Genomic DNA, 144179 nt, shown 5'->3' on the forward strand with positions numbered 1-144179 from the left:
CATTTGGGCGCTAGACGGAGGCAACTTAAAATAAATCTTTGCGAGAAGTTCCCAACACCTGCCTCTAAAATTAGTCAATACGCCGTGCCGATTTCCGACTAACGTTACTTGTCCTTTATGCACTATATTTCTATGGGAGAGATTACCTCCACCAACCAGTCCTCTCTTTGACATGTCAAAACACAAGAGGAGGTGGAGCGCGGGGAGTTGTCACTGGCGTGCAAAAACACATTTACTTACTTCCTACGTTGCAGATTAAAGCTCTAGCGTCGTGATCACAACAGCCGACTTGCAATGGCCTGAACTGCCACTCGCTAATACATGACTGAAAAATCGACTTTATGACACAGGCATTGTTAATTCAACTACCCTGTTTGTTTTTCATCATATTAATGCGAGTCACCTCTATTTTACTTAACCATCAAGGTAACATAATAAAGTTAACTTAAACGAGCAATAATGTTAAACCATACTGCAAGTTTGTAAACAAATTAAAATTGCGAGATTTAAACTTTGCGAAATCTTTTAATTGTTAAGATCATAAATACTACGTGCTTCTGTTCAGGTTTTTCAATATGTCCGTCAGCTCAGAGCTCACACGTGCGGGTAGCGACCACCTCCAATTTCCAAGGCGTGTAGCGTCACAAACATGGTCATAGCAATAGAAGAAAGACTGTAGCGGGATGGTTTAAGGACTGAAAACCGGCTAGTTGTAAGATCAAGCATGGCGGCGGAGGCAAGAGGTGCCCCGTTCTTTTCTCGTTCATTGAACTGCAGTGAGCCTAACTACCGCGCGCCATGGTAAAGAAAGTTGAAAACTTCGTTAGCCGCCCTTTTCAGGTGTCTGAGCCGCAGCCATGCGCAAAAAACGCCGTGGGAGACGGGTGAACGAGCGGGGAGAATCACTGAGCGCGGCCAGTGGTAAGGCATCACACCTGAGGCAGGGGCCAGACTCAGGCGCACCAGCATCGTAGGTGCACATAGTGAGGATTAAAGAGGATGTGAAGTGCTCAGGCGCGGAAGACGGCAGCTGCCGTGGGGCGTGGTTTAGTATGCTTTGTAAGTAAAGTCTAAATTAGAGGGCGGGACCTCTTAGGAGGTGGGCGTGCTATCCGACTATGCAGACCAACATGGTACGTCAGAACTTCGCTTTTCGTTATTGGGAGGGCGAACATAGTAGTTGGCAACTGTTTTTAACCGTAAAACTAGAGCCGAACACTGGTCGCGTTATTTTTCATTGTATCATTTAAAAATCCGTGGTGGGGAGGAGACGAGGAAGTGGGTTGGGAAGCAATTTTGAAAGCATGGATTTTATTATGTAAGTAGTACTTGGGAGCAAAATTAAGTGACATAAATTACGCGAATGATGGGTGTTCATAGGATAAAAGTAAACCATAATCAAGGTCACTGGAATTATGCGGCCCAAATTATGCGGCACGAAAAGCCAAATTATCTGGCATAATGGGGCACATTGTATGATATTACTTGACTATTTTGTCATTTTGTGGCACTTGTTACATTGAATGGGCCTAGGTTGCATCTCCGAGTAGCAGTTTAACACTCAAATGTAGCAGTAAGCAACGGAAAGGTGACCATTCAGTCTTTACAAAGGGTCTTTCAGTGCATACCAGTACGTATCGCTGCTTTTGCTTTTCAGAAACTTTTTAACCCTTTGAGCTAGAAACAGTTTTTATCCTTAGACTCTGCAGATTATGCAGTAGATGATGGTTTAAGTGGCAAATGCTGCAATTTCATATTAATGCTGGGAAAACACTGCAGCAGCACGATCACAAAATTTCAGTGGCCCTGACCAAGGATCCATGTGGGCACCCATGCAGGGACAATTACTGGGTTAAATTGAGTTATGTCTTTTAGCAGGGATGCCCGTGGTTATTTAATACAACATGAATTCTTTTCACCGAAACTCACTTTACATATTTATGTTTCACACACAGTATCCTCCCCCCCCCACCTATATGCCCTGAGGAAGACCTTCATCAACTGTATAGGGCAATCTAGAAGGTCGGAACGAGTTGGCGGAATCTAAGGATTTGAGGGAATTTAGCATCCTTAAAAATGGATTAAATCACTATATGTTTAAATTAGCTAATTGATGTATTTTCCTTCTATGTTTGTTCGAATTATTATTGCTATACCCAAATCCCATAGGGCCCCCCTAATATACTTGCGCATGGGATATCTTTAATTAGATGTTGCCTAAGTTTTCCATTTTGTTTAATAGTATACTTTGGGTGTTGATATTGCATTACATGACGAATTTGCAATGCATATTTGTATGCTTGTACAGAAAAAGTAACGTATGAGTTGATAGTGGTCCCGGGGATTCTAAGTCTTTATTTATGTGAAATGTTGTCTTGTACTTATGTGATATAATTCTTGTGAAATTATGTTCTAAATATATACTTTGGGCGAGAAAATAGCCCATAGACAAAAAAAATATCTTATGTGTTTTTGAATGTACAAATTCATGTTCTCTTTCCTTTTAAGTGTTTATGTGCAAATTTGTTGTTGATTGTGAATTGAACATCTATATATAAGTATTTGTGGGCTACTAGTGAGAGGATTTTTTTGCTTTAAAATAAATAGTAAAGTATAAGTGCCAATGAACGGTGGCGAAACTAGGTACATAAACATTACATAGCCTTTTGAAATTAGAGATTGCATCTATTGTGTGAGGGATCTTTTTTGACTTTAGGGTTTTTTTTTGTGGTTTTTTTGTTGTTGCATATTTATATAGCGCGAACTCGACCCAAAGGTATTGGAGCGCTTTACATAGCACCGTATTTACATTACACATTCAGGCACGGGGAGATTAAGTGATTTGCCCAGAATCACAGGATGTGGACGCGACCTCGAGGCTCGAACCCTGGTTTCCTGCACCAGAGGCGGCAGCGCAGCCGACGGACCACATCCTCTCCCCAGGGATAAGAACCGGGCAGCCCCTGTCCTATTGTATGCTGATGATTCCGTTTTAATGTAAAGAAAACCCAACGGTCTAGATTTTGTAGGATACTTTCGTTGACTTTGTCTCAAAACGTATTAATCTAAGACCTTCAATATGGACTGCGGTTCTACGAATCTCAAGAGCTGCAGCATGGCCCTGCTGGGAAAACCTATTTCTAGAGTGCATGAATGTCCTTACTTAGGAGTTACTTTTGATGCTAAAGGCATTTTGGGACCATGCCTATCCAAGCGGACATTGAGGTTCTCCACCTCTGTTGGGTTTCTATTTAATTTGGCTTCTTCCATCAATAGTAAACCAATCGGCCCTCTGCTAGCAAACTATAGCAGAAAGGGCCTCCCTGTTCTAACACATGGCTCTGGGGTGTAGGGTTACAAGGATGTGAAGTCAGCGAAATTGGAGGAGAACAGGGTCTATACACGACTCTTGGGCCTGCCTGCAAGTTCTCCAACTTTTGCCATTTGTAAGGATCTGGGGTCTGCTTATGTGGAGCATTCTATCAACCTTGCTTCTTTATTATTATAGTGTTTGACCTGGGGAATCCGCATACAGCCCTAAACAGGGATATCATTGATGATTGCCTGTCCTGTGATCTTGGACTCCAAATTTTCTGGCTCTCATATATTCATTCAATAGCCTATAAACTGGGCAGGCCGTCTTTATCTGAAATCCCCAAAACGTAACTTTTAAGAACAATTTTTGGCTAAAATTATAATTTCCTTGCTTCCAGGAGGGAGGAGAGGGAGGCTCTAGAACTAACCAAGGGTAGAAATCGAGTGCACCTTAGTATTTGTATGACCACAGGAGCATAACCATATATTTTATTTTATCTTTTTTATGAGTTTTATAGAGCGCGAACTTGACCCGTTAGGGTATCAGAGCGCTTTACAGGAAAATACAGCAATAAACAGAACAGGTTTAACATCAAGCAGTTACGGATCGAGTAGTAGGGGACAAGGTGCAGGATACATGAGGGGTATAAGGGCATGTATTTACAGGTTGCATCCAAATACTCTTGACATGATAACATATTACAGATTACATTTACAATGTTCAAGACAAGGCTCCAAGTTTCTGATGGGGTAACTAGATAATCCGAAGGGTGGCAATAGACGGCCATAGACCTGGGCCATGGTGATGGTGGAGGCCAGGTTTAAGCTAGAAATGTACCCATAAGAAAGGTTTTGGCCTCCCTTTTGATGCGAGTCAGAGAGGGGATTCTTCTGATGTCAGGTGGGGGAGAGTTCCATATTCTTGAAGCAGCCCCAGAGAAAGCCTGATTGGAAGTTGTTTTTTTCTTCCGAAAGTGCGCAGGTTGGAACAGGAGGTCTCTGGCAGATCGGGAGTTTCTGATTCCTCCAGAGATCACAAGTTTCTGCTCCAGATATGCAGGGGATTTAGAGTATAAAGCTTTGTGCGTGATGCAAGATTCTTTGAGCTGTATTCTTGCCTCCAGGGGGAGCCAGTTGAGAGCTTTCAGGTGTGGGGAAATATGGTCCTATTTCCTTGTGCCAGTGAGAAGTCTGGCGGCCGCATTGAGGCAGGCTCTTAGAGGTGCCAGGGAGATCTTGGGTAACCGGGAGAGGGTAGAACAGCCATATTCCAGTCTGGAGATGACAAGTGCTTGGACTGCCATATTTAGATCGGGAGCATCGAGGAAGGGTTTCAATTCCCTAAGGTAGCTCAGGTGGAATCTGGCTGATTTGGCCATCGAATTGATGTGGTCGCGCATGTTCAAGTTGCTGTCAAGGGTGATTCCCAAGGATTTGGCTGAATCCACGATGGTTGGTGGGCAGTTTAAGGCTGTGATAGTCTTGATCCATGATTGAATCTCAAGGTTGGTATTGGGAGGGGAGATCAGGAGAAATTCTGTTTTCTTTGCGTTGAGTTTGAATTCATTGGATGCGAGCCATTGGACAGTGAGTTTCAAGGCTTCGTTCAGGGAGAGAATCTCTTCGAGAGATGAGGTTTTGATGTAGATCGAGTGTCATCAGCGTACATATGATAGGAGATATTAGCAGTGGGTAATACCTCGGTAAGCGGTTCCAGGTAGCGGTTGAAGAGGGTGGGGGACAGGGTTGATCCTTGAGGGACTCCAACCGTGACAGGGGATGGTGCCGATAGGTTGCCTTTGATAAGGAATCTCTGGGACCGGTTTTGGAGGAAGGACCTAAACCATTCTAGAACAGTGCCATCCAATCCCATCTTGAGTTTGAGGCGTTCAAGTAGTTTTTCATGGTTGACCGTGTCGAAGGCCGAAGATAGGTCCAGGAGGATTAGGAGACAGGTTTTGCCTTGGTCAAGGGCTTGGATGTGGAGCATAGTAGTTTCGGGGCTGTGCCCTGGTCTAAATCCAGATTGGAAGTCATCGAGCAGGTGGAAGTTGTTGATGTGTTGACTTAGCTGCTGCTGCACACATTTCTCCATCACTTTGGCTAAGAGCAGGATGTTGGAGATTGGTCTGAAGTTGTCAGGGGAGGCTGGATCCAGCGATGTTTTTTTCAGAATGGGGAGGACTTGGCCAGCTTTTAGAGCGTCGGGCTTCGTTCCCTGCCGGAGAGAGGCATTAAATATTGTAGTCCAGCTAGGAATAATGGATTGGGTGACGGCTGCTAGGCAGTTGGAAGGGAGTGGGTCATTAAAATGGTTATTAGGGCTTAAGGTAGATAGGATTTTAGAAATTGAGTTTTCGTCATAGACTTTGAAGTCGGTCCAGTGAGCATGGTTTTTGGGTGGAGCCTGTGGGGGCGACGTTGCTGGAGGAGGCGGGTCAGGAAGTGTTTGAGGGTATGTGATGGAACTGAGTTAATTTCCAAGGGCTGAGATTTTGTCTGCGAAGAAAGTGGAGAATTCCTCTGAGGAAATAAGAGACTTGGGGTATTCTTTTGAGGTTTGGGCCAGTTTATTGGATTGGTGTTTGACCAGTTCGAAGAGCTTGTGGGGTCTGTTCTTGGCCTTCTCAAGTTCAGTTCTGAAGAATTCTTTTTTAGACTTGAGCATGTTCCTGTTGTAGACATTCTGGCCTGGCCTGGCGCAGGAGTTTTAAATGTGCGGCAGAGGGGTGCTGCTTCCAGGATCTTTCAGCATGCCGGAGGGCTCTCCTCTCATTATTGAGGGATCCCGTGAACCAAGGATTTCTGTCTTTGATTTGAATTCTTTTCAGTTTTAGTGGGGCTAGTTCATCCAGGATGTTCGATATAGTCGCAGAGTAGTGATCGTTGAGGCCACTGACTATTGTGATATGCCGGTGGGGGGGGGGGGGGGGGGGAGATTTGCAGCAAGTCTCAAGTTCACTACGGGCCAGGTTCTTGGTGTCTCTGATCCAGCGTTTAGGGATCACCGGTTGCGGTGCCCTTGTCTTGTAGGTGCTAGGTAGAAGGAAGGTGATGGCGTGGTGGTCAGTCGCATGGGTCTACAGAGATAAGTTTGACTGTTGATTCTTGGAGATGATCCAGTCAAGACATGGACATGTTTACCAACAGCTAGGATAGGTCCCTCCTTACCAAAATTAGTTTTGGTATTATTCAATACCACTTGTGTTTTTCCTTGGGGCAGTATGGTCGGTCGTCCATTTTGATTTGTCCTTGCAATGAATCCTCCACCCATAGTGTATTGTACTTTGCTTTTTTTGTAAATTCTATGTTACATTCACTAAGCGTTTTTTAATTCCCATTTTGAAAAGTTTGGGCTTTGTTACTTGCAGGCCTGCTTTGCTATTCCTTCAGCAACCTAGTTCACCTATTTGTTCCTGTGTAAGTTCTTTTTTTAAATTTGCTGTGCCACAGGAATAAATTATTTGAACAATTTATTAAGATTGTTTTTAAAATGTATGTAAAAAGATTTAAAGTGAAGACTAATTTAAAGCCAAGACTATCAAGCTAAACACTATAGAAATTGACAAGGATTTAAATTCCATGGCCCAGTTGTATGATGGTTCCAGAAAATGTCTTATGGAGTTTTTTTTATTGATGTTTGCCAGGTGTGACTCAAAATTTTCTTTAAAATGCTTTAAATCTTCCACTTACCTGGCATCCTTGGCGTAGTTTTCCCTGACTTTTTGCCTCTACCCCCTGTGTTTTTGATGCTATGCTGGATTTTGTTTTTGCTGGTTTAGATGCTTTGGGCACTTTGCCACTGCTGATCAGTGTCTAAGTGCAAGTGCTCCCTGTATAAATTGTTATTGTGATTGGTTATCTATGATTGGCATATTTGTTTTACCAGTAAATCCCTAGTAAAGTAAACTGAGTGTGCCAGGGCTGGTAATTCAAATGCTACTAGTGGGCCTGCAGCACTGATTGTGCCACCCACATGAGTAGCCCCAAAGAGATGTCTCAGGCCTGCCACCGCAGTGCCTGTGCACAGTTTGTCAACTGCCATTTTGACCTGGCCAGTGTATCCACTTACCCGTCCGTCCCTTTTCTTACGCATAGGACACCCCTATGGTAGGCCCAAGGTACCCCCCTGGGCAGGGTGCAGTGTATGTGAAAGTTAGGACATGTACTGGTGTGTGTGTAACATGTCCTGATAGTGAAATACTGCCAATTTAGTTTTTCACTATTGAAAGGCTATCTTGCCCATAGGACAGAATGGTGAATGCTGTGTAACATGTTACCGGCATATCTTCCCATAGAAGTGAGATGGAAACTTAGTCTGGTATCCCTGAACTCAGAATTTAATACATCTTTTAGGAAGGGTGGTTTTTAAATTCTGTGTTTGAAAATAGCACTTTTAGAAAGTGGCTCTTTTCTTGTTCAACATTTCTGTGTGCCTCTGCCTATTTGTGAATTGACTGTGTGGCTTTGGAGTGACAGGGGCTGGGGAGTTGCAGTGGCTCCAAGAGTCGGGTGAGTCAGTACTAGGCTGAATAGGCCGATCTGCTTTTGGAGTGGTGGGAGGAGTAGCACCTGGGCCTGAATAGGGCTGTGCCTGCCTGCCTTCCACAATGCTGGCTCCACCCCTGCGTTGTCAGATGGCCCTGGCACACACTAACAAAGGAAGAAGTTGTGCACTGGCAGAGTGCACCCAGAACTGGCTTGGACTGGATCCAGGGCCCCTTACACCTAGAGGACAAAGATTTTTGGGGTATAAATATGAGAGCTGAAACCCCTGAACTTTAGATCATCCTGGAATTCAAGAGGAACCTTTGCAGAGGAGAAGAGCTGGAGAAACTGAAGAGAAGGACTGCCCTTGCTGTGTGTTCTGGGGCTAACCTGCAGTTGCTATTCTGCCAAGGAAAGGAGAAGGACTTTGCTGTGTGCCCTGCTTGAAGAAGATCTCCAAGGGCCTGAGGAGAGCTGGCCTCCTGTTTTGAGGTCCCAGGAACAAAAGGACTTCACCCCCAGCTCCCCTGAACTCCGCTGTGTGAGTTCTGACCTGCCTAGAGTGCCTGATCCAGTTGTGGGGCCTCTGGAGGTTATTTTCTGCTGCTTTGGGAGCTAGAAGAAGTGTGAAAAGAACTGCAAAACCCGACGCATCGCTCTTGCGGCATGTTTCACCGGCGCATCTCGAATGCGCAAGAAGATTTCCGTCGCATCGCCGTGCCGCTGCGAAGATCATTGCAGCGCCTGTCGCCGCTGCAAGAACCAATGCATCGAGGGGTTGCGGCAGAAGAAGACCAACGCCGCCGCATTGATTGCTGTCACATCCCGAAGATCTGCGCATCATACCTGTGCGAGACGCTTTCCCGACACATCACTTGCAAACCGGCATGAAGACTCGACGCATCGCTCCCCCGACAGACCGGACTCGATGCTACTCGTCCGCTATGTGTTGTGTTATGTTAGGGGCATTTCTAGAGTGCGCGACTCACCCGGGGGAATCTCGGCGCTATACTTAGTTATTCACTGAGAGGGAAAAGTAGGAAGAAGAAGCCACGACTAATACTAAGGAGTCAGAAAAAGAAAGGTTTTCATTTTTTTCCTAAAGATTGTAAGAGAGGGGCAGTTACGCATGGCAATGGGAAGCGAGTTCCAGTAACGCGGCACAAGACCTGAGAAAGCCCTCGCCCCGGAACGGGAGCGGTAGATTCTAGGAATCTTCAGAAATTCCATGGCGTTGGACCTAAATTAAGGATGGAGGTCTTGTGCAGCGGGGATGTCGCATAACCTCCTCAGGGTCTCAGGAGTGTCGCATCTCTTTGTTTTCCGAAGCTGCAGCTGTTTGGCTTGGGAACTTTTGTCGCATCTATAGGTACTTTGGTGAAGAGTCACGCATCCATAGATTTCTATGGTACAAGTTCTTCAACCCTTTTTAAAGTCATATTTTTAAACTGTGTCTGTTGAATTTTTCCCGTTTTGGTCTTGTGTAGTTTAAGTAAAGATACTTTATTTTTGTAAACTGGTGTGATGTCCATTTGGGATGTTTTCACTGTGTTACTGTGAGTGTTGGTACAAATACTTTACACGTTGCCTTTGGGATAAGCCTGTCTGCTCATGCCAAGCTACAAAGAGGGTGAGCAGGGGTTATCTAAAGTGTGTATCCCCGTTACCCTCACTAGAAGCAAGGGTCCCTACTTGGACAAAGGTACCTACCTCTGCCAACTAGAGACCCCAAGTTCTAACACCCGTTTCTTGTCAGAATCGTTGTTAAAGAAAATATTCATCTGTTTTCATAGACACCAAAGATTCCTGTAGCCTTTATGTTGCCGGTAGCATTGTTCTATGACCAATTACTTCACCTGCAGTTACATAAAACAATTCAAGAATAGGTTTTGGATGCCCGAAAATCGCAGGCCAAGTCAGGCGACCGACGCTGTGGAAACAGAATAGAGACTAAATACAAAAACCCTCATGATGTCAGGCGGACGCACCATTTTGGTGAGGAAACCGCCCGACCATAGGTTGCGGTTCCGCATACCAAATTAGGGTGTAACCACACATGGTGCGGTCACAAACTTCCATTTTACAATGTGAGCTTGTGCAGCAGTCTGACACCGCCCGCAGCACAAGCTCCCATTGTAAAATGTAGGTTGTTGCACATTCCTGCACCATGTGGCAGGCACAGTGCATACGGTGCAGGGTTGTGAAATGAAAACATTGAGTCTTCAGGTTCTAGTAGGGATCCAAGTACTAGATTTGTTAACTAGTGAAACATGTGCACATTCCTTCAAAGTTCACCATCCAGGACTGAACTAAATTCTCGAAGTTCTCAAAGGCACATCCTTCTATAGTTCAGAGTCCAATATAGGATTCAACAATGCCCTAAAAGTTCACAAAATATTGGAAAGGGGCAAAATCTGTAGGGCTCGCCATACACTATGCCATCTTCTTGGGACACCAAACTTTAAGGGCCTCTATCTCGGTACTTTGGGTCTACTGTGCCATAGTGTATCTCTATTTGATTGAAATTAGCGTAACAGGATGCCACTCCACTCTGTCTTGCTTTGCCCCTGCCTTTTATAGTTATACCAGTTCTCTGCTATTCTTAAGTTTTGTAGCAGACTTCACCTCTTCATTGTATACTGTTGCTTTGGGTTATTCATGCTCTCGGAATTCGCACTGTTGTCTACTTCCCAGCCTCTTGTCATCCTAGTTGCCACCATGTCACTTGGCTCTGACTCGACATAATGCTAACTAATAACAATTTTTCCTTCTGTCACTAGTCACAAAAATGGTGTTGAACCACACCTACTTCCACTTCACCTAACAATCTACTTTGAGGATGGGAGATTAATTTCCTCCTTGTACTCTTGTCAACCCTCTTTAAAACAGCATTCACATGCTCTTTGCATGCACACCTTTCCACGTTTTTACTTAAAATACATATATGATGTTAAAAAGTATCTTCCCATACTGTTGTAGACATTTATAGCATCCTCGTCAGTTTCTACACATTCACCTGAGAGGAGTGTTATTAACTGACAAAAGGACTTCTTGGCCCTTCAAGTTGCTTTGGATTACCAAATGGATGTAGGCCGAGCCAACCTCTTAGACAAGAAGTCCATGTAACTTGTTCTGTTTGGTCCCATTACCCTTTAAATTGTGAGGACGTTCTATGCACCGGGTCTCATCTCGGGCATCCTATGGCCATAATGCCATTTGAACATTGTAATAATTTCAACTTTTTTCCCTCTCCATTTCCCGAGCCTGGATTAGACTCGGCTGTGGTCTACAATTCTCTGAGCATGGGAGGTGGTGACTTTCCTGGAACGGCACAAATGTCTCTCACTGTGTCCCAAATATCTCTCCTGCTCACCGAACCAGCCGGACATTTATATCTTCAAAACACTTTATTTGTTCACCTGGTGTGGTCCATTCATCTATTCTCCCTGCCACCATGGTGTATGTACTGTTTTTGTAGCTCAGGATGCGTCCCTTTTTTCAGGGTTTGCTTGCCATGAGACTCATTTAATCTTTTAGTGATGAATGCTAAACTTGGTATGAGGGACCCAGGCTAGTCCTAAATTCACTCCGCTTCATTCCTACTTATTTAATTAATCCTATCTGTAGTCATTTGCCAGTTGGCTACTGGGAGGCCTTTGAAATTGTAGAACCTAGAAGGATCGTTGCTCAAAAACCTTGACCCTCACCAACTGTGAATTACAGTTCCAAACAGGTGGCTCAGTCATGTCGCAAACAACTGTATGATCCCAGGTCCCCTTTCATCTACATTTGAGAGAGGCCAAGGATAGCGTTTTAAATATACAGCAACATAATGCGTTTTGACTTCTTCAGAAAACTTCTCGACTAGGGAGGAAGCCAGGACAAGGATATTTTTATGCTTGGCCCTTAATCTGTCAGGGTACTTCTGAATGTCAGGTGAATCTAATGGTCAGTGACAAGCACTTTTCCTTGGCTAACAAAGGAGCCCCTCACTCTTCCTCCCAAAGTTACCCTTAAAGTTTCAAATCCTCCTAACTGAGAATGCCTCAGATCTCTCTTAAGAGGGTGTAAGACAGCATTGTATGTCTAATTCTAACTTTCCTTTTCTTTTGTCAAAACATGGAGTCCGACTGATAATCGGACAACTTCACATTCTGGTCAAGATAGAAAAAGACATTTGCCATTGCTTGGACTGAATGTGTTTTTAAAATACGAGATAAAGGAGATGCCTCACATGCCAATCTCCTTTAACTCCTGCTTTGAAGTCCATTCGATTAATCATCAATTTAAGCATCTAAAACAACAATTTGAAAACAGGAGTAGGAGATCTAATTAGGAAGCATTCCAGTTTCTATTTATGTTGGAAACTGACTATGTAACTTTCACTGTTAGACAAAAAATTTTCTTGTGGAGACAAAACAAAAAAAGTGCAGTTTTGCTAATACATTTTTGCAAGAGCAAATCTATATTGATTGCTGATGCAAAAATGGAATTAAAAAATTATTCCATGAATACATACACCCGTGAAAACTGTAACATTCCCAACTTTCCATTCGTGTTCTCAGAAGAACAAGAAAGTTGAAAATTGATTACACATATAGGGAGAAACCAGTCATCCCCACCCGCTGTCCTCAATAACGTTCCTGATCACAGGATGGCGGTCATCTGACTTTGGTTCCAACTTCTCCAAGTAAGTGTCCCAGAGTTTCATGGATCCACCGCTCCTCTCCCTGGCCCATATATCGGAGTAAACAACTATCCCCGCCCTAGTCCACTTTACCACACCATTGCCTCAGTATGGATACCATATTCGATTTCCATGTCAAAGTTATGCAGCATTTATTTCGCGAGCACCAAGACTATACACTGAAAGCAAGCAAGTTGCTTTGTATTTTTGGTAACTGTCGTGCATTTAATAAACAATGAAGGAGATCGAGGGGGAAGTCAAGTGGTCTCTTCAAATATGCCCCTCAACACCGTTGACCAAAATTGAGATCACTGAGCATGTCCATACCATATGCAAAAAGTCTGTAATACCATCCATGCACCTGCGACATGTCTTCTGTGCCCCAAGTACATTTCTCTATTCTCTGTGGGGTCAAATAAGTGTAGTGCACATGATTGAATTGAGTAAATCGGCATCATTGATTACTCAACACCGATATGACCGAACCCACGCAGCAAACCTATACATTTCCTGGGATATCTGTCCCCAAACAGTGTTCCCACCATTCCTTCAGTGACTTTGTGCTTTTGGAAGTGTCCTGCAAACAGCGCTCTATATAAGCATGTGACATGCTTAGTCTAACCATTGGTCAGCATTACCTCTAGTGGTGTCAAATCTTCGGACAGAGCTTGCTCTGCTCCCTACTCCCCTAGATTAAGGTTTAAGTTCTCAATTAGCGCAGTCGTGCTGCTTTGTTCTTTAACTTCCAGATATGGTTTTAAATATGTTTGTACTCAGTTATTTTAATAGAAGTTGAATGTGTGACATGTCTCCTACAAGTGCTTGTAAATTCTTCACAGGTGTTTTTCCCTCTCCCTTAAACTCTTGTCCATTGTGGCCCATAGGTGCAAAAGATCTTTGGCAAAGCTTTGGTTGCAAAGTGAGACCAACAGACACCGAAGGATTCACTAGGCAGACAATATGTCTGAAAAACCCAGCCGCATATGCAATAAAGTTGAGCAAATGGACAGGATTGTTTTTGGAAGGATTTTTGTACGAGGCACATTTTTAAACGAGGTGTGCTTTATGCTCCTTTGTATACTAGACATTATGCCCTATTAGTCACTTTCTACAAAACATCCCAAGCATTTGCTGGGTTGGAATCAATCAAAAGCAACTGCGTTCAGAAAGTCGACTGTTAAACGCCAGAGGGTGGCAGGGGTTAATCTGCTCTTGTTGACTATTTAGCTGTACTGATTTTAAACGTCATATTCACCGTAATTACATTTTTTTTTTAATTTCCTATTGGTCAGACAACTTTCAGTCTTTGTTGTGATTGCTTTTATTCAAGAAGGGGGCAAACACCATGTTGCCATTTCCTGCAAACGGTTTATTGTGCAATTTCTTTAGTACTTGGAAAATCCCACAATTTATGAAAATATGGCTTTTCAAAGTTCTTCAGCCATCATTATTCTAGGGAAAGCTGGTGCTTTTGATGCTCAAGAGTTCCTTATCAATTGTCTATAGTCTGAGTAAAATAGTTTAATTTTGTACATTTTGCAAAAAGCCTTATTTATAGATTCTGCATTTAATTTCAAACAGTAATGAACGAAACACAGCCATGCTTTGACACAGTGAACTTTTGTTGACCTGTAAATGAAACGGGTATCGGCTCCTAGTTTTTAGGTGCATGGACACCCAATGCATCTGTGATACATTTTTCAAGTATGCTTAATTTATCTAAAGAACGTATTCAAATAGTTTTCTGTTTGGCCCTAGCAGATAGTTTACCTCTGAAAAATATTTGATGCAATTTTGAGAGCAACAGTAAGAATTTTTTGTTCTGTCTCAGTTACAGTGGCGGATTATGCCAATTCTGATCCTGCTGTGGGGAAGTCTGGTCGTGTTAGGAAAGCTGTGGCCAACGCAATTCAAAAAGAAGGTGAGTTGCTCCATGAGTTTGCCTGCCAGATAAATATAAAAGTATATAGTGTTATAAAGTTGTGTCCTTTAAGTAGTTTACACTTTGTCTTGATCAACATCCTGTGGGACTGCATGAGGATCTGGTCTGTAGGTGCACAGTGACCTGGAATGAAAATTGAAAAAAGCCAATCAAGTATCTAAACTGCAAGCTAAATCTAAAATCTTCCACTGCTCTTGTTCCACACTTGTGAAAAGAGCTCATTCCTATATTTGAAAAATATGGAGCCCGCAGACCATCTTCAGTGATGAAGGAAAATGTTTCCTTGTTGTATTTATTCTTTCTGCTCTGATTGAGGCAGTAGTGGTATATTTTACAAAAATTTGTATTTTTCCTTTCAGAAGGTCCACCTGTGAAGTGATGTCTTGGCCCTCCTTGTCCTAAGGCAGTCAAAGGTGAGGAGTGGCACACGTTGTGAAAGTTGACCACTCCTACCTATAGGTGACATCAGAATTGAAGTGGTAGAACATTATTTCCTTTTCTTTTTAAACAGAGGACACACACAGTGGAGCCGAATGGTGATGGGGTGTGTATGTGTATGCATGTGTGTAGGAGGTTGGCTTAGTATGTTGTGCACACTTATTTAAGTGAAGCACCTTGCACTAATCCAGATGAAATTTACGGTGATTTTAGTGGTTTTAGATAACCATAGAAAGCCCTCTAAGTGGTAGCTGGGAGAGCAGCCTTAGTCCAGAAGGAGTGTTAAGCAGCTTGCTTTACCAGATCTAATCATGTAGTGTGGGTTTAACGAAAAAGAACCACACAGTATATTTATAACAAGCATTTCCAATGCAATAGGTCTCGCATTTACGTGAGTTTAAGCTGTTGGCATTGTTAATGACACTGCCTTTTATTTATGTTTTAAAAACGAAAACAAAATTAAAAGGCATTGTTATTTGCAATGTCAATAGCGGAAACTTGCGTAAGTGCGAGACCTATTGCATTGCAAATGCTTGTAGCTCAGTGGGCTATGACGCCTGCTGCAGAAATCCAGACTTAACCTCAAGGCCACACCTCTTGAAGTCATTTAAATGAGTTCCATTGTTAACTTCAGAAAACTCAGACCTCTCTCCTGCACCTGAAACGTACCACACTGCCAGGGTTGCCATCTTCCCAAGGGAACATACCGGTCAGGTGTTGTCTTGTTAAGAGTCTTTTAAAAGCCCGGGCATGATACTAAATGTGACTTTAAACAAAATCGTATATATTTATTAATTGCATCACTTTACTATCTCTGTTTTCTTTCATTATTAGCCTGGGACCGTTAGCGGCTCCCTCGAACACATCAAAAAAGTGCTTTTTACTTGTGTTTGCTGTTTGAAGTATGTACAGGAAATGGGGAAAATACCGACTTTTGGTTATTTTGCTTATTTTTTTGTATCTTCCAAGGCGTTAAACTACCGTCGGTGCCGATAGAAAACCGGACGTGGGCAGCCCTACACGCTGCCCGCTTTGATCAGGTGAGGGCGGCTCCATAGCCCGTGTCAGAACTGCTCCGTATGTCTTAGGCTGTCCTCGAAGCTATCACCGCTGGAATAATTAATATCAAACCCTGGCTTTAATATGTGGGAAAAGGGCAGCATTGAGGTTTGGGTGGACAATTTCTTACTGCGAGTGAAACGGCAGGCCCCCAAATATAGAATCACAATTAACGGCGCAAACTTCGAAGATGAAAACAAGTAAACAGGGCGTATGGTTTTTTATTTTTACTTTTGAGTTTGTTCGCGTTTCATTTTCTAGTTATTTTTTATTTTTACAGATTATTACAGAATTATTTTAATGTTCCTCTGGTCTATCTCGCACACGCGACATCGAGGGGTAAGGAGGGGGTGGGGGCAGGAAAGCGAGGGAGTGAGTGATAGGGGACTGTTTAGGGTGGGAGAGCAATAGAGATGAGAGTGAGTAGGTCAATGAGAGGTGAAGAGACCGTGTGGGTGACAACGGAAGGGAGAAAGAGTAATAGACCGAGAGGCACAGAAAGGACCCAGGAGAGGAAGCGAGGGTCACAGGAAAAAGAAAGATAATTATGGTGTGTGTGCGATAGAGAAAGAGAGCAATAACTCTTCATTCTCAAGAGCTCACCGGGGCAAGGGGCGTGCGCGTCGCATCAGCATTCATGTATTCTGCCAAAGAATAATTGTCATTCTATTTAAAGATAACTCAGGTGGACTCTGCACACCAAGCCCTTCGGAAATGGTGGCCCTGTGCGTGCGGGGCCTAGCTGACAAGTGATGGCACGGAAGACAAGCCCGGGAGTTGTGTGCGCACACGTCGCATCAAAAGTGAAAGCAGCTGCATCGTCCCACGAGTGTAAGGGTGCCCTCGAGCGATGCGTTTAATGAGCCATGACGAGAGAGGAAAGCCAGATGGTGCCTGTGCGCGTAACCGTACGCTTTAGGCCACACGCTTGTGGTCGGATTTTTGAAGCCCACTTACTAAAAGTCTCGCCAGAGCAGCGCATGCGCTGGCTCATGCGAGACCTAAAAATGGCTATTTATTACACAAAACTCACTAACCCATTGGTATATCTCCTACCCGGAGATATCAACACAAACACACACAGCACTTCAAATGTAAACAGGTAAGTAAGCACCACACAGTGGTCTCGAGGGAGACCAAACCATATACTAAGAAAGTGGAATGCGAACTGCAGCCAAAGTTGGGACTTGGACCAGGAGATTCAGAAGACTTGGGGACTTAAGGAACCACCCAAGGAAAGTACTCAGAAACCCCACGGAGGCTGTGTGCAGAGTGGAGACACAGCCTAGTACTCAATAGGAAACAGGAGAGTCGTGGTTGCAGTTTGAAAGAAGGACCCTTCTCAGTGGACCCTGAAGAAACCAAGTGGAAGACAGAAGGTTGGAGAGTCACCCCACTTGTGGATACGCCATGAACAAGGATACCTAGACCAGGGAAGCCAGGTGCATAGGTGTGAAGTGACGTTGGGAACCGCCGTAGACCACAATGGAGGACTTTAGTGAAGCTATTGCTGGCGAAGGCTGTGCAAGAGTTCGGTGGAATCCAAGGGTGGATTCTTGAAGACAAGAACCTGCAAGCGAGGGGACAGAGTCTATGCCACTCGGAGGTGACCAGGAGGCATTGAAGAGTAATGACTACCGATGACTGAAGATGCAGGAGTGATGACGGTGACCATGTCCCAGCAGCTGTGAGGACCAGGCGACGCTAAGGAAGACCAGGACCTATTCATGAGCTGTCCAACGTAGGAAGTAGAGAACCAGGGAGTCCGTGTCCTGCGGGAGTACCAACAAGCCTTGGCAGCAGCAACAGATGTGGACAACGATCAAGTGACAGCATTGGGATCAGCAAGGCCTAAGGGATTCGCCAAGTGCAGGAGAGTCGGCAGGCCCTGAGCTAGCAGGAAAGCCCAGTGAAGCAAGAGTAGACAATCGAGAGGACCCACAGGCCAAGGAAACAAGAGTCGCAAGAGTACCTTGAGCAGCTCACCAAGAAGAAGGCTGCGGTAAGGGCGAAGATATTTGAAGGAAGAAATGCTGGAGGCTGGGGCTTCTTGTAGCCCGAAGATCACTGGAATGCAAAGCCAACAAGCCTTGGCAACGGCAAGTCGATGCGGTGCACAGGGGTTCGGTCATAGCGGTTCCGAGGAGGAATACTGGCCTCAAAATTGCAGAGAGGATAGGTCAGGCCTCGAGGGAGTTGCAGATCCACCACCTGTGTTGCTGAGCCTTTTCGAAATTTGTGGGTCGTCAGGAGCAGCAGACCGGTCAACTTCGAGGCGGGGCCTGCAGACTCTGAAAGGCTGTTACAGAGAGTAATGTAAATGTAGTGCATTTATATAGCGCTCCACACACCCCTGAAATGGTCTTTCAGGCGCTGTGCACATACCGCTGTGGAACCCTTCCTGGCATTTCCTTGTGAAGTGTCCACTCCTGGGCACCCCCAAGGTGAAGCCAGGCATCCTAGCGCTGTTGGGGCCGTTGTGGAGATTAAGCAAGCTATAGCCCAGAGTTGCAGAGTGTGACTTATCGGGTCCGGGGAAATTGAGCCCAAGACCCGCCGAGGCGGGAATTGACCTCTGCATCACGGTCTGCCGCTCTAACCATTGAGGGCTATGGGAGCGTGGCATGGCGCCGATGGAGTGAGCAGCAAGCTCGCGAGCTCCGGTCGGCCAGCAGCCATCCAGTATCATCCTGATGCCCTACGCGGTATTGAACCCCGCACAGTGCACCCCCACAGCTGATTAAGGGGAGCAGTGTGCACCAGGGACGGAAGATCCCCCTTAAAAACGGTGGATACCCCCCTCCGCTGCTGCGCCGGTGGAGAGGAAGGAGCCAGGCATGCCACGGGGCAAGCCAAGATGGCGGCGCCCATCATAGGGTGACGGACACAGAAGGGACACGAGGCTGGCGGCCCTGTTTGGGCTAAAGAGGATGGTGAGGACAGGTTTCCCCCCTCTTGCCCCACTACAGGACCAGGCCTGAACCGTGCTGTCCTCTCAGAGGCTGCACTGGCGGAGGGGAGAGAATTGCCTACGACAGCGGGGCGAGCCAAGATGGCGGTGCACACTGAGGGCTGATGCGGAGGGATGGAAAACTGAGTCGGCGGTACTGACCGGGCCGCGGCGAATTGTGGCTATGGGTCCTCCCCCCTCCACCCATCAATGATGAAGCTGCGAGGGAGACTGAATTGGCGGCACTGACCAGGCCGTGGCAGATCGTGGCGGTGGGTCTTCCCTCCCTCCACCCATTCCAGGACTGAGTGCGCAGAGAATCCCCCCATGAGGCTGTGCCAAAGGAGCAGGGCGCAGATTGAAGCGGGCATATCTGAGCCACGGCATGACGGGCCAAAGAGTGGAAACGGGTGATGGCCGGCGGTGCTGAGCCCAACGGAGGAGGCTACTGGCCAAGGGAAGGCACATACCACAGTGACCCCCGCAAGGTGAGCAAGCTGTGAGGGCACTAGTAGGAAGTAGCGAGAGCAGCGGAAGGGCGGCCGAGCAGAAAGAGAAACCAGGGGGGGCCCTCCTCTGCTTGGCGAGATAAGGGAGGAATGGGCCTTGAACCCTGAACAGACACTGAGGGAGGAGAGCAGCCAAGCGAAGCCGGGTGTGAGTGACAGCAGGGAGAGTCTAGGGCTGCACGGTGAGGCGCTACGCGTGGCCTGCATTGCCTGATGCCCACAGAGCCCCGATGACCCCACGTCAGATGCCCTTAACAAGGGACCCAAGTAGGGTGAAGAGCTAGCAGATGGGGACCTGGGGGCCCAAGACCGTCCAAGTAGCAGGCCTGCTCGGCTTGAACATGATGTGGCCTTGTACCCCCTGCTTGGCCAGACAGAGGTACTAAAGAACATATTGAGGACACAGGACACACCTGAGGGTAGGTAGCAGACCAGAGAGCGAGGGAGAGAGGGCGCTGGATTGCAGAGTGCCTACCAGAAGAGCGGGCCCAATGAGCGGTGGAGATCAGCAGAAACACTACAGATAGAGCAGACATCTGGGGAAGATCCCCAAGAAGGATAGGGAGGAGGCCCCAACAGACAAACTGATGGAGGAGATGGAGAAGGCCCATTCGCAGGCCGACAGCCCCAGAGACCCTACATTGCAGGAGATTCTGCAGGCCTTCACCTCATCCAGTGAGTGCCTGGAAACCAAAATCGACCATAAAAAGTTAGCGGATAGTGTCAAGACAACAGAGGGCCAAATTTCTGAAATGCTGCCGGACATGGCAAACATAAATCAGTGCATAACAGCACTGGAGACAAAAGTACGGACATTGGAGTCCCGAGCCGACAATGCTGAAAACAGATCGCGTAGGAGCAACAGCAGAATGATAGGCCTACTGGAGAAAATAGAAGGCCGCAACATGCTAACCTTTCTGGAAAAATGGATACGGTAGGAAGTAGCCCCAGATGGTCTGCCAAATTTCTTAGCCCTAGAAAGGGCACACCGAGTCCCGGCGAAGCCACCTGTTCCTGGAGCACCACCACAGGTGGTGATAGCAAAGCTCCTCCATTTTAGAGATAGCGACCACATCCTTACCCAGGCATGCCTCAAGGGGGAAATGGAGGTGGACAATTCCGTGGTGAGAATCTTCCCAGATTACTCTAGAGAAGTCCAACGGCAAAGAGGATCCTATAGAGAAGGAAAGCAGAGACTGCGGCAACTAAACTACAAATATGCGACGCAGTACCCAGCCACGCTGCGAGTCACTACGGAGAAGGGCACGGAGTTCTTCAGGACCTCACAGGAGGCAGGCGACTAGCTGGAGAAACATGAAGCAACTGGAGAAGAGGAGGCAGAGAGAGAATCAATCCAGAGGATACGGACCATGAGGGAAAACCTAGCTCCGACACAGGAAGAGGTGCAGATTGAATGCCAGAACGCAATGCAGGTGGCGGCGCTGATCAGCGGCAAAGAGAGGAATCCTGTACTCCCTGAGGGCAGTGAGATAGCAGTGGACACCAGCTCAGAGCATGGATCTAGTGAATCTGAGACTTTGAGCGTGTTGCTCCCAGACGTAACCTCGCAGACGGCGAACGATATTGCTTAGATGAAGAGAGCAGAGATCTCCCCTGAACAGGTCTGGAGCAGGACTAGAAGCACATGACCCAGCAATGAGGTACAGGGATTGTTTTGCTGTGGAGGTTCTGATGGGACAGTGGAACTGAGGGGCGGCTACAGAGACTGGGAGAACGGCGGACGAGCAGCCTCCCCCCCCAATGCAATTGATTGATCGACCTGCAAGCAGTTACTTGCGGACATTTGACCTTAGTTTGGATGGGGGTGTTATCCTACTTATCCTGGGGAGTGGGAGCTGGGGACAATGTTTAATGTTCACAAGGGGGAGGGGGGGGGGGGCTCCTCGGGTTGCTGCATATCGGAAATCATGAGAGTTCGAGTAGGGAGAGCATTCGGGGGATGGTACATAAGGAGGGAGATGGGTCGGGAACAGTGACACCTCCTAATGGCTGGAAAGCAAAAGTATAAAGGCAGGACTTGGAACATCAGGGGTATGCACACAATGACAAAACGCCATAAAGTTCTCTCATACATATGAAGGAGGGGAGACCACATAGCCTTACTCTTGGAGACCCACCTTACACAGAAAGGGGGACCAGCTTTGCACAGACGACTGAGGGGCCAACTTTTTTGTAATACCTATTCAGCATATGCACGGGGGCCCTAATATGGATCCAAGAGGGGGTCCCATTTCAACTGAAGGACTCACTTGTGGACCCAGAGGGTCGGTGTGTAGCTATAAAGGGGCGACTAGAAGGCCGATACGTCAGTATGATCAGCGTCTATGTCCCCAGCGCAGAACAACTAGCCTTCTTGGCGAGTTTGTCACTGCCTGACGCAGTACTTGATGGGCACCACCCTAGTGGGGAGCAACTTTAATAGTGTAGATGATACGATTCTACATATATCACACCCGCCATTGTGCAACTCACAAGCAGTGTGCGCCTCGCAAGCATTTACGGCCTGGAGACAGGGATGGGGGCTGGTAGATGCCTGGCGGACCTGGCATCCCCAAGATAGAGACTACTCATCAGCTGTCCATGAGGTACACACGCGAATAGATGCCTTCACGTTTTCAGCAGACACGCAGCGCCATATCATTGCTGGTGAATATTTAGCACGCACAATATCGGACCATAATCCACTGGTCCTCTCCCTGGGATGGATGCACCCCATATCAGTGATACATATGTGGAGGCTCCGTCCGGATACACTGGAAGACCAGGTCTTCCATGAGGAGATCAGGGGGGAAATGGTGCGCTATTTCGAGGCCAATGTGGGGACAGCCTCCTCGCCGAATGGTACGCCTTCAAGGTGGTCCTGCGGGGCCGATGCATAACACGCGCTACAGGGGTCCGACGTGTCATCTTGGGAGAAGTGGAAGGAGCGGAGAAAACCCTTAGGGAGCTGGAACACAGGAGTCCAGGACTCCCAGAGCTCTAGCAGACACTAGTGGAGGCCAAGAAGGAAATGGCAAAGCAGACAGAGAGGCTTAGATGCTTCGATTACAAGAAATATCTAGAACGCACTCCTGCTAAACGAGGCAAGTCAGGGACACTCCTTGCGTGGCTAGAAAACCCGGTGAGCAAGGGCCCACCATTGGTGAAACTAGAGGACGAGACGGGGATCAGGCAGTTCACGCAGGTGAAGATCAACAAAGTCTCTGCCAGCTACTATGCGCAACTGTATAGAAGGTCGAGGGAGGGTGATTATGCAGACGCAAGGTAATACCTCGCGGGCCTGCAGATGGCACGATTAGACTCTAAGGAGGCGGAAGAGCTTGGAGCAGACATAACGCAGCAGGATGTACAAGCTGTCATCAAGGGCATGGCAAAACCCCGGACACTGACGGCCTACCGGCCGAGTTCAATGCAACATACGTCGAGGAGCTGACTCCCAGACTGGTCACCTTGTATCAGTAGGCCCTGGGAGCGGGAATAATGCCTGAGAGAACTAGAGAGAGGCCCTTATTGTCCCGGTGCCTAAGCCTGGGCAGGAACTGCACGACTTCACTGCCTACAGGCTAAATATGGATTACACAATACTGAGCAAAATTTTAGCCATGCGCCTTCTCCCACATATGCCTGACTTGGTTCATGCAGACCAAGCAGGGTTTATTCCTGGGCAGAACACGGCCATAAATATTAGGCGACTCCTAGGGGTTATGGGCTCCACTGGGTATGATAAGCACGAGGCAGAGGTGTTCGTGGTGGACATTATGAAGGCCTTCGTCAGCCTTGAATGGCCTTACTTCTACGAGGTCTTGTCCAAGATGGGACTGGGAGGAGGATTCCTAGCGTGGGTACGGTTACTATATACGTCCCCCATGACCCAAGTGCACACTAGAGGAACCATTTCTCCCAGGCAGAGGGTGGAGAAGGGTACAAGACAGGGGTGCCCCCTCTCCCCGCTCCTGTTTCCATTGGCCATGGAGCCGCTGGCGTGCAGAGCACAAACCGGACAGGATTATAATGGTTTAAGAGCAGGGCAGGTGCAGCACTTTATAGCGTTATACGCCGATGACCTCCTACTGTTCCTCGGTGACAAGGAGGGCGAGCTGAGAGCGGCGCAGAGTAAGCCAGCCCGGTTCGGTGCCATCTCTGGCCTCAAGGTCAATTGGAGGAAGTCTAGCCTATACCCCATGATATCTACTGCCATCCCGCCGCCTGATGTTGCCCATCTAAAATGGGAGCCCAGCTGCCTGCAGTATTTGGGAGTCAAAATATATCATGAACCGGCTGAGCTACTAGAGGGAAACGTGGGTAGAGCAATCATTTCAGTGAAGTCTGCAGTGGAATTCTGGAGTACACTGCTGCTGTCAGTGGTGGGGCGGGTGACAGTCCTGAAGATGGTGGCGCCCCCACGTCTTCTGTACTACTTCGGTGTGGATCCCGAGAGCGATGTTCAAAGATCTTGACTCACTGATCACGTTGTTTATTTGGGGAACGGGGCGCAGAAGACTAGCGCTGACCTCATTGCATCGCCCGACGGCAGAAGGATGGCTAGCGGTCCCAGATTTTATGGGGTATTATATTGCCGCCCGGTTGTACTGGATGATTTTAATGGCTGGCAGCAAGTCGTGCCCCAGAACGGGAACAATATCCAGCTGCGCCGGATACTACAACCCTGGCAGAGATTTCCCTACGGGCCCGATGGAATGCGTCCAATGACACCATGGAAACCAGAGTGGTGGTGCGATGCTGGGCGAGATACCGGAGACGGGTGGGGTCAGGATTCCCTACTCCCCAGACATACCAATCACACTGCTACAATGGTTGCCACAGGGTGCACACTAGGCGGGGCTGGAAGACTGGGAAACGACAGGGCTGACAAAGATGGGGACCTATACCAGGACTCCAGGCTACTCCCATTTGAAGAACTCTAGGCGGAATATGATTTGCCGGGAGGCATGGGGCCCTCACCAGAAGGATTGGGCAACATTGGGGTGGAGGAGATACGGAACCGGTGGCACTGGCAGGATGTAGGTATGTAGCACACTCGGCGAGGAATATTCAAGACAGTTTCTTGCCTTTATTAGGCAATGGGACAAGATATGCAGAAGCCACTAGAGCGCTTGCGATTTACAGTGGGAGGAGCATTTGGGTAAACAGATCCCAGAGGTGGAATCGGACAAGATTTTAGAGCGGACCCCTAAAGTATCTAGGAACGCGCGATTCAAACTGATTAATTTCTACATATTGCGCAGAGCGTACCTGACCCCATCCTGCATTAGACAATACTTTGGCATGGATGCAGCAGCATGCCCGAGGTGTGGAGAGAGAGAGAGAGAGAGAGAGAGAGAGAGAGAGAGAGAGAGAGAGAGAAAGGCACATATTATTGTAGCTGCCCCAAGCTACAAACCTTCTGGGAGGAGATCAGACAAGTGATAGGAGATCTCATAGACGAGGAACTCCCGCACACCCCAGAGCATTTCCTGCTAGACTGGTTCACAGGCAAAAGCAAAACGACTGGGAGGTTTCAGGATCTGGCCTGTGTCCTGGCCAAAAGAGATAGCCAGAAACTGGAAGGCACCAGGAGGGCCAAGGATTGCTTCCTGAAAGAGGGAGCTAGAGAACTGGGCGGTGGCGGAAGGCAGACTGCTGCTCAGGGAGGCTGGCCGAGGAATAGGTAAAATAGATACGGCAAGAGCGTGGGAAAATCTAGTAAGTGAATTGGCAGCGGATAGACAGGACAGTAGTGGGGTGGGCTCCCCACCACCAGGAACTCCGGAAGAAGAGCAGGACGGACAAAGACATCAGGCACAAGGTCGACAGAGTTCAACGCCTTACTCAAGAAACCCAAGGCGGACCTCAAGAACTTCCAGCCCATATCCCTGCTCCCGTGCATCGGTCATCGCGAAAACCGTCAACAACTGACCCGCTACCTCGAGGAGAACAGCATCCTGGACCATTCCCAGTCCGGGGTCCGCAGCAACCACAGCCCCGAAACTACTCTCCAATCGCCGCCACCGATGACATCAGGACCCTGCTAGACAACGGAGAAACAGCGGCTCTCATCCTCCTGGACCTGTCAGCCGCCTTCGACACGGTCTGCCGCCGCACACTACGAACAAGCCTCCATGACGCCGGGATCCAAGAGAAGGCCGTTGACTGGACCACCTCCTTCCTCTCCGGCAGAACTCAGAGCGTCTGCCTCACCCCTCACCCCCACCCTTCCGCTCCGAAGCCACCGAGAACTGCAGCGTACCCCAGGGCTCATCCCAACGCTGTTTAACATCTACATGGCACCTCTCGCCCACGTCGCCCGACTGCATGACCTCAACATTATCTCCTATGCCAATGACACCCAGCTGATCCTCTCCCTCACCAAAGACCCCCTGACCGCCAAAAGCAACCTCCACGAAGGAATGAAGGCTGTCTGAAGCTGAACTCAGACAAGACTTTGGTCCTCATCCTCGGATCCACCCCTTCGGCCTGGGACGACTCTTGGTGGCCGACCGCACTGGGAACAGCTCCAACACCCACCGACCACGCACGCAACCTAGGGGTCATCCTCGACTCCACCCTCTCCATGACTAAGCAGGTCAACGCCGTCTCTTCCTCCTGCTTCAATACCCTCCGCATGCTCCGCAGGATCTACAAGTGGATCCCCACCGAAACAAGAAGAACGGTCACCCAGGCCCTCGTCAGCAGCAGGTTGGACTACGGAAACGTACTCTACGCAGGAGCCCCGGACAAACTCCTGAGATGACTGTAACGCATCCAGAACGCCTCTGAACGCCTGATCCTCGACATCCCTCACCGCAGCCACATCACACCCCACCTGAGAGACCTGCACTGGCTCCCTGTCAACAAGAGGATAACCTTCAAGCTCCTCACCCACGCACACAAGGCACTCCACAACACCGGACCAGCATACCTCAACAGACGACTCCGCTTCTACACCCCCACCCGCCAGCTTCGCTCCGCCGGCCATTCTCCCACCTCGCTGCCAAGACCTGGAACACCCTCCCCACCCACCTACGGCAGACCCAAGACCTGCTGACCTTCAGAAGACTCCTCAAGTCCTGGATTTTTGAGCAGTAGCAGCATTCCCCAACCCCACCCCCATCGCCTTGAGACCCTCACGGGTAAGTAGTGCACTTTACAAATTATATGATTGATTGACAGACGTAGTAGTAAGTTAGGAAAGACACTCGACTCATAGGTACCCACCAGTATTTGGAGATCAGACTGTATCCACATAAGCGCAACTCAAGGGGGGAGGGGAGATAGTTCTGTTGGGGTTAAGTTTTAAACAAATGCACCAGAGAGTACTAGGGGCTTCCTGGAGGAGCCTCCCAGTGCACGGAATCATACTTCCAACACCTGAAAAGGTGCTGGGGTATGATTCCAACATTTTTGATACAAACATGCCCAGGTTCGGCAAAACTATTATATAGTTGGCCATCGCGTAACCACTATATGTATCAGAATGGCTGGCCACAGTTAAAAAGCCTGTAGAATTGACTCCAGGGTTTGTAGGGGGAAGTCCTGATCATGCAGAGACACCCTCACACTTATAACCCTGCCTTCAGATTTGAAAGGCCTACCTTAGGGGTGACTTATAGGTTTTAAGTGTAGTGACCTCCGGTATAAGAAACTTATATCTGTTGTAAGTGGTGCTAGCGCCAGCTTACACGGGCTGCAATGGCAGGCCTGTATTCAGTTTGAGTGGTCTCTCATGGGTGGCATACTGCAGCCCATGGGAGACCCCTGGTTTACATATGTCCTGTGTAACTTAGGACTTATATTATGGACTTATAAGGATACACCAGTAGCCAATTGTAGAGGTACCAAGGTATTTACTATGTCAAATTTAGGGACGAAGCAAAGTGACTGGGGTCCTGATTAGCAGGATCCAAGCCAGACTAGTTAAAGAACAAACTGACTCCAGAAAAAATTGGGGTAACCATGAAAGCAGATCCTACATTCCGACAGTGTGTATATGTTCTTTTTAAATGATATATATACCCAGTCTGTCTGTCAAAGAAAAGCATTGCATTTCTGTGGATCATAGAAGTCTAAATGTATATGCCTCACTCTATATAGCATTTAGCCGCATGGTATTCAATCTTTTTTGGCAGATAATGAAGTGGTGCCACATGGAAATAGGAAGGCTTTCTCTGGATGATGAATTTGGTAAGGAGTGAAAGTCCACACACACCACTGGCAAGTGCATAAGTGATAACATGTTTGCAGGGATACACTTGAAATCACACATAAAGTAAGGCAATAGGTCAATTTCTTCCCAACTCCTTAACCAGCTGGGTCCCTTTTGTAGCATTCATGCAAATGAGAAGGGGGTACCATATTGCTCAGGAATAAGATATTGGTAGCAAATATTTATTACAAACTGAAGTTTACAACTCCCTACATTTCGTTGTTAATAATACACGAATATCACAAGGTGTGATCTATGTGTGGCGAACCAAACTCGCCTTCCGGAAGTTGTATTGAAACCCCTCTATAATCTCACAAATGAGATGCATGCCTATTACCAGAATACTTAGTACTGTCTTGCCCCTCTTCTCATCATCTTGCAACAATTCTATATGTTAAGGATGTGCTTATTTCCTTTTGTACCAGGCCTGCTTGAAATCTATTTGATTCAAAATATTATGCATTGGATATGCCAGTGAACTGTAATGATTGTGTAGAGGCCTCTGTGGTGCGTCTGGTAGTCCCAGCAGTTCCACCAGTCTCTTCAGCAGCCGTGACAAAAAATAATATGCTGAACAGAACTATGTTGAGGCCATGAGCTTCGATACTCCGATGTACATACATGCAGTGCCTGTGGGGCAAAACAGGATGGAGCTGCAGGAAAGGCAGGGGCAGCACTATTTCTAGCACTGAGGGTGCTAAATGTCAGTGCCCTCTGCACTGAAAAAGTTATGCCTAGGTACCTGCCATCGCCTTAGTTTAATGCAATGACTGGAGGAGAGGGAGTCCAAACAGAGTCAATGACTCAGTAGCTATACCACCCTTATGCTGTGCTTTGCCACTTGGCCTTTCACAGCTTTTGATGTAGGCCACAGCATGGGGCCTGCTTGGACATCCAGACATGAAGAAGCAAGAGGGGTCGCTCACTTGCAGATTCATGTCATGTTGCTTTGTATCTTCAGTCGCAGTGGTACTGGGATGGTAATCAAGGGGAGCAGCAGATAGAGCTAGCCATCCAGTAAGGTTGGTAGGTAGCAAGGGATCATAGGGGGGTGTTTACTTGGTATGCATCTATATAGTTATATATGTTTGTGCATGAGTGAGGCGGCATTGGTTTTTCCATCATGAGATTTGCAATTAATAAAATTGCCTGTCAGTGGGACCCCTGTATTCTTGATTTTAAAAAAAAATATATGTTTAATGCATTATTGGAAGCACCTTGTTTTTCAGATAGCTAGATAATCTCTACATTTCAAAAAGAAGAGGCATCAGCCTCTAAAGTTTACTTAAGTTTTCATGTCCAAAAACTGGAAAAGTTAAAGAAATTGGGCAGTTAGGTACCGCTTCTTTTGAATTGGCCCAAACCAGATCCTCTTTCGCCTTGGGAAACCACCTTTACGACACAGATGCCTTTACCACTGCATAGTAAACGCTGTAGTGGAAATATATTTTTGTTCTTTGAATCCATATTTTTTGAGTCACTTCTTTCTTGGATCTTCTATAATAACGATAAGGCTAATTTGAGGGTTTTGGGGTGGATGGTGGTAAAGGGAGGTTAGGGTAATTTGAGGGTTTAAGGGTGGGGAGTGGTAAAGAGTGGGAATGGTAATTTGAGGGTTATCAAGTAGATAGTAATGGGTGATGAGAAATTTTAGGGTTTGAGGTGGGTTAGCCATAAAGGGTGGTTCATTTTTGGGTTGAGGAGTGGGTAGAAGTTAGGGTGATTTTAGGATTTAGGGGTGCGTAGTGGTAAAAGGTGGTAAGGGTAATTTTAGGAGTTAGGGCTCTAAAGGTAATTTTGGGATTTAGGCATGGGCACTGCAAAAAGGTGGTAAAGGTAATCTTAGGATTTAGGGGTGGATTGTGGTTAAGGAAGATTAAATTAAAAAAGGATTTGTGTTGGGTAACTCCACAAATAAAATGTAATCTAAAAATAGAAACAAAATATATATATAGAGTTTACTTATCTTAATTATATTTACAGTGTATGGTAAAGGCATGCGCTGGAAAGTCATACAGACCTTGAAAATGCTGCAGTACAGCGCTTCACCAACACACGTGGTGCCCCTATTACTACTCCTCATTCTGCCCACTAGAGAATTTTTTTCATTCAAGATCATCAAAGGCTGCAACACCATGGCTAGAAAAAAAAAAAGTACACACCACCCTTGCAGGCTTGGATGTTACATTTAGTCCGCTTCTTCCGGCTCTGTTGTACTATCTGTGGGGAAGAAGAAATACCCAATATTCTCATCATCTTTTTATGAAGAGCCATAAAATGCATTTGAAAAGGGAAAGTATACCATCATCCAGGGTGCAAATTCTCATAATAAGTCCTGCTGTGCACATAACTCCGTCACACGTGGTATCCATGCACATGGGATGCCACAAAGGGCTTGGTTGCCAAAGAGAGCACAGACCGTTTTCTCAGATGAGGTTAACAGGCAATTTGCTGATAACAAGAAAAAGGCTTGTTTTGGTGTTCAAATAATTGAATGTCATTATTGTTGAGCACTGAAGTGTTGATAGAGACACCATTCTCAAAAACTCTGTACTACCTGAAAACATTGAGGCATGAGATTGTGCCCACTTTTGAAGGAGTCGTAACCTATTTTGGTTGGGTTAGCCATCATGGATTTTAACATCATGGCAGTGCGCCTTCAGATAGTACAGAACAAACAAATAGAGATTGTTCTCCCAAATCTTTTAAAGCTAAGAATGGTGCATATGTAACAGCCTTCATTAACATGATTTCTTCTCGTGTGGAAATCTAAGGATAGACCATTTTGCGAAAGCTGGGAATTGAACTTGCTACAACATTGCACCCTGTTGCCATGAGCTCCAGTCCAGGCGGAATGAGTTTTTAGTAGCTGGTTGGAACTGTTTCTGTACACCTTTCCACCAGTCTCTTTTCTGTCACAGGTGAGTGAAGCCCAGACTAGCCAGGAAAGGAGTGATCTTCATTGCCATGGAATGACCTCATCAGAGGTGGATCTCATACTTACTTCATTTGTTAGACCAGCCACATAAGCGCTTGCCATGCACACTGGTCTTCCTGTGCAGTGTGTAAGGCAGGATCGCGCACCACAACTTAAAACTGTCATCAAAATAATTTATTTTGGCAAGTTTCCATTAAACTATTGCACATATAATGTAGTGCAAAAAAGAATTCAGTACAAGTTGCATGATTATAAAAACAAACACGCAGCCTACTGTAATCACTAAAAGGAGCTCATTTGTTTTAAGCTTCTGATTTATGCAATAAAAGCTTAGAATATTTGGTGCAATGTGTTGCTCTAAAAAGTACCTTCCTTTGACAAAAGCGTATTTTCTGTGAAATCTCCAGGAATATCTTAAATTTAGTAATGGCAAGTGACAGTTGGGGAGCAAGCTAATTTGCAATTCAAGGTAGCCTAGTGCAAGTTGGATGCAGTCTCTAACCATTAGATGTTAAAAAATAATAATTTCAGAAACCCTTTCTCTGTTTGAACCTTCTTCAGCATAAATGCTGACTCTCTATCTCTAGCCACGTATGAGGTTAGAGGGTTGGGGCCATACTAGTTATAAATCCTTACAAGTTGCTGAAAAGAATTTGGTATTGAGGCTTTTTTCCTGAAATCAACACCTGCATGGTCGAATAAATTACATGGAATTAGTTCTCATGCTGGTAGCGTTTTTTTCAACAGTCGTAACATGTTCTATGTTGGTTATGTTTATGTATAAGTCACCATGTAGGACCTTTGCAGAAATATCTAGAGATTTGTTCGTTGGCACACTATTTCACCAGGAAGGGGAGTTCCTTCTAAAACTGGTTTCTGTGACGTTTGTGAATATGATATACAGTAGTAGTTGTCGATAAATAAGTGTCAGTAGTTAAACAACTTCAAGCGTGATCTTCTGTCTTTATTGTCATAGTTTTCATTAAAGTCCCTGATTTATAAATTTCTTTGGTCTAGTGAAATCACTTTGCGGTTTGGAAGCATCTCTTGTACCAGTGGAGGAAGATCTTTCATCCATTATTGTGAATGGAGAGTGCGAAAGTGACAATGACATGGCAGAAATGCCAAAGAAGGTATTAGCAGCAGGGAAAAAGAAAAGGAGCAAGAGAAACGAAGGTATGTTTGCTCTGAAGCACAAAGTAAATGTGTGTCAGTAGATCTCTATACTGCTGAACATCTTATCTTGGTGTCAGAAGAGCTGGTGGGGCGTTGGGCCATCTATTCATTTAAATGGGTAGAACATTCTTTGTTGCAGGTTCTGTTTTTTACTGTGGGTTAAATCTGGATTTGTAACTTTATGGTTCAGTGGTGCTGCTGATGAAGTACATAGAGATTAAGGTTTGCAGTTTCAGAACAAGTAAAATCCCTGCCTACCCCTGTGTCCACAATATCTCCTAAATGTAGATCTCCCGATCACATGATTAAAACTTAAAGGAATAGTGTTAAACCAATGCCAACCTATCTGGTGGTTTTGGAGATTTCCTCATTGTAAACTTTTACTTGCTTTAACAAACAATGAGTCTAATGGAAATGTTAGATTGGCTCCTAGAGCATTAGCTCAATATATTTTGCTTATGATCATTTTTCGTAGCTCTTGGACAGCTGCAAGCTCGCAAATAATTATTTTAAAAAAATAGTAATAATTAGAAAATGATTATAAAGCGCATGCTTCTCTGTGCTGCTGCTTCTGCCAGCCTGCCGCTTTTGCCAGCCTGCCTGTACAGTACTGCAGTGGGATATACCATTTTTAAATAGCCTCTTCCTTCAGTTGCATCCTCAAGCTACCAACTAAGACTTCAAGTAAGAGAGTGTCTAACAACTAATATAGCAAACAACAAAAGTATTATAAAGCCAGTAGAATAGTTCACCCATTGATGGTTGAATATTGTGAATGAAAGGGGAGAAGATATTAGATGAGGTCCTCTGTTCTAATATTCCAATCATTATATGGCTGCAGCTTTGCCATTGTTCTCTGATGAACCTCCTGCATCTAGTGTTAAAACTGAGCATTTTTGTGTGGAGCTACTGGCAATGGTGCCTGTTAATTCCTGCAATTGAGCCCAGGTTGCAGACTAGCGCCCATAAAGCGAGTTATCAACGGATATGAGTTCGATTGCTAACAGCTTTATTGAAGATAGTGGAGTGGCAAGGAACTGTAAGCACTGGTAAAGGCCCTCTGCCATCAACTTGTCAATACCTAGTTTCTTAGCCTTCGACTATATCTTGTTGCGTGGGGGAGTAAGTTACCGGATGGGGTCAGGTACAAAGCGGATGTTCCCCCCCCCTCCTGTGGCTCACACTGTCACTGGTATGCAGATGCACTGATAGCGGAAGCTAAAGAAAAAGGAAACGGGAAGCATCCACTGCCCTTCATACTTCTTCTGCCTTGCCAGATCTACCATAGTCCCTTCCTTTCCCCCGGCCTTGTGAAGAAAGGGAGGGAGCAAGTAGGGCTAATGATCATGATTTCTCTTCCTGTGGCTCCTCAGATTGGCATGTGTGGCAATGGCAGTAACTGTCATGCTCGAACAACAGAGAGTGAATAGAGGGAGAAGTCGATGAGACCCTTTGTGGGGAATAGCAGAGTAAGGCTTTTTCATAGGGCAGACTGGCAACTGGGCTACATTTTTTGGTGGTTGAGACAATTTTTCACTGGAGTCCATCCTGCTATAGCCCTTCATAATGGGTGGAATACAACCCTTGCACATTTAACTCTTCGGATAGCACGAGCGAGCAGTTTGAGGCTTCTCAGGGAGGGAGGTGGTGTGGGTACGAGCTCATAACTGAAGAGTCAGTCAGCAGATACAATACCATATTGTCCAGCCCAGTGCCTATCTTTAGTTAAAAAGAATGTACTATTATCTAACAACAAAACAAAATATCATACACTAAAAAGTTGGTTCAGTTACAGGTTTGCAACCTTCTCTATGAGTTTGTGAAGTGCTATTGCCTCTATGGTGCCCTCTCCTTACTTTCTCGGTGGCTCCCAATTTAGGTGGGAAATTGAGCACGGATTCAGGCAAATGCAGTGTTAGGCACAGTTGCAAATCACTATTGGATAGCCCAATTGGTAGTACACCATTAGTCTTTATGCCCACAGAGTTCATAATGGCAAAGGTTAGCGTTCTAACAGTAGGTTTCTACCTCAAGTGAATTGGGCACAATGTCTCTGCTCATGTGAGCTCAGCTGCACATTACCTGTTCAGTGGAGTTGTGGATTGGTGTCATTGACTGGAGCGGTCAGTTACTTTGCATTGGGGAACAGGGGCCTCACTCTTCCCTGGGCCATCGGTGTTGAACAGCTTGATGGGTCTCCTCGGTAGGCTTTCGCCTTTGTCTAGTTGTTTCCAGGACGATGCTGATGTGTCCTTGACTTGGGCAGTTTTGATCTCCAGGCCAATACAGAAAAGTGCTGAAAGAAGCACAACACTGGCAGGCAGCAGACATCAGTCCCTTGAGGCCTCCCCCAGGACTTCCGGTAAACACAATGACGTTCCGATGCTTAACGTCTTCATGCTGCTCATAACAGGATCTGCAGGGGACCCCTTCGACTTGAAAAGTTATCGACTTTGCTCCCTGGAGGCCGCTGTCTACCTCTAGATGTTACAAATGCCAGGAACATGCTAGACTTCTCCTCCTGGACAGTCTCTCCTCCTTGTGAGCCAGGCACTCTTTAGGGAAGAGGCGTGGCGCAGCAGCCAGGGCGACTGACACTGGAATCTGGGGCTCACAGTTCGATCCCCAGCCCTGGCGGCAGGTCAGCCCAGCACCATGTGACTCTGGGCAATAGCTTGCTTAATCTTCCCGATGGCCCCCAGTGCCGGGATGCCTTCGGGTAGCTGTTCGCGCTTTACAAATACTGGATTTACATTTTTTTTTTTCCTCTCTGCAGGCAGCCGTCTAGATGCTAGGCAGGCCCTCCGTTTCTCCAGTAAGTTAGACTTCAGGTGATGTCCCCTAAATTCTGGGGCACTTTTTTAGAGCTACAAGGCCTAATCACACAGCAGTTATTAGAGTCCTCTGCCAATAACCCCCTTCTTTGGTCTGCAAGAACGTGAAACTAGAACAAAATGGGGTAGTTTGGGTCCAGCTTTTATACTCAATTTTCGGATTGGGATATGGATCCACTGCTTGAGGTTTCAAAACTGGTTTCTGGTAGTTTTCTTTAAAATGTCATTTTTTTACTCTCACTCAGACACAGCCTTTGCGCTAGGTGATCGCTTGCACTACAGGTAGCAATAATTCTGGCTTCAAGCAGAAATGTTCAAAGCCGGGGCACATTTAAATGTCAGGCCTTTGCACCTTGCTGTCATGGTTCTTCATAAAACATTATGCATTGACGGACAAAACAGTGAGCCTTAACACTTTTTCACCTTGAACAACAAACTGCAATCCTGCAGCACCCCTCTAGACCATCTCCTAAGTGGCACTGTTAATTAAGATCTATTCGGCAGCCGTTTGCTAACAAGGACCTAATTGATTTTCTAGGGGTAGCTCTGTCTCCATCCTGCCTCAGGTCAGTGTCTGGGTTTCCACCGTTCAGTCACAGGATTGCAGCCAGTACACTTCCACAGTTTGGGGAAGCTGTATCCACCCTCTGTTGTGGGCTAGGTTTAACCAGAAGCTATCGAAGATGGATCCCACTTGTCTCAGTACATATATACACACACGTAACATGCACACAGAATGTCGGTGCAAGGGTCAGAGGGTCACACTTAAGCAGAAGTTTCCTTGAGCGTGGTCAGCAGAACTGACTTGTACAGTGATGCACAAAAATGTCTTGTAACTAATAATTCACAGAAGTCTGGGTGCTGCCACCACCGCTTTGTGACTAACCCAAAATGTGGATAGTAGTCCCATGTCAGCTGTGAGAGTGTGCTATGTGCAGCCCTACAGGTCACCAAACATTTTCTGGAATTCACATTACCATGGACAGGCCTAGACTTCTGCACACATGCTAAATTAGTGTGATTGTAGGACAAACAAAGTTAGGATACCAGTTTCACATGCAGTCGGGTGCTCGGGCTGGGGGACATGCTTGTTTAATGAGAATACACACAAAAAGTACATCCGGTCATGTGGACTGGAGGAAAGGAGAACATTAGGGGTAAAAGGGAGAATGCTCCTTTTAAGGACAAGAACCTCACTCCCCCAAGGGTGGCATACTTCATCATAGAGTTCCCTACTCACACTAGGACCGCAAGGTACCTGGTGTGGGCTACAACTCTCCCATAGAGGAGCAGAAGTTTTTTCTATTCGATGAGCAGAGTAAAGGTCCCCGGGAAGGGGCAGAGTGCAAGGAGAAAAGTTCAGTAAATAAAGCTACCTACTGGTGGGCTAAGTCTATACTTCATTCTGGTGCCCCCAGTGGAAAGATGGAGACATGTTCAAACATGAGGACTGGGATTTGGAGGGAAAAAAACCTCTATCTGTTCAAAGGCATTCATCAGGACCAACATTGTAAAGTTACTGCAGAAAAGAATTAGAAAGAACTGGCCTCACAGACGTAAGCCAGATTGTTTTGGACATGGACCGCCATGAGTCCCAGGGTCCACAAGATGTTCATTAGAAGCTCTCACCCAGTATGACACCTAACTTGCCAAGTATGCTACCATGTGTAATACGTGAGCTAGTGTGAATCAGTGCTTATCGTGCCTGTCACCAATGTCCCTAATCCTACTTTTTAGAGAAATCCAAGGTACTCTTACCCAGAGCATATCAGTTCATTAGGCTCTCAAGCATCAGATAGCCACCTACGCCGCCGCAGAGCTCTATATGCAATAGAAAGAATTCAAACTCAGTGAAACACTGAACCAATAATTGTAAAAGAGTAACAAAAACAAGGGGACAAATTATTTCATCATACATGGTCTTGTGTTAAATCATGGAGGGAAAAGACATAGAGAACCACTCCTAAATGCAGTGAACGCACACCCTAAATCGCTATTGGAACTAACAGATGTGTGGTCCACAAACCGTCAGGAGGAGGTGGCGGACCCCAATGTGTGGCAGGGTCCCATGCTACCTATGGTAACCCAAGCAACAGTAGGCAGCCAGACGGTTCGCGCAGGCTAAAGAAACATTGTAAAAGAGGGGGGTGGGGGGCGGGTTGCGAGGTCTTGCTGGGTGAGCATGAGTACCGGGGTTGGACGTGCCGGTCACAAAAATAACATGATCTGCTCCTGTAACCAAGTCTGCCATGTACCCTTATTAAAGCATTAGATCCGATCAATTATTAGAGTGGCATAACAGAACATATGTAAAAGCATCCTGTGCCCCAAATGGACCCCATGTCTTCAGAGTCACTGTCAGCGTTTCCAGTGGTGCGCCCGGCGAGAGAAAGAAAGTGACGCCAGTCATATTTTTTTAAAGGGGCAATGGGTCAGGAACATTCGAAGTAAAGAAGTGGGGTTACCGGGGAATATGGGAAACGTAGTTCAAAAGCTGGCGAGCTAAAAACACTTCTGGGATGACTGCCATATCGGATAATAAGCTAATCTGCAAACGATGCCCAATGTCAAAGGAGGAGGTCAGAATAAAATACATAGAGAACGAAAGAGCTGAGTCACAGGAACAAATGTTATCATAACCGAGTGCCCAGCCCAGTGTCTCCCACCAAGTGTCTGGAGATATGGAGAACCCGTGCGGCACAGGGCGGTCAAAAGGCCTAACTAGGCATCTCCCTGGCCTAGGTAAAACATCACTGTTGGTGGTCCCCCTAGTGGAACAGAAGGGGGTAAAGAGGAGGTTAGACGATCCTCATGTGTGCCACCTTAGTGGTGGAGGGCTGTGTTTAGTAGATTGCCAGGCAGAACCAGCCTGTTTTTTTTTTATGTCTTGCGGTGTGAGTAGCCTATCAGGTGTTAAGTGCTTATCTGGGTGTGGCCTTCCTACATAGAAAAGTTAACAGCCTACCAGCAGAGACATACCATGCTCACAGAACGAGTCGGAGCAGAACCAAAGCATTTAAGTACCTTCTAAACAGTATAAAAGCATGCATGTAAATACTGCAGTCTGGCAGAAGTAGGAAGTGTTATAGGTATGTAAAAACTGGTCATGTGAGCCACTGCTTGTTTGCTTTTTAAAGAAGCAGGATGCTTTGTAGACCGTTCTTTAGACAGTTCTCTTGAAGGATAAACAATTACTGCAGGTGTTGAGTATGGAAAGCTTGTGTATGTGACAGTTGTTTTCTCATGTGCGATAACCCAATATTTGTCTGTGTACCAAACACTATCTTTACGTGAATGCTCTGTTGAATGGGAAGCAAGAGAAAGGATGTCTGACAGTGTCACAGTAAATTTGGCAGCTAGACTTCGTTTTTCACAATCAGAACTTTATAACCTTGATTATTATCCGGATGCACAGAACGATACATCAATGTTTGTAAAGCCACGCGCTGATCGTTCAAATCGTGTCTGGCTGAGAAAAAAAACACCATCCTATGCTAGACCAGGGTATAATTTCACTAGATTTTTGCAAAGTTGGAAAGCCCGTTCCATATTGGGCTGTCCCCACATTTCTGGTCAGTAAACTATCGGAGTGGGTGGAATAGAAATGGTGACTGCCACAAGAAACATCTTCAGTAGCATCTGCTAAATTGTACATTCTCCAAGATAGAGTTGCACTCTATTCTATTTGCAATGGCATAATGCTTAAAGGACTGACTTGAAACCCACATCCACTCCATAGTCCAAATTAGATTGGCATGAATGGCACCTCTCCATTGTTGCTACCAATATTAAACTCTCTGAGGGAACCATATGGCAATTGTTCAGAGGAGAAAGAAAATTGGCACAAGGTTCACAATTGTAAGCAATGTGGAGTTTACCACACCCAATACATACCAGGTGTGAAACTCTGTACCCCTCACTTTTCCCCTGTTCCCATGGGCAAACATGTCCAGTTACTACTGGAACTTGCAATAGGCACCAAATGGTGCAAGGTATTCCTCATTTCTGGGTTTGAACTTAGAATAGGAGGCATTCACCTGACCCAGTGAATACATTGTTCTATGGTGTCCTTGTCTACCAAGTCTGATAAATGCTTTGTGCTAAAGTCCTGCAACCTTACTTGTGATAAATTAATGACAACTCTGTATTTCTGTTAAGGTGGTCATTTTGGGTATTTTTACAATTACCGTTATTCTTGACAAAATATGTGAGATTGTAGAAAAAGGGAAGGCGCAGAGGAGGACTTCAGTGGACATGGTAAATGCACATTGCATCTTAAGATATGCTTGGTAGGTAGTAAGATTTGCCTGCAGAGTTAATTAATGTAATGTCATTTACAGCATGCTGTGTCATACTATGTTTGGTTAAAATTCAATAAACGTGTTGAATAATAATTAAGTGAGATTGGCTTCTAGATCGAATTAATAACCTATCTTGAATATTACTGAGTTATATATATATTTTCGTTGATGTCTTTCCCTCTATTTAGAAACCTTACACAGCAACATTGGAGATGACTATCCCATAGACATTTGGCTGATGCTTGCCTCCTATATACGCCCAGAAGATATCGTGAAATTTGCTCTTATTTGTAAGAATGCATGGACTGTTACTTGCACTGCAGCATTTTGGATGAGATTGTACAAAAGGTGTGATGGGAAACTGTTACTTCTGCTTTAATTTATTTTCCTTTTATTGCATACTTTTTCTTTAATTCATTATTAGCACATTGAAATGTTGACTGCTCTATTGAAGACAGTGGAGGAACAGCAGGTTATAAACACTGGTATGGATCCGCTGCTGTCAAATTTCCAGTGTCCTAATCCACTGCCTCTTAATCTCCCTCTCCCCTGTCTCTCTTTAGGCTAACAGGGTTGTGGATTTTGCAGGGGGAAAAGAGAGAGACAGAGACAAAGAGACAGACAGGCTGTGGACGATGGCACACAGAGAGGTTCTCCCTAACACTCCAATCATATTGCTTAACCTCTTCAGTGCCCATGACGAGATAGTCTCGTCATGGAGCACGGTCGCGCTGTGCCCATGACGAGACTATCTCGTCATGAACCCCACCCACTAATAAAACGCCCGGCACAGGAGGGGGAAAGGGAGTGGCACAGAAGGGGTTAAAATGTCACTGGAGCCTTGGAAGGAGGAATTTTTATCAGCTCACGTCTCCCTCAGCTCTTCCAAATGACAAAAAGCAGTTTTGCAGAGCCGAGGGAGAATCTGGCTGTTAGCCTCCTTTTACAGATCTTGCTGTGTTTGTGTGCATGTCAGGCACTCGCAGCAGGTGCTATGAAAGGAACTGAAGCATCAGAGGTGTAAGGGGTTTTAAGCCCCTTGGTATCCCAGGAGTCTGGTTTTTCAGGTCTGGTATAAGCCAAGACTGTATGATTTTACTAAAATAATATAATTAACTTGCTTATATGGGTTTCAGTCAGCTCTCTTCTTTCACCCACTAAAGCATACAGCATGGGGCAATAGGTTAGCCCACTTCAGACATTGGCTGTGAGTGACTGTATTCATCCCTTTCACAAGGTGTACATCTGCAAACAAGATAGCTCTTTTCAGTGCCAGAAACTACTATGGCAATGTGTGCATTTTGAAACCAAAACAATAGCTTTAGGACAGTTTTTTTTTTTTCACCTTTACTGGTGACTGCCCAGCAGCTTACACAACAAAATTTTACAAAACAAGCACTGCTGGAGCCTGAAGGCAAGCTGCAATCACCAGACTACTGGCTTTGCACAAATATATTTTCTTTTGGTTCTGATAGGTCAATACCTTTATTCTCTTGTTAAAAGATGTGTATATACTGCATATAATATATATTCACTGAAAAAACATAAGATTGAAGGGATGGTATAGTTAGGGGAAATTGTAAAAAATACACAAATTCACCAGTTAGAGGTCATGGAAGGAATTATAACTTGACCTCCTGCCATGTACAGTATTGTCATCAATGATGTAATTTCAGACGTCATTAAAGATGTAATCAACATTTCATGAGTGATGTGATATGTGTTGTCATAAGCAAACCCCTTGGCTTTTCTCTAAGGATTTTTTTTTTACGTTGGGTAATATTTCATTCCCATACCTTACTATACTAACCCTGTGCTTAGTTTGGCCAAAAGCAAAGCGGGTTGTACGGTTGGCAGTTGCCACTCTGTAGTTGTACACAAGTCTGAGTTTCCATAGAAAGAGCATTTTTTGTTTTGCTAATAACTTTGGCGCTGTTTGACAAATCTTCATGAAACATTGCGCACAAAAAAGTAATCCACCTCTGCTCTTTCCTGCTTTCAAATGAGTGAAAAATGTACATACCCACTTCCCCAGAGAATACTATTTTCTTGTAATCTGCAATCTATTTTTCTTTCATTAAAACGATCAGAATGTTGTTTTTTAATTATAAGCTGAAATTTAACATAATTTGTGACTGCAGTAATTGTTTGCCTCGCCAGTTATTTTCCATAAGAGGAAAGATTGCATGCTTAGATTTAGTGGTCAAGCTGAAAATTCACCTTGTTTTGTCTACTTGTTATGGACACAATATTTTATGGACACAAAAAATGTCAATCAGCTCCATTGTGCTGATTGACATTTTTTGCAGATAGCAAATTATGAAATGCTGTGGAAATAAAATCTATTCTGTCTTGTTATGGACAGCTTAGTTTTACAGTAGGATAGTTGCTTTTGAGAAAATACGATTGTACATGTAAATCAGAATGAATGTAATACGGTTTGAACTAAAATGCGTTACTTTTTTTCTTTTAAAAGCTATTGATTATTAAGGTGACTGTGAGTGAAATACGTTTGTACACATCATTTCACTTGTTCAATCAATTATCCCTTTAAATACCCCCACGAGTTAAAATACATCTCCGGTTTGTTCTAGCTTATGCTCCGTACTGGTCTCGTGGCTTGAAATTTACTACCTTCAGATTGGAGGTTTGTTTGTACCATCTGTGTACAGCCAACATCTTCATAACAGCCTTTTACCTGAGAAAAAGTTTACACTTATCACCTGAGGGTTGATATTTTGAAATATGGCTAAGAACGGGGAGGACACAACTGCAGATGGCAAATATTTAGTTTCCAATGGACAATAAAGTGGATATGATGTATTAAATTGTTTACCCTCTTTCAAATTTTTTTGATTTTTCTCTAATTACAGCTATTGTGGCTTTTGGTATACCTTTTGAGCCTTTGTTATTTGTCCTCCTTTAGGCACTATCAAACTACTGCTCTGCTTCCAGTCCGCTTGAGGCCAGAGTGCATTGAAAAACTGCGATGTCTGCGAGCCTGTGTGATCCGTTCATTGTACCATATGTATGAGCCATTTACTTCTCGACTGGCAAAAAGTCCTACAATCCCGGAATCGACTCCTAGCAATTTAGCTTATTCTAAAGTAAGTGGAATATGTAGTTCACATCTCGTATAGAGATCTCTCAGTTGGCAAATAGTAAATGAGATCTGAGACTTCTAAGTCGCTTTGAAATGGACAGACCTATTTTTCAGGTTTTTTTGTAAACTTTGTTTATTTTCTTTGCATATCTAAATGATGTAGGCCTACACATACTGTCGTAATTTGTTATTTCTAAAATGGCAAAATAACCTGCTTCTTTCGCAGACATAACAATTTACCTGAATTCTGCATAACAATATTTTCAGTGACTAAACCCTCAGTGTTGTGTATGTACCATGTTCAGCAGCTAGTTCCATGGGGTATATTGCTATCTGACACATTTCAGGTAAATTCGACATAGGCTGCAGAGTGGAACGCCTTATTGACTGTGCCCTTAGCAATGTTAGTTGCTACTGACATGAAGCTATGAATGGCAACATTTAAAAACAGCCTAAACATCACTGGAAATACGTACATGCTGAATACTTCAGCAGGTTAACTCTTTATTAACTCATAGCTTGATAAACATTGTAACAATAAATCTAAAAATGTGAAGAGATTGGCCGATTAAAGCAATGATTGGTTAGAGTATAACGCATGAGGATAATGAACTAGACAACCACCCAAATACCAAACGCTAAGATGTGACCATACTTTTTCACAGTGATCTTGTCACAAGGTGATGGCATAGCCAATAGGTCTCGCATTTGGGATCTTATAAGTGTTTAGCCATGCAACAGTTGCATAACTAAATACTTATAAGGTCCCAAAAGCGAGACCTATTGGCTATGCCAATGCTTGTTTCTGTTTATTACTGCTCTGTAGTAATGGCGGCACCCGTGCTTTAGCTTAAACATCTTAAGCTAAAGTCGGTGCCGAGATTGCTTCAAAAGTAAAGAATTGTCTATTTCTTTACTTTTGAAGCAATCTCAGCACCCGACTTTAGCCTAAGATGCTAAACCACGGGTGCCGCCATTACTACATAGAAGTAATAAACAGGAGAAAAAAAACTGGGTCATGGAGGACATCAAAGCGGCGAAAATGAAAGTGATCACGATCACAATCAAACATCAAAGCGGCCGCGAAAGTGAGGCGCCCGCGCACATGCACTGTAGCTCTAGGCTACAGTGGTAGCACTTTTTTGAGCCCTCACAAAAAGTCTCACCAGACCAGCGCATTCGCTGGGTCAGGCGAGACCTAAAAACCTGGAATGAGGCAGATTACAGGAATGTTTGCTAAAGTAGAGATTCAGAACTCTATGCTTATTCTGTGCTTAATGAATGCCCCCAACTTTGACGAATTAGACTTTCATACCCAAACTCTCCAGACTACTCACGGAGAGCAGAATCTGTAGTCCTTATCGGCAAATACTGAAACATGATGATCAAACCCATCTTGGATAGGTTCAGGAATCCTCACAGTATCTGCAGCAGGATCATTCTGTAAGACTTATTCACACCAGAACCCTTAACTTTTGATATACCCTGATCCAGGGAATGCACATTTGTATGTGTACATGTTAGGCATGTGAGGATAAATGTGCTTTGTGATTTCCGTGGCACTACAGCAAAGCAAAAAAAAAATACCTATAGGGGAATCTCTGACCTCCACCAGCCAGTGCTTAAAATTGGAACATATCCTAGGTCTCGATAGCACATGAAGAAATTGAATAATGGAAAACCTCCATTACAACGTTGTCAGAACTACGTATTACACTTACAACAATCCTTTACCACGCCAATTTCTTTATCACTATTATATTTACCACGCTAATGTCTTTATCACGTATTATATTACACTTACAACAATCCTTTATCACGCTAATGTCTTTATCACGAATTATATTACCACCTACCATGCATGGCTTTACCACAGAGGACATTACCGCGCATGGCTTTACTATGGATGACATCACCACGCATAAAAAATGTATATTAAAAAATATTTTAAACAAATTAAACAGATTCCCTTCCTTAGCCGACTTCTACCTCCCTAACTGGCAACCAGTCAAATTAATGGCATGATCAGATCATGAGCACATGGGAACCGAGGCCGACTATACGATGGGAGAGAGGCCAGAGCGGGGATCTACTTTCTTAACAGTTCTCCAATTAGGCGCCTCTTTTAATGCAGTTTATGTTGACCCCGTTTTTGGCATGTATTTAGAAGCTTCGTTTTGTTGCTGGACATCCACATCTGTTTGATACAACGGTTTAAGCGAATGGTGCTTTTTTATTTACATTAATTAGGCGGGTGTGTGATTTTTGTGTTTCGGTCCTCGAAACTCTGAATTTTGTTTGGCTTGCATATGAGTTTCTGTGATAAAAAGATATTTCCACATCATACTATATAGAGATTCCTACACCTCCCGTTGTACACTTGCGCCATCTTGTGGCCTTTGAAAAACAAGCTCCGCTTTTATGCATCCATCCCAGCAAAGCAAGAAAATGCAACTACACTGCTTTATCACACCTCGGTACACGGTTCTTTTGCGTGAGAAACTAGGGCACTTAGGTAATGCAAGAAAATTACCGGAAATGTATTATTCTAACGCGAGAAACTTGGCAGGGGTCCAGACCTCCACACCTGGGGCACCCCTCTCAAATACCTATAACACGCACGCCAAAAACCCAATCAATACCCCGTTAAAACGGAAGCAGAATGAACCTCATGATGGGTACAGAGATGAAGTGACAGCGCTGACTTATCCCAGCTCAGCAACTCCCATCAAGTCGACGGCAGAGGTGTAAAAATAAAACACGCATGACTCGCCTGAAAGGCCGTGCGTGCGTACTTGTGTCGCTAGCAGTGTTTCAGTTTCTTTGGCTATCTTCTTTCCGAAATTTGCCTTATTTACTGTAGCACTGCTCAGTTTATTTTAATGTCGTAATCGACATACATTTATACGTTGTTTACCTGTTTCTTAAAACGCCATCAAATTGTCCATATTTTAAGCTTCATCAGTAACGTAGTACGGTATGTTAAAAAAAATGTGTTCTAAATGTTTGCATTCTACTGGCATGCGTGATAAGTGTATGTGTTTTAAAGGCATTTATAATGTACCCTTTTGAATGTGTGTTGTAATGACATTCCTGGCAATAGGTCATGTGTGGTAGTCAGGGCACAAGTCCTAAAAAAAGAAGTGGGGGGACGCTGTCACCGGAAGTGACGTCACAACAGGAATCGCATGAAAAGAAGTGGGGGGACGCTGTCACCGGAAGTGACGTCACAACAGGAATCTCATGAGTATTCATATGCCTTTAGATGACGGGGCATTTCACAGCACTGCTACCCCTGGTCTGTTCCTCGATGTCCTTTGCAACCCCCCCCTCCCCCCCACTCCCCCGAGGGGGTGCCCCAGTTGCACAACGAAGTGCTCAAAAGTGCACAAGATACAGAAGGACACACATTCCAAGCGTTAACCGCCAACGCCTGCTCGCTCCGCCTCCCAATCACTCCAGCCTGCACACACCACCGGTGCCTCTTAAAGTCTCCAATTACAAATATTAGGATATCTTTGGTAATTTACGGGAAACTTCCCTCCGACCCGGGCTCTCTGCTCACACAATGCTGTCCAGCTTTTGGGCAGGGGGGACGGCGTCCACCCGGAAAAACCTGGTAAAATAAGTGGGGGGACGCCGTCCACCCGCGTGGTACCCCGACTCGAGCCCTGGTGGTAGTTGTATGCGTTGTTTTATCATACAACCGAAGAAATAATATTTCTCACTTGTAGTATTCGAAACACAAAATGTGTGATTGATAATATATGTGCACCTGATGTCTAACTTAAAACCCTACATTGTGGGAAGCTGGTAAGAACTTTAGGGATGTGAACTGATAAAGATAATAAATTTGCCTGAAAAGCAAAAACTGACCGCACGGGAGAAAAGCATCAGTGAGAAATTAAGTGCATATTTAATCAAACCCAGGAAGCCTTACTACACGAACTAGAATCGGTCAGTTGTGACTGCACATCTCTCGCTCAACCCAGTCCTAATTTGTATTGTCGGGCCTATAGTTGTCGCTGTGAGCAAAGTTGGGGTGACGTTTTGGGGTCCAACGTTAGAAAAGAGAAGCAAAGCATGGTATAATTGGTTTTCATAATGCCCATGGATAGACACCGATTTACCCGTTGGACCTCTAACATTTCCCTTGTTTTAAAAAGAACTTCACGGCACAGAACAACGTGGCTTAAGTGAAGTAAACGGAAACTTAAAGTCCTTCATGTAACTGCCATGACTGTCCGTTCAACCGAATCCATCACTGGAAGGAAGCATTACCCAAGTAGACTTTGTGTGTAACAGTATGAATCCTGGCAAATCACCTGGAAGAGACCGATTTAGAAAGGTTCTAAAAACATGGCTGTTTGTGCATAACGCTTAATCTACTTGAGCCAAATCCGTCTGCTTCACGGCTAGCGCCTAGACGCCTTAGGGTATTGCCCGCTTTATAAATGCATCATCATCATTGTTTCCTCTACTGTGCAAGATGAGGTGAACATACATATCCCTTCTTCAAATGCTTTATAAAAAAGAAGCAAAATCATCTTCAATACTGAGACAAGAATTCAGCAGCACTTCCATATCTCTGATATCCAAATTAAGGACACCTTGACAACAACAGATAAGACCCATTATCGCTAATAAACACTGAAATGAAGATATTGACCAAGAGTCTGGTCAGCATACAGCTAGTCATTCCATACCCGATTCATAAATCACAAGCTTGTTTTGTCCATGGTGGTCTTTACCAGAAGTATGGATAATTTATTTCACACTTGAATGCATATTTTCCCCCATTAGATCCTATAGTTTGTCTTGTCACGGATGTGGATGATGTACTTCCGCTCATCCACATTGATTAAAACACCACCCACTGCCTTTAGCATTAATTGTTTCATGCTCTTGATAATTTACTAGATGGCTACAAATACTTTGGAACTGCACTCCAGTAAAACTAAGGTTCTTGACTTGTGTGCTTCTATCTGGACATTTGCATTGTGGCCACCTACTTATGGTCATGAGGAAACCTTAACCTAAGTTTGAAATCTGGCCATCCTGTTTGATGTTTTTTGTCCTTTATTATAAACAGTGTTATTGATCCAGCTTTCATTATAAACTCTTTTCCTTCCCTATCTTTACTGTGATTAGAAACTCATGGTAATGAAAGCAGTGATATTGTTTTGTCTGAGCTGTGGAAATGGGATATTTAGAAGTCTCCCAAATTAGTTAATGTTTACAGCATATGCCATCTAGAGTTGGGCGCACAATGTTACACGTTCTTCTTTGAAGGAGTTTTAGTTTCAAGGTGGCTTGTGATACTGCACCAGGATTTAGCTGCACCTATTTTTTTTTATTTCTCTGCCACCAGATTTGGATGTGTTTCAACTGCTCTGTTAGCACTGTGCACTGACGGCTAGATTTTGACACTTTTTTTTTTTACTGAGCACTGGTCTTCAAGGCACAGAGTACATCTCACCACCACCTGCAATTTCGAACTGACCTGTTCAATGAGCCTCGGACCAAGTCCTGTGAGAAGAGTCTGGCGAATACACCATTTAAATTCTGATCCTCTTACAATGATAAATTTCTTTAGTTGGATATTAGGTCTATGACCTCTGTGTATCGAGGAACAACAGAGAAAACACATGTTCAGTGTGTAAAGTGTTGTCCTTGACAAATCCTGTTCAGCACTGAGTGAATCGAAGATGAGTGCACTAATTGATGGTGACATGGCAGAAACCCGCAATGCATCATCTCCTGAGGTCACCAAATATGTCAAAGGAGTCCATTCTGACAACAAATGGAGGAAAGGCGTGGTGCATCTGGTGGCACAGACACCAGAGAGAGTCAGAGTCTTACATATGTGTTCTCTAATGACTGTAACTCCGGACACCATGAGTCTCAGGATTCTCAAATGAAAATTGAGCCGAGGGCAAAGACCACGCCTCAGGTTTCTGACATCGACCTAGAGATCTGGGTGCAAACCCATGACCTCCTGCAAATACTATTTGCCCTCACTTTGAGAACCCTCCCTCATAGGTTAGATTTCGGGAAAAAGTGCAGCTTCATCCCTTGCCAGATGAACCTCCACTTAAAAAGGCTTGACGGGCGGCACCTCCCTCTACCGCCCAGACCGGTTGGCACCAAAAAGCACCTTCGATGCAAGGCACCAGGCCTGAAAGGGGAGATGAACTGACCAGCCTTTGCCATTGAAGTAGGCCAAAACGTTGAATCTGAGCACACCACACTGTTCACAAGAACAACCTGAACACCTAGATGCTAGGCAGAGAACTATATTAATGTAGACATGGTGACATTGTTGCACAGTCATCTTCCATCTCACAGCCCTCTCAGAAAAAACGGAATCCTTCTTTTGGGGAGGCATATTAAAGGAGCTCTGGGCCAACCCCATTTCTTAAAAGAAAAGGTGGACACTACCTAACCACCACATATGTATCCATAACTTTGTATATTCAGACTTTGAGCAGGACTTTTCAACTGACCCTTTGCCCTTGCAGCATGACCCAGGGCCAACATATCAGCCGGAGGATGCATTACAAGATTACAAGGCAGATCCTCAGGACGAACCATCTTTGGAGGTATACCTTGTTGGGGTCACCCCCTGACTGATGACAGTTTGAAATATGCTGCCATTGCTAGGGTGGAATAGCACCACAGTGTTCTTGTGTGAGGTAGTAGATGAGTTCTCACTGAGACCATTTACTCAGTCCCTTTTCATGCTAACCACTAAGGTAAAGTGCTCTACAGATATTTTCAAAGACCTCATGAAGGCTAGAATGACGCTCAAAGGTTCGATAAAGACCATTTATTCATTTATGGTCATGTCTCACCTGTCCTCCTTGGGAACACAGCACATATAGGAGCATTTGTGCAGGGCACAGTTAATACTCCGCCACTTGACAAGGAGTGTAAGACAATTCGCGCTGGCATTGAGGGCTTCTACGCAATGTTGCCTACCAATTCCACTTGCCTATTTGCAGGACTCAACAGGGTATCAGTTGGAGGAGATGGAGGAGACACTCCAGCATCTTCCAATTGCACATCAGAAAAGAACAAAGGAGTTTATACACTAGGGAAAGGCCATCTCAAATGCTACCATCAGGTGTGCACTGGACGCAGCTGACACAGCTTCCACGCAGGTGAACTCCAGCATCATTCTGCGTCACCATGCTTGGTTTTGGGTATGTGGCTTCTGCCCTCATGTACACCGCCACCTCATGGAATGTCTCTTTGATGGCAATCAACTGTTTGGGCCTCAGGTTGACCCAATGCTTGAGAAAATTCAATAGCACTACTAAAATCATGGCTTCTTGCAATAACAACAACAAAGAACAGGTTTTTGCTGACCCTCAATCCTAAGCAGCATCTTCTGCTCCTTCAACCAAATACCTGTCAGAGCAGTACTTTAAGGAAGGTTGGAAGTAAACTAGAAAAGAGCAGACTCTAACAGTAGCTTCCTTGGCAATACCCACGCCAAGACCACATGTGCCAAAGGTAGAGGGACCTCTGCCAACAAGCAGCTACCTCCCATTACTTCCTTGTTGGCAGGGTATAACCACAGCTCAATGGGTGCTCGCCATCATCCACCCTGGATATTGTCTAGTGCCATCCTTTCCTCACATCCGTACCTGTAACCACAAGCTGTTGCTATAGGAGGTGCAGTTATTCCTTCTCAAAGTGTCATAAATTGGTGTCCCAACACACCACACTGTACAAGGAGCAGACTCTGTATTCCCTCATTCCCAGAAGGAAAGGGCAAAGCTCAATCACTGCGTTACATCCAATTACTTCAAAATAACAATTGCAAAATGTAATTCTGCTTCAAGTGGGAGACTCCAAGATGATACTCAACAACTACTCATTCGACTTCCATGCCACTCTCCACAAATTACTCTGGTTTGTGGTAAGCAGAATTCAGTCCTACACTTTGAGGTCACTACAGCTCAGAGGGTGTTTTACCAAATGCCTAGCAGTAGTGGCAACATATTTGTGTATGCCGGCTAGTATAGGCAAGCAACCCTACGCAATGCCTTGCTCAAACTTTACAAAAAGTTCTGCTCCTTCTGGGCGCTATAAACAATGTGAAAAAATGGCACCTTCAGGCACAGTTAATGAGTTAATTCAGTTGCGGTAAAAGCGTGCCCAAGCAACGTGACAGAAGGCTGCTGTCGATACAGACCCCTCCCTTATGTTTTGGGTAGCTTACATAGACTACCTCGCAACGAGGGCCAGTGGTTACCCCAGAAACGCTTACTGCACATCTGTGCTGGACCTATCCAGCACATTTCGCTTTTTGAGCCTTTCAAAAGAGTTCTCAACTAGGTGGTTGTCTTTAATCATGCAAACATGGCTACCATTTATTACATAAAAAAATACCTGCGCACCACAATTGTCCAAGCAGGCACAGACAATTTATATCCGGGGAAAAGTTATGAAATATCCGTGTTTTAACATATCCCAGGGGTGGACAATTGCTTTGAAGGTCTACTCAGCAGGAGTACTCCACAAACTCATGAACGGAGTTCAACACTCAGGTGCTCACTCTTTCCTTACTTTGAGCATTTGGACACGTCTGAAATACACCTGTTCACCACACACAAGAACATATAATGCCCAAACTTTGTATCCAACTTCAATCAATTGCTGTCCATGGACATTGCTATATAAATCACCTTGTCCGGGATATTTGCTTACACTTTTCTCCTGCTACCAATGATTTCCTAAGTCATCCGGAAAATCCAGCAATCTCCAGCAATGTTGATCCTCATTATCTCAATTTGGGCTTGCCAGCTGTGGTTAGCTCTAGTCCTAGAAATGCCTATACACCCTCGCCAGAAGTTGCAGAGGCACCCAAATCTGGCTCACCCATCCTGATGCCAGGGCCCTCAACCCTTCTAGATGGTGTCTGACGTCTTAGGGCGACCGCTTGCTGGCACATGCATGCTTATCTTAAGAGGCCCGAAAACCTAATAACTGAGAATGCTTTGCAGCTTAATGGAAGCAATTGCTATATTAATGTAACACTCTTAATATTCAGCCCTTTTTAGGCGCATACAAAACATATTTTGCTACTTATTACAACTTGAAATATCAGTCCTCACTTACTCTTCGATACATGTACACTTAGCAGCAGTAGCCCCTCCATTCTTTAAAATAGGGAGCACTAGTCTATCATTAAAATTCCTGTTGTTCAAACCATTAAAGGTCATTACCACCAAGCCCTTCATCGGATCTTAATGTCCTCACTAGAGTGTTGAGGATTTATTTCAGGCCCTTTCATTTGTGTCTGGTGCAGGTTCTATCCTGAAAAAAATGGTCTTTCTGGTAGCTATAAGATCGCTCCATAGAGTGAGCGAGCTGCAGGCTTTGTGGGATTGGATGAAGAACCTTTTCATAAAGATGTGCTTAAGAAAAGCACTTGTTTCTTTCCCAAGTTTGTCTCTCATTTCAAGTCAGTTAGTTTGGTAACTCATTTTCCTGTAACCACAGTTGGCAGAAAGAGCCTTCTATGTTAGACGGTCCATTATGTACTATGTTTATTGTACAAAGTCCATCAGAAAAACACCTCTTTGTTTGGTACTTTCGCACAGCCACACTTTGGTAACCTAATTTCAAAAGCTGATCTTGCCAGGTGGCTTGTAAAATTCACTCAGATTTGTTATGCTAAGGGTACATTTTACTATGTGCATAGGGCTACAAAAACTTTATCTGCGCAATATTGTGGTAGCAGATATTTCTAATGCTGCCACTTGGTCTTCTGTCCACTGGTTCACTAAGCATTACTGTGTGGACTCTCATGCCCGAGAAAAAGCACTAGTCAGAAAAACTACCTAAAACATTGGTCCACACATCTTTAGTTCGCAGTCACAAGCCACTGCTTTTCAGTCTATACAGAGCCTATGGTGTACAGCAGCAGATTTCTGATGGATTCATATGCCAGTGGATTCCTCACCTTGTGAATATCCCCTGCGCCAGCATTCCACGGAATTTTTCTTCCCCAGCACTCCACGTCGACGTGGGCGATGTCATAATACATCGGCTCCGCTCGCGACTCCGTATGACGTCACCGGAGCCATAAGAGGCCCACGTCGGCGTGATGACGTCCGTTCCCTTTTCTCCACGCCGTCGACGCGCAACGGTTTTTTCCAGTACTCCTGCTACTTTGTAGTTGTAAGGTGTTTCTGTAGCGAGAATCTGTGATGTCTTCGACGAGGAAATCGGGCTTTAAGCCCTGTAGGGAATGTGGCGGACATATGTTCATGACGGACCCACATGACGACTGTTTGTGGTGTCTTTCGTCGGACCATGACATCGAAGACTGTGCATGCTGTAGGAGGATGAATCCTAAAGCGTTAAAGGAAAGAAAGGCCAAGCTGTTTATGGCGAAGATCGGTAAGGAGAAGAGAGGGAGAAAGAAAGAGAAATCGAGGGCGGAGTCGTCGACTTCGAGGTCGTCGAAGTCAAGGAGACATCATAAGAAAAGAAAGCACTCTTCACGACGCCGATCCTCGAAGAGCAGGAAGTCTAGGTCGACGTCACCTCGGCGTCGTCAGAGTAAGGACTTTTCACCTTCTCCTTCTCCCTCTAAGACTCCGGGAGGTTCTCCGTCTCCGAAGCAGGCTCCAGAGCATTTTAGCAGGCGCAGTCCCCGGCGCCGTCTCCGGTGTCGTCTCCGGATCAGGTGGAGTCGCATGTTTCGGATCAGGAACAGGAAGAGCCGACTCCGGCGCTTGAAGATTCTATGGCTCCGGTGGAGGACACTACGGCGCCGCAGCCAAGTACTCCACAGAGGGATGCAGGGTCAGTACCTTATCCTCAGTTTCCTGCTCCAGGTACTGATTCTACTCAGTTCTTAAATGCCATGTATGGTATTTTTAATAGGGCGGCCTTCCCATCCGGAGCACCAACTGGTCCCGTGGATCCCATGGCTTATTCGTTGGGGGTGCCGCAGCATTATGCTCAGGCCCCTTTCATGCCCTTTCTGCCAATGGCGCCTTTGTGGCAGTTTCCGGCGCCGTCTGGGGATCCGACACGACTTCGGATGGATCGACCCGCTTCAGAGCCTTCCTCGACGCCGCTGCCGACTCCATCGGCACCGCGTCCGGCGCCGCCGACTCCGTCTATGGTGCCGCCGACTCCAACACCTCTGGCTCCACCGCGTACGACGTCGTCGACACCGGCTCCCCGGATTCGATCGAGGAGGGAGGCCCAAAGGGTGTTGGAAGAAGGAAGGTACAGAGAAGAGGTAGAGGAAGGTGAGGTGTACACTTCCTCTGATGATTTTGAGGGCATACAAGAGGCTAGTGGCCTGGACACCACCCCAGAATGGGAGCACACATCGGCAAGATCCTCTCCTCCACAGGAACTGGCTCCCTACCATACTGTTATCAAGAAGGCTGCAGAGCTGTTAGATTTACAGTTGCCCTCGGCAGAGTATAAATCGAACTTGTTGACAGAGGTTCTGCACTCTCCTACTTCCACTTCAGAGCCTTTACTGCCCTTTAATGAGGCCATCTTGGAGCCTGTCTTGGAGGTATGGCGGAAACCACTTTCTTCTCCGGCGGTTTCCAGACAGGTGGCAAGAAGGTATAGGGTGGCGCCTGGGGATCCGGATTTTCTATCTGTACACCCGTCTCCAGAGAGTCTAGTTGTGCAGGCATCCTGCTCGAAGCATGCTTCGGGGGCTTTCCCTCAGTCTCCCGCAGATAGGGAGTCTAAGAAGGTGGGCCAGGCTGCTAAAAAGACTTTCTCTTCGGGGAGTATGGTGTTAAAGTCTTCTAATGCCACGTGCTTGTTGGGGCGTTACGTGCACGCATTGATGGACTGATTGTAGACTTTCGCCCCTAAGCTGCCGGAGGGCGATAAGGCGTCCTTCTTGGAGGTGGTTTCGGACACTCAGGCCGCAGCCAGACAGGTGATCCAGTCGGGATTGGATACGACGGATTCGGTAGCGAGGATTATGGGCTCGTCCATAGCTGCAAGAAGGCAGGCATGGCTCCGTTCGTCGGGATTCTCCGCGGATGTTCAAGCCACATTAGTGGATTTGCCATTTGATGGGCAGAAGTTGTTTGGTGAAAAGGCGGATTCTGCTCTACAAAGATTTAAAGACAGCAGATTGACGGCAAAGTCATTGGGTCTGCAAGCTCCTGCAAAGGGTTCTGTTTTTAGAAAATTTAGGGGCTTTGGAAGGTCATCTTTTCGCTCCTATCGACAGCCTCAGCAGCAACAGCAGCAGCAACAACAGCAGAATCCCCTCTATAAATCCTATAGAGGGAGACAAAGGGGTCGGAGAGGTTCTGGTCGCAACCCCTCTGCTTCTTCCTCCTCCTCTGCTCCCAATGAGGCTTCAGGGAAGCAGCCCTCGATCCCCCATCCCGGATCATGTAAGACCTGTGGGGGGTCGGGTGTCCTACTTTCTACGGGGTTGGAAATCTGTTACGACAGACCTTTGGGTTTTGAACCTCGTAGAGACTGGGTACGCCCCTCCCTTTTGGGAGTTTCCTCCCCCTTACCCTCCTTGCCAAGGTTACTGCTCAGAGGACCATCTGCTTCTCCTTCAGAAAGAGGTTCTAGCCTTGCTTCAAAAGGGTGCAATAGAGGTGGTTCCGGAGCAGGAAAGGGGTCAGGGATGCTACTCCTGGTTTTTCCCGATTCCCAAAAAGGACGGCAGATTGCGTCCAATACTGGACCTCAGAATCTTGAACTTTTACCTGAAACAGGAGAAATTCAAGATGCTGACCCTTGCACAGGTTCTTCAAGCGTTGCAGCAAGGAGACTGGATGGTGTTGCTCGACTTGCAGGACGCGTACTTCCATGTCCCAATCCTGAAGTCGCACAGGAAGTATCTCCGTTATACGGTTGGGTCGCAACATTACCAGTTTGTGGTCCTCCCGTTTGGTCTTACTACCGCACCTCGAGTCTTGACAAAGGTGATGGCAGTGGTGGCTGCTCATCTCAGGAGGTCGGGGATTCCGGTTTTCCCTTACCTGGACGACTGGCTTCTGAAGGCAGAGTCCCCAGAGATGGTGCAGCGTCATCTGTAGGTAACATCTCAGCTGTTATTCGACTTGGGTTTTTCGATCAATGTGCCCAAATCTCACCTGGTGCCCTCTCAACGCAACCTGTTTATAGGGGCAGTACTGGACACTACTGTGTGTCGAGCATTTCCTCCTCCTCAAAGAATTCTCAACATTCAGGAGATGGTCCCTTTATTTCACAATGGAGCGGTTGTTCCAGTTCTGAAGGTCCTTCGCCTGCTCGGTCTGTTCGCTTCCTGCATTCTGTTGGTCAACCATGCACGCTGGCACATGAGGGCGCTCTAGTGGTGCCTTCGCAAGCAGTGGTATCAGCACAACGGGGATCTCAGGGAGTCGATCAAGATCTCCGGAGAAGCTGCAGCGGATCTATCTTGGTGGAGCGTGGGGGGCAATCTGTCGCAAGGAAAGCCCTTCCATCTGCCTCCATCGGTGGCCACAGTGATAACGGATGCCTCCACTTTAGGGTGGGGTGCACATCTGGGGGATCTGGAGATCAAAGGTTTTTGGTCTCCAGAGGAAAGGTTGCTTCACATCAACCTTCTGGAATTGCGGGCAATTCGTTTGGCGCTCAAGGCCTTCCTCCCTTCCCTTCGCGGTCAGTCGATTCAAGTCCTGATGGACAACACTACCGCGATGTGGTATGTCAACAAGCAGGGAGGAGTGGGGTCTCTTTGTCTCTGCGGAGAGGCCCTGCGTCTCTGGTCCTGGGCTCAGGACCATCAGATTTGTCTGATGGCAAATCATCTGGCCGGGGTGTTGAACGTACGTGCGGACAGTCTCAGTTGGCAGTTCTCCGCCGACCACGAGTGGAGGGTCCATCCGGAGGTGGTTCGTCACGTCTTTCGGACGTGGGGGACACCTCGGGTGGACCTGTTTGCCACCCGCAAGAACGCGCACTGCCCGTCATTCTGCAGTCTCCAGTTTCCGATGCAGGGGGCGTTGGGGGACGCGTTTCAGTTGAGTTGGGGCTCACGACTCCTTTACGCGTTCCCTCCCATACCCTTGATTCCTTGGGTTCTGAGGAAGATTCGCCAAGACCGGGCCCAAGTCATATTGATCGCCCCGGATTGGCCAAGAAGGGTGTGGTACACAGATCTTCTCCACCTCTCCTCGTGCCCTCCGCTCCGTCTCCCTCTGAGGGCAGACCTCCTCTCACAGTCGGAGGGGCAGGTTCTACACCCCCCACCTCCAGAGCTTACACCTTCATGCCTGGAGATTGAACGGGGCAACCTGAGTTCTTTCTCTCTCCCGCCTCATGTGGTGGATGTTATTTTATCGGCCAGGCGACACTCCACCAAATCCATTTACTCCTACATGTGGTCTAAATTTGATAAGTGGTGTGGAGAGAGATCCATTGACCCTTTAAAGGCCCACTTGTCTAATGTGCTCCAGTTTGCTCTTTCCTTGGCTCAGCAGGGCTGTGCTGTGGCCACGTTCAAGGGCTATCTTTCGGCCTTATCGGCTTTTCTATGCCTTCCTGATCAACCGTCGTTGTTTAAATCTCCGGTTGTACTGAGGTTTATCAAGGGCCTTACAAACATGTTTCCTCCCACTCCCTTTGTGATGCCACAGTGGGACCTTAATCTTGTTTTAACCTTTCGGATGAGGTCCCCATTTGAGCCTCTACATAGCTGTCCTTTGAGGCTGTTGTCCTTTAAGGTGGTTTTTCTTGTAGCCATAACCTCGACAAGGAGGGTGAGTGAGCTCCAAGCTCTTAGTTCTAGACCCCCTTTTCTTACTTTACATGCTGAAAGGATGGTGCTCAGGACCAGGGCTGCCTTCCTGCCAAAAGTTGTCACTCCGTTCCATTTGGGGCAGTCTATTACTCTCCCTGTTTTTTATCCACCTCCTCATCCTTCCAAAGAGGAGGAAAGACTCCATCACCTGGACCCGAAGAGGGCTGTGTGTTTTTATCTGGACAGGACTAAGGACTTTCGTCTAGATGATCAACTCTTCATTGGCTACGTTGGTCATTCAAAGGGTAGAGCGGTGCACAAGCACACACTGTCGAGATGGATCATCCTTGCCAATAAGATCTGCTACGCCCTGGCTGGTAAGACTCCTCCTGAGGGCATTAGAGCTCATTCGACTAGAGCAAAATCATCTACATCTGCTTTGGCCCGTGGTATTCCTGTGGCAGATATTTGTGTAAAGCTGCGACTTGGGCCTCCCTCCATACTTTCGCAAAGCATTATTGCTTTGACTCTGAGATGAGGAGGGAGGGCCACTTCGCGCGCTCTGTGTTGCAAGACTTTCTGGTATAGAAGGGTGGACACCCTCCTCCGGGGACTGCTGTGGGAATCTATTCACAAGGTGAGGAATCCACTGGCAGATGTATCCATCAGAAGAACAAGTTACTTACCTTCGGTAACGCTTTTTCTGGTGGATACAGTATCTGCCTGTGGATTCCTCACTGGCCCACCCGCCTCCCCGTTGTCCACCTTTGTATACCATGAAATAGGTCTTGTTTGAAATGCTTGTACATTTGTTGGAAATGCTTGTTTATTTGGCATCCTTTTCCTTTGTATAGTGTGTATATGTGTTGGTATACTGTGTATACTTTGAGTTTGTCGTTGGTTCACCTGTTCGCCTCGAAGGCACGGAAAAAATGGGTGGAACTGACGTCATCACGCCGACGTGGGCCTCTTATGGCTCCGGTGACGTCATACGGAGGCGCGAGCGGAGCCGATGTATTATGACGTCGACGTGGAGTGCTGGGGAAGAAAAATTCTGTGGAATGCTGGCGCAGGGGATATTCACAAGGTGAGGAATCCACAGGCAGATACTGTATCCACCAGAAAAAGCATTACCGAAGGTAAGTAACATGTTCGTTACAAACGGAGCGTTACTAGCCTGTAACGATCTGATTGTAGTGCAGTAGACTTACAGGTTCCCTCCCGGTGCCTTGGATGCAAGCTCACAGAAATCCATGCAGAACCTTCATTGCAGCCTACTTACCAGTTCACAATATGAAAATATCTAGCATCTCTATGCTTAAATTTACCTATGGCACACATGCAACATCTTACAAAGTGGAAAGTAGGAGATTTTGGGGAAAAATATCGGAAGAATGATTTTTCCCCATTGACTTGAAGCAGAGAACATTTCAGGTGGGAGACAGCCACAATAAAGCCATTTTCTGCTTTGAAGTATCAGGAGTCTGGCTCCTGAATCGGGTCTATTGACATGTATGCCGTAGTGGGAAAACATAACCTGAGGTGGAGTCTTTATCCTGGTGCAGCATGGTTTTCAGGGGAGGTATCCAGATCCATCTCCTTTGAAGAGGAACAAATTGTACATTTTCAAGGCCATCACTAGGAGTGGGAACTGCGTGTGAAACTGCAGCACTACACTCTTTTCCTTCCAGCATTTTGGTAATAAACAATGCCACACTCTTATGTTTCTTTGTATAAACAAAATCACCTCCTTGTCTTCTAATGTTCCCTGTTTTCACTCCTTCCAAAGGAAAAGAAAACTACTTTTAAGTCTCTGTGTTGTAGCACAAACGGTCTCACTCACCCTAAGATCTTTAGCTCTGGCTCTGCTAAAGTTACCATGCTTTCCTCACTGGTGAACACCTTTCTTAACTCACTCTGTACTGCTACAAAGCATCTAATGTTTCATAAGCTACTTAAGACTGATCTTTTTAGGACGAATTCTCAGTTGATCTTTAGAGGAATTGCAGCTGTTCAAATTGCCTGGACACCTTGGGGTAGTAGAGTGCTATAAAAGTCCAACAATCAGTCATTCAGTTTTTATGGCAAACAGTATTTGACACAGACGTGAAAGTAGCATTTTTACTAGACACCGAAAAGGCATTTGACCATGTCTGGTGGGGACCTGTGTGAGAAATTTCCTTCTAAAACTCTGAGGGACTGGGAGGGGGTTTCAACACTATCTGATTGAAAGTAGTAAGACATGCCCTTCTTCTGTTTAAATGCCCCTCAACTCGGGGTGAGTCCATTAAAAGTGCCCTTCCAAACACTTTTACGAAGACAGCGATAAAAAGAAGACCTGCAATTTCCTGAATTGGACATATTTCATAAAGCGTCTGAAGCTGCCAGCCATCTCACAACTGGCGTTCCCTAAAAAATACACTCCAGGAAAGAAGAATGCTTGTCTGTGCAAAAAACTGCATCATTCTATGAGGATCAAATAAGAAGAAAATGCCTTTGCTATCAACAGAGTTGTTGTTGAAAACTGTCATGTAGAATATCTCACCAGCATCGATTCGGTCGATGACAATAGCATTGCCAGCACTGTCGACTACTTCACCATTGGTGACCTTTCCAAGAATGTCACTCCTTATGCTGCTGACTCCGATACCTTTGACGTTGACCACAACAGTTTTTCTTGCAACTATGTTTTCACCAATAAATGGGACAGCAAGTTTACCAACCAAAATGTTAGACTTAGAGGAAAATGTAAGCGATCTTCCATTAGGCAACTGCTTACAGCTCTCCGCATTTGGATGTGTATGTGCTGGATAATGAGGAGATCATAAATGAGGAGGATCCTTACCAAGAATATGAGTATCAACCATATCATCCACCCTCCTATGCACCTTCTCGTTGCAGTAGAGTGCCAGAGGTCTTACAGTTGACTGTAGCATTCTTATTTACACTACAGCAAAGGATGGGCAGCTTTCACGGATTACTGCCTCAGCACCATATGGGACAATCTACACCTATTCTAAGTGTGGTGTCTCCTTTATCTACTCCACAGCCTCCTCCACCTCATCAATCTACAGCTCCTCAGCTAGCTACGCATCCTCCACCTCCAAAGGATCCATCTGCCGGAATACCAGTTCTACCAACACCTAATAACAGGGAGAGAGACTCATCTGAATGTATTTATTCAGATGGATGATGAGGAAAGTAAACATTAGCCAGAAAATGATGGAGATATAGATGTTTGGGAGGACCACATCATACCCAAGTAGGTTGGTACCCCCACCCAATCGGCTAGATTCGCCCCTGGATGATATACCCCGCTTTCATGCTATGATAGAGAGAGCAGCTAAAAAGTTCAATTTACAGATGACTTCAGTGGAACAATAATGCTTTATGACTTCAAAAAGCAGCAAGACCATACCTATACTGGATTATGTCTGATCGTAAGTAATAAAACTACTGAAGACGGCAGCAACAGTCACAGCAGTAATAACTCATCTGGTGAAAAAGTATTGGGCCACAGATTTTTGCCCCGGACTGTCTTACCGGTTGAAGGACTTGGCCCTTTTTGACTAAAGTTCCCTAAACTGGATGCTTTCTCCCTAGACCTTTTTTCTGACCTAGTGTTGCTAACTTAGATGCTTTGGAATGCTAAACAGTGTCAAAGTGCAAGTGCTCCCTGTGTAAAGTGTAATGATAATTGGTTGTCCATGATTGGTATGTTTGCCTTACTAGTAAAATCCCTATTAAAGTGCACTATGTGTGCCAGGACTGGTAATGCAAATGCTACTAGTAGGCCTGCAGCACTAATTGTGCCACCCACACAAGTAGCCTTAAAAAGGGAACTCGGACCTGCCCTTGCAGTATTGTATTGTATTGTATATTGTATTGTAGACTTGTTTAGCGTTCTGTCACCCTATGGGTATCCTGGCGCTGATTATCCTACAGGAAATTCAGCCAGTAGGTATGCGGGCGAAGATAAAAGTGCAATAACTAGACTAACCAATCCCTAGGAAAGAGCCACGTTTTCAGCTTCTTTCTGAATTCTAGCAGGTACTCGATTTGTCTGAGAGCCAGCGGAAGTTTATTCCACAGATGTGACGCTGCCGTGCTGAAAGCTCTGCCTCCTAATCTGGCTCTCTTGAATCTGGCTGTGCACACCAATCTGGTCGAAGTTGAGCGGAGGTTTCTAGCTGGTGCATACCAGAAGAATTTGCTCTGCAGTGGTATCGGTCCTAGTCTGTGGACTGCTTTATGAACAATACAAAGCGATTTAAACTGGACTCTTTGGCAGCCAGTGAAGGTCCTTCAAAGATGACGATGCTGAGGATCTGCATTGTCTTTTCAAGGCTAGCTTGGCTGCTATTATTTGGATCCTCTGCAATTTTTTCATCCGAAACATTGGTGCTTCTAGTAGCAAGGAGTTGCAGTAATCTAAATCTACTCAAGATGACGCTCCTCACTACCTGTGCCCTAGCAGACAGTGGTAGCAACGGAGCTATCTTCTGTAGTGCTCTAACCAAGGACCAGCAAGTACTGATTGTTCTGTTTACTTGCGAGTCTAACTGTAAGTTACTGTCAAAAAGTACTCCAAGATTGCGTACTGTCTTTGATGGAGTCAGTGGAGTATCTGTTGGGAGAGGCCAGAAGTTTGCAGGGAGCGGGCAAGGTGCCTTGTTCGTTGTGTAATGTAAATCTCAGTTTTACCCCCATTAAATTGCAGAGAGTTGTCCCTAAGCCATTTTGAGGTTATTTGCATGCATTCGTGGAATTTTGTTAGAGATACTGCCTGAGAGCCTTCTAGTGAGAAAATAAGCTGTGTGTCGTCAGCGTAGTTCACCACTTTGATCCCGAATGATTTTATAATGGAGATAAGGGGGCGCATATAAATATTAAATAGGATCGGACTTATTGCTGATCATTGCGGGACTCCGTGTTTCATAGCTTTATATTTGGAGACAGACGGAGGGATTGCCACTGCTTGCTGTCTATCTGACAGGTACGATTGAAACCAGTTAAGTGCAGTCCCTCGAAATCCAGATTTCATGAGCCTTTCGAGTAGGATCTCATGGTTTACCGTATCGAAAGCGGCTGACATGTCCGGTAATACTAGTATAACCGCTTGACCGGTGTCTGCACGCATTCTCATTTCATCCAGAACTGTTACCAAGGCTGTTTCCGTACTGTGTGCGGGCCGAAACCCGAAATGGACTTCATCTAATAAGTTGTTTTCTCCTAAGAATTGTGAGAGAGATTTACTGACCAATCTTTCCACTATTTTTACCGGATAAGGCAGCAGAGAGATTGGTCTGTAGTTGGCTGGGCATAGAGGGTCTAATGTGGCCTTTTTCAATAAAGGGTTGACCATCGTCTTCTTCCAGCATTCAGGGACCATACCGCTACTTAGCGACTGGCAACAAATTTGATGCAGCCGTTGGAATAGCTCTGGATTAAACTCTTTCCATCGTTTATGCAGGAGTGGGTCTAGTGGTGATCTGGAACAGATACTTAGGGCTACGTTGTTTAAAATCTTCCTGTGTGGGGATCTGAAACTGCGCCATAGTTGCCATAGTGTTATCCTCTGCTCCCTCATTCTGTTTTTCTGATGTTGTTATTTCTGAATAGACACTTGTATTATTCATCCCATTTCCCTTGTTATGTTCTAGACCAGTATTAATTTTATCCTCAAAGAAGACTGCCAGGTCATCGCATAGCTCTTGGGTGGCTACAGTCTTATTTTTCGTGCTATCGGGTTTGGATAAATCCTTTACAATGTTAAACATTGTTTTAATCCGATCAGGTGCCTGGAGAATGAGTTTCTCGTAATATGCTGCCTTAGCTTTAGCAATTGTACCCTTGTAGGTATTCAATTCTTTTTGTAGGATAAGTTTATCCTTTTCCTCTTAAAGTTTACACCATTTTCTCTCTGCTTGCTTACAGATTTTCTTTTGTTCTTTTAATTCCTCGTTGTACCATGAGGCTGAGGGTTTATCCCTATTTTGTAACTTTTTCGTGGGTACCATCTGGTCGAGTGTGTAGATGATCTGACCAGAGGTTAAGATAGTTTACATACACTGTTTTGTTAGTGTCGAATAAGCTCTCTCCAGAGCAAACTGGGGGGTATTTCATTTTCCTCAACTTGGCCCAGTCCCTTCCCCAACGGTAATTGCTGGATTGAGTAGTTCTATTGTTCAGTTTAGGAGGTGTTAGGGTAAATTGAATTAAAAAATGATCAGTCCAACTCATTGGCACAATCTCTCCTACCGTTAATTCCATGTGGTTTGCGAATACTAAATCTAAAATATGGCCGCCCTGATGTGTTGGGTGTTTCACCAGTTGTTGCAAGCTAATGTTCTCACATGCTTGCAGTAATTCTTTCAGAGCTGAGTCAAGATTCCCGGTCTCCCAGAGGTTAAAATCACCTAATATAACCATTCTGGAGTGGGAAAGTGACATATTGTAGATAGTGTCAATCAAAGCTTGGTTTTGGAGGTTAAGTCCTCCTGGGGGCCTGTAGCATACTATGCCAGAGTACAATTGCTCTCTGGTATCCTTGAGGGAGAATCCTAGCGTTTCAATGCCTTCTATTTCATCGACATTCAAAGTGGCAAAATTCCACTTATCTTTATGTATCACTCCTCCTCTCCCATTTAATCTAGGTTTGTGGAATATTTTATAGCTTAGGGGGCAGGCTAGTCCCAATTCGACTTCAGAGTTGGCACGTGTCCAGGTTTCTGTTAAAAATAATGCGTCAAAGTCCTGGTCCTCTAGTAACGTATAGATCTCCTGGTAGTGTTTGACTAGGCATCTTACATTAATCAGACTGCATTCGAGACTATCTGGTGTGGACTTTGACGAGGAGTCCCATGACGTACCTGGTGGTTGCATTACGCATTGCATTATTTTTACATTGCAAAGTACCCGATTGTTGTGCTACGCATTGCATTATTTTTACTTTGCAAAGTGCCTGATTGTTGAGTACGCATTGCATCATTTGTACATTGCAAAAGTACCTGATTCTTGCATTACGATCTGCATAACATGGTGTTAGGATTACAGTAGACTGTTTAGAAGTGCTCATTAATATCGCCAGAACTTAAAAGTGCTGGCTGGCCTAACAACCGACCAAAAGGAATACTACAAATACGCATATGTTGGATTTATATCGTGGTCTTATTGTATATCTTTTTACATAAAGTTTATACTCTTTTTTTTATAAAATTCGGGTGGAGTCTATTTGTGGTGTCATCATTGGGTTGCTGTGAGCGTGGTTGCAAATACTTTACACATTTGCCTTGAAGATAAGCCGGGCTGCTCGTGCCAAGCTACCAAGGGGGTGAGCAGGGCCTATCTCAGAAGGTGACCTTCCTTACCTTGACGTTGGAACGCAGGTCCCTATTTGGCCTAAGGTACCTACCTCAGCCAACCAGGGATCCCGGGTCTAACATTTGGTGATCAGCGGTGTGGTATTTGCAAATTCACTCACAGTGATTGGTGTACATCACAAGTTTAGCGCAGACCACGACGCAACCACATATTGTGTTCTTGATTTGATGGTTTTATTTTTGAGCAACCTTTTTAGCCACACATCATGTCTCAGAGGAGTCAAGGAGCCAGTGAGGCTGCAGAATTAGAGTTCGACATTGAGGCATTGCTTACCTACAAAATTGATCAATTGATGCAATTCTGCAGGGCTATGGGATGTCCCATGAAAAGTAGCGCCAAGAAGGAGGAGATGCAAATGACCTTGAGGGCCTAGTGGGAAGCCAAAGGGACTCAGGAGGCGGGTGATGTTGAGGTAGATGAGGATGACCCAGGGAATGGATTTGGTCCACAGGATTTGCCAGTGCAGGGACCAGCTTCAGGGGCTGGTAGTAGCCATTCAGGGAGGAGCTTTTCACTAGAGGAGTTGGAGGAAAACCAAAGGGCCAGAGAGCATGAGTTGGAGGTTTTAAAACTTAAAACTCAGACAGAAGAGTAGAAGGTGCTCACTGAAAGTGAAAAGCGAGCAGAGGAGAGCAGGAACGCTCTCACCTTGGAAGAGAAAAAGATTCTCTTAGCTCATGAGTTAAGAATGAGGGAACTGGACATTAAGATTAAAAAGGCAGAGTCCAGTTTGAATGGTGGCAGCGTACAGCTAGTGCCAAGTGTGGATGAGTACAAGCGAACACTGGATGATTGGGTGTTGGTGAGCATGGCAAATGATTTGAAGGGGCTGCTCAACCTTACCACTAAGGACCCTAGGATCAGTAATTGTTTCCTGGGAGCTGGCACAAGAGCCGTACCCCTGGTCATAGGTCCAAGGGCCCTAGAGAGGGAAGAGATGCGAAGTAGAACAGTTATGTCCCAGAGTAGAGGGGGGGGGCATGCGGGCAAGCGCCCTGTCTCAAAGGAGAGGGAGGGAGTGTGAGAAGCGCCCCAGGGGTTCACCACCCCACACCAGAGAGTGGAGGGTTCCTTAGAGGAGCACCAGGGGCCTAGCACCTACTTGCCAGCTGTGCGAGGAAGAACACCTAGTGTCAGGAGGGCATGGGGCGTCTGTCACCAGAGCTCCCACGGTCCTGAAATTTGTGTGCGCCATTCCTAAATGGCAGGCACAGAAATCTAAATGGAAGGTTAAAGGAGGAAGGTGTCCCCCCGTGGGACCATGTCCAGCCAGTAGGGCTGGGTCCCCTAGGAGTGACCAGGGTACACCCACATCTAACCTGGAGGACAGGATAACTGGGAACAGTGTCCTGACTGATGGGTCTTCCAGGGAAATCGCTCTAGGTGGGGGTTGGCAAGGGACCAGCACCCCTAGAGAGGCCCCAAATGTCTGGAAGCACCCATGGAGCGGCATAGTTGGTCCAGGGAGTAGTGACCAAGAGAATCTCTTGGGGTCAGGAAGGCATAGAACCGAAGGGTGTTCCTGGGAAGTCCATCAAGGTAGTTGATTGGTCTACCCAGGCTTTTGGCTGGGAGGGGGTTGTGTAGGACTTGGCCCTTTTTGGCTGAAGTTCCCTTAACTTGTTGCTTTCCCCCTAGACCTTTTTTCTGACATAGTGTTGCTAACTTAGATGCTTTGGACACTTTGCCACTGCTAAACAGTGTCAACGTGCTAGTGCTTCCTGTTTAAAGTGTAATGGTGATTGGTTGTCCATGGTTGGTATGTTTGCCTTACTAGTAAAGTCCCTATTAAAGTGCACTATGTGTGTCAGGACTGGTAATGCAAATGCTACTAGTTGGCATGCAGCACTAATTGTGTCACCCACACAAGTAGCCTTAAAAAGGGAACTCAGGCTTGCCATTGCATGTTGTTCTGACAAGTGCACCCACTTGCCAGACCTTACCCTTCCCTTTATATGCGCATCAGACACCCCTATGGTAGGTCCAAGGTACTCCCTGGGCAGGGTGCCGTGCATGAGAAAGGTAGGACATGTACTTACGTGTGTACTATGTCCTGACAGTGAAATAATCTCCATTTCGTTTTTCACTGTTAAAAGGCCATCTTGCCCATAGGCTAGAATGGGAAAGCTTTGTAATATGTTTTGCAGCCTATCTTCCTAACGGCTTAAGATGGAAAGGTGAAGTTTAGTATGCCTGAACTCACAATGTAATAACATATCTTGTTATAAAGGTGTTTTTTGCATTGTGTGTTTAGAAGCCACTCTTTTGGAAATGACTGAGTTGTTGTTCTCTAACATTTCTGTGTGTCTCTGCCTGGTTGTGGATTGACTGTCTGGATTTGAAAGAGATAGGATCTGGGGAATGTCCTGGCCCAGGGGAGGACGTGAGACCGCAACAGGCTGACCTGCATCTGGAGTGTAGGGGGAGGAGAAGCCCCTACTGGTGAAGAGGCCTGGGTTGCTGCTATAAAACAATTGTCCCATCTTCTGCTTTGTGATTGAGAATCCAGACCCCCACTAATCAAAGGAAGAAGGTGTCACTGGCAGGGAGGCACCCAGAACTGGCTTGAACAGGGGTCAGTGCCCCATGAAACACAAGAACTTCAAAACCATTGAGGGGTATAACTATGAGAGCTGAAGCCCCTGAACTTTGGAGAATGGCTTGATCCAGATTGAACAAGACTGGAGCTATTTCGTGGTTAAGAGGAACCTTTGCCAAGGAAGAAACAACTGAATAGACTGAAGGATAGGACTGACCCTTGCTGTGTGTTCTGGGGCTGGCCTGCAGTTTGCTGTTTTAACCAAGGAAAGTCTGAAGGGACTTTGTTCTGTGCTGTGTCCCCCTGCTTGAAAGAACTTTGCTGTGCTGTGTCCCGAAGTAACTTATCCCCAAGGGCCCGAGGTGAGCTGGCTCCCTGTTGCGGAAACTGAGGAACACAAATGTTTCCAGGAGAGTCTCGGCAGCGCTGTGTGCGCATGCCTATTGCAGCCTGAGACCCTCGTAAGGTGTGCCCTGTGATCGTGGGCACCTGGAGCTGTGTGTGTGTGTTTTGTGCAGCCTGAACCTTTTGTGAGGATTCTCCAGTTATTGTAAGCACCGGAATCCAAGTGTGTCTCCACGACGCTGTCTGCGTGTGCTTTGTGCAGCGGGAGACCTTCATGAGGATTGCCTCGTTCTCGTGCAACCGGAATCCAAGTGAGTCTCCATGATGCTGTGTGCCCTGTGGCAGCCTGAGATCTTCGTAGCAGTAGAGGCCCAGACCAGCAGTCCCGAAGGAGCTGAGCCGCCGGCCCGAGCCCGCCGTTGCCAAGTCCCAAAGATTGCATCGGAATCCCAAGTCGCTGGACTAGGAGAAGAGTGGGTTCACGCCTCCCAGGTAACGTGTGTCAACTCCTGGGGTGGGGCGCTGGTTTGGAGGGAGATGCTCTCGGCCTTTTTCTCAGATCAGCAGCGTGAGCCTCTGCTTTGGCTTGTATCGCGGCTCGTATTGCCAAGGGAGTGGCAGTACCGGGGCCGGAGTGCGAAGCTGCACTATTTGTGTTATACCATACCCTTGGGCGGGGGGGAGGGGGGGGGGTGTCAACTGTTGTCAGAAGCTACATGCGAGTCAGCACGAGTGGCTGAGGGACCGCCTGAGGCACCGTGATCGGTGCCGGAGTGTATTACGGATTACTCTATTTCTGCATAACAAAGTACCGGATTAGAGTATTTCGCATTGCATTACTCCTGCATAACGAACTACCTGATTATTGTATAATGCATGGCATAATTTCTGCATAACGAACTACCTGATTGTCGTGTGACGCATTGCATTGTTTCTGCATAACGAACTACCTGATTAGCGTGTTACGCATTGCATTATTTCTGCATAATGAAGTACCTGATTAGTGTATTACGCATTGCCTTATTTCTGCATACCGACGTACCTGGTGGTTGTATTACGCATTGCATTATTTTTATATTGCAAAATACCCGATTGCGATGTAAAAATAATACAATGCGTAACACAACAAAGTGCCCGATTGTTGCGTACGCATTGCATTATTTGTACATTGCAAAAGTGCCTGATTCTAGTATTACGATCTGCATAACATGGTGTTAGGATTACAGTAGACTGTTTAGAAGTGCTCATTAATATCGCTAGAACTTAAGTGTTGGCTGGCCTAACAACCGGCCAAAAGGAATACTATAAATACACATATGTTGGATTAACATCGTGTGGTCTAATCGTATATCTTTTTACATAAAGTTTATACTCTTTTTTTTTTTTTTTTTTTTTTTTTATAAAACTCATGTGGAGTCTATTTGTGGTGTCATCATTGTGAGCGTGGTTGCAAATACTTTACACATTTGCCTTGAAGATCAGCCTGGCTACTCGGGCCAAGCTACCAATGGGGTGAGCGGGGCCTATCTCAGAAGGTGACCTTCCTTACCCTGACATTGGAATGCAAGTCCCTATTTGGCCTAAGGTAAAGCCAACCAGGGATCTCGGGTCTAACACCGGCCATCCGAAGAAAGACGCTATTATAATATCAGCAGCCCAACGTAGAACAGCAGACCTTATCACACCATCTCCTCCTGACAGGCACAGAAGGCGAATACATAATTTTGGCTGCAGAATTGGTTTGATGACCGCAATAACCATTAAAGCTGCTGATGCTTTAGTGATTTTAGGAAGTCATGATTGCCAAATGTTACATAACATTTCGCCACTGGTTGATCTCATCCCAAGAGGACAATAAAAGAGGCTTCTAAGGCTATTCTCGAAGATGGAGAAATTATATTGGAAGCCATCATTGATGCAGCAATGAAAGCAGGCATCTGTCAGATAGCAGGAGCAGCTGTTTTGAGATTGCGACGTTCGGTCAGATCCACAGCCTTCCATCCAGAGGTACAATCAAAGATCCTTGAGATGCTAATTGATGGCCTCCCTCTGTTTGGGAAGCATGTGGATGAGGCCCTCTAAAGTATCAAGACGTACATGAATACAGCAAAATTAATATGACTACTGAAATACCGACGGCCTAGTTCAGCTACATTTGTAGCTCATGCAGGTCCCACGCCTATATGAGAGGATTCAATCAATATGGAGGTTGCCCCTAGAACCAAATGTGTTATGATCATGGATATATTCCCGAACTTCAGGCCAGAGCATAAAGCCTATCAACCAAACAATCCATCATGATTAGAAAGTACAAGTCTGTACTGGACCTAACGTTCTACTGCATAGGCTACATTCTCTTTTGCAGGCTTTGAATAAGACCTGGATAACGAGAACTGGACATCCAGTGGAAACCAATCAACTCCTCATGGAACAACACAGTCTGAGTCACAAGATGACTGAAATAAGCACTATTATGGTGGCGATTCTCTGCAAACCTGAAAGGTCTCCCTTTCCAGCCTTTATCAGACAGAGGAATGATAACGAATGTGTCCATGGAAGGCTGTGGTGCTCACCTGCAAGAGCTGTTGACTAGAGACCTCTGGTTAGAAGAATAATTGATGTTCCACATCAATGTTCTAAAGCGCTTGCCTTAACACTTAGCCTACAGGTGTCCTACAAAGACTAGCAGGTCAGGCAGTTGTCATCAGGACAGACAATACATCCATGTTTTACATAGCCAAGCAAGGGTGACCATGGTCTCGCCCTCTCATGGAAGAGGCTCCATTTCTATGCGACTGGGCCATTTCTCACAAAGTCGACATTGCCGTCAAATACCTGCCAGGACTCCAAGACAATTAGACGGACGCTCTGGCGACAACTCTGACTGCTACGATTGGTAACTCCACCAAGACCGATTTATTCAGAGCAATAAAAAAACGCTAGTGCTTCACACGCAGGATTTGGCAACCGGGGTGCATGGGCAACGCCCTTTTAATTAGAAGGTCCAGCATCTTTGCCTACACTTTTTCTCTGTTTCCCCTGTTCCCTATGGTTTTAAGGAAAGCAAAGACAGATCACTGTACTCTGATCCTCATCGCTGCTGCGTAGCCACCCCTGTATTGGTACCGCAAACTCATGCAACTAACAGCTCTTCTCGAGATACCTTTGAAACCACTCCAGGCTTCTCTCCAAACACAGCATACAGATACACCATCACAACCTAAGTCATTGAACCTGACATCGTGTTCCTGATCACCTAGAGTTTGGCCAATTAGATATACCAACAGAACATAGCAACAGCATAGTTCTAGTACAATCATCGACAACTGTAAAGGCATATAATGCCAAATGTTTATTTATTTATGGCGCATAGTTCACACTTGCAGACACCATGGTACTAGAACATAGGTGCTAGAAGTAGTGAAAAGAAACAACCAGAAGCTGGCTGAAAAGTAAAGTTTTAAGCTGTTTGAGAACAAAGAGTGCAGAATAATCTGATGAACTTCAAGAGTCACATTATTTCAGTGTGTTGGGCCAGGGTTCTAGAAGATCTTTCACACTGCCAAATAGTCGCTTGGAAGGTAGAGTAACAAGGAGGACCATGATCTAAGTGCTGTATAGGGAAGTGAAACTAATAACCAAAGATAAGGAGGCAGCTTGAGACCTGAATTATAGAAAAATAGGTCTTAAGGGGAAGCTCCTTAACAAGAAGTCAGTGAAGGGACCACCTTTCACCTGAAAGATGGTCAGCTTCTGTAAGTGTGCTGCCAAACGTATTGTTATACTCTTGATTATTTACAGTTTCCTTACCTGATAGTCCAGGGGCTGTTCTCATTGTCCAGATGTGAGAGATTAGTGGAATTAATCACCATGGTGCCGTTCTTTACAAGAGAAAAAAGGAAGGATTTTCCTGAGTTTTCAACAAGCAGCCTAGGTATGTTAAATTGATGAGAGCTTGCTCAATCCAGATTCTAAGAGTGCACTCCTCTGAGGCCCTAGAGTGAAAATCTCCCAGGCATGAAGATCCGAGGGACCTAATCTATAACGAATGAAGATTTTGACCCTAATTACGATGTTGGGCCAGCCGGCCGATATCCAGGGCATCGGTCCGACCGCTGCATTTTGATGGTTAGACTTCAAAGCAGGACAACACTTGAAATCCAAAGCTCTTGATCGATTTCCCAACATGTTGAATGTAGATGTCTAAAAGTAGAGGTGAGTTCACAGAATCTTGAGGGACTCAACAGCCAAGCATTTGGAAGGGGGCGTGGAGATGGTTAGCGTGTATGTCCCCGTAAGGAAGGAAATCAATAAAACAATCCAGAATTGCCTTGTTGTGGCTGACCCCTCCAGGTGATCAACCGGTATAGCATAGCAAACTGTATTGAAAGCCACAGGCAGAAAAAGTAGCGAGAGGCCAGCAAAGGAGCTCAGGTCACACGTGTCATGAATCTTTAAAAGACACAAGCACTGGTATTCTACAGTTACAACTAATATGTTCAAGCATGTATTTCCTTGTCTTACAGCTGCATTATTTGAACCTTAGTTTTCTTCCTCTTTTGTGAGAAAATAATCTTTCTTTAGGAAAATTCATCAGTATTAACTCAGAGGAACTGAACTAATTTTCTTTAGAATTTGTCTCCTAGTTTTAGTGCTGTCTGTATATCTGCTAATGCTGGCGTGAGAAGGGAGGATGACAGTCATTCAACCTTGCAGTTACCAGGATACTACTGAGTTTTTCTGAGACTCAGCATTTTGATGTTTGACGGGCGGTGAGGATTTGTCATGTTTTAGAGCAACATGATCCTCTCAAACAGCCCATGCTCTGCTGTAAACCAGAAAGACCTGAATGTTTTTAGAAGCCTTGCAAGGGCTTTAGCAGGCCACTCCAGTTGTCAAGTTAGCAAGACAAACTTTTAATAATAGAAATGTAAAATGTATCTTACCTATTAGGTACGACTTGGGCTATCTAATGGCATACTTTGTAATTAATTGCTTCTGGCTTCAGGGTAAGCCTTCCCTGTGCAATATATAATCGGGTCGGTAAAATTAGTATCTCCTTTGTATTAAGATTCAATACCTCCCAGTAGTCCTTATGGCAATTTCAAATTGCATGTGATACACCTGAAAAAGAAGGGCAACCCCAGAAATGATGGGCCACGGTTAGATGGATGGCTACATAGCAATGTATAATCCCTATAATACTCTTGCCATCCCTTGGCATTGTAAACCTTTTAATGGGTTGTAGACCAAGTTTACTGATGGAATACATTGATGATGTAGCTGCAGTTTTATAAAACATTTAACAAATTTTTATTTCATTTTTTTGGAGGGGTTATATTACTTTTTTGTAACAGTTTGTACATATGAATAAAGTGATTTGGTTATTTTTGCATTCTTATTGGCAGTGTTTACTTTTCTGGTGCAGAAAGACTATTGGGATTCGACAAGAACCAATGTGGGAGTTTAACTTCAAGTTCCAAAAGCAGGTATTGACACGTTTTTTTTTTTGGTTTTTTTTAAAATGTATTAGCATTTCAGAATCATTAAACAAAAACAAGAAAACTCAAATACAAGTAATAAGGGTAAGGATCATATGATAGAAATTAAAAAGTAAAACAATATTTAATATTATGCTATCTAGGACAATATATATATATATATATATATATATATATATATATATATATATATATATATACAATATATAAAGGAAAGACTGAAAAAGCATATACAATCAAGTTTTAAAAACTAAATGATAACAAATACAAACATGTTAAAGTAAAAATGGATTCCATATCTGTGAAAATAACTCTAGTTGATCTTGAATATTATATATAATCCTTTCATGCGAAGCATTTTTAATCATAGCAGATAACCAGGACTCTTGAGATGGTGGAGTGGAAGATTTCCATTGTCTTAATATACAGATTTTAGCAGTTGCAAGCGCGGTATGTAGGAAACTAGATTGTGGTTTAGAAACAGTGGGAACATTTCTGAAATCCTGTAATATAATATTAGCTGTGGAAAGGGGTAAATGCAGTGAGATAGACTTATGTAAGGTCTGACCTATGTAAGACCAATAATGTTTAACCAATGGACACGTGCAAAGAATATGAACAATATCACATCCAGAAGCATTACATCTCCAACAATTGGAATGCGGTAACAAGCCTGCCTTATATAATCTAACCGGAGACCAATGCCAGTCATGTAGAATTTCAAATAAGCAAAATTTTAAACGAGCTTCTCGAGCTCCCTTATCCAAACCATCTAGTATACATCCATTCCATATCTGAAAAAGAAGTCTGTTTTTTGTGTTGACATTTTATATCAGCATTTCAGAATCATTAAACAAAAACAAGAAAACTCAAATACAAGTAATAAGAGTAAGGATCATATGATAGAAATTAAAAAGTAAATCCATATATAAAACAATATTTAATATTATGCTATCTAGGACAATAAATATATATAACAATATATAAAGGAAAGAGTGTTGACACATGTTTTTAAAGTTCCTCAGAGCACTTAAAGTGACAATAGTAGGTAAAAATGTCATAGTAAAAGTCTATATTGTGTGGCAACTGAGGATAACATGCCGGTAATTTTGGCTGGAGACTGGCAGCTTCAGTGTAAAGGCTGTTTATTCTAGTTAGACCTCTTTGTTTTCACAGCAATGTAAAATAATTTGATCATTTCCTGTCTACAATTTTTTTCATGCCATTAACAAGATGGTCTGAATGCTATCCACTTAAATGGGAGTGGGTGACGTTTTAGTGCTAAACAAGAATGACAAACCCGATCATTTTTGCTTCGGTAAAGTTAAAATGACTCCGTAAGACAGAAGGAGTAGGGACAAACAGCAGCACTGCGAGCTTGCACACACAGCTTAAATACAGTTCAAACAGCAGCAGTGCTTGCTTGTCTCACTCCTGGTATACCTAGCAGCAGCAGTACAAGCTTCCCTAGTACAACCTTCATCCTTAACATAAGATTGTTACCTACCTTGCAGTTGATGATGTTCTATTTATTCGATTTTCACTGAGTTTATTCCTGTTCTTTTTTAGGAATAGCCATAGGTGTCTATTCTAAAGTTTTTTAGAGGTGATAAATATTTATCAAGCACAAGGGTATTTACAATTTCACTTTCTCAAGTTTCCTAGATCCAAGAACAACAGTCATCCAGTACTGCGTCCTCCTTCTAGATATGTGGACGTGCATACTAACCCAGATCAGGACTGCTGCCTGCTGCAAGTCACCACCCTCAATTTTATATTTATACCAGTTGTCATGGGCATGACATTATCCTGTGTAAGTGTGTGATAATCGGAAATATATATTTTTTAATGTGTCACCTATTTCCAGATTCTTTCCTTGCTAATCAGATGGGCTTTACACTGTTTTAAGAACATGCTGAATGAAATGCCACAAGAGAAAGGACAGGGGAACCCTACTCCCTAACGGAACCAGGGTAATGGGTATATAAGGAGAAACAACGGTTCCTGTGGACACATAAAAAATGATTCAAGCAATATAATTTGCACAATCGCAATAAAAAGAGGGTAGAATAATGTCAGAGGGCAAGGAACCACCAACACATTTGTACAATTATGACTTGTTTTATAAACACAACAGACTTATTATATACATTGTTTAAATTTACAATAGAACAGATATTTGTGCACTGTGTCCCACAGTGAAAAATGGAACCTAATTGTAAGTGACAGGGTGTATATTTATATACAAGGTTTCCATAAATCTTAAAAGGCGACCATTCTTGTATAATTTCTTTGTAAACAGCAACTGTATATAATAATACGCGCTGGGCAATGGTTCGCTATTTCAGCTTGTCGACGGCGTTTCGACCCTATATCAGTACGGGGTCTCCTCAGGACTAGTGATGCAGGGACATCTATAATGAAATTATAAGAGCATAAGGCCCATGTACCGGCACAAATGCGAGAAATAAAAAAGGGGGCACATGGAGTGTGAATTACCTGGATTGCTTAATGCGCAGCCTTGTGAACTAGTGATGTGCCACAACTGAGAAGTGAAAGGGTATTACTCACAAGAGGACCCGTCCGGGTACTGCCGGGGGGAAATGGGAGAGAAGGAGAGTATGGTTAAGGGAAAGCGGTGAGACAGGGCAGGATATGTGATGCACTTTGATTCAAAAGGTGCTCTTACCTCAGTGTGAGGAAAGGCTGGCAGTCAAGGGTACGGGTTGGCCGACCGGCTCTTTACATCAACTCGCTATAGCCATAGCGGTATGGTTAATCCCTGGTAAGTTCTGGAAACAGTGACCATGCACTGTGTTGGTCTATGGATTTAATAAAAGGGGAGGTTGGTTTCTAGAGAAGGCGGTGAGCGTAAGGTATTGCGCTCTTCAGTTATAGTTATTCTTACCTGGATGATATTCTGTGCACGAGGAATCGCAGCATCTGTATTCCCAAGCTGCGTGAGTCAGCTTCAAGGACGGTACAATGACCGTGATCGCTTTGGAAGACTGCTCCTTTATGCAGTGTTTCCCGCCTTTTTGCATTGAGAACTGGCAGGCCTTGCTAGGGATAGTGGAAAACACCGTTCAATCCGGTGCTCGGTATCCAATGAAGGATAGAAAGTAAAGAAAAACCTCTGTGTTCTTGTGGCACAAGTGTAAATGCTGCGCTGCTGTTAAATGCAAGTGATATTGTGAGGCATGTAATATTGTGAGGCATTAACTAAATTCTTATGCAAAGGGAACAGATACAGGAATTTTGATCATGATCAAGGACAGTATCATAATTATTAGTCGTCATTTACAAAAATCATATTTTTGAGAGAACTTCATATTACATTACATATGATTTGGTATAAGTAAAACCATTTGTTAGGAATAGTGTGAGAGATAAAATTAAACAGTGAACATTAAAATACTTCATATTTCATACCAAAATGGCATTTCACCTTTGGTCTCGGATTAGTACACGAATAATCAATATTAAGTTCTTATTGGAGGGTGGTGACATACCCCTCCATTCCTCAGCAGAGTTAAGACCATCATCTATTGAGTTGACCCTGTCAATCCAACGACACACAATGCGTGGTAGTATGTGTATAATGTCACCTCCCCTCTCTGGTAGAGTGTCGACATCAATTACTTGCCATCTTAGTTGTCTGCAGTGTGATTTTTCTCATTGAAGTGCGACACCAAAGGGGCATTGGGAACCGATCTACGTATGCGACTACGGTGTTGACTAATACGTGCTTTGACCGGTTGTTGCGTTTGTCCAATGTATGGGAGACCGCAGGGACACCAAATACAGTACACTACATTTCGTGTGTTACAGTTGGAAAAGGTTAATAGATCATGCTTCACATTGCCATGTTCAAATGTGGCAGTGTTTTTTTTTTTTTTTTTTTTTTTTTTTTTTTTATAAAATTTTTATTGAACAATAATTCGGTTACAAGCACGGGCCTACAACCACCAGGGCCGGCCGCTAGGTACAGAATGAGATATACATTGGTCAAGGCTGCAGTCAAGTCCCGGGGCGCAGCCCCGTAGTGGCTCCGGATAGTTCTAAAGGAACAGGAGACTTAAGTCCAACAGACACAAAAACTAAAAGAAAAACAAAAGGCGAGGCATAAGGGCAAACAGTGCGGGTCAGGCTTCCTCCGGGGAACTCCAGTGCAGACCATTAAGCAGCCGGCAAAAGGAAGGAGTACCGGGAGGCTGGGGACGGGGGGGGGGGGTCAAGGGAGATGAACGTCCATATGTAGTTATTCCAAAAGGTGCCAGGAACCATCAAGGGTCAGGGGGACATGGCGATATCGGTGTCCACCAGGGGGGGCGTACAGATACCCCCGCGATACGCATTCCATTGCCCCCAGATTCTACCCCATGCCCCCGGCTTACCACGGGCCACATACACAGTCTTCTCCCTGAACATACACCAGTCCATATTCTCCTTCCATACTGACACGGTGGGCGGCCGTTGGGCGCCCCAAAGCTGCGCTATATCTCTCTTGGCAATCATGTTCCCCAGGGCCGCCCACCGAGTCTGAGCCGCGCTGTAATCATTGGGCTCCCACACATTCAGGACACAGCGACGCACCTCCGGCAGCAGCACAACCCCAGTGACCTGTCCCATAACCGTATGGACCCGGCGCCAGTAGTCCGCCACCTCGCGGCACTCCCACAGGATATGGAGAAAGGTGGCGCTGAGCCCACAACCCCGCTTACAGAGCCCGTCGTCGGAAAATCCCATCGAGACCAAGCGAGGACCTGTCACATACACCCGGTGAAGAATCTTAAGCTGTACCAACCGGAGACGGGCTGGAATGGCGACCTCCTTGGGGGACGACAGTGCAGACTGCCAGTCCTCGTCGTCCAATTCCACCCCATCCCCCGTCCAAGCCTCCCGGAGGCGCACAAAGAGGTCAGCCCGATGATTAATCAGTTTTTTATAAGTTAAAGAAATAGTACTGTCAGGGACATGTCCGTCAAGTATGCGGTCCTCGAGGGGCGAGGAAACCGGGATCTTGGTCCCCTCCCCAAAGACCGAGAGCAGGGCGTGTCGAACCTGGGCATAGCGGAAGAACTCCCTGTCCGTAAGCTCGTATTCGGCCTGGAGCACCGCGAAAGTCTTAACCGTGCCCTTATGCCACAGGTCTCCCACTTTGCTGATACCGATCGTATCCCACTGGTCAAACCCCTTCGTAGTCCAGAGGCTGCCCAGGCGGTCGGAGGCAAACAAAGGAGTAGCACATGTTAGTCGCTCACTCCAGCCCGTGGCCGCAGTGGCAGCCCTCCAGGTCCGCACCGCAATCTTAGTAGGACCCGTAAGGGTCCGGCCAGCCGAGCGGGAGTAAAGTGCCCTGTTATAGTTCCCGCCGGGAAGCAGGAACTTGTCCATCTCATACGCCGGATTCAAGCCAGGCGCATACGTGGCATGGTTAATGGCCGATAGCTGCGAGGCCCAATAGTACCTGCGAATGTCAGGAAGCGCGATGCCCCCGTCGTACCAGGGGAGAGTAAGCTTAGCAAGAGCAATACGCGCCCGCCCGTCCCACACCAGTCTCCTCTGCAGGCTCTCCACCTCCCGAAAGTAGGCCACCGGGATAACGTCGAAGGAGTTCTGGAGTGCATAGAGGAACCTGGGAAGGGACATCATTTTGAACAGCGCGGCCCGACCCAGCGGGGACAGGGGCAGCCTGCACCACCGGGCCGTGTCCTCTCGCAATCGCCGGAGTGGACGCAGGAGATTATGCTCATAGCGAGCCACCGGGTCCAGCGAAACGTATATCCCCAGGTACTTAAAGCCGCTCAGAGATATTTGGATCGGAAGCCGAGGCGGCAGGAGAGGAGGACCACCAGAGATAGGATAGACGCAGGATTTAGACCAATTGATCGTGAGACCCGAATTGTTCCCAAAGGAAGTCAGAACGTCAAAGAGGACGTTGAGCGACTGCCGCGGTGAGGTGAGATACAGGAGAATATCGTCCGCATACAGCGAGACCCGATCTTCGAAGCCCGGGGCCCACCGGATCCCTCTAAGCGAGGGCTCCCAGCAGAGCCAAGCAGCGAGTGGCTCCAGGGCGAGAGCAAAGAGCAAAGGGGACAACGGGCACCCCTGCCTCGTGCCCCTGCCAAGGGCAAAGGGCCGAGAGACCCGCCCATTCACCACCACCTGAGCCATGGGTCCCGTGTAAAGAAGCTTCACCCAGCCAATAAATCCTTCCCCAAAGCCAAATTTAGCCAAGACAGCCCAGAGGAATGGCCACTCGATGGTGTCAAAAGCCATCGTGGCATCCAAAGAAACCAGCACGGCCGGTTCGGAGAGGAGCTCCGCCCTGGCCAGGGCGCCGTGAAGACGCCGCAAGTTAAGAGCGGTGTTGCGGTGCGGGATGAAGCCGCATTGGTCCGGATGAATAAGATCGCACACGACGCTCAACAAACGATTGGCAAGGACTTTCGCCAGGATTTTAGGCTCTGCATTTAGCAGTGAAATAGGCCGGTAAGAAGTACAGCGGTCCCGCGGCTTGCCCTCCTTGGGGATCACGACTATCGTGGCCAAACGCTGGTCAGCCGGAAGGGAACCCGCCGCAAGAGACTCACGGAACATGCGACTGAGGAAGGGCGCAAGCTTATCAGGGCGCAATTTATATAGCTCAATGGGCAGACCGTTGGGACCCATAGCCTTGCCCGAGCGAAGGGAGCGGATCGCGGTCGCTATTTCATCCGCCGACAAGGGGGCGTCCAGCCGCTCACGGTCCTCAACGGACAGGCCGGGCAAGGCAATATCCCTCAGTAGAAGGCGAGAGTCGTCCTCATCTCTGTCAGTCACTGGGGAGTACACAGCCCGGAGGTGGTCGGCGAAACATTCCACAATCTCATCCGGCTCAGTCACACACACACCATCCGCAGCCCGCAACTCCGGGACCACACGATTCACTCTCTCCTTTTTGTCCAGCCACGCAATCAACTTTCCCGCCTTGTCCCCGGCGTCGTACAGTCGACCCTGCTGCTCCCTATACATAGTTTTGGCCGCGTCAGTGACCAGGGACCTATATTCAAACTGTTTCAGGCTAAGGGCATGGAGCCCGTCCGGAGTGACATTCGCCTCCAAGGCCGACTCCAGCCCCGAGATGTCAGTCTCCAGCCTCACCACTGCCTCACACTTGACCTTCTTAGCCACCACTATCTGGGAGAGGGCGTGTCCGCGGATCACGGTTTTAAAGGCTTCCCACAGGGACATTGCAGACGACACCGACCCCTCGTTATCAAGGAAGTATTGGTCCATAGCCTTAACCAGGCTGTCGCGAGTCGTAGGGTCTCGCAGATACCATGGGTTAATGGGAGCGATCCGCCCTGCAGACCGCGACCCGGTGTCAAAAAGAAGCCACAGCGGAGAATGGTCGGAGATACCCCGCGCCAGGTGCCTGACCTCTCTAATCCGACCAGTCTGCGCCGCGGGCATAAGGAAGTAGTCTAACCTAGAGAGACTCCCATGCGCCCCCGAGTGAAAGGTGAACTGACATTGGGTCGGATGCATTAATCTCCAGCTATCCACCAGGCCGAAGGTCTCCAACATCCCACCCAGCCATGCCTGGGCAGCGGGGAGGGTCCTTGGTGGGTGACGATCCAGTTCACCCGAAACCACAGAATTAAAGTCCCCGCCCATGAGCAGGAGGCTGTCCGGAAGGTCAAGCAGCATTCGACCCAAGTCAGTGAAGGTGGAGTTCTGGAGGCCCGGGGGGATGTAGACTGAAACCAGGGTAAGGGGCTGCCCCTCCCACCTCCCAGTCAAACACACATAGCGCCCTCTGTCATCCGAGACTATCTTAGTGATCTCCACCGGAAGGGAGGTTCGCAGGAGAATGCCCACCCCCCTGGAACCAGTTGTGAAACCAGAATGGGCTACGAGGCGATATCCCCCCCTGTTCATTGCATGACAAACATTACCAACCAGATGCGTCTCCTGGAGAAACACCACATCAGGAGTCAAGCGACGCAAATATTGCAGCACTACACCCCGCTTGATACGGTCCCCCAACCCATTGACGTTCCATGACATAAGCCTCAACCCGTCCCCCCCCATCCCCTCCAATAGATCAAGGGTCCCCCAGCCTGCAGCACAGTTCCCAGATGTGGACAAAAATCAATACCTCGCCCTGTAAACAAAAAAAACACAACAAAACAACCCCTCCTCCCCCCCAACCCCACCCCAAGTCCAACTCCCCCCACCCTGCACCCCTGCGGGCCAAAAAACCCCCCCAACTTGCAGTGTGCCTGTCGCCCCACTAACCCCATTCTACGAAAAGACCCCGGAGGACGAAAGGGACCCGTCCCCGCCCGCCCCCCTCACAGGTCCTGGTGAAACACAATATACAAAAGAAGTAAGACCCAACTGAACAGTGCAAAACGGCAAAATCAAGGACCAAAAGTCATTCTAAAGGGGACCCGTCACCTGCGGTGCCCGCAGAGGGTCCGGGACGGCCACCTCCGTCCGGCAGCGAGTCCAGCCAGTCACTTGCGGTCACAGGAGAGTCAAAAAAGGCTGTCCGATCCCCATGTTCCACTCGGAGTTTGGCAGGGTAGAGCATCGAATACTTTAGGCCCAGCTCGCGGAGACGACGCTTCACCCCTTGGAATCCCATCCGCTGTTTCTGGACCAGTTGCGTGAAGTCCGGGTAAAAATTGATGGTCGAGTTCTCGTGACGAACCGGGCCGTGGGTCCGTGAGGCCTGCAGAATAGCGTCGCGGTCCCTGTAGTGGAATAGTTTGGCCACGATAGGCCTCGGGGGGGCCCCCGGCCGTGGCCGACCGCCCGGAACTCGATGGGCCCGCTCCACGGCAAAGAACTTACTTAGGCCAGCCGGAGACAACTGTTGCAGGATAAGTTCCTCGACCACGAGGTCAACCGGGCGGCCGTCGGAGGACTCCGGTACACCTATGACGCGGATGTTGTTGCGTCGGGCCCGTCCCTCGAAGTCCTCAAGCCGCCGGGCCATATGATCGTTGACCACCCTGATGTCTCCAAGCGCGGCCCGCAGATCCGACACCTCCGCACCGAGGGTGGAGGTCCGTGTATCGAGGGCCTGGACCCTCTCGTTAGTTTTGGAGAGGTCGGCCCGGATCAGGGTGACATCAATCGCGACGGTGTCGATCTTACGGGCCAGGGCCTCATATTGCGTGGCGATGGTTTCCCTGATGCCAGCAATGGCGCCCATAATGTCCTGCAGGGAAAGTTCCGTAGAGACGTTCGTACCTCCCCCTGCAGCGTCCGGGGGGAGGCCAGCAGCGCCAGGGGACCCTCTGCCCTGGGTGTAGCGGTCCATGTTGTTGCTCTGGACCGCTCCCCCGCGGAGGGAGGCCTTGGTCTTGCGCCCCTCGGGACCCCCTTTGCCCCCCATGTGAACACGGTCACTCAAGGGGACCTCCAATCAAGAGGTGTAAGGGCACCAGCAAGAAGACCTCAAAATGTCGGTATAGGGGGTCCGAGGCGATAGGCACTCTAGTGGCAGGTGGAGGAAAACCTCGTGCAGAGGCCCAGGAAGCACCTCGCCACCCCGAGCGCACCCGCCAGCTGGTCTCCTGAAGTCCAAAACCGAAACCGAAAGTGGTGGATCGGCAACTGGCACCGCGCTGAAGCCGCTGTTGTTCAATTGCAGCCCGGCCCCACGGGTCACCTTCACCCCGGTCACCTCCGTCGGGTGGGTCCCAAAAGTTCCGACGACGACAACTCAGGATTCCCAGGTCCGAGTTGATTTTTGAAAAGAGATATGTGCTCAGCTGGTCTTCATCTCCCAGATTCCATAAACCACATCAGGATATTCTCAGGATAAATTCCGAGGAGCAGAAAGGGTCCGGGGAGCCCTGTGCTCACGCGACCATCTTGGATGCGCGCTAGGCTCCTCCTCAAATGTGGCAGTGTTAAACGTGAGATCACAGGAGACACAATTGCCGCATTTGTGATGCTCTTTGATTTTGGGAAGGCCCCAAGCGCTGATAAGTGTATTGGTATTGTTAATCTTGATATCTGTGGCAGATCTGACAAGATGATCTTTGATATTTTTCCCTCTCTTGTATGCAAATAGTGGCGTCTCTATTGTGGGGTCAACACTTTGGATTATGTTCCAAATTTTTGTGATCAGGTTGCGCACTTGATTGGTGTGAGTGCCAAAGGTCGTAACGCATACAATCTTTTCAAGATTTGGTTTGTTTTTTGTTTTTAGCAGTTCCTCTCTAGGGCAATGCCAAGCCCGTTTAAGTGACTTCTTCACTAGTCTATTTGGATAGCCTCTCTTGACTAGTCTCATTCTTAATATTTCAGTTTCTCGCATATAGTCAGCTTTATATGTGCAGTTACGCCGCACCCTCAAAAATTGGCCAAATGATAAGCCATCTCTTAAGGCACGGGGATGTTGGCTGCGATAGTATAGAAGGGTGTTTCTTTCAGTAGTCTTTCTGTGGAGGGAGGTGTAAAGTGTGCCACTGTCATGGTTGATATTTAAGTCTAGAAATGCTATACTGGATTCATGTACCGTGGACGTGAATGAAAGATGAGTTTGGATAGTGTTGAGGTATGTGACGAAGTTATTAAAATCAGTTTCACTGCCTACCCAGATCAGAAAGATATCGTCTATGTATCGCTTCCAACATTTAATGTTGGAGCGGTACACATTGTTGTCATTTAGGGCAAATTTGTGCTCAACATGGTCCATATAGATATTCGTCAGATTGGGAGCAAAAATTGAAATGCCACAGCATTAAGAATACAAGCCAAAAACCTTCCCACCTATGATCGCCATCTTGCTTTGATATTTTTATCCACTTTACTCCTTTGTACTCCCAAGCATATGTTTCTGGTACACAATTTTGTTTCACTTCCAGCACTTCCTAGGTTTCAATTCTGTGCCTCAAAAAATTGTTTGCAGACACTACTATACTAAGAAAAACCTAAGGTGTTCTTTAAGCACCACTCATTAGTTATTGTGCTTGGTATGCCAAGCCTAAAACCCAATTCCCCATTCTGCCATACCAACCCAGTTTAGCCTATACCAGTGCTGGCTCTTGCACTTGCCTGTTGCTTGAGCAGTCAGCCACTCACAGGAGGTTGCAAAAGGGTTTGGGTATCAGACCGGAAATTAAGAGCTACAGGTACCACTTATCATGAGTATTATGTCTCTTCTGGGTAGTCCCCTTCTTAAATTACATGTACTAATCAATCAAGAGTGAATATGTGTGATTAATAGAATGCAATTTAGTTTATATTGTTCTGTTCTGTAATGTGATAATCCAGTTTGATTTAATTATTTTCAGTATTTAATCTAAACACGGTCTGCTCTGTTTAACATTATTTGTTATTGATTTCTAAAGAATTGGTAGGTTGATAACTACATGTCTTGTTTATTAGAATTGCAGTCAAATTCAGTTTATTAAGACCATGGTCCATTAAAATAAAGCACTTAGTAAAACATTGAATTACAATAAACTTGTTGAGAACCCAATATAATCTCCTCTAGCAACATCAGTACATCCATAACTCAAATAGCATAAAATTGTTAAAGAGTAAGGATAAATAATTCTGCTCAACTACATTTTTTAGGGCAAAAATTGCACATACTATTTCAAAACCATCAACTTCCTTGTTATGATCTGAGATATCTTTACAGAAGCACTTATCGGATCAAGAGAATGTATATCGACTAAAACACATGAATTGCTTTTTAGCAGGAGGTTATACCATACATATTTAAAATAGGTTTAAAAAAATCTGTCTTTCTACAGAGACCAGTGACAATCCAATAAAATAAGTACATTACAACATTTCATATTTAAAGCACATCTCAAGTAACCTCCACTCTCATTATCCCATTTGATAACTTAGGCGAGCCAAAAAGTGTTAACACCAATTCTAAATGTTCTAATTCTCTGTTGCATGGCTTGTCTGGAAGCAGTGAGCTATAAGGGAATGTCATTTCATTATACCAGAAGTGGAAATTGCACTCTTAATCGTAAATCCTTATCCCGTGATAATTCAATTTGCATGTCTCAATCCAATAGTGAAATATTCACTGGAACATCCAAGGTGGGAGAGTCAAAGAGAAGCAGATTTATTTTCATGTTTATCTGCTGTTTTAGTCTCGCAGCCCACCTCAGTTCACTAATCTGTCTAAATTGTCTCGCCTTTTTCTCCGCCGATGTCTCCTTCTAATGGACTCCCAGCTCCCCCTGTTCTTTTTGAATCCTGATACTCGTCCTGCCAATAACTCCTGTATTGAATTTGTAATTTTTCTGTAATTAATGTGAATTTTTCTGTAACTGTTAACAGGCTGTTTCCTTATGTAAAGCGCTCTGATACCTCCGGGTCTAGCTAGCGCTATATAAAACTCTCTAAATAAAAAATAAATAAAATAAATAATCAATAGTTGAGTTTACAATAAAGAGCAAGTCTATCCTTATCCACTATTAATAGTAGATTGCAGAATTTCAGCTTCATTCATTCATTCAAAGTACAAGAAGCTAATTTTGTTTCCGCTCTTATCGCTTGGAAGATATTTAAAAGTGCTTTTATACACCTGCTCTCAACTTCAGTCCAATTGTGGAAGCCACTCAAAAACAACAATTTTGTGTAAATAAAGATTTTGTTTACACCATTGCTTTAAATGCTTCTAACAGTGGTAGCAGAAAAGCATCTCCATATTCCCTTCTGTACATGAGAGCCTTCAGCTTCACTGCATCTATTTGCATCTGAAGTAAATAACATTACAAGGTGTATATATAGAAATCTTCTACCCTTACCATTTTTAGGAACCATTGAAACGTTTTTTTCAATTGACCAAAAAAAATAGTTTTTTTCTTTTTTTAGATTTATCAATATTTTTTCATAATATTTAACAGAAACATCCATTTGCCTTTGTTAACCTACTTGGGTTACATACATTATGCGGAACGTTTCGGCATATAACATACAAGGTACATGTCTTCTTTCCATTTTGGCTGAGAAAGATTGAGAGTTCAATAATATAGCGGATAAATTCCCAATATGAAGTATTTTGATTTCATACCACTCCCCAGTTCTACTGCTAAACAATCAACCACATTCTGTACAATACGATTATACCAACTATTTAAATTTAACGTGCTTCCACTTGCATTAATACAATTACTGTTCAATTGGAATAGGGTGAGAACATGTATCTGTTCTTCTCCAATTCGAATGACTAATCTTCTCAAACATTCAATTTGTAGTGGAAGACATAATCTTTCAAGAGACATATTAAGGGCAAATGATCACCACCACCCTTAGGAAGTATGCTGAACCCCTTTACCAATTCAAAATGCCATGCTGGTACAAACACATAGTTTATTGGACACACTTGCAGTCAGTGTTTGAAAGTTTGGGAAAGGGCTATATTTGTCATGAAATGCCAGTTCAAGCAAACGGATCCAATATTGCACAGCATAGAGGATAACTCTCTACGTGAAAATGCTGACTATTGGCATCTACAGCATCAAACTCCAACCATGAGTAAAATATTTCACAGGGACATGCAGCATGTGCTTTGCAGCAAATGTTACTTTACCTCAGAGGATGGACTGTTTGCAGTAACAATCATGGAGATCTTACAAGAAGATCCTGAGGTGCTATTCTATATTGCTGATACATACATTACAGACGATGACTTGACTGAACACATGTATAGGGTTGACAGGAGAGAGTGACTTTGTTATCCTGATAAGATTGTAAAATTCTTTACAACATCTAAAATCACGTATTTAATTATCTAGTGCAGGTAAACTTTGGCACGGGACTTACCACACACTACTTTACAACCTCCAAATGCATTGAAAAAGTTTCAAGCCCTGATGGAGTTTCTTAACTTTGCTCAGGCTTACTTGCTAAACTATGCTATGCACATGAAGACCATGTATGATTTAATTACTCCCAAGTTTTCTGAAAAACATTGAACACTCCGCTATCTTACATGGACTACATGTAGTCTTATTAGAGATTGAGGGCCTGCGTTGCTCTTTCAACGGTCTTTCCACAGGCTGGCTTTGCAGTCCGCCCTTTCTATTTAGATGTTGGCGATTCCATAGACGAAAAGCCGCCGTCGGGAATTCTCTACTGCATCAACGGTGGTATAGGCTGAATTAGCTGGCGGCTCCAGCCCAAATTCCCACCGTCCAGATTACGATGCGACTTTCTGTCGAGGCTGCTGGTAAAGAGGGTAGTGATGGAGGCTACTACACACTGGAATATAGCCAACTCCATTGGCCTCCCTTCCCAGTACGAGAAGACTCTATGGAACAAAATGCAAGAGCAAAATCAAGCATTTTCCAGAGGAATTAAGAAAGATAGGGAAGGAGATAGTTGCAATGAGGATAACTATCTTGAGTGCCACCATTCTCTGCATCCTCCACTCCATAGAGACTGCATCACGCGGGGCTGGGCCAACACCAACGTCTCATTAGACAGTGCTCCTGGCTCTGCATGTCAGGCTTCAAGCCAGAGGTCCATCATCATCTACTCAACCTGTCCTTTGATGGAGAACATGTGGTGTTCAAGATGACTTCTTTAGTGTCAAACAAAGATCTAATTTAAATGATTAAGCATGGGCCAGCAACAGCAGGTTCATACTCCTCAGTGAAAGTGGCATATGCAGCATCAAAAATAGAAGGCAGTGGGTGTAGCAGTGATGTCCTTTTGAACACAAAGCATAACTCTATGGAGGCCCCCTATTCTGCAATTCACTGAGATGGACCATCACCAACCACCTCCATGAATAGCAAGGAATAACCAAGGACAAACCAGTGCTAAATATTATATACATTGAATCTGAAATAAAGTTTTCTGCTTTCATCATCACTAAATACGATTTCAAAGCTTTTCCTCTCAGACTGTTTAGAAGAAGATGCAACCACCCTGACAGGGAAAAAAGTAGGCCACAAACCTGTTTTGACATTTTATTTGAAAACCACAAACATTTCGAATGGGAGCTGTTCAAGATGCTGGTCTTTATCCGGCTGCCCAAAGGCCAGATTTATAGGATGCATACTTCCATGTTCCAGTCGGCATGAGACCCAGACCTTTTCTTGGGTGTACCAGCACATGTTAGGAACCAGCCTTTCCCCAGCTGATCTTGGGTTTCTAGTTGGTTTGTATGGTCTGAACAGAGATTGAAAGTGCTGTGGTCCCTGTTTTGTAAATGCCTTGTGACAATAGCACAAGGCTTTAAAAGAGGATCTATGCCTATCCAGCAGCCACTGCAGCTTTTAAGTGCGCTCCCCCATCAACGCACACCTAAGAAGGTTCAAAAGAAGACAAGCACCAGCTTTCTGCGTTCTTTGGAGTCTCTTGATCCGACCCTGTGTGACCTCCAAGTTCAGCATGTTACAGTAATCAAGCCTTGACACAATCTGAGCCTGGACTACTGTTTTTCTAGCTGGCTCTGGCAGGAGGCAGAGAATCTTTCTTAACATCTGAAAAATTCCATAGCATTTCCCTGCCGCTGCAGTGATTTGGCTGTCAAAAGACAGCTTACTGACCAGCCAGATGCCCAGGTTCTTTTACCTTAGCTTTAGGTTCAGGTAGCTGACCCAGCTCGACAGGCCGCCAGATGTTTGATTGCATGCCCAGAGTCAGTACCTCGGTCTTTCCAGCATTGAGCTTAAGGCAGTTCCAGTTCATCCACCTTCCAACTTCTGCAAGGCCGAGGCACAGGGACGAGTCCATGTTGGAAGAGTTTTATGACAGATTCTAGATTGCCCAGAATAGAAAATTTCCTAGCTGATTAGAAGAAAAGTTTCAATTGTTTTAACGACAGAGATGCAAGGATTATGCATTTCTTTTCTCCTTTAATACATTTAATAGCCATCAACAGACAACTTGAACTTTTCAGAACTTTAATACTCATAGGGACATCTGTGTGGCAGTGTTCTTCTTTGGGTTCAAACTAACCCCCATCTGCTCAATACTTTGCCGCTCTATGTATTTAGTGTAGTTGGACACCCAGGAGCACTTGACCCTGAGTAATTAAAAGGGATGTGATGCCGGGGACTCTTTAAGGTTCTTCATTGTGTTATGATTATTTTTGTCCACTTATATTGGCTGAAATATGAAACATATTCTGGCAGGTGGGGATCATTACAAGGAGGTTGAGTCATTTGCGAATGAGGCCGAGTCAACCTCAGGCCATTGATAATTCTATTCACAAGGTGGACAATGGGACCCAGAAACCCCAGGGCCACCATTTTTGAGTGGTAGGCCCATTACATGATGTCACCCGCTGAGAAACGGCCAGAAAAAAAAGACTCTTAAGCGGATAAAAGCAGACTTTGGTAATGGCAGCAATCATTTGAGCAATAGGTTTAGAAGCAATAATTGTTTCTGTATTCTGTATTTATGATCTGAATAACATGACTGGTGGCAAAGCAGTGCAACACAATGGTTTCAGACTAATTTCATTATTTGCTGGTTTGAGCGTAAAGATTTGGGGGGGGGGGGGGGGACATCTGTTTTTGAACCGACTCTGAAGCATCAGGAAGCAAGTCTGATGGACTAAACTAGCCCAGATCCTTCCCTTGAATATTGAGAAGGATTTCTATCATCAGCACAAATCCTGTGCAAAATGATAGGATTGTAATACATTGACCAAAGGAAAGATTTTAAGATTTGAAATGGGGGCAGGCCTGAGATCCTTCCTGTATCATCAGCTTCCTAGAAGCAGACCATATCTTTATGGATAATCCCTGGAATTATTGCACGTTGTTATAAAGCAAATAGGCTACTCGGGGTAAGCCCCAGGCTCATTTTGCTAGAGGTAAAGTAGCCACTGTGTAATAGCCATTGTCTTTGAGGTTAACAATTGTTGCATCACATAGGAATGCTTGTAGTGTTTATCGATCTGTAATTTGAGTTAAGGCAGTACTTTGTTATGGAAGTATTCCTTTCAAGTATGCAAATGTCAGTAGGGGGGCGTGGCCAAGCAGGCTACGATGGCGGACGCGCTCTGCTGAGGCTCCGCGGTCGGGCAGACGAGCAGGCTGCATCACATCGTCGGATCCGACCTCCAGCCGTATCCACGGGTGTCTGAACAGGAGCTGCGCCTGATGACGCCCGCAGACTCTTGAAAAATGCGGCATCTGCGGTGATTTTCGGAGCTGGCTCGCTCCGGGACCCGACGGCAAGATGGCGCCCATCTACTCCTACTCGTAACTACGGTGCGGCCGGACCCGGCCGCCGAACAGCGCGGCGCCGGTGGGGAGGAGCACCCGGTGGTTGGCCCCGACAGCGGCGGAGCAAGACGGTGCACCCCTGCATGGGATAGCCTCCCGCCGGCTGTCACCTCCACAACAGGCTGCAGAGGGGGACGTCCAGCAGCGACCCGGGACCAGGGACGACGGACCTTACCTAGGCAGCAGGACCCCAGGGCACGCATCCGGAGTGGCGGCCAAGCCGATCTCCATCCTCGCCGGTATCCGGCTGCCGCGAACCGGATCGCCGGGGCCAGTCGCCCCAGAATATCACATGGAGCATTGTCGAGTCGGGTCCGCCTGACCCCAAAATGGTGCCCGCGAGGAGGACAGAGCCAGTGCACAGAGAAAAGATCCCTGTGAGATCTCCAAGGGCATGGTGACAGGTGAGAGGCGGACACTGGCTCCATTCCTGCTGGCGCTGATAGCGTGGTTGCCCCCCAGCTCCCTGCAACACCCACGTGATGGCCATACCCAGAGACTATAAGGATGCAGGGTGATTGGTGGGCGCACTGAAGCTGGTCCCACGGTTGCAGCAGACTCGGATCTGACACACCCTTGACACAGGCTCTCGGCACTACCCACTAACTAGAACCCAGCAGGGCGGCTCTGCAGGCGCAGGGCGGTGTCTCCAGCGAGGGCTACGAGACACTAATCGGGAGAGACTGAAGGTGGGACACCCGGTGAGCCCAATACCACACCCCACATGTGATGGTGCGCACGGAAACGGAGCGTGAGAGTTGTCATGGGGGCTCGCCGCACGCGTGACTGGCGGCCCGCCGGAGAACGCCCCACCAGAGCGGTGAAGACCTGCGGACACACTACGCCCCTTACACCAAACAGGCGGCCAGAAAGATAACCTGGCCACACGACGACAACGGGCCGACTGCGCTCCATCCGCCAACTGCCCTGAGCACGACACACCTCCTCTCAAACGCCGACATGGGTAAGCCCAGAGCCTCACAGCAGGCGACGGTCCCGGAAACCGCACCGGAGAACCTGCCGCGTTCTCATACGCTGGCCAGGTGCCCCACCACCCAGCCAGACCCGACCATCTCGAACAAACTGGATCAAGTGTTAGCGGCCATCGAACTGTCAAGGGTCTCCATGGAGGAGCGTCTCGGCGCTCTCACCGCGGACATTAGTCTCATCCGAGATGATCACAGAAAGCTGGCCGAAGGGTTAAAGGATGGCGAGAAGTCACTGGCAGACCTACAACCCACCGTCATCGAACAACAAAAGGCGACGCGGTCTGCGCTGGTCCGCCTCGCGGCCATAGAGGAGCGCATGTACGATTTGGAGGGGCGCTCGCGATGCTGCAACATCCGCGTCCTAGGCCTAACGGAGGGAATCGAAAGGACGCATCCAATCACGTACATGGAGGCCTGGGTCAAATCTTTCACCCCACCCGCGGAACGCACGGCTTTCTTCTCCATAGAACAAGCCCACCGAGTTCCAGCCCGCAGACCGCCACCCGGCGCCCCGCCTTGGCCGCTGCTAGCCAAATTCCTGCACTTCCAAGACCGCGACGCGGTGCTCAGGGCCGCCAGAAATGCGGGCCCCTTGCAGGTGGAAAACAAGCATATCCTGGTCTTCCCCGACTATGCACGGGCGGTGCAGAAACAAAGATCATCGTTCCTGGAGGTGAAACGCCGACTGCGAGCTAGCAACATACAATACTCCTTATTATTCCCGGCCTGTCTGAAAGTTATCCATGATGGCACCACCCACTTCTTCTCCACGGCCGAAGACGCGTGTGACTGGGCAGACCACCACTGCGCACAGAGCTCCACAGCAGAGGCCACTCTGGAGCGGACGAACAGAGTTACACGCGACAGGCGGCGCGGCCAGCAGCCATCACAAACCCGGAGACTGCAGGGCAGGAGAGAACGTCGTGTCCTGGACTCCCCGGACCTGGAGCAAATCATACAGGAGCGACGTAAGGCCGTCCAGGCGGTGACGGACCTCGAGACTGTCTCGCAGGAAGAAGACTTAGACGGTGCCCCCCATCTTTTCTCGTCCGAAAGAGAAGATGATAGTGACGAGACGCAATCTAAAACCGACTCCGTCACCATGCCCCGGGTCACCCCACAAACTGCCGACACCCTGCACTGAGGATACACGAGCTGACGAGCAGAAGCATTTGGTAAGATTGGCTGACACGCACTCCCGCACCCCGAAACACCACACCCACGAACTGCATCGCCACACTTTTGTGGGTTCATTAACCGGACGACGAACATTGATCCTACTAATGCCCTATCAAGACTCTGCCCCGCAGGCACGCGCTGCCACCCCCATACATCGATTGTTCACTCTCTAGTTTTATGAGAGTCAGTTTGGACGTATCAGCCTCGCCGATAGGTCCCAGGTATCTGGACAGTTTCCCACCCCAGTTTCTGGTTCCACCGACCCGGTTAATTCTCACGCTTTACCCCTCAGGGAATGCCAGAGACAAGCTAGCCGCCATCCTTGGGCGGATGCCACCAACCTCCATATCTGACGGGTGCAGGGCCAGGACACAGCCAGAACTTATAGCACAGCCTCTCCTCACCGCACCTAAGGACGCAGGTGCCACTCACCACATACCCAAATGCAGAACACTGACATTAGCGTACTGACTTTGAACACAAGGGGCCTCCACACGCCATGCAATCGGTACGTGGTCTACTCCTACCTCAAGCTTCACCACTCACAAATAGCGTTCCTCCAAGAGACCCATCTCATAACACCAGAGATTAACAAACTACGGGCCAGATGGCGAGGCACCTTATACGCCACTTCATACTCCGCTTACGCACGAGGCGCGCTAGTCTGGGTCCGACCGGGCACCCCATTCCAAGAGCTCCGAAGAGTGGTGGACAAAGAGGGACGATTTGCACTGTTAGAGGGACTATTGAATGGGTTAGCCCATTCTCTTGGGTAGCATCTATGCCCCAAATATCGACCAAGACAAGTTTTGGGAATCCCTTACTGGGGTGTTAGCTCAATTCACGACTATCCCATGGATCTTAGGGGGAGACTACAACTGCGCGCTCAACATCACACTGGACAGATCCCATCCACCACCGCCACATTCACCTGCACCGAAACAGACTGAGCACTTTCTAAGGTGGGTCACACACTGGGCGCTAATAGACGCTTGGAGAGCACAACACCCTCAGACACGTCTCTACTCATTTCATTCCATACCACATAACCTACGGGTCTGTCTGGACAGATTTTTGTGCTCCCCATCACTGATTCCTCAAATACAACACATAGGCCTAGGCCACGTGATTTCGGATCACGGTGCGCATATCCTACGTATCCAATGGAGGCCCCCACACCCTCCGGTGCCCACTTGGCGCCTCCCGCGTGACTGTCTGGCGGACCAAGTGTTCAAACACGACCACGAGCAAGACATACAGGACTACTTTTCCAATAACTCACGGACGGCATCCTCCAAATTGGTTGAATGGGACGCATTTAAGATAGTAGCTCGGGGAGCATGCATTAAGCAAATAATAGGAGCGTGACGCACACTCGAACGCACACTCACCACCACGGAACTGAAGTTAGCCACCCTCACTCGACAGGAAGATGCCAATGCTGCAACTGCAGCACAAGTAGCGGCAGCCAAAACACAACACGCTGCGGCCATGGCAGACCTACGCAAATAAAACTTTAGAGCCTATGCCTTGCGAATGCATAAAGAAAGAGATAAAACGGGTACACTCCTAGCTTGGCTAGCAAGGCAGGACACGGAAATAAAACCCATCACCGAAATAATAGACCATTCCGGTAATCTAGTGCGGTCCCAAATGGACATCCTAACTGCATTCCAGCAGCATTATACTATAATTTACTGCACCCCTTCACGGCTTGGGCAGGAGGCGATCGACTGCTTTCTGGGCCCCCTATCTATCCCGCACATCTCATATACAGAGAAAAACACCCTAGACGCCACAATAACACCGAATGACGTCACCCACGCGATTGTTGCGCTGGCACGCAATAAGGCGCCGGGCCTTGACAGTCTACCTCTCGAGTATTACAGCACCTTCTCCCCCCTGCTAGTTCCTCGCCTAACTGAGATGCTGGCGGTTGCTCTAGAGAGGGGGGAACTGCCCAGCTCCCTCAGTGAGTCGGTCATAGTGACGCTCCTTAAACCGCACCGAGACCCGCAGCAGTTATCCTCTAACCGTCCAATCACGCTCCTCTTGGCTGACTGCAAAATACTGGGAAAAATTCTAGCGGAGAGGTACGAACAAATTCTGCGACCCTTAATCCATCCGGATCAATGCGGATTTGTGCCCGGCAGAAATACGTCACAAAACATACGGCACTTGTTCCATATTCAGGATCAAGTGGAAAATACACACCCTAACGCGGTCTGCTTAATCTTAGACCTCGAAAAGGCCTTTAATACTCTTACTTGACCATACCTGTTCGCTGTGTTGCAGCGAGTGGGGATAGGCCCAACCCTCCTCGCTTATACAAGGCTTCTCTACACCGGGCTCACATCCCGCATTCGACTGGGCCGCTACATCTTCTCATCAATCAAGGTGGAGACGGGGACGAGACAAGGGTGCCCACTATCGCCCCTGCTCTTCGCCCTAGCGGTAGAACCGCTGGCAATCAGACTGCGTGAGGAGGGAACCGATTGGGGCATCCCCATAGCGGACACCGTCCATAGCGTCTCCATGTACGCGTACGACCTCCTAATATATATCCGTGATATCACCACGGACCTCACACCCCTATGGACAACCCTAACGGAGTTCGCGGAGGCGTCCGGGCTTAAAGTAAACTGGGACAAATCTACCCTGTACCCATTACACACAAACCTCGGGCCGCTGGAGGTGCGAATAGGTACGCAGCACCTCTCATGGAGCACACACGCCCGATATCTCGGCATCCGCCTATACCACTCCGCCACGGACATATATTAGGGCAACCATCGCAAAGCACTGGCTGGCATTCGATCGCCGGTGGGATTTTGGAAGAATCTCCCGTTGGCCCCAATAGGTCGGGTGGCCATAGCAAAGATGATCGCTGTCCCCCGTCTACTGTACCACTTCACGAATTTGCCGGTGATCGCACCCAGGGCCTTTTTTCGAGACCTGGACTCGCTCCTCCGCTCACTCATCTGGGGCACGCACAGACACCGGATAGCCCTCACCAAGCTGCAATTACCCACCACACAAGGGGGCCTAGGCGCCCCCCTCCTTCGAATCGTACTTTTTTTCGGCGCAGTTACAATGGCTGTCGTACTGGACGGCGGGTAGGAATACAGGAGAAACACATACGTCCCAGGGCCGGGTCCCTACCCCGGATCTCTGCCGCCTACTGCTCCCAGGTACCAAACCTCGACGGACATATCCATTACAGGTGTCGGTGGCCCGCCAATGTATGCACAGAATCCATCGCATGTTGGCGGGGACCCCACATTACTCCCCACGGCTGCCGCTGGTCGGCTGGCCCAAGAGGGAGATGTACTTTACGGCAGCCAAGCTCCGTGCGTGGTCGGACTGTGATATAACAGAAGCAGAGGCACTGTTCGCGGAGGGGCAGTTCAGACCTTATGTTCAGATCGCGGAGGATCATGGTTTATCCGCGGGACAGTTTTTAACCCACCGACAGCTCCTTGAACACTTTCGGCCGCACGCGGACCTTTCCACAGGCGAGCCCAAGACCCACCCGGTCATTCACACCATCTTACATATGGGTACAGGTCGGCACTTAGTTACTTGGATCTATAAATCCATCAGAGAGCTTATGAATGAACCACTGCTCGCCCTCTGAGCCACATGGGAGGACGAACTTGAACGTCAGTTGCACGACCAGGAGTGGGAGAGGGCCCTAGAGTTCCCTAAAAAAGTATTGCAGAACGCACGTTTTAAAAATATACAGTTCTATGTCTTACATAGAGCGTCTCTAACGCCAGCGCGCCTGCAGCGGTTCTACCCGGACACCCGATTTCTCTGCCCCAGATGTCGCTCGGCAGATGCACACTTTCACCACATGTTCTGGAGCTGTCCCACCCTGCAGCAGTTCTGGTCAGTTCCCGAGACACTTAAAGAGCTTACAGGCCTTCCAGACATTCACGCCTAGGAGACGGTCGCTCTCGGTATATTCCGTAGATCAAAATCACTGAAGGTGCCTATGCGCTTCGCAACCCTAGCGACGCTACTAGCGAAAAGAAGCATCGCCATGAACTGGCGAGCCCCATCGGGACCTTTGTTGGAGGCATGGATGGGAGCGGTAAAAAAATGGGCGGCAGCAGAAGAGGAAACACTTCGGGAGGAGGAGGTGAAAGGCCTGCGGAAGCATCCCATATCTATGGAATGGGCCATATTGTCCCACCAGTTCCAACACTTACAGTCGCGTACCGCTTCTAGGGCATCGCAACGTACCACTACGGAACTGAAAGCATGTAACCCAAATGTGAGCACACCTAACACAGCCCCCACCTCCCCAACCAATGAGTGAGGCACAATAACCCCTTGGTGCACTACACGACCTGCGGCCACTAGCCTGGATGTCCTGGCGCCTGCCTACGAATGAAGTCCTGACATCTGCACACAACTGCTGCACTGACCCTTCAATGTATCCCCAGTTTTATTGTCCCTGGTTCCCCCAGGCATCACAGTACAAAGAAGATATATGGACCGTAGCGACAGATAACCCTTCTGAGTGCAGGATACACATCCCACAACTGGACAGCACAACTACTGTCGATAACATAAATGTAAGGAGATGAACTGTGATTATTGTTTGTTGTAAAAATGATAATAAAAACATGTTTAAAAAAAAAGTATGCGAATGTTAGTAGACGCAATTTATGTAAAATCGATTAAGAATACTCACTAGTCTCAAAGTGAAGAAAGGATAGATGGTAGCTTCAGTTCATGGCCAACAGGACTATTATCCTTATTATATAGGCACTATAAAACTGTCTCCAAAATGCTAAGCTCTCTAAATCTACATTTATTTTAAATAGGCTTAATTTCATTTAATTCTTTATGGCTATTCCACTGCTTTTAGGAAGGGATGAGCTTGCTATTCTGTTCAGTGTTTATGAATACTAATAAAGACCACATGATTAAGAAGAAATAGCTACTTACTTGTAATATCTGATTTTCTATTAAGGGCATGGTCAATACATTCATAAACAAACCCCCCTCTTCCATGTTGCTGGAAATGAAATGGAACCTGGCATGTACCTGTAAACCCGTTTTCCTTCAACATGTCGAAATGAACTGATTAACTATTACTGTGATTTGTACTTCAGTTGCAAGGTCTGTGGATAGCCCAAGTTGATGATAAAGCTTTTTGTCTATACTAGGATACACAGCTTTGAGAATCGTTTTGGACAGGAAGGCTGCTATTTTTTTAGACCTATTTTTGTTTGTTTTTTACATCGACAATTTTACATTATGCCATTACGATGAAAAAATGTACAACAAATGTTACATTTTCATAGGCATTTTTTAATTGATTTTCCTCTGCGTTTTAAAAGTTTTCCAGTATTTCGTACTTGATGGAACTACACTGTGTGTATATTTCTGTCAGAGCTAAACCTAATCCAAACTCACATAGTGCATTATTTCACAGCCTAAAATAGTCCTCCTTCTCTTGTCAATTTAGTTTAGACGGTGAATATACCTTCCTGGTCCAAGAAATTGCCTGCTCCTAGAAATAAGAGAGTGAGCTCTTGAAATCAATTAACCAATGATGGTGATTCTGCATTGAGCTGAGACCTGAGCAGAACAGCCAATAATCATGTCTATTACAAAAGTACTTGGCCACCATTTGGATCTGATCCAAATATAATGCAGATCTTGGACCTTAATTTAGTAGTGTAACATATTGATTATGGGGAAGTCCGTAAGCGTTTTTATTAAGTTAGCATCAGTAATCTAGTATATTTAGGGTAGCTAGATGTTCTTTAAGCCTAGATGAAATAATCACAGTGGAATATAATGTATTTTAGTATGTTTTAGGTAGCATGGCATGCTCAGTTTACGCGGTTTGAGACACCGCACATTATTTTCAAAGATTTCCTGCACTTTGTCAGACTTGTTGACAGAGTTCCTCTGACCAGTTATTAGCCGTTGTCACTTGGCTTTGTGCATGCTCTCACAGCAGAGCATAATAGGCCAACCTCAAAAGCTAACACAACTGGATTCGGTACCAGTGATATGGAGCTGTGGCTATTCTTTTAATGATCAATACTTTACATATTAAAGCAGTATTTATTTTTTAGACCATGTGTATGTTGAAGCTCTGAAGAGCTGAATATTCCCCCTGGACACTACAAGCTGTACAACAGAGTGTTAATGCTTTGTTTTTGGAACATCAAGGAAATGTACGACCGATGCTGGAGGTTCACAAGTAGATTGTCCAATAGAAACAAAGTAGCTTGTCCTGTGTGATAGACCAGCATTTCTTAATCTGTGGTTCGAGGATCCCTCGAGTTTTCCCATACTTTCTCATGGGGTGCGCAAATGCTTAGAAAATTAAATAACATTCACAGGTAAAGTATATGTAAATAAAAAAGTAAAATTTTGCAATATAAAAAGTTCTGTAAATGTGAAGGAATTTGAAATTGGAGGGAAAATAATTAAGTTGGCATAATGGGATTGATTAGTGCACCAAACAGAATGCAATATGGATGATAGATGGGCTCAAGTGAATTTAGAAAATCTCCAAACTTCCCATTGGAATTAACATTTAGCTTTTTATTTTGGTTTGGTAATTCAATAAAATATTTAATAATTTGTGCATTTGATTGATAAATGCTTGTGTCTGTATTTTTGTGTATTGATCTTCAGTACAGATCATCAAAATTGCTCATGACTGGGTACCTGGTTCACAAATTCCAATAATGATTCAGTGTTGGGGTCCCTGTATTCCAGTAATTTTAAGTGGGGTTCCACAGAAGGTAAAAGGTTAAAAACAACGGTCACAGACCAATTTGGGACATCCCATAAACCTTTCATATATTAGTTCAAATGCGCACAAATAGCAAGAGTCTTTAATTTGATCTATTTAGAATTATGACATTTAATTAAATAAGTGAATCCTGGCATATCAGTTGGAAAGAAGTTGCAGAATCGTATATCTGTTACTGTAATTCAGAGCTCATGGGACACTTCTATTGTGCTTCCCTTAGCAGCCCAATAACACCATTTAAAATCTGTAAGACTTCGACTGCTGTCTTAAATGGTTATATGCTGTTAATGAGCCTATCCAGGTTGTTTTAATTGCCACAAAAGAGGTAAGAATTGCTTAGAGCTTGTTAAAGAGTGGGGAATGAAACATAGTAGCTCGTAATACTCGTAATAAATATACAAACAACTTTGAGGTATACATTTTAAAGAGGTTGCCTCGTCCAACGAGAGTGACAGTGGTAAACTGTGCAATCTCTTCTGTAAGTTTGTCTTCCTCAGGTCCCCTTCTCAATTTGAATTTCTGAAACTAACTGTTTCAAACTCTGCCTGTCCATGGCGGTTTAGCTCCTCTCTCTCTAATTTTTAATGTGTCAGTTTTTAGCCTCGTTCAAGTCTCAGTTGTCTCTTGGTTAACAAATTTCTGTAAACTGGTGTTTACATTCTAATGTGAATAGTATTTTAATGATTTGGCTAATTGGAGTACTTAAGAAAATAAATACCTGTCTGACTTGTATTGCGAATAACATCATTTACATTTAGTTGCATTTGGCTAGGGAATAGTCTAAAAGAATCAGATGTGATGCATGCTGCCAGTTCTGGTTTAATAGCAAAGATCCCTTAACAATAATAGTATAACCGATGATGTTGTTAACCCAATTCATGGTGTTCAGTTTACCCACCTCAGGTGAATATAGGCTGAGTCTACCTTGCATGGATTGAAAGTCATGACTTCCAGAACACATCGTTTGTCAGCAGCATACTTTCATCTCAGTGAACCATCTTCCCTGATTCACATCCATGCCTATCCACTTCATATACAGAGACATGGGACTCCACATGCATACTGAAGAGCAAAACTACAAGTCAGAAAAGGCAGAGTGCAGCCTATTAAAAACCCCTCAGTGGTTGAAGATGCTGAACCCTACAGAGGGCTACCTGACAGCATTGCTTTCAACTTTGAAATCATATCTGAAAGACAGAACTTGGATAAGAACATTAGATTTGGAGCAGATAGATTAATATACCATAAAATGTGGCATACATGAGAAGTGTTTGCAGTGTACCCTTATCAAAAATTGACTCCACAAACCTCAGCACTCTTTTTAACTCCACAATAATCATGTCTACTTTTTCCCCCCAGTTTACTATAAATGTCAGCACAGACATGAGGCATCACCGCGTCAGGCTGTTGTTACAAGATTGTCCGGTACACAATGGAAAGAAACCTCGTGGCGAACAAGGGGTTCAAGTAGTTTTGGATCCTGTGCACAGTGTCCGTCTGCTAGACTGGTGGCATCCTCAGTATCCCTTTTCTCAAATGGCTTAGGAGCTTTCGTTTGACATCTGAAAACTTTGTCATACTCCAGACGTTTTACAGCAATGTGGAGAAACTTTAAAAAGTCAGCAGTGTATAAAAAGACATGGCACTGTTTAAAAGGGGGAGCATAGTCCATTTTATTTTGAAATCCCTTTAACCTCTGCACAGGTTTACAAATTACTGAAAGGTAGTGTTGCTCATTACATCTGTGTTAAAATGTTTGTGTAATTGTAGGTTGTAAATGAGAACTCTATGATTCATAATTTGATATGAAATATTGAAAGTATTTAGAGCAATCCCTTGGGCTATAAAAGTTAAAACTTCAAATATTGTAAATCATGTAAGACAACTGGATTAAATACAAATAAGAAATATATTTGAAAACATAGTGATCTGTCCAAAGTGTTTCACTTTGTTTACTACGTTTTTTTTTTTTTTTTTATAAATTATTATTTTCTGCATGGCCTGTTCTGTAATAGGGCACTTACTGGCCATAAATGGTAAATGGATTGTGTGCATTATCAGATGGAATCCGTACTTCTTGAACAGTACTTCACAACAGCGGTGCATCAAGTATGTTGGACATTTGTGAACTCAATGAACAACATAGACTATGCTAAGTATTTTGTGAAGTTAAACACAACATAGGAATCCTAGGAAATTAAGCACATTTCCTCAAGACCGAGCAGGCATATTGCTCATTCATTCAGACCAATGGATTTGTAAGTAAGAAACTTAATCTTACCATTGTGGTCTTTAATAACGTTCTTAAAATCAGAAAAAGGCACCAGAACTATATCTCACAAATTACATATGTATGATGCCACTCTGTAATAGCATGAATAATTTTATAATGCTATAATGTCCACATAAGGTGATAAGTTTTCTTGAATTCTGATACAAAAAGTTGTAGCATTGTTGCATGTTCTACTATACAGTGGTTAATGTTTAAGCCAGTTTTACTTTTTTTTTTTTTGCTATGTCGTTCACCAAAACAGAGATTTGTTTTTTTAACTGATTTTGTAATCTCCAATGGTTTTTCTCCTTTGTTTTTAGAGTTTACACAATGAATACTAATTCTTTATTTTTTACTTTTAATATTGTGAAGAATATTTTTCTCGGTTATTTGGATAACTTACCAGTTTTAAAGTCTTGGTCTATAAGTACAGCAATTTAAACTGTGCACACTGCATATTTATATTTTTGTACAACTTTCAGTCTCTTACAATCTTCAGGGGTAACAATTGACATTTCTGTTTGCAGTTTTTGTGAACATATGTGTTGTATCTGATGTTTCAATTTTAGAAACATTTGATGATGAAAAATATGTACATATCCTTGTGAGATAAAGTGGATTATATTTTTAAGAACATAGTTTATTTTCCATGTGTTTAATAATATATAGTTATTAAAAGTCACTTGAATGGGAATACTATTTATGCTGAAGAAATGAAAACTGGTATATAATGTTAAGGTGATTATTTTGGAGCGCACTACATTAGTCTAATAATTTTTACTTCCAATAAGCTCTTTTACCATGTAAATAAACCATCTTCTCACGGCTGTTAAGCGAGGAATAAAAGTGAGCTTTGCTTTTGAGTGGCAAGAACTGGCATTACTTTAATGGGAAATATCTACATCGTGGGGTCTGTTTTCTTCGTTACTTAGTCTCAAGTAACTGATTTTAGCAGTTTAGTGGTGTGCCTATTTATTTCTAGCTAAATTTGTCAGATTGACAGAGCCATACTGTAGTTCAACCACAGTTCTTTTTCTAATGTAATTGTGTACATTTATATGCTAGATCAATAGTCTTCTGTACCATATTATTATTCTCAGTCAGCAAATGTATAACCACTGTCAAACCAAAAATGATTGGATTTTTCATTTTGTCTTGGGTAAAAGAAAGACACAAGAAAACCACTGATAACAAAATGTTCAAGGCATATAAGCTGTAGATCATTTGCTTTAGCATAGATCGCCATCTGGTGTTGGGCCCGGATGTTTGCACTTTGCTTTTCTTCGAAGAAGTCTTTGTAGTCATGAGGTAGGTGTCCTCCTTTCGGTGATAGTGCGCATGGGCATCGACTCCATCCTCAGATTGTTTTTTTCTGTCATTGGGTTCGGATGTGTATTGCTGGGCTCCGGTTCGGTATAGTTTTTGAACCCCTTCGATGCGCAATCCTCTACCCTCAACGGTATTGTCTTTCAATCACGGTTTTCCATTCGATGCGTATCGTATACCCTGTAAAACCTTCGATCGGGAATTTCGAGGCGGGCCGTCGGCCCTACCCTTGCCGACCACACCAGTAGTCGATGGAACGGACTCCGTTCAAGCTATGTTCCGGGTGTCGTGATAAGTTCCAACGCACTGACTTGCACGAGGTCTGCAGCCTGTGCTTATCCCCGGGACACGAAGAAAAATCCTGCAAAGCATTTCGATCATTCGGATCCAAGAAGACCATTTGTGATCGTCTGGCTCGACGTCACAAGATGCAACGCGGCAGCGGCTCCGTACTGGACATCTTCGGCGAAGAAGACGACCACCTTCCTGCCGCAAAAGCCAAGGAACAAGAGGAAGAACAGGTCTCCATGTCTGAAGCAAACTCCGACATGGAGGAAGACCTGAACGTCCCCACAGGTCAACGTACCGTGAGTACAGATTCCCATGTACCCACTCACCCACGTCATCGGCACTGAAGACACCTTCGACACCGGAAGTGGCACATGTTTCTCCTTATGTTTCGGTGCTGAAGGTGTTGGTTTGGCAACGGTATGGGGCCGTCTCGAGCCCGAGCCGGACGGCTTGTGTTTATGTTTTATAGCCGGGCTGGAGGACGGGGCATCAGAAACTTTTTCTCGGTGTCCATCGGAGACCAAGGGCGAGGGTGATACCGGAGCCTTATATCTTCTCCCCCTTACATACCTCCCTCTCCTCCTCCTATACACATTACACCATCAAATTCACCACCTCCAATGTCACCTGACTTGCAGGATGGCGACTTTGGGGATGAGGATGGGAATGGGGATGACAATCATCATATCTTACAAGATCCGGGCATACCACAGGACACTGATCCCTGGGATGATTATGATAAGGATCCAGATCAACTTAAATACCCTGGCCTGTATCCCTCCAGACCTTCACCACCTGATGACAATATTGGATTTGCACAACTTACCAACAGGGCTGCCCAGTATCATGGGGTGGAGCTACATTCAGACCCTCTAGAAGAGGATTTCCTTGTAGAAACATTCACACACTCACAAAGGTCGACTAACATTTTATCCATGTTAAAGGGTATGTTAAAACATACCGACGAGGTATTCAAAGACCCAGTTAGAGCAAGGGTACTAACACCAAGGGTGGATAAAAAATACAAGCCTGCTCCTACAGACTCTTGTTGTATCTAACGCCCGCAAGAGAGCAAACTCTCAAACTACAGGCGACATCCCTCCTCCTGACAAGGAGTCTAAACTTACTTATGCCTCTGGCAAAAGAGTAGCCTCACAGGCCGCTAATTGTTGGCGTATTGCCAATGCTCAGGCTCTGTTAGCACACTATGACAGAGTCCACTATGATGAGTTGGAAAAACTCATGCAACATTTGCTAGAGGAGTATAAAACTAAATCTAACCTCATTCAGGAAGAGAAGCTCATCACCAACACTTCCATAAAATACTCCCTAGATGCAGCGGACACAGCTTCTCGTGCTATCAATACTAGCATACTGGTGCGGAGACACGCTTGGCATCGAATATCTCTGGATTCAATCAAGAGGTACAATCCTTCATACTTAAACAACCTTTTGATAAAGAGCATCTTTTTGGGCCAACAGTAGATGCTTCGTTAGAAAAAAGGAAGAAAGACACCAAAACTGCTAAATCCATGGAAGCCCTACAATTACCTTCTAGCAGGGGTTCTTTTTGTCGCTCCTTTTACAGGGGTGGCTCAAAAACACTGTTGTCAGAAAATCCCTCCCTCCTCCTAAAAAGGAAACAACCAATCCAACTCCTCCAGGGGCTATTTTCGAGGAGGTTACAGAGGATATATTAAGAAGCGAAGAGGCAAAGGTAACTCCACCCGCACTTCCCATGCCAATAAACAGTGGCTTCCATCCACTACCCCCTGATCATTCCACTCCTGTCGGGAGACTTCTCTCACAGTTCCTACCTGGCTGGGAGTCCATCACCTCAGACAAGTGGGTATTACAAATTATCCAACATGGTTATTGCCTGGAACTTACCGGCACTCCACCAACAATCCTTCCGAGACAGCGTGCAACGTCGCCAGAAAATCTCACCCTGTTAAAACAAGAGGTTCTCTCACTCTTAGACAAACATGCAATAGATCCGGTTTCATTGGGTCATCAAGGAACGGGAGTGTACTCCCTATACTTTTTGATTCCAAAAAACGACGCCTCCCTCAGGCCCATACTGGACCTCAGACAACTAAACCTCTACATTCAATCAGACCACTTCCATATGATCACCCTTCAATAAGTTCTCCCATTGCTCCAACAAGGCGACTTTCTTTCCACTCTAGATTTAAGACGCCTACTTCCATATTCCCATTCACCCAGCTCACAGGAAATATCTCAGGTTTGTGGTGGATGGACAACATTACCAATTCAAAGTCCTCCCATTCGGGTTAACCACAGCACCAAGAGTCTTCACCAAGTGTCTAGCAGTAGTCGCAGCTCATTTCAGAAGAAAACACATTCACGTCTTCCTTTACTTGGATGACTGGCTAATAAAAGCCAACTCGCAACACAGCTGCATACACCACACTCACAAAACAACTCAGCTGCTTCACCACTTGGGATTCACTGACAATCTCACCAAGTCTCATCTTCAACCCTCCAAGACGCAAGCGTACCTAGGAGCCACAATAAACACTCGCAAAGCTCTAGCGTACCCCAACCCATTCAGAATACGCAACATGCAAACCCTAATATCACAATTTCAACCGCACCACTCACTACCAGCCCGAGTGTTTATGCAGTTGATTAGAATGATGGCATCTTGCATTCTAATTGTGCCTTTCGCAAGACTCTAAATGTGTCCCCTACAGGAATGCTTAGCACGTCAGTGGAACCAGGCTCAAGGTCAGTTAACCGATTAGGTGTTGGTGGACGGCCGCACTCATCGCTCTCTGCAGTGGTGGAATACACAAAACCTTTCCAGAGGGTGGCCATTCATCGACCCGGTTCCACAGATAGTGCTCACAGCAGACGCATCACTCACTGGTTAGGGAGCTCACCTTCAAAAACATACCATTCAAGGCTTATGGAGTCTACAACAGAAACAACTCCACATAAGCCATCTGGAGCTCCTAGCAATTTTTCTAGCATTAAAAGCTTTTCAGATACATCCAGTAGGCAAGTTGTCCTAGTTCGTACAGACATGACAGCAACGTATTACATACAAAAAAAAGGGGGAACACACTCTACAGCTTTCACACCTAGCTCAAAGCATATGGAGATGGGCCATACCTCAAAAATATATCTCCTTGCAGAACATCTCCCAGGAGGAAACAACAAAATTGCCGATCTGCTCACTCGTCAAAGACAACAGATCCACTAATGGGAACTACATACTCAAGTACTACTCCCATTCTTCCAGATGTGGATCTACCCAGAAATAGATCTGTTCGCCACACACCTCAACGCAAAATGCCCAAACTTCGCGTCCAGGTACCCACACCCATTGTCCAAAGGCAATGTGCTATGGATGAATTGGTCAGGGAAATTTGCTTACGCTTTTCCACCTCTCCTGCTAATTCGATTAGTGGTTCGGAAGCTCAAACAACATTTCCTCACAATGATCCGATTTGCTCCCACATGGGCTCGACAACCATAGTTCACAACCCTGTTGGAACTTTCAGTAGTTCCTCTTCAAAAGTTACACCTCTTCCCCCAAGCTTCTCACTCAGAACCATGGAGAGATACGGCATCCAGATCCCAGTCAACTCAACCTTGTGATCTGGCATCTGAAATCTTAGAGTTTGGCTACCTCAATCTCCCGTCATACTGCATGAACGTCATTAAAGAGGCTAGATGCCCTACCACAAGAGCATGCTATGCTGCGAAACGGAAACCATTTGTAATTTATTGTAATAACAATCAAATCAATCCGCTTGATGCTTCAATTCAAAACATCATTTGCTATCTGTTACACCTACAGCGGGCTAACTTAGCATATACAGCAATAAGACGGCATCTTGCTGCAATAGCGGCTTGCCTACAAAACTGACAGCACTTGTCCTTGTTTTGTGTACCCGCTATCAAAGCCTTTATGGAAGGACTCAACAGAATCATTCCTCCTTGACTTCCACCTTCTCCTGTGTGGAATCTTAATATAGTCCTTACAAGACTCATGGGCTCACCATTTGAGCCGTTACACAAATGTGAACTACAATTTCTACCGTGGAAGGTACCCTTCCTCATAGCCATCACATCTCTTAGGAGAGTTGGTGAGCTCCAGGCATTAACCACACAAGAACCATTCTTACAAATTCCTCAAAATAAGGTGGTTCTTAGGAATCACCCCAAATTTTTACCCAAAGTCGTTTCTGCCTTTCAGCTCAACCAGACTCAGTGGTAGAACGTGCTCTCCACACATTAGATGTTAAAGGAGCATTACTTTATTACATTGAAAGAACTAAATCTTTTAGGAAAACCAAACAACTTTGTTGCCTTTTTACCACAGCATAAAGGCAATCCTATATCAAAACAAGATGTTGCACGGTGGATACTCAAGTGAATCCAAATCTGCTACATTAAAGCTAAACGCACCTTAACAGTTACTCCTAGGGCGCACGCTACACGCAAGCTAGTGGCTTCTATGGCACTCTTAGTGAACATACCCTTAGATGACATATGCAAGGCTGCAACATGGTCTACACCACACACATTCACAAAGCACTATTGTGTAGATGTATTAGCAAAACAACTAGCTAGTGTGGGCTAGGCAGTTTTAAGAACACTATTTCAAACCACTGCAACAAATACAGGTTAGCCACCGCTAGGAAAATAACTGCTATATAGTCTATTCTAAAGCACATGATCTACAGCTCATATGCCTCGAACGGAAAATGCTACCTACCCATATATGCATCTGTTCTTGGGATATAAAGCTGTAGATTCATATGCACCCACCCGCCTCCCCGGGTACCTTTATTTGTTGCAGTATTATCTTACTTAGATACACTATACATGGACATCTCTTTCTACTCTAACTCCATCCTCACGGCAAAACAATCTTGGGATGGAGTCGATGCCCATGCGCACTATCACCGAAAGGAGAAGTCACCTACCTCGTGACTACAAAGACTTCTTCGAAGAAAAACAAAGTGCAAACATCCGGACCCAACACCAGATGGTGATCTATGCTAAAGCATATGAATCTACAGCTTTATATGCCAAGAACAGATGCATACTGGGTAAGTAGCATTTTCCTTTTCCTGTACAATCTGATATAATGTTTGTTAAGTGCACCTTAAAGAAATGTTAAACCTAATCATTGATAATAAATGTATAATGTAGGGAGAAAAAGTTCATGTCAAGGTGTAAAGTATTACTTTCACAAAAACCTTGTTGGACACCAGAGCCTATATCTTTACTGGGTATTAGGTCTGAGGAAATAGTTGTATCCTGTGTTTGCAAACACAGCCTATACCAGATCCACTTTCTGAGGAGACTCCAACTTTATAGTGTTGAAAGGCATCAGCACCGTAAGCCAGGGCTGGAGTTAATCAGTGTGGCACTGTTTAAGAACTGATTGTTGTAACCTGGCACCATGCATGGAATGTATCGCTATATGTCTTGTTGTGAACTTCACTCGACAGAGAAAAAAATTCCTCAAAATGTTTTCCTTGCTCTAAAATGTTCACATATTATGTTGACAACGTTTTCAAAATGACTGGTTATTACTTTTTTCACTGCTGATGGTCCTCAACTTTACAGCTTCTTGTGAATACAAATTGAGAATTATATGTAATGTGATTATGTTGTTATTTCATCCAGGAGTAATTCTTGAGCCTAAAATGTACCATATTGAACTGTGCAATATGTTTGATGAAGCAAACTCTTATGGGGCAATAGAAAAACTATTGTTCTCGTATTTAAAAAGTGAAAAAGAATGCTAAAGAGGTACTTTTCTCCTTAATGTCCCGAGCCATCAGGCATACAGTTAAAAAGTTACAAATAGGTTCAAAATTACTGTTGGAAAAAATATATGCAGCCACTTTCGAAAAGCATTATATGGATTATCGCATTGCAAATCATGAACTCGAAACGCTTTATTAGAGTGGGTGGCAAATGCCGAACATCTTGACTCGCATGGTAATCTGTGAGATTCCATTTAACAAAATATTTCTGTCTGAGTCATTAAACCAGTGCAATCATTATAATCCAACCTGAAATGCAGTAAGACTTCAAAATATGCCAGACTTGCTGCCTTTGTTTTCAGTGCTTCTAATAAACAGATCAGACCAATGGCATCTAACATAACTTTCCCCTGTGAATCATTCCAGCGTATAATTTGACCATTGATTTGGTACCTTACCATCTCAGTCATACTGTACTGAGCAAAACCTTTCAATACTAAAAGTACTTTTCTCCATAGGAAGCACACCTTTTCTGCCCACTAAAATGCTGTACTCCATGAAATAAACATGTGGACGGAGCCAAATACCCTCTCAGTAGTTCTTCTTAAAGCTCTTTTTCTGTTGATCACATAAGATCTGGAGATAGGTGACTATCAAACCAGACCTAAAAATGAAGAAAGAATAGTACTCAAGAAAAAACGTATGCCTGAAAAACACAAGATTTCTCAGTGGTTTTAGTACCCTGAAGATACTTAATTCTTAGAAAATATGGTGGGTGTTTGAGGTACTTGACAAATTATGCTGTGATGTTAACTGTAATAAGTGGGTCCCAGATATTTTCATACTTGTATTTTTGGATCATGCAATCCTGTCTCCAGAGACTTATCATTGCCAAACTTTTATTCTCCAGTGTTGTGTGTTCCTATAATCGCAGAATACACTGTCTCCATAAAAGATAAAAGTAGGGATCTTTCTGTGTCTTTTGATGGTGTTCGTGAAGTGATAACCCCATATGCGAGATTAGTGTAAGTTTTGGCATACTACTCTGCTAAAGGCAACTACTCTACACCATAGTTCGTCCAATAACTAACCAGGGATGTGCACTTCCAGATATGCACTGTATCAAAATTTAATTTTCATCTCCAACACCTGGAAGAATAGGAAGCTCATCCTTCAGAAGTCTTGCCAGTGTCCTGTTCCAGAGGTCTAGTACCCTAAAAAGCATGGATTGTAACCTGACATTCCTGTTGGAAATGGGATTTCTGGTTGGCTAGGGTATGCACCTAAGCCAGGCAGAACCTACTACTTTTGTCAGAGCAAGTAAGTTACACACCAAAGATAATCTGTGCTTACCCCCGGTTGCTTGGCACAGAGCTATCCGGCTGATCCCCAGAGGCAATGTGTAAAGGGTGTGTGCAACACTCACTCTCCAGTAACACAATAAAAACACGAAAGAGACTCCACACAGGATTATAAAACTAAATAGTGTATATTGAACTTAAAACATAGACTAAAATGACATGAATCATAAATTCTGTACATATTATGGAATTACTGAAATAGTACTTGATGTCCTGGTAATAAAAGTGGCAAAACAATAACTAACATACTCTCGGCATGAAATGCAACAGGTTATAAAACACACAAAAAAACATAAGTCGGCAGTACGGTACACATGATGCAATTACTGAATGGTTACTCACTATCCTGATCATATAAGCAACAAAAACATTCTGCACTATTATAGCAGGGCTTGAGATGTAGCAGTAAGATTCATGAATCCGCACCGGTTGCAATACAGGCATGGATCACAAAATATTCCCCTCCAGAACATAGTGTGCAGCCCTACTGCACTCCTATTAGGGGTAATATAGTAATGAGGGATTGCCAACACGTAGGGCACAGGAACCCCTGCTCACTTACGCCATGATATACGGGAATTTGTGTCACCCAGTGGAGGCAACCCCTTGTCCCATTTGGGGATCACTATGACTCTCAAACTTCAAAGAGCAATGCCCCCAAAGCTTGCCAGGTATGTAAGAAATGGCTCCAACGGCTGAGCGGATGCCTGAGAGGCATTGTATTTTAAAAGTGCAGGGCAGGTGCCATTTCCACAGCTGCAGGGCAACCCTGGAATTTTAAAACGCCTGAGGTAAAGGCTGCGCAGCTGTCAGCAAAGTCAAGGACTCCTGAGGTGAGGGGTGGGTGCGGCCTCGGCTGGCGCTTATTCCCAGGTGATCCCTAGCGATCACTACAAGTCATCTCTGCAAAGACGGCCTTCACGCCTATGTTGCAAGAGCGTGTCATTTAGGGAGCGGAATGAAAGCATTAGCTGGCGTTGAGGACTCTGCAAGTGGCAGCTTCAATTTGCACAGGGAAAGGACAGCTCTGAACACGGAGAGCTGCCCCAGAGTATTCTCACAAAACACACATGACGCTCTGTGTTCCGTGCGATCGTTCTTCCCACCAAGAGCTCTTCCCCTGAGAAGGGCATTGAAAATTGTATAACAAAAAAACCATAAGCAGTGCTCGCCACAGAGCTAACCGCACGCTAATTCCTGACATAGGATGGAATGCAAATTGCTGCGCTAACCACGGGCTGGTTGTGGAGAGACGAAAAGGTGCACCCTGTTTTCAAACAATCGTTCCACATGCTGGAGGCACCTTCAAGGCAACAAGAACGGGGAGAGGGAGCAAGCCTCCCACTGCCTGGAGAGCACTTGGGGCAGTAGGCAGGCAGGCTAGCACACGGACTCACTTGGCAAAGTGGCTGTCCCTTCAGCAACCCAGCAGGCAGCAGGTTAGCCCAGCAAAATTGAGTAGTACAAAATGGAGGTTCCTCCTGACACACAGCAGTCCTCTGGTGTAGAATGTAGAGCCTGCAGCGTCTGACTTGAAGTCCAAGCAGTCCCGAAAAAATTGGGTCAGAGCTCCAAAATATCTTTGATCAAGAGGTGTCTTCCAAAGAGACCTTAGAAGTGCACAACACCCCTTTCAACCCCAGCCCTGGCTCCAGACATCAGTAGGGGGTAAATCAGCCTGTTTTGTGAGGACGGGACACAGACTATGCAAATGTACATGTGGCCTGCTTCCCTCATTCTCAGGCTAGGAAGACTCTGGATGCAGATACCTCTCACATTCAGCCTTTCCTGTGTTGTGCCTGTCTGGAAAGTATACACAAACTGTAACTGTCATTCTGCCCTAGACATGGATTGGAGGCAGGCTGCAAAGCACTAGAGTTATAAGCTCAGAAAAATTGCCACTTTCTTGCGGGGGAATCCGCCAATAGAATTAAAGGCTGTTGAAACAATTGAGCATTCACCTCACAGGGTATACAACATACCCGCCTTGGTACAAGATGTCTGAAAAGGACACCCGCTCCTTTTCGGAAGACCAAATTCAAAGTTTAATTTTAACTCCCTCCCTCTTTCCATCTAATATGCTAAGTACAACAGCCTAATAACAATATGAAACAGAAAAACACACGATGAAAGAAGACGTTGATCCATACCGAATTACGTGGCCATTTCCTACTGGACCATTTGAGAGCAGGCACTATCCCTTGGGGCTTACAGGTTAGGAATACACCAGTCATATTCACTGAAGACTGAATACAAAAAAGGTTTCAGTTACATAAGCACCAAATGCAGCAGGGACCTCATGGTCCACTCTATTGAAACTGCACAGAGGATCTGGAAGAAACAATCGGATGAGATCGCCATTTTTGAACAAGCAATCTGAGACAATGAAACGGTGGCGGAAGCAAAGATATTACTCGAGAAAATTGGAAAATAAATCAACACGTTTAGACACCACACCATACATACCTCAGTGATATTTTAGCACCACAAGGACTGATGGTGACAAATGCCCAGAGATTATTTCTGGAGAATAAGGCATTTAAGAAAAACTGACTCCCATAGTCAATTACCTTGCAAACATGCTTCCTTTAACCCTATCAGAGGAATTTCTACAAAAGATTAACAAACTAATAAATAGATTTCTTTGGCAAAACACATTTCATTTAAAAAACTTCGCCTCCCACTCCACCTTGGCGGTAGTAATCTTGCGGACTTCAAGAACTATCAAAGCGCCTTCCTGGCCAGACAGGGCTCACTTTGGTTCACCCAATCTCCGGACTATACTCCCACATGGCTAGCGTTAGAAAGGGAGATTCGAGGTGAGTTCCACCCTTTCTTTCTTCTTTCCAGCAACCCCAAACCCCCGTCCTCGTGCAAATACATCTTCTACAACACCAAAAGGGCCCTCTTGAAAATCGATAAAATCCTAGAAATCACGATCTCCTATTCGAATATGACCTCCCTATGGAACAACTCTAAAATCAGCATCCAAGGCTCCCAGCCTGCTGGTCTCACTGGGCTCCTAAGGGCATTCATTTCCTGAAAGACCTAGAGCCCTGCCAAAACCCGCTATCCTTTAAAGAAGTGAAAAAGCGATTCAACCTGCAAAATATAGATTTTTAAGATTTCTTGAACCTTAAGGTGGCTCTGTCTAAACTAAATCCTTCAAACAACGACCCTTCCCTCATCAACTAGACAAGACACAAATCCGAACGGGAGGAGAAGGACACAGGACAGGTAGGTACATTTCTTTTTAATAATTATTGCGCTCATCTCACTGGGAAGAAAAATTCAATGGCCCCTGCCCTGTTAAAGTGCTGGGGCTATTACATTTTTCTCCCCAGTGAGATGAGCCCAACAACTATTAAAACGAAATTTACCTACCTGTCCTGTCTCCTCTTCCTTCTGTTCTGGTCTTGTCTGATATGTCTTCAAAGGATGGCTCAACCAGGTATCATGATTGCATCACCTTAATGATGGCAGTAGTTCACACCTGCCTTTCAAGGAGCATTTTCTTTAGCTTTGGTCAATTATTACGATTGAGGGCGGGCTGATGGGTGAGCTGCGGGCAAAGCAGGCTGGGTCCTGGAAAGTTCCAGTCTCGGCAGTAAACTAAATGCAACATCGTTGATGTTAACAGAAAGCAGCTATGCACTTTTTAATTACAACTGGCACACACTGAAATGAAAACCCAGCAGAAGAAGGCCATAAATTATTCCTTTTGACTTGTCCTTTGCATTGCATGCTGATGCTCTTGGCCTGGGCCGGGGGTCCACCAAAACATATTATTTGCCAGTGATCTAATGGAGCCAGTGCCACGGCGACTGGAGGTCAATCGCTGTAAGTAATCTTGAACAAATTTACTATGTGTGTCCTCTTTACCAATTTCTTTTCAGCAAATAACTGTATGTTAACTGTCAACTCTGCTTTTTCAAGCTCAGTGCCTCTTGACACCACGACCCCTTTCCTCTGTCACACCTGACCTCCCGATTTATGGGTTCCCAGAGTAAATTGCCAGTGCTTTTCTGCATATGTAAACCGGCATGTTTTTCTTTTTGCATAGTCTGCAAATGAAAAAGGGCAGGTTACAGCACTTGTCTGCAGCTGCAGTACAAGTTTTAGGCAGAACGCAGTGACACAAGTATGGACAGAAGTTCCTTCAGGTTATATATGTTTGTGTTTCTAGTGCAAATTGGTCGACTGTAGGACCCCTGGCTCTAGCATCTCCATTCTTGTAGTAACCTTAGATGCACATCACGCAGTTGAATGATTATCAGACAGGCCTTGTGCGTGAACACTCACAGATATGTAAAATTTGCGCATTCATCTCAAAGGCCAGGACTGTGCCATGTTTCATGTGGCATTTTCCATCTGCACTGCTTCCCCACCAACACTAGGCACCATCAAATGAATACTACACTCTTCAGGCAAGCTTCTTGGAGAACCACCAGACTCTAGGGCTCATGGCGACTGATTGAGTTAAAATGAGAATGACTTTTTCCCAAAACAAGGGGTAGTTTCACATTGAAAAATTGTTCCTCTGAGCTTGAAACTAATTTAAACAGCAGCATGTAAACAATGCACGCTATATTATTTGTGTTTTGGCCCAATAAACAAATACCACTATCACTCTCGCACGCACATTTTTCGCATGCACGTTGTGCCCCTTTCGAGTAATTCACAATAGCACACCCACAGCTATCTTCTGGCTGACTGGCCACTTCATCTTTCAGCAAAGGGATGAATTAGCGCTGTTTCTGTTTGAAGTAATTTCTAGCTGCTTATCTTGGGAATTTCTCAGGAGGCTGGAAGGGAGAGGGTTGATTTGCTGTTGCCTTGAACATTCATGACTGCTTTTTCTCACAGTTTACCCGATTTGAAGCTTGGGATGGTTAGAGGAGACTGGAATGTTTTGTTGATGTCCATATGGAGTAATGCTAAACTAAACCAGACACTGCGTGGCGATGAACACCTTAGAGGACCTTATTAAGCAGGAAATTAAATATGAACAATTGCAAATAGAGCTCAACTGCAACTTTTGTCTATGGAGTATTGGTGTGGCTCTCCGAAAAATCATAGATTGTATAAATATTATATATAATATCACAAAGAATCACGTCTTGTTTTCTGTGGTCTGGCCGAGGCTGCTGCTGTATTTAGGGAGCAGGGGTTGCGAGACATCACATTATAATTGGATATTGCGATGGCGAGCCTGCGTTCCTGTGAGTACATTGCATTGATTGATGCTTCTTTTTTGGAGAGACCCACCCGGTTGCATCAAGGGAGAAGGGGTTGGGCAGTAATGTGTGTGTAAGTGACATTGCAGAATAGGCATCATCAGAAAGGGACAGCAGGGCTTTCATTTCAGAGTCTACCCAGGTTTGCTCACTGCCAGCACTGGACTCCAGAAAGGTGCTCTGTCTTTCGCAAGGCTCTACCCACTGCCGGGCACCTGCAGGGGTTCTGCAAGTCAGATCCTTACAGCCTGTGTATACAGGAGCTAATGGGGCCTTGATGGGCTTCCTGTGGACCAGGGATGTGGAGGTGAGATGTCATGGGTGTGTGGTGCTCAGTCTTCCACCTCTCTGGGTGGATGTGTGGTGTTTTCAGATTTACACTCCTTTGAGTGACAGGCACCTCCTCAGGATCTTGCTGTGCCACAGCTTGGCCCATCTTTGCTTTAATGACATGCGACTAGTTACTGACCCTCAGCCACAGGTGCACAGTACAGGGTATAGACTGTCCTTTTGTGCATCCTTATGGCCATGCACATGGCTTATTTCCTGATGTTTCAACCTGGAGATGTTGGTGCTAACCCTTGTTATGGCACGTTCAGCAATACTAGTACTGGATTTGGGTGGGTGGAACCAATCGAGGAAGTGGGTGGAGCCAATGCAGTGAGTGGGTGGAGCAAGGGGGTGTGGCCTCCTTAAAGATTTAAGCACCTGCAGTTGATATTTTTCAAATTAAGCACTGGACCAGCCTACACAAATAAACGGAATGAATAATCCACTAACATGATAGCTTCACCAAGAGAGATGTCATTGTTCATAATGATACACCCATTCTCAGTCTATGCACTTTTGACTCTTTGCACTAGCGATTTTCACATGATTTTCGTAGGTATCATCATTGTTTATCCATTAGTCCTCTGTGACACTGTTATAGTAATACTGTAATGATAAGTATATATTCAGTACGTAAGAAAGTAACACAGTTTCATATGGCCGTCGCACTTACTACTGGCAATCTATAGCTTAGAATGCACTTTGGGCGCCATAAAGCTATAGACATAGACATGAGTTTTCCTATAGACCCTCCCAGAGTAACGAGTTTGCTACATGGCATATATCATAATACAGACTATTTGGATTTATGTCCATAATCCCAACTGGGAATGGTAAGTATGTGACATGTGTGACTCACGCAACGCACATCGCGCATGTCAGATGCCAGAATCCCTTAACAGAACACGGACTGCAGTCGTTTTCCAACTCGCCAGGACGTCTGTTGGGAATCTGCACTGGTGGCTTAGGTAAGCTCCAATAACTTGTTCGAGATCGAGCTGGATCACAAATGATTGTGGTCTGTTCTTACAGTACCCTAACCCTTGAACGGTAACTCTCCAGTACGGTTCGATGCATACGTGGATATTACCCCAGTGTCTAGATCTCTATCATGTCACACTACAAAGAAGTTTGTTTCTACGCTGTTAGCAGTTTGCACCACTCGATATGTGTTCACATCATGCCTATATGTAGATCATTAGGTTTTGATAAATGTGAGTATTCTTTGCACTCTGCCCCTCACCACCCGTACACCAGCGCTCATCCTTGCAAAACACCTCAGCTCCTCCCCCTAGGGGAGTTGTAACCCACACCATTGACATTGCAGTCCGGGTGTGAGGAGGGAGCCCAATGATGAAGCATGTCACCTTCGGGTGAGTGAGGGTTCTTGTCCTAAAAAGCCCCCCCCCCCCTCCGCTGGCAGCAGTATTACACTTGATTACAGGCACAACAAACAAGACCAAATTTTGATACATGAGGCAAAATATGTTGTTCTGTACACATAACCGAATGTACTTTTTGTGAGTTGTGCGATATATTTACGACATCTGGTGCCTATGGGAAGGGGACGATGACCATCTGACCGGCTGCAACTGGCTTAACACTAGGAGCTCAGATATTCAAAATCTGAATGACAAAGGATAAATAAATCCTGTCTGACATTCTTGGATGTTGAAGTGAGGCAGTCCAAGGACACTCTATTGACAACGCTATAGCGCAAACCATCCGATAAGAACAATGCCCTTCAACACAGAGGCTTCCATCCTAGGAACCTCTTTATTATCCCATCTGGAAAGTACCTTTCTACACCGATTCCAGCAGCCAACAGCGATTCTCCTTGCTGTAGCATTCTGAAAGCCTCCCAGCCTCCCAGTTTCTGTTGTGGGTCATAAGGTAGCAGATATAGTACAATCACTCAGAAATGGGGCCCAGTGTGCTTTCCACTTAGTGTCCCTATCATTTATGGTTGTTGTTAACTTCTTGGCAGTAGGAAGATCCTATACCTTGTTTATCCTTTCCTTTCTCATTCAATGCACTCTCCATTAGCCAGAGTTAGTCCAGCTGCTACAAAAAGTCCATGCAGCATATTTTCCAAATGCTATAACTGCATAACCTTTGTTGGTACATGTTCGAAATGGGAGTCTCTAGTTGGCAGAAGTAGGTACCTTTGTCCAAATAGGGGCCCTTGCTTCTAATCAGGGTAACGGAGATACACTTCTAAAATAACCCCTGCTCACCCCCTTGGTAGCTAAGCACGAGCAGACAGGCTCATCTCAGAGGCAGTGTGTAAAGCATTTCTGAACACATACAGTAATACAGTGAAAACACTACAAATGGACGCCACACCAGTTTAAAAAGAAAAAAAGTAATCTTTATCTAAACCAAAACAAGACCAAACAACAAAAATCCACAATATAGTTATCAAGATATCCTCAAAAATAGGTTATTCACTCAATTAAAGTTTGTAGCAACAAATCCACCTGGAGTTATTACAACGTCATAACAGATAAAAATCCCAACGTACAGCGCCGACCGCGAGATGCGCGGCGTCGGGCACGGAGTCAAGCAGACCGACAAAGAACAGTACCTTGGAAATGATGAAGGCAAAGGCCGTGCACGGCATCAGGGAGGTGATGCTTCGTTGGCGTCAAGCAACGTTGGTTCCTTAAGACCCAAGGGGAGGTGAAGCACGGTTCCTTACTGCGGTGCAGGGGAGGCGAGACGTCGTTTCCTTACTGTGTCAGCGAGGTGACGTCACAGTGGCTGTGAGGCGTCGCTTCCTTATGACGGTGCGGTGTGGGTGGATTCAGGATTCACCCACGTCAAGTATCGGCTCCCTCTTGATGAAGCACCGGCGTCTGTGAAGTCGGGGCTGCAATGCGAGTCGGGACAATGAGTCGTGGACGTCACAAGTGGTGTCCTCGGTTCCGGTGCAGGCAGCGGCCTCGGTGATGGCTTTGGAGTCGATGGGGCAGGGCAGGCGTCGGGCCTATGGTGCAAGTCGGGCAGTGCGTTGTGCTCTTCCAGAGCGGTGCCCACGGCTTTGGTGCAGGTTACGGCGTCGCTCGCCGGCGTCGCTGTTGCAATTTCCTTCTGTGGCAGCTGAAACAGCAGTTCCAGATGCAGAGAGACAGACGAAATTAAGTCTTTGTGTCCCTGAGACCTCAGAACAGGAGGCATGCTCAATTTCTAGCCCTTGGAGATCTTTTCCTCAAACAGGTGACAAAGCAAACAGCAAAGTCCTTTTCTCCTTTCCTTGGCAGCAAGTAGCCACTGCAGGCCAACCCCAAACAGCAAACAGCACAGGGGCAGTATTCCTCCTCAGCTTCTCCAGCTCTAATCCTTGGCAAAGGTTCCTCTTGATTCCCAGAAGTGATCTAAAAGTCTGGGCCCCTCTTTTTATACACAAAAATCCTTTGTTCTCAGTAGGCACAGAGTGTCTGTACCCAGCCAAAACCAGTTCTGTCCTCACTGGTGCAGCTTCCTGGCCGGAGGTGGAGACGGCATTGTTGAAGGCAGACTAGGCCCATTCAGGTGAAAGGAATTCACCTCCTCCTACTCTAAATGCAGCCCATGTCTATTCAGCCCAGCCCTGACTCATCAGGCTCTCCGGAGCTACTGCCCCTCTCCAGCCCCTGTCATCCAAAAGCCAGACATGCAATACACAAACCCAGTAGAGGCACACTGGATGGTTAAGCAAGAAAGTACTTACTTTTTAAAGTGGTATTTTCAAACTCGGAATGTAAAAATCACCCTCACTAAAAGATGTATGTTAACATTCTGAGTTCAGGCATACTAAACTCTATTTTCCTACCTTGTTCCCAGGAGTAGTTATGATAAAGGCATCCGGCTTTCTGTTTTTACTGATTTTTACAGATAAATACAGACAGAAAAAAATTTGTTTCCTGTCTGTATTCATTTTTTTAAGTAGAAAATTTCTGAAAATGGTGCTTGTTGTGAGAGACTTTCCATGCTGTCTTTCATGAATTCCAGGCAACAGATAAGTAGAAAGACAGCATGGAGAGTTAAAAAACAGAATGTGATATCCTTAAATACAGGCATATGTTAACATATATTTGTAGTATAATGCGAATATGTACCTGTGAGTGTAGTGTTTTGTTAAACATGGCTCCTTAATTTATTAATCGTGACATGCATCCAGGTATGAGTGCACTTTCAAAAGTGAAATAAACGTGGAAATATACCTTTTTACAGCTCAATTTCTACTCAAAATACAAAAACATTATGGATAAAAGCCAATAAGTTGGCCAAAAAATAAAGATGGATAAATACAGAAGGAAATGTTAAAAAGATAAATACCATAAAACCGGGAGCCCTAGTTATGATTATAAAATGTTCAAATCAGATCAGCTTTATTCGGATTATACAAATATATCCATATAAGCATTCTACATAAAAGCAAATCATCATAAAAAAGTTCATAAAATTGATTGCATGAATAAGATTTAAAATCAAATGTCCCTTACACAAAGCATTTATCACAAAAAAGAAGAAAACTGTCAAAGATAAGGTAATTGGAAGAAGCGTTGCAGTATCATCAAGATAAGTATCTATTCAGTTTCATAGCTCAACAGTTCCAGATATGAGAGGTCCTTTCTTCTCTTTATGGCCAGTTGAACAAAGAGGATAAACGTTTTGCATGTTGTAACGTTTTCCAGATTACATATGTGGTAAAAGTCTGATTTGTACAAAAACAGTCAGTTATTAATATATATAGGTCGTAAAATTGCGTTTCTGATGTCCCTATAAAAGTTACAAAAAAGTAAAAAGTGCAGAGTGGACTGAGAAGTTTTACCATCACACTGGCATTTGGGTAAATTAGAACTCCACTTGCCCATCTCGGGAAAAGCAATTTGAAAGTGCAATGTGCTCCGCTTTAATCTAGTTAAGTAAAATCTTTGTTGTAGATTTCTATGGCAATAAGATATGGTGGAATGCCTACTGAAATCGGGCCTTCACAATAAGATGGTTTCCAATAATCTCTTCCTTAGCTCCCCTTTAGAGTAATTCAAAATAGTTTTGGGGTCACATAAATGGATTACCAATTTGCACTCAGATAAAAGACTATAAATATATTTTAACCATGGTATCTTCATACCACGATCAAGTGTATGGCAGTCCATTATTATATTTTTGGTAAAGTGTGTCTCATCTTTGGACCATATTCTAAACCACAGTGTAAGCGCAGCCATACTAATCATGTCACTAATGTAAGGTACGTTTCATTCCTTATGGACGATATAGGTGGCTGTTGAGTTAGGTACCGATAGCACCCTTCTTAAAAATGTATTTTCAACAGTTTGTAATGCAGTAACATCTGTCCTACCACATAAAGCTCCGCCGTAACAAGCCCCCGTTATACATTTGCTACCATATATTTTATGGATTTCACCTACTGGTTTGTTGCCTATTTTATGAGAAAATCTAAAAATAGCCTCACTTGATCTGATGAATTTTAATTTACATAGATTAATATGTGCGCTCTATGATCCATTACCATTAAAAAGAAGCCCCCAGTAAGAAAAAGTAGATGTTCTTTCGATGGGTACTCCGTCGACGTAATGTCTTCTATTCTTAACGCTACTTTTCCCGCAAGTCATGACTAGTGTTTTACTCAAAGTGATTTTAAGGTCTTTTTCTGTCATGAAGTTTGTAAAGTTGTCTATTAGACTTTGTAGGCCGTTTGCAGTCCTAGATATTAGGACTGCATCGTCTGCATATACTAGTACTGGAGCGTCTGCCCTTACATTCTGTAATAAAGTCGATACCATTAATGTATAATGAAAATAAGAGGGGCGCTTGAATGCAACCCTGTCTGATTCCACGGGTCACTCTAAATTGTGTGGTACATTCCCCCTTGGGGCCATAGCGTATCCTTGATGTTAAATGGGCATATAGCTGTGATAGGAGGCTTATTATTTCGCATCCATTCCCTCCAGCGTTTGCCAATGTTTTATGTGATTTCACTAAATCATAAGCGCTGGTAAGGTCAACGAAGCTTAAATGGAGCTGACTCTCCTTAGCTATTGTGTATTTCCCTATTAAAAGTTCAAGGTTTAAACATTGCTTAACCGTTCCAATATATCTTCTAAAACCAAATTGGGCTGCTGTTAAGATGTTTTTTCTCCTCAACCCAACATTCTAATCTCTTCAGAATTATTCTACCCATTAATTTGGACGTGGAATCAAGAAGGGATATTGGTGGGTAGCAATTTGCGCATCCTATGTCGCCTTTTTTTAAAATAGGGACGATCGTACTTTCCGCCCAAGTTATAAGCAGCATCACACTAATAATGGCATTAAAAAAGTTAACTAAAATCGGGGACCAAAAATCAGCGTTAGACTTAAAAAATATCAATAGGGACCCCATCTGGGCCTGCGGCTTTACCACTAACGCTATTCTTTAAGGCGATTTTAATCTCTATAATAATAGGTTCTATCTTGGCAACTCTTAGGAGTATAATCTTACTGTTTTCGTCTGTCTCAATGTTCTCATGTGTGGGATTGAAAATGTGCTCGAAATGAGAAAGCCAATCTTCGTGACTTACTAGCATTTCAACTTTAGCAGATGAAATATCCTTAAATAGCGGCTGATCTATTGTTTTCCAAAATAGGGCGGAGACCTTAGTCTCTGCCACTTGGATCAAGCTATCCCAGGCGGTCTCCCTAATTTCGGTTTTCCTTAGTTTTAATGCTTGCTTGTAACTTTTCCTAAGGGTGCAGATGCTTTTGCTATTTCTGGGTTTAACTTTTAATGCCTCCTTCAGGGCCTTATTTAGATTAGAGCATTGCTTATTGAACCATCTAGGATGGTGGTCCTTATGTTTCTTTGTCCTATATTTCAAATTATTTGAAATTTCTGCAACAATGTTTTGGAAAGCACCTTCTATCTTTGTATTGGTGGATAATTTGTCCAGGCATTTATTAATAAGATGGTTATTATTTTGAACTATATTTTCCATGAAGGCTGTTGGAATAAACACCTGACCACTTGATGGAGATCCCATTTTCGCCTGGTGTTTTAATTTCTCAGGTAGAGACAAACACCTTCTCTGTATGATATAATCTCGGGGTCAGGATTAAGAGTAGGGGATGATGATCACTGTACATGCTAGCCTGTATGTAACACTTTTCCACAAAGGGCCTACAATTCCTTGATGTCAAAATATGGTCAATACATGACAATGATCTGGCCCCTTCATAGGAATTGTTTACATATTCAGCGCCATATTCTCCAGGCTCCGCAATTTTCAGGTTATGTTTATACATAACATGGTTTATTGCCTCACAGTAAGGGTTATGTGGGAAGTGGAGAATACAATCACCATAGGTGTCTCCATGTCCACAACTATCCGCTTTTGTTGTGTAACATACTTCACTGTTGAAATTCCCCACAAATTTATATGTAATCCCCCCCACCCCCTTGAGGAAAACATCCAACTCCTCTTCCATTGTGATAATTACCCCATATTTCGTTTTATCAAAAATGTTGTTGTAAAAGTTAATCACCAAAACTGAGTGCTGCATACCTTTGACAGAAAAGAGTAGAAATTGGAAAAACTGTGATTTCGTATAGGACTTTTTTAGAATCGGGGGGAGGTCACCGCAGTTAAAGTTGCTAGCCCTCCTCTAGCTCTCCCCGCCTTCGATGGAGTTGCTTCTGTAAAAATTGTCTTAAAACCATTTATAAAAAACATTCAGTTTGCCAAGTTTCTTGCAATAAAATCACTGTACAATCTTGAATACTATTAAGCCAATCTGATTCATGTAACTTATTTCTGACCCCTGCACTATTCCAGGACATAAGCTTTAGGGAAATGTATGTTAGACAACTAGTAGGGTTAGTACCAGGAGTATTCTTTGGGGGAATAACATTATTGCTTTCAATTGGTTGCACCACTTCCTCATCCAGTCAATCGACCTCACTACATCTACCCAGGGGGGCAAACCTGATCAGAGTGGTAGGCAACATGTGTGTCGCAGTACTATAATTAAATCTACCACTTGAATTGGGAGGCTCCAATCTTGGTCTATAAAAATAGCCAAGGTGGACTGCGATAACACTCTCATCCGAGCAATCCGGTGGCCATGTATCTTTTACTAATCTTTCTTCTAGAATGGAAGCTACCACTTCAAGGGTACGGAAATTTATGACAATTCAATCGCCTTTACAGGTGTTTTCCATTTTGCCCACCCAGCACACTCTTCTCAACATAATTATTTCCTGGGAGGGGACTCTTATGCTACAGCTGGTATTTACTGAGAACTCATGTACAACACGATTCTTCAGAGCCCCCCAGGATTCTGTAGTGTTGTCCGACAGTTTAGGAATATTTTTAAAAACGATAACATAAGGGGTAGCTTGGGGAGGTAAATTAAGGGAGGCCTCATGATGCCTCTTAGACCGTGTTCCATCTACCATTGATGGGTTGGTCTTATTTTTAGGGTCTTGTGTATTATTGGCCCTATCTTTTGGGGCTCTAACACTAGATGCTTCCTCTGAGCAATTCCTCATTGTTGGGTTGCTTGTGTCTCTTGTTGCTCCATTGGCAGTCTTTTGGACAGTTTGTACTTTCGTAACTGGGTTACTACTAGGCTGAGGTTTCTGTCACACATGTGATGACAATAGTGTTGTAACCAGTCCCGTTAGATGGGCAAGGTCCTTTTGCACTTGTTTAATTTCATTCGTGACACGTCTTTTAATATTGTCAATTTTCCAGTGCAATTTTTTGAACATAGTGTCTATGCCTTGCATATGATATGAGGAATCTCCAGACCCCGTTCCTTTTCCATCTGATTTGGTATTTTTACCTTTTTTTGTTTAGCTGGACAGCTTGTCGTTTGAGAGCTCATTTTCGTGCCCAAAGTCTGTTGTTTGCGCTTTTTTTGGGGGGGTGATATCAAATCGGAGTTGTCTGAAGTCGTAGATATCTCGAGCGGTTGTATTGAAACACACGGCCCCAGTGAGGTGAGACAGGCCGTATTTGTAATATTAGAAATACTACCATTCTTGCTTTTGTTTAACTCAAGTGTGACAGGCTCTATGGCTGTATCCTTCCAGCAACCCTGGTCTCCTCCGGCTAAATTCACCTCCCTTTGGGCGGCATTTAGTGCTGATTTAGTGGTCGCAAGTTGCTCCTCCACTTGAACAATTTCATTATTGATAACTCCCATGGCACTTTTTAAGTACTTGGTAATTGGTTCGTTTTCCCCCCAGGCTTCGCTTTGCTTGGGGCCAGTTTCCTTTTACCCATCTTGATCCGGGATTCTCCAAATACTTTTACCATGTAAATATGAAACAAGCCTTACCGTTTGTTGGAACTTCGCAATGAAGGGTCAAGATCTGTGGCCCGGCCTCGTTCGGTCGCGGACAGGCGCTGATGGGCATGCCCTTGACCCGCGCACGCCTGCGCGCATCCTGCACTGCGGGTGCCCGCCGCCGGCATTAACGCATCTCCGGGCACGGAAAGAGGTGTTACTAGTGGCCCCAGGTGCTGCTGGCCAACGAAGTCCTTGCTGCCAAAGCCGTTCCCCTCACGGCTTGCGAGATGATTTAATGGGCTTCCCGCGCTGCGGGAACCCGCCAACGGCTTTAACGCGCCTCCGGGCGCGGAAAGAGGTGTCACTGGCGGCCCCAGGTGCTGCTGGGCAACGAAGTACTTTCTGCCAAAACCGTTCCCCTCACGGCTTGCAAGACGATTTCACGGGCTTCCCGTGCTGCGGGAGCCCGCCGCCGGCTTTAACGCGCCTCCGGGCGTGGAAAGAGGTGTCACTCGTGGCCCCAGGTGCTGCTGGGCAACGAAGTCCTTGCTGCCAAAGCCGTTCCCCTCACGGCTTGCAAGATGATTTCACGCCTAAAATGTTATAAGCAAACTCCCAATTCTGTCCTATGGGAACAGGTAGCCTTGCAATAGTGAAAAACGAAATTGGCAGTATTTCACTATCAGGACATTCCACACACATCAGGGCATGTCCTACCTTTCACATAAAATGCACCCTGCCCACAGGGGTACCTTGGGCCTATCTTAGGGTTGACTAATATGTAGAAAGGGGAAGGTTTAGGGACTGGCAAGTGTGTGCACTTGCCAAGTCGACATGACAGTCCCAGACTGCACACAGGCTCTGCAATGGCAGGCCAGAGTTATCTTTTACAGGCTGCTTCTGTGGGTGGCACAATCAGTGCTGCAGCCCACTAGCAGCATTTGATTTACAGGCCCTGGGCACACACAGTGCACTCTACTAGGTACTGACTAGTAAATCAAATATGCCAATCATGGAAATACCAATTCATAATAACAATTTACAGGAAGAGCATATGCACTTTAGCACTGATCAGCAGTGGCAAAGTGCCCTGATTCATAAAACCACCAACAACAGGTCAGAAAAATACAGGCGGAAGGCAAAAAGTCCTGGGATGACCCTGCAAAAAAGGGCCAAGTCCAACAGTACACTAAACAGAACTAAGCACATCTGGAGCAGGAACGTTTTAAACTTTTTAAAACATCCTAGGACCTTGGACCCGTGTGTTTGTATGGTAGGACATTGTCAACAAATGTGAATAGCTGGGCCTTGTTTGCTATGATACTTCTAGCGTAGATTTGAACATTTGACTGAAATTTAAGGTAACCTGTCTGGAATTTAATACCATTAAAGGAATAGTCTGTATCCTAGTGCCGCGAGTGTGGTAGATTTTATGTAGCCAAATTTATTTGCTTACAGTTCTGCTTATGTCATGTTCAAATTCCAATCTATATATTTTGGGTCCTTTATCTCTGCATTGAAATTAGGGGTCCCGGTTTTATGGTATTCATATTTTTCTCCTATACGCCTATATTTATCCACATTTATTGTTTGCTAGTTTTACCTGTATGTATCCATATTTATTTTAGGTTTTGTGAAAAAATAAAGCTGAAATGTGTATATTTCTGCATTTATTTAACCAGTTAATGTGCACGTATGCCTCAATGGCTGGCAAGTTTCAATGATATATACACAGTCAGATGGTAAAATATGCACTTGTAAAAAAAAATGTACATTTTAGTATCAAGGTTGTGCTAATCTACTGCTGTTTAAGGCTCTTTACTAAAATCCCTATTTTCTTTTGATCCCTTTGCTTGTCAATCCGCACAGCTATTGGCCTGGCAGTCATGACTGACAGCATTTAGATCACTCAAACATAACCCATATTTCCGTTTTAATCCACATTTAAAAATAAATACAGACCAGAAAATAAATGGTTTTCTGTCTGTATTTATCTGTAGAAATTCGTAATAAAGGAATACAGGGAGCCTTAATTGAAATCATACAGCCTAGAACTGCGGTGTGACTGCCCAGGTCCTTTCCAATGAGCTAAGGTTTCTTTTCAGTTTTTTTCTTACCACTTTAACCTTCAGTTCTCTTTTTATGCTATAGAAGGAGAATAACGATCAGTCTGATACTTCTATTTCTTTAAGACCTGAAACTGAGTAAAGCTTTCCATCCTGAATAGCTGGCCAGCCATCTTCACCCTTCCATTTCCTGTGACCATGTGGGTTCAGTTTGGAGAGCATCAAGCAAAGTCAGGCATATTTTCTTAACTTAAAAGTCCCTTGTAAAGTGGTATACCATATACCCAAAGCCTGTAAATTAATTGTTACTAGTGTGCCTGCATCACTTATTGTGCCACCCACTTAAGTAGCCCTTTAAAACATGCCCCAACCCTGCCATTGTAGCTTGAATGCAGTTTTAAACTGCCAATGCAACTTGGCAATAAAACCCGCTTGCTAAACCTTAAACTCCACTTTTATTGCATACATGTCACCCCTAAGGTAGGACTTAGGTAGTCCATAAGGCACAGTGCTTTGTAATTTAAAGGTTGGTCATGTACTTTCAAGTTGTACATGTCCTGGTAGTGAACAACTCCTAAATTCATTTTTCACTACGTGAGGCCTACTTCTCCCTTAGGATAACATTAGGTTGCCTTATTACATTTAATAAGTGCTAACTTTTGATTGGGAGCAGGTTGACATTTCATGTTTGATGTCTGAGAAACTGTAATTTAAAACCATCTTTAAAAGTAAAGTCGGATTTTAAGTTACAACTTTGAAAATACCAATGTTAGAAAGTTGACATTGTTCTGTCCTATTTGGTGCTTGCACCCTGTTCCTGGGTCACATGACTGTGTGTAGTTGACAGTTGTACTTTGTTTAGTCCTCCCAGATAGCAACACAATAGGCAGATTAGGTGTGCCATCACTGGCAGGATGGGGGTGTGGCTGGGCACAGCCCCACTTGCAACTGAATAGGCTGTGCCCCCCCCCCTTCACAAAGGGCTTGTCAACACTGCATTGTTTGTCCTGCCAGATTGGAGCAAAACGTATACAGTCCTCTTTGGCAGTTATTTGAATATTTTGAACAACCCATCTGTTTCCAAATCTTTGAGCAATATTTACAATACGAGAAACTGTACATAGAAATGTTTACTGACTGAAAATGAGCAGCATAGTCTAGCTGCGTACAGGTTTACACTAGACACACAGTTTATTCTTCAGGTGCACAAGTTAATCAGTACAAGATACATATACAAGCATTTATGTATGATAGAATCCACCAGGGGCAGTGATGTACTTTTTTTGTAATTGTTTTTTATTGACAATCAGGTATAATTTCTGTGACGTATAAATAGACAAACAAGCATTGGCATAGCCAATAGGTCTCGCCTTTGGGACCTTATAAGTTTTGAGTTATGCAGCACAATATCCTTGGTGCAACAACATCAAGTGTAGTATGGCTAAACACGTACACGGTCCCAAAGGCGAGACCGATTGGCTATGCCAATGCTTGTTTCTCCCGTAGCTAATGCCACTATGGACAAAGGAGCCAGCACGGTGCCAATCTTTAAATTACTCTATAAGCACATTATGCATTATGATTATATAATAAGAGTTTTTTCTGATGGATACATCTGCCAGTGGATTCCTCACCTTGTGAATATCCCCTGCGCCAGCATTCCACGGAACTTTTTCCCCCAGCTCTCTTCTCCGACGTGGACGACGTCATAATGCATCGGCTCCGCTCGCGACTCTGTATGACGTCACCGGAGCCATAAGAGAGCCACGTCAGCGTGATGACGTCAGTTTCCTTTTTTCCACGCCGTCGACACGCAACGGTTTTCCCAGCACTCTCCTGCTACTTTGTAGTCGTGTAGTGTGTTACTATTGGAGAAAATTGTCATGTCTTCGACTAGGAAGTCGGGTTTTAAACGCTGTAGGGAATGTGGGGGCCACATGTCAATGACAGACCCCCATGAAGATTGTTTGTGGTGCCTTTCATCTGACCACGACGTGAAAGATTGTTCCAGCTGCAGAAGGATGAATCCCAAGGCCTTGAAAGAAAGGGAGGCGAAGCTCTTCATGGCCAAGGCTAAGAAGGAGAAGAGAGGTAGGAAGAAGGAAAGATCGAGACCGGAGTCGTCGACTTCGCATTCTTCAAAGTCGAAGAAACATCATAAGAAGAGGAAGCATTCCTCTCGGCGCCGGTCTTCGAAGAGCAAGGCGTCGAGATCGACTTCGCCTCGACGTCGAAGTAAGGATGTGTCTCCTTCTCCATCTAAGTCTCCAGAGGGATCTCCTTTGCCGAAGCGGACTCCGGCGCGGTCCCCGGCACAGTCACCGGCGCAGTCACCGGCGCAGTCACCGGTTCCAGTGGAGTCTTCGGCTTTGAAGGCCGAGCAAGAGCAGGAAAAAGAGCCTTCTCCAGAGCCGGATGATCCTGCGGCGCCTGTTGAGGACACTGCGGCTCCGGTACCAGGTACTCCGGATCCGGGATTATTCCCTGATCCGCAGTTCCCGACTCCGGGTGCGGATTTGACGCATTTTTTAAATGCGATGTATGGGATTTTCCAACGGGCTGCCTTCCCATCCGGCGCACCTACTGGTCCCGTGGGTCCTATGGCATATACTCTGGGACTGCCTCAGCATTATGCTCAGGCCCCGTTTATGCCCTTTCTGCCGATGGCGCCTTCGTGGCAGTTTCCGGCGCCGTCTGGGGATCCATCTCGACTCCGATTGGATCGACCTTCTTCGGAGCCTTCCTCGACGCCGTTGCCGACTCCGTCCGGCGCCACCGACCCCGACACCTCCGGCTCCACGTTCGGTTCCACCGACTCCACGTACGGCTCCTCGGATCTGTTCAAGGAGAGAGGCCCAGAGGGTCTTGGAAGAGGAGCGTTATAGAGTGGAGGTGGAAGAAGGTGAGGTGGATACATCTTCCGACGAATTTGAAGGGATTCAAGAGGCTAGTGGCCTGGATACGACTCCGGAGTGGGAACATTCTTCCTCTAGGTCCTCTCCACCGCAGGAACTGGCTCCTTACCATCTTGTGATAAAGAAGGCCGCAAAGTTGCTGGACTTGCAGTTGCCCTCTGCGGAGTATAAACCTAACCTTCTGACGGAGGTGTTACATTCGCCTACCTCGACCAGTGAGCCTTTGCTGCCTTTTAATGAGGCTATTTTGGAGCCAGTTATGGACGTCTGGTGTAAGCCACTCTTCGCCGGCAGTCTCCAGGCAGGTGGCGAAAAGATATAGGGTGGCACCTGGGGATCCAGGTTTTCTATCTTCACACCCTTCTCCAGAAAGACTGGTGGTACAGGCGTCATGCTCGATGCATGCTTCAGGGGCTTTTCCTCAGACTCCTGCAGATAGGGAGTTTAAGAAGGCGGATCTGGCGGATAAAAAGACCTTTTCTTCTGGGAGCATGGCGCTTAAGTCCACTAATGCCACCTGCTTGCTATGGCGCTATGTTCATGCTCTTATGGACTCAATGAAATCTTTAGCCCCTAAGTTGCCAGAAGGTGATAAGGCGTCCTTTATGGAAGTGGTCACGGACACTCAGGCTGCTGCAAGGCAGGTGATTCAGTCGGGGCTTGATATGGCTGATTCGGTGGCAAGGATAATGGGGTCATCTATAGCCACTAGGAGGCAAGCGTGGCTTCGTTCATCTAGCTTCTCTACGGACGTTCAGGCCACATTGGTGGATTTGCCATTTGACGGACAGAGGCTTTTTGGTGAAAAGGCTGATTCTGCCTTGCAGAGGTTTAAAGAGAGCAGGGTGACGGCAAAATCTTTAGGTCTGCAGGCTCCTGCTAAAGGATTTGGGCTTAAGAAGTTCAGAGGTTTTGGGAGGTCTTCATTTTGCTCCTTCCGGCAGCCTCAGCAGCAGCAGAATCCCCTCTATAGGTCCTATAGAGGGAGACAAAGAGGTCGGAGAGGTTCTGGCCGCAACCCCTCTTCATCTTCTACCTCCTCTGCTCCCAATGAAGCTTCAGAGAAGCAGCCCTAGATCCCCCATCCTGGAACATGTAAGACCTGTGGGGGGTCGGGTGTCCCACTTTCTGCGAGGTTGGAGATCTGTTACAACCGACCTTTGGGTTTTAAACCTCGTGGAGACTGGGTACGCCCTTCCCTTTCGGGAGTTTCCTCCCCCTTACCCTCCTTGCCAGGGTTTCTGCTCAGAGGACTATCTACTTCTTCTGCAGAAGGAGGTGCTAGCTTTGCTTCAAAAGGGTGCGATAGAGGTGGTTCCAGAGCAGGAAAGGGGTCAGGGATGCTACTCCCGGTATTTCCTGATTCCCAAGAAGGACGGCAGATTGCGTCCAATACTGGACCTCAGAGTCTTGAACTTTTACCTAAAACAGGAGAAATTCAAGATGCTGACCCTTGCGCAGGTTCTTCAAGCGTTGCAGCAAGGAGACTGGATGGTGTCGCTCGACTTGCAGGACGCGTACTTCCATGTCCCAATCCTGAAGTCGCACAGGAAGTACCTCCGTTTTACCGTTGGGTCGCAACATTAATAGTTTGCGGTCCTCCCGTTTGTTCTTACTAGCGCACCTCGAGTCTTCACGAAGGTGATGGCAGTGGTGGCAGCCCATCTCAGGAGGTCGGAGATTCCGGTTTTCCCCTACCTGGACGACTGGCTTCTGAAGGCAGAGTCCCCAGAGATGGTGCAACATCATCTGCAGGTAACATCTCAACTGTTATACGACTTGGGTTTTTCGATCAATGTGCCCAAATCTCACCTGGTGCCCTCTCAACGCAACCTGTTCATAGGGGCAGTAATGGACACTAGTGTGTGTCGAGCATTTCCTCCACCTCAAAGATTTCCCAACATTCAGGAGATGGTCCCTTTATTCCACAATGGAGCGGTTGTTCCAGTTCTGAAGGTCCTTCGCCTGCTCGGTCTGTTCGCCTCCTGCATTTTGTTGGTCAACCATGCACGCTGGCACATGAGGGCGCTCCAGTGGTGCCTCCGCAGGCAGTGATATCAGCACAACGGAGATCTCAGGGAGTCGATCAGGATCTCCAGAGAAGCTGCAGCGGATCTATCTTGGTGGAGCGTGCAGGGCAATCTGTCCCAAGGAAAGCACTTCCATCTACCTCCATCGGTGGCCACAGTGATAACGGATGCATCCACTTTAGGGTGGGGTGCGCATCTGGGGGATCTGGAGATCAAAGGACTTTGGTCTCCAGAGGAAAGGTTGCTTCACATCAACCTTCTGGAATTGCGGGCGATTCGTTTGGCGCTCAAGGCCTTCCTCCCTTCCCTTCACGGTCAGTCGGTTCAAGTCCTGACGGACAACACTACCCCGATGTGGTATGTCAACAAGCAGGGAGGAGTGGGGTCGCATTGTCTCTGCAGAGAGGCTCTGCGTCTATGGTCCTGGGCTCAGGACCATCAGATTTGTCTGATGGCAAATCATCTGGCCGGGGTGCTGAACGTACGTGCGGACAGTCTCAGTCGGCAGTTCTCCGCCGGCCACGAGTGGAGGCTCCATCCGGAGGTGGCTCGTTACGTCTTTCGGACGTGGGGAACCCCTCGGGTGGACCTGTTCGCCACCTGCGAGAACGCGCACTGCCTGTCATTTTGCAGTCTCCAGTATCCGATGCAGGGGGCGTTGGGGGACGCGTTTCAGTTGAGTTGGGGCTCACAACTCCTTCGCGCGTTTCCTCCCATACCCTTGATTCCTCGGGTACTGAGGAAGATTCGCCAAGACCGGGCCCAAGTTATTTTGGTCCCCCCGGATTGGCCAAGAAGGGTGTGGTATACAGATCTTCTCCACCTCACCTCGTGCCCTCCACTCTGTCTCCCTCTGAGGGCAGACCTCCTCTCGCAGTCGGAGGGGCAGGTTCTACACCCCCACCTCCAGAGCTTACACCTTTATGCCTGGAGATTGAACGGGGCAACCTGAATTCCTTCTCTCTCCCACCAGATGTGGTGGATGTTATTTTATCGGCCAGGCGACACTCCACCAAGTCCATTTTCTCATATAGGTGGTCTAAGTTTGTTAAATGGTGTGGGGAGAGATCCATTGACCCTTTAAAAGCCCATCTTTCTGATGTGCTTCAGTTTGCTCTTTCCTTGGCTCAGCAGGGCTGTGCTGTGGCCACGGTCAAGGGCTATCTTTCGGCCTTATTGGCTTTTCTATGTCTTCCTGATCAACCGTCATTGTTTAAATCTCCGATTGTACTAAGGTTTATCAAGGGCCTTACAAACAAGTTTCCACCTACTCCTTTTGTAATGCCACAGTGGGACCTTAATCTTGTCTTAACTTTTCTGATGGGGTCCCCGTTTGAGCCTCTTCATAGCTGTCCTCTGAGGATTTTGTCCTTTAAGACGGTCTTTCTTGTAGCCACAACCTCGGCAAGGAGGGTGAGTGAGCTTCAAGCTCTTAGTTCTAAACCCCCCTTGTAATTAGGACTAGTTACTCCATTTCATTTGGGGCAGTCTATTACTCTCCCTGTTTTTTATCCACCTCCTCATCCCTCCAAAGAGGAGGAAAGACTTCATCGCCTGGACCCAAAGAGAGCTGTGAGCTTTTACTTGGACAGAACGAAGGACTTTCGTCTGGACGATCAGCTCTTCGTGGGCTATGTTGGTCATTCTAAAGGAAGAGCGGTGCACAAGCGCACTTTATCGAGATGGATCATCCTTGCCATCAAGATCTGCTATGCCCTGGCTGGTAAGGTTCCTCCTGAGGGTATTAGGGCTCATTCAACTAGAGCTAAATCATCTACATCTGCTTTGGCCAGGGGTGTTCCTGTGGCAGATATTTGTAAAGCCGCGACTTGGGCCTCCCTCCATACTTTAGCAAAGCATTATTGCTTGGACTCCGAGATGAGGAGGGAGGGCCACTTTGCGCGCTCTGTCTTGCAAGACTTTCTGGTATAGGAAAGGTGGACACCCTCCTCCGGGAGTGGGGACTGCTGTGGGAATCTATTCACAAGGTGAGGAATCCACTGGCAGATGTATCCATCATAAGAACAAGTTACTTACCTTCGGTAACGCTTTTTCTGGTGGATACAGTATCTGCCTGTGGATTCCTCACTGGCCCACCCGCCTCCCCGTTGTCCACCTTTGTGTACCTTAAAAGTTGTCTTGTTTGAGATGTTGTAATGCTTTCTGGTACATTGGTAGGAAATGCTTGTTTTATTTAGCTTTCCTTTTGTTTATCTACTATGTATATTTGATTGTATGTTGTATACTGTGTATACTTTGAATCTGTTGTCGGTCCACCTGTTCGCCTCGGAGGCACGGAAAAAATGGGTGGAACTGACGTCATCACGCCGACGTGGCTCTCTTATGGCTCCGGTGACGTCATACGGAGTCGCGAGCGGAGCCGATGCATTATGATGTCGTCCACGTCGGCGTAGAGAGCTGGGGAAAAAGGTTCAGTGGAATGCTGGCGCAGGGGATATTCACAAGGTGAGGAATCCACAGGCAGATACTGTATCCACCAGAAAAAGCGTTACCGAACGTAAGTAACTTGTTCTTTACGTTGAGAAAATAAAAGAAAATGAAATATTCGAATGAGTGTGGTGTTATTACTCCCTTGATAATGGTTAATATGAATACAGGAATCTCAAATTGAAAGCATTTCACAGACTTCCGGCACCAGTGTTAGAAATGCACAATGTTTAATCAAATACAACAAGCTGAACGGAATCCCACAGTGATGCTGTCCACATAAATAATTCAAGTCCGCAGTACACTGAGGTGCCAAAAATCACCAAGAAATTGCAGCAGCTGCATAAAAAAGACACAAGAGAGACGCTCCCATCTAAACCTCAAGGCACATATCCAGCCAGCATAGCCAACATTTGGATTTTGCACTAGCTACCTAAACAAAAACAAATTTAAGTTTAATATTTTCACGCTGACTCATAACGCGTCTTAGATCGCCGAGAACTCATGCTATTCAGGGAACAGCCGACGTGAAAGCTCCTTGGCAGGTCCTTCCACCTGAGTGAGCAGCACCTGCTGAGCTGACCACCCGAGCGCTGCAACGTCTATGCGAATAAAGAGCAGTCTCTGGGCCCAGAGCTTCATATATGGCTCAACCTATCTGGGAACTTGCGTACAAGGAAGACAATGCCAAGTGTAGACATTTGTCAACGACTCCTCTGTTTAAACAAGCATACGTCATCCTAAATGGCGCAGCAAGGAATAGCAGAATGCAGCGAAATGGAATGCCACATTTTCTTATTGCAGTTGATTCGTAATATCAGAAATCGTGTGTAACGAGAAAACCAAAGCTAGGTGTTCGTGTATGCTTGTTTCAGGTATGCGAAGACCGTACAACATAGTTATGTACACAAATCCTTTCTTTAAAAGGGTAACTGGTGGACATGCGCCTCAAATACGGATTGTAAAGGAATCCCTAATATAAATGACATTAAAAAGAGAAAAAAACAATGCAGAAATCTAAGTATTTTATTTACAAGCTAGCTATTCACCAGTACATTGACTATTTAGATCTCGTCCAGGAAGGGCATTCTAATAAAAAAGGTATGCAGAAATAAGCCACCTGTGTTCATTTCTTGCTAGGCGGGGACGGTTTTCTGACACTTTCATTCACTTCGTAAACTGTGTGTGGACTAGAATTCTCGGACTTCCCGTGGCTGGCAATTAATTTTACAATAGCAGAAAAGCAATTCACAGAATGAACACTGGAGGTCAGTGTTAGCTCTAAGAAAATCTTGGTAACACACGTAGAGAGACAATATAAATATGCATTCCTTTACTTCGGAAGGTTATCGGTCTTTTTGAAGCAATGTGGGTACCTGTAATCAATGTTTTCATTTCGGTGGGGAAGGGGCAGAGCGAGGCGCTTGGGAGAGCAAGGCTTAATGAGCCATGAAAGCCACATGGCGGCTGCGCGCGTGCTCGCGCTTGTGAACGCAAGCTTGAGGCCAGGAAAAGATTGTGGTAGCACTTTGAAAAGCCACTAACTAAATGTCTCGCAAAGCAGCGCCTGCGTGGCTCAGCGAGACCTAAAAAAGCATTTAAAATATACCATTACATTTAAATTCATCTTACTGAAGTTACAGAAAAGCTGTTGCAAAGATCTGCAAAAACATTCTTCTTCATCAAGGATTTCAATTATAGACAGATACCAAATTGCCAAAAGAATCCAGTATAGTGTTTTGTATGACCAGAAATACTGCTTCCCTGGGAGAATTACAGATTCACTTGACTTTCCTCAGTGCACTCACCCTTTGAGCATACAGCTTCTCTAGTGTTCTAATATGATCCATTTTCGTTACCTAGCTTTCGAATATGGGAGGGATAGGGGCTTTTCACTTTTGAGGAATTTGTGACTTCGCAATCAGAGACCCAAGAAAAAAGTATGGCTGCTGTCGAAGCTTTATTGACAATTCGAGTGCAGGATCTCAAATAACTCCCCCTGTAAGTCTGGTTCAATATGAACTTGTAACTTTTTGTCCAAGAAGGCAATAATAATGTTCCAAAATGTGAATAGCTTGGGACATAAAAATCACACATGTGCCCAGTCTCCTAGTGGATACCCACATCCAAAACATTTAGCAGACGAGGTTGGAAACATTTTCTGGAGATTATATGAGATATAGAGGAGAACCCATGTAGAGTAAAAAGCCATATGCTTAAAATGTGCTCCTCATTTGTCCTTCTGGGCCATGCGATTGAATCAACCCCAATTAGCGGTCAATTTTACGCTCTATATATTGCAAAATTGATGTAAATGCCGTGAGAGGGGTCGACTCGTGCAAGTACAAATGCAATAGTTGATACCGGTTTCTTAGCCCCTTCAGTTTATTTAAGAAATGGGCTTTACTGATATGTTTCTTTGCTTTACCAGATGCTTGAATATAAGCCCGAAGATGATCATTCATCTGGAGATAGGGAATACAAGATCAGTTGCAATATTAGCATTATCTGCTGCCACCTGTCCCTAGGTTTTATTTGCCCAGCTAAGAAAAAAATTTGCCAAGAGTATGATTCCCTGCCTTCACCCACTTTTTAACAGTGCTATGTTGTAGGGGTAAGCCTATTCACCCACATTCCCTCAAAGGCATCGGAAGATGTAGCAGAGGGAAATAGTATTCTTCTTAAAGTCATATAAACCTTTTCACTATTAATTGAGGAAACTTATATCGGGAGCGCTTGGGCAGCTTTGGAATTTTTAAAAAGGCTAGTAGCTGAGTCCCGGACTTGTTAAACATTTTCTGCAAATAAAAGCAGCTCAAAGAGGTATTTTCTGTGGTTGCACAATTTAACCAATCAAGAAAAGTGGCTTGGTAATATTTCCTCATATAGGGGAGTGCCAGACCACCACCATCATCAATCGAGAGCTGTGTCGTAGTAAACTTGATGCGGGGTTCCTTCCCTTGCCATAAGTAATGCAACGTTTGATCCACCTCCATAAAAACGATTTCCTAAATGTGAACAAAATATTTGAGAAAACAAAAATAAATAATGTAAGAATCAACAGTTTAATTATCTCTACCTGTCCGATGATAGATAACGGTAAGTTGTGCCAGCTAGTTAAAATTGCATTTGCCTTACTAAGAATGGTGGCATAGTTCAATTTTTAGGAAATCATGAGAAACGAAGATGCCCAAATACCTTATTTTGCGGGTAGCTGAAAATTGCTGTTGCATGTCTATGGGTAGAATCGAAGGTAGGAAGTGGTATAGAAGCCCTTCTGTTTTGGTCTGATTGATCTTATAACTCCAATATCTGAAAAGGATTGTATTTTGGTAAAAGTGTTATGAACATTGCTAGTTGCACCTGCTAAAAAAAAGAATTATGTAATCGGCAAAGTTTTAATTTCAAGGCTCCGGAGAGCAGTGGCCGAACCTCAAGGTCTTGCCTGAGTGCCTTTGCCAAAGGCACTACAAAAAGAGCAAACAATACTGGTGACATTGCACAGCCCTGACGCATCCCTCTGCGTATTGAGATGGGTCTTGGTGCTTGGGAGATAATCATGATTTTTGGCCTCTGCCATGCCATATAAATTGAGCAGCATCCCTATAAGTTTGGAGGGAAATCCAAAACACTTAAGGATCACGAACAAGACCACCCACTGTACGCGGTTCAACGCCTTCGCAGCAATGAGCATAATTATTGCTGCTTCTATGTTATTGGTTGAATAATAATCTATTGCTTGTACAAGGAAGTTTGTATTTAATGATATAGATCTTCCCCGAAAAAAAAAAACATTTTGGTCACCATGCACCACTGACGATGCAGCGAGGCAAGCCTTGATGTCATGATTTTGGCAATGAGTTTATATTCTGAGTTGAAAAGGCTTATAGGGTGATAAGAGCTGGGCTGTTCAGGAGGTTTGTCTTTCTTGGAGAAACTGACGATGACTTCCTCTGTGAATTCCTTTGAAATTTCACTTCCGTCCAGGAATTCATTAAATAAGACTGCTAAGAAATCCACTAACCGTGCGGCAAATGGGCGGGGTGGGGGGTTTAATAGCATCTTTGATTACCGCCTGCATAATGGGAGCTTCTATCCTTTCCAGAAATATGTTTTCCAATAGGGGAAGTTTGATTGGGTGCAAACAAAGCAGGATTATTACTGGAGGTGTAGAGCTCAGCATAATGATCTAAAAACACCCTGCCTATCTGATCTATATTCGTCATGATACAATTCTGCTTTACATCTAAGATCACTTCGATTGCCCACTCTTTTTAACCGACCGCACTAAGAAGTGTCTTGCATGCTCACTCTCCTCGTAAAATTTCTTAAAGCAGGACATCTGATTGATTATCTTTAGAAGTAAAGTAGTCTTTGAGATTCTGATTTGCCGTGGCCAAATTAATATTTGAGTCAGTGGTGTATAAATTAACATCTGCTCTTTTGGCTTGTTCCAACTCGTGATATCCTTACGTCTTGCTATATTTATTTGGCCTGTATTGGAGATAGTTTCTCCCCAAATCACGGATAAACATGCCCCCCAAACTGAATAGCTAGAGGCTCTGTATAAACTCTGTTAATGCAGCACTCATAGTTGTGACCCAGCCCTCTTGCATTAGTCGAGATTTGTCTAAGGACCATTGTGGCGTTTCCTTCAGTGGGCCATTCATTCTAAGATCTATATATGGAAGAGAATGATCAGAGAATGGGTTCAAAAGTATGCCTGATCCAGCTCTTCTCCAACTATGTGACATTAAAAATAGTCAATAAGAGACGCAGAGCTGAAGCGTTTAGAGAAGCAAGTAAACTCCCACTCCATTGGGTGGTCTGGTCTCCAGATCGATTAAAGCGAGATCCCGACCCAGATTGGCCAAAGAAAGTGCTGATTCTGGCTTATCCCTATTCTGATGTTTATTTTGACAAAAGCAATTACTTCTTACCTTCTGGATGAGGTTGAAGTCTCCCCCAATTAATGCTAGTCCCGTAAGGGGGGCTAGAAGATTGTAAACCTCTTCTAGTGGAGTCACCTCATCCACAATCGGCCCGCAGAAGCTAACTAGATTAATTACTTGGTTTTATGCCTTCAATGTAACAAAAATCCACCTGTCATTGGGGTTGCACATCACCTGCAACAGTTTGCCAATAAACTTCTAAGTTAATCATTAACCATTTGTAAACTTTATTCGACAGTAAGTCATAAAAGTATCGCAATATACATAAAACATGATACAAGTCATAAAAACAGTTATAAATAATTAAAATTTGTAAAAAGCAATTAAATTTCATATATTTAGTGTCGAGTAGGTTTCTTAAAAAGGGGATGCACAAAAAGTAACCATAGTTCAATAATTTGTAACTGGTGCAAACCTCCAACTTAAAATTGTTTGGATTTCATATACCTAGCGATCTTCCTTGGCTCTAATTAACCATGCCCATTTCAGGAATTTTGCCATAGCCAATGCAATTGGGAGGCTAGGATCAGAACGTAATATTCTTAATGCCTCTTCATGTTTCCGAACCCTAATGAGACGGCATATTGGTTTGACCCATTTATTTCTTGGGGCTACATACAATGGACAAAAAAACAGGAAATGGCTCATCGTCTCTATCTTGTCCTTACATTTACGGCATTTCTCACCATCAGTCCCCGCCCAGCTAGACGTAAATGCCCTTATAGGGAGGGATCCAATCCTGAATTGGAAGTAAAGCTTTCGATCTAATGGTTTCTCTATTGAGTCCCAGTAGGGTTCCAATAATGGGTAAGATTTAAATTCGAGAAAACTTTCTGTGAGATGGGCAGAAGCATTTACATAACACTTTTCGGTAATCATCTCCCAATAAATCTTCTTCATTTCTGCCTTGGAGGGTGTAGGAGAGTAGGGTCTGCAATCCTATGATCACCCAGATTTTTTGCTTTTGCTTCATTGGTTTACGACTTTCCCCGGCTGCGGGCCTGCCAATCAGACCCACAGCCTAGCTGTTCTCTCTCGAAATTAACACACATGTACATTAGGTGCATCCACTAATTGGAACTGGGCCGCCTTATCAGTCCCTGTATCAGCATACCACAGGTATCCAGGGCATCGGTGTACCCAGGGCCTACCAGGGGCTGCAGCATGTATTGTGCCACCCCTGGATGGCCGCCCAAATCTGACACAACTGGCTGCACGACAGCTGGGGCAAGGTGGTGTAATCACCCGTTGCTGTAGGTGTAGTATTCCTATACCTAACCCTAAAATGGACGCATGGATTCCTGTCAGTCACTCCTATGGCAGGCCTTATCAATCCAGAAGGCAGAGTGCTGGGAATCATGTGAGATGGTGCTCTGGCGCGACCTGAGCCCGTCGACGGCTTGCGGAACCAAATCCTAATAGCCGTTCCATGGTGACGCGGGCCAACTACCTTAAAGTGCATTATAATCCTCGCGGTTATTTGCTAACTTTGGCATCGCATCACCCAAACATGTCGAGTAAGGTGTCATACGAATTGGAATGCGAACCCCTCGACAGTTCTGGCGACGGGGTTAGCATTCCACCCTTCTAGAGGGACACGACATGGAAGTAACCTTGAACCCCGGTTAAAGTTGACTCAAGCCTCAGCATCACAAAATGGATGCTGCCACCAGACACAAGTCTGACCTCCTGCTGCTGGGAGACCTTCCAGCGAGGGGAGCTTGGACAAAGGGTTTCCTGTCGAGGGCGGTGTTAGCACCATCCCAGACAGGGTTTGTGTATCCCAGGTAGGCAGGGCTGAAAGGAAGGTGATTGCAAGTGGCACCCCGGTGCTCACTGTGCATAGCCCGGCTCAAACCAGTTTCGGGGGCACACCAGCCCCTGAGCTGGGGTGAAGCCGGACAAAGGATAGGGGTGTAACCACCCCCCTCCTGGTCCCACCCATAGGTAGGACCTAGTCACGGGCCAGCTCCTTTTTCCTAGAATAAAGGTGGGAGCGGGTCCCCTTCCCAAATTGGATAATTCTGAATCTTGAACTACTTTCCACGAAAGGAACTCTTGACTATTTCTGAAGACTCTCCCTTGTGGCTAAGGAGTAGCCACCCTGCACCAGCAGGCACCACCTAAGCGCTTGCGGTTTGCTGCACGTCTCTCCCACGGATCAAGACTGCCCAGCTCGACGAGACCCGGGTTCCCTGCCATCTCTGACCTCTACCTACATCATCAGCTCAGCTGAGATTCGTAGGTGTGACGAGACCTGCGGGGCCGGCCATCTTCAGAACCTGCACGACGCTTATCTAGCACGCCCACCGAGGGACCCTCGAGTGAGTGCACCTAGGGTTTGAGAAGCCCTAACCCTGAGCGGCGCCAGCACCGAAGTCTGCCTCCCCAGCATCCACGAGATCTGTGTGGGGGCCCTTCTGCTCCTTGCTGCTCACCGCGTTGTCCGACCACTCGCCGACCGGCTGGTGGCCCTCTTCACGACGCACCACGACAGACTTCCATCACTGGTCTGGTTGCTCCAGACTGGCTCGTGCTCCCCTTCAACAGAGGAGTACCTCGGACCCTCCTGGTCCACTCCCGACGCCATCTTGACTCCACCGCGTGGGTTTGCCACTGCCAAGACCTGCTGCCCCATTCCTGGGCCCAGCATCATCGACAGCAGACACCTTCGTGGGACAGCTCGCCCTCCATCCTGGTCGCCGCCGCGCCTCCTGGTCCGAGGAACAGCCGAGTCCGACGTCATCCACTCACCTGGTCGAGGTGACTTCAGCCGGTACCTTCCTGGTACCCACACGATCGCTGGCTAGCGGTTGAGAACTGAGTCCCCTCTGCTTTCAGGTTTCCTTCATCACCGATCCAGGCTTGGATCTCTCTTAACATCGACACTGGTCGCCTGCCAGCAACTTCTTCTTTCAGGCTCCTGAGACTACAACGAGGACTCCCGACATCTTGCTGAACCCCACGCAGCCGCAGCCTCTGGGCTAGGTAACTCGAGCATCTCGGTGCTCCATCGTAGGTTCACTCTACAAGTGTCCAATTCCTTTTTCGTTTAGTCCCACTGATCGGATTCTTCCGGAATCAGCAACTTTAAACTATCTAACCTTTCCCATTCCACTTGCAGTGTATATGGTTTCGTGCCCTACGGGCATTTGTGTAAATTGTGCAACCAGAAGTATTTTCATAAGAGTTTTGTAGTGTGCTTAGCTCCCTGACTCATAGAGAGCCAGGGTAGTCTTGTTATAAATAAATATCCTTTATTTTCGTAACAACTTGTGTGGTGTCCTTTCACTTGGTGTTCAAGGGGTATATGTGATGGTAAACAGCTGGCTTAACACGCCCTCTAGAGTTTAGCCTAAAGACTGCTCGTATCCACGCTACTGGGATAGCTGGTCTATAAGGTTGACTTACAACCAATCATCAATAAGGGTCGTTTGGAATGATACACAGTGATCACTAGAATAGTGAGCACTACATATCAGGCCAAGTTCTCACAGAGGGAAACACAGTGTTAGTTGGATCATCCCACAGATCCCTCAACCCCATTTTCCCTAAAAGAGAACCAATTGATTTCAACCCCTTAATTTTGTGAAAGCTGTCCTTCTCAATTACATCCTTAAGACCCCTTGCGTAATGATACAGTTCCTCCGTAGTCCACAACCTACGCCAATATAATACTGGTCGCAGCATGGCAAGGTCCTACACAGACTTCTTGCCAAGATCACAATACAGGGGGACTAAGGGGGTACTTTGGGGGACACAAGTAACTTTCCTAAAAAACTCATTTTCTAGGGTAGCCAATTGCTTTAAATTGGAGAACCCCCACAACTCGGCGCCATAAAGAACTGAACCCAAAACTTTCATCCCATAGATCTCTAAAATTGATCTGATTGGTTTAGTGAAAGAAGACTTAAATCTTTTGAGTAAAGCGCCTTCTTGTTGCTTAAACCTCAATATACTTGTGTCTAACTGCATATTCCAGCTCATATCACACTGGAGGTTAACCCCTAAATAGGTGAAGGCATTAACCCGCTCTAGTCGGCAATTGCCCATATATATACTTCCTTTGAACCGTTTTATTTGTTTTGGGCAACTAGGTTCAGTGAGTACCATAAATTTTGTTTTAGCACTATTAATTTCGAGCCCTCGCAAATCGCAAAAATCCATAAAGCGCTGAAGTGCCTTCTGAAGACCACTTGGAGTTTTGGAAAGTATTAGAGTGTCGTCCGCGAACATAAGGACCGGGACACACTCACCTGCCAACACAGGGGCATCAGTTGGGACCAGGGAGAGGTATTTAGCCACTCCATTTATAAAAAGTGAGAACAGGGTAGGCGCCATGACGCAACCTTGTCTCACTCCCCTCTCTACCGGAAAAGCATCTGTAGTCTCCCCTGCCTACCCCATCTAACTCTTGCATAGGTGTCCTCATGAAGCCGAACAATCAAAGATAACAATTCCCGTGGCATTTCTAATTCCTCCAATACCTGCCAAAGCTTCCCTCGTGGGACAAGATCGAATGCTGCCTTTAAATCCACGAAAACAGCATATAATGTACCTTTGCCCAATACCACAACGCGCCAGTACAAAAGAATAAATCTAAAGACCTGATCAATCGTACTAGTCCTTGAGCGGAACCCAGCTTGCAACGGGCTGAGGATATCCCCCTCTTCCATCCAGTCCTGTATCTTACCCAGGACCAGACGCCCCATTAATTTTTGTGAAGAGTCAATCAAGCTAATAGGCCTATAATTGCTCGCTAGAGACTTATCACCTTTTTTGTAGATGGGCACAATTTCTGCTCCTTTCCAGGTATGAGGGACAGCCATCCCCTGGGCAATAGCATTAGCTAAATAACTAATATATACTCTCCATCTCACTTTATCACTAAGGAATAAGTCCACAGGTATACAATCCATCCCTGGAGCTCGCCCTGCAATTACAACATTCAATGCCCTATCCACATCCCCTAGGCTAAAAACATTACCTTCATAAAATTTAGGGGCGAAAGTCGTCCCGCAACAGTTACCTTCAGTATTAGCATACTGCGGCTTAAAATATTCGACCCAGGAATTTTGGGGTACGTTATTTTGTGGGCTATCCACAAGCTCACCACCTTCCCATTTGTAAATATCCCAAAAAAGTGCCTGGTTCTTTGTTAAGCATGCATCTTTAAGATTCAGCCACACTTGGTCATCCCACTCTCTTTTTGCCCTACAGGTTATTTTCCTGTAGTTACAACGGGCTGCTCTAATTGTCTC

The 144179-nt window shown here is 45.5% G+C and overlaps 1 protein-coding gene across 4 annotated transcripts; it reads left to right on the forward strand.

Annotated features, from left to right (window-relative positions):
* Window positions 1-683: 683 nt before the first annotated feature.
* Window positions 684-101794, forward strand: TMEM183A (transmembrane protein 183A). 4 transcript variants are annotated; one of them, XM_085600226.1, is made up of 9 exons: window positions 684-801; window positions 14322-14411; window positions 27536-27590; window positions 31568-31726; window positions 39050-39209; window positions 41788-41968; window positions 72377-72457; window positions 74127-74282; window positions 100015-101794. In XM_085600226.1, the coding sequence occupies exons 1-9, from the start codon at window positions 799-801 to the stop codon at window positions 100198-100200; spliced, it is 1071 nt and encodes a 356-aa protein (XP_085456352.1). In that variant the 5' UTR covers window positions 684-798; the 3' UTR covers window positions 100201-101794. The 4 variants fall into 4 exon arrangements, with proteins under 4 accessions (XP_085456352.1, XP_085456351.1, XP_085456357.1 ...); XM_085600227.1 differs by having other exon boundaries at window positions 783-921; XM_085600225.1 differs by lacking the exon at window positions 27536-27590 and having other exon boundaries at window positions 691-921.
* The last annotated feature ends 42385 nt before the right edge of the window (window positions 101795-144179 follow it).

The sequence above is a fragment of the Triturus cristatus genome, chromosome 1_2, assembly GCF_964204655.1.
Source record: "Triturus cristatus chromosome 1_2, aTriCri1.1, whole genome shotgun sequence".
Taxonomy (NCBI): Eukaryota; Metazoa; Chordata; class Amphibia; order Caudata; family Salamandridae; genus Triturus; species Triturus cristatus.

What these genes read in the sequence shown, in the direction of transcription:
- TMEM183A (XM_085600225.1), top strand. Translation starts at nt 858, where the DNA reads ATGCGCAAAAAACGCCGTGGGAGACGGGTGAACGAGCGGGGAGAATCA. An exon ending in CAACGCAATTCAAAAAGAAG is followed by an intron (nt 14,412 to 31,567) that starts GTGAGTTGCTCC and finishes TCTTTGGTCTAG; the next exon opens with TGAAATCACTTTGCGGTTTG. An exon ending in ACTTCAAGTTCCAAAAGCAG is followed by an intron (nt 72,458 to 74,126) that starts GTATTGACACGT and finishes CACTTTCTCAAG; the next exon opens with TTTCCTAGATCCAAGAACAA.